This window comes from Erinaceus europaeus, chromosome 13 (assembly GCF_950295315.1).
Source record: "Erinaceus europaeus chromosome 13, mEriEur2.1, whole genome shotgun sequence".
NCBI lineage: Eukaryota > Metazoa > Chordata > Mammalia > Eulipotyphla > Erinaceidae > Erinaceus > Erinaceus europaeus.
In genome coordinates, this window is record NC_080174.1 from 93,513,882 (window position 1) to 93,658,060 (window position 144,179).

At 42.1% G+C, this 144,179-nt stretch overlaps 2 protein-coding genes and 1 long non-coding RNA gene across 4 annotated transcripts; all 3 read left to right on the forward strand.

Annotated features, from left to right (window-relative positions):
* Positions 1 to 28,327: 28,327 nt before the first annotated feature.
* Positions 28,328 to 36,993, forward strand: LOC132542392 (zinc finger protein 14-like). The gene is made up of 5 exons (XM_060204966.1): positions 28,328 to 28,346; positions 29,043 to 29,171; positions 29,271 to 29,333; positions 34,020 to 34,077; positions 35,977 to 36,993. The coding sequence occupies exons 1-5, from the start codon at positions 28,328 to 28,330 to the stop codon at positions 36,677 to 36,679; spliced, it is 972 nt and encodes a 323-aa protein (XP_060060949.1). The 3' UTR covers positions 36,680 to 36,993.
* A 20,448-nt stretch (positions 36,994 to 57,441) lies between these two features.
* LOC132542447 (uncharacterized) lies at positions 57,442 to 74,213 on the forward strand. Of its 2 annotated transcripts, XR_009553460.1 has the most exons (4): positions 57,442 to 57,505; positions 71,923 to 72,053; positions 73,555 to 73,681; positions 74,132 to 74,213. It is a non-coding gene; the product is annotated as an uncharacterized LOC132542447 (long non-coding RNA). The 2 variants fall into 2 exon arrangements; XR_009553459.1 differs by having other exon boundaries at positions 73,555 to 74,188.
* Positions 74,214 to 74,217: 4 nt separating this feature from the next.
* LOC132542393 (zinc finger protein 345-like) lies at positions 74,218 to 79,197 on the forward strand. Its single transcript, XM_060204967.1, has 2 exons — positions 74,218 to 74,280; positions 75,974 to 79,197. The coding sequence occupies exons 1-2, from the start codon at positions 74,218 to 74,220 to the stop codon at positions 77,780 to 77,782; spliced, it is 1,872 nt and encodes a 623-aa protein (XP_060060950.1). The 3' UTR covers positions 77,783 to 79,197.
* The last annotated feature ends 64,982 nt before the right edge of the window (positions 79,198 to 144,179 follow it).

Consider the following 144,179-nt stretch of genomic DNA (forward strand, 5'->3'; position numbering starts at 1 on the left):
CTTTCCTTTGACCCACAATGAGAACACGGTGGCCAAAGGTGATGAAGTAAAGTCTACAATTTCCAAATGAAGAACGTTCTGTGTCTGGCAGTGGCTATTGGCCGCGTGAAAATGACAGATGAGGAGCTTGTGTACAACATCCACCATCCACTTAGCTGTTAATTTCCTGGTATCATTGCTCAAGAAAAATTGGCAGAACGTGCAAGTTTATACATCAAGAGCACCATGCGCAGGCCCCAGCGTCTGTACTAAATGACAATTTAATAAAAGCCAGTACTACCAATATATATATATATATATATATATATATATATATATATATATGGTTTTTTTCTTTTTTTTATAAATAATTTATTTCTTTATTGGGGAATTAATGTTTTACATTCAACAGTAAATACAATAGTTTGTACATGCAGAACATTCCCCAGATTCCCATTTAACAATACAACCCCCACTATGTCATTCATCATCTTTCATGGACCTGTATTCTCCCCACCCACCCACCCACCCCAGAGTCTTTTACTTTGGTGGAATACTCCAATTCCATTTCAGGCACGACTTGTGTTTTCTTATCTTGTTTTTCATCTTCGGCCTGAGAGTGAGATCATCCCATATTCATCCTTCTGTTTCTGACTTATTTCACTCAACATGATTTTTTCAAGGCCCATCCAAGATCGGCTGAAAACGGTGAAGTCACCATTTTTTACAGCTGAGTAGTATTCCATTGTGGATATATACCACAACTTGCTCAGCCACTCATCTGTTGTTGGACACCTGGGTTGCTTCCAGGGTTTGGCTATTACAAATTGTGCTGCCAAGAACATATGTGTACACAAATCTTTTTGATATATCCCCAGGAGAGGAATTGCAGGGTCATAGGGTAGGTCCATTTCTAGCCTTCTGAGAGTTCTCCAGACTGTTGTCCACAGAGGTTGGACCAATTGACATTCCCACCAGCACTGCAGGAGGGTTCCTTTGACCCCACACCCTTTCCAGCATTTGCTGCTGTTACCTTTTCTGATGTGTGACATTCTCACAGGAGTGAAGTGATATCTCATTGTTGTCTTGATTTGCATTTCTCTGACAATCAGAGACTTGGAGCATTTTTTCATGTGTTTCTCAGTCTTTTGGATCTCTTCTGTGGTGAATATTCTGTCCATGTCCTCCCACCATTTTTGGATGGGGTTATTTGTTGTCTTGTTGTTGAGTCTGGCAAGCTCTTTATATATGTTGGTCATTAAACTCTTATCTGATGTATGGCATGTAAAGATCTCCCATTCTGTGAGGGGTCTCTTTGTTTGGATAGTGGTTTATTTTGCTGTGAAGAAGCTTTTTAATTTGATGTAGTCCCATAGGTTTATACTTGCCTTAGTCTTCCTTGTAATTGGATTCGTTTCGTTGAAAATGTCTTTAAAATTTATGCGGAAAAAAGTTCTGCCAATATTTTCCTCTAAGTATCTGATAGTTTCTGGTCTAACATCCAAGTCCTTGATCCACTTGGAATTTACTTTTGTATTTGGTGAACTACGGTGATTCAGTTTCATTCTTCTGCATGTTTCAACCCATTGTTTCCAACACCATTTGTTGAAGAGACTCTGCTTTCCCCATCTAATAGTCTGGGCCCCTTTGTCAAAGATTAGGTGTCCATAGGTGTGGGGCCTCATTTCTGGGTCTCAATTCTATTCCAATGGTCATTGTGTCTGTTCAAGTACCAAGCAGTTTTGATGACAATGGCCCTATAATACAGTTTGAGATCTGGCAGTGTGATGCCTCCAGTTCTGTTCTTTTTTTTCAAGATTGTTTTGGCAATTCTAGGTGTTTTCTGGTTCCAGATAAACATTTGTAGCATTTTTTCTATTCTCCTAAAAAATGTGCTTGGGATCTTGATGGTGATAGCATTAAATTTGTAGGTGGCTCTGGGTAATATATTCATGTTGATGATGTTAATTCTTCCAACCCATGAACGTGGAATATCTTTCCACTTCTTTGTGTCTTTTTCAATTTCTTTGAGTAGTGACTCATAATTTTCAGTATACAAGTCTTTCACTTCTTTGGTTAGGTTTACTCCTAGATATTTTATTGTTTTTGTTGCTATAGAAAAAGGAACTGATTTCTGGATTTCAATTTCTTCTAACTTAGTGTTTGCATAGAGGAATGCCACTGACTTTTGAATGTTAATTTTATAGCCTGACACATTACTGTATTGCCTGATGATTTCCAAAAGCTTCTTGCTGGATTCCTTAGGTTTTTCCATGTATACTATCATATCATCTGCAAATAAGGAGAGTTTGACTTCTTCTCTTCCAATCTGTATGCCTTTAATTTTTTGCTCCTGCCTGATTGCTATGGCAAGAACTTCCAACACTATGTTGAATAGTAATGGTGATAGTGGGCAGCCCTGTCTAGTACCTGATCTGAGTGGAAATGCTTCCAGTTTTTCACCATTGAGTATGATGTTGGCTGTAGGTTTGCTATATATAGACTCCACTATCTTCAGGAATTTCCCATCTATTCCCATTTTTTGTCGTGTTTTGATCATAAAGGGATGTTGTATTTTGTCAAATGCTTTCTCTGCATCTATTGATACGACCGTGTGGTATTTGGTCTTGCTTTTGTTGATGTGGTGGATCACATTGATTGATTTACGTATATTAAACCAACCTTGCATGCCTGGGATAAACCCCACTTGGTCATGATGAACCATCTTTTTGATACACTGCTGTATCCGGTTGGCTAGAATTTTGTTCAATATTTTCGCATCTATGTTCATCAGAGATATTGGTCTGTAGTTTTCTTTTTTGGTTGTGTCCCTGTCTGCTTTTGCTATCAGGGTGATGTTGGCTTCATAGAAGCTGACAGGGTGTATTCCAGTGTCTTCAATCTTCTGGAAGACTTTTAAAAGTAGAGGTATTAGTTCTTCTTTGAAAGTTTTGTAGAATTCATTTGTAAAACCATCTGGTCCAGGACTTTTATTTTGGGGAAGATTTTTGATAATTATTTCAATTTCATTAGCTGTGATGGGCCTGTTCATGTTATCCACTACCTCTTGATTTAGTTTTGGAAGTTGGTAGGTATCTAGGAAATCATTCATTTCTTACAGGTTCTCTAGCTTGATGGCCTATAGTTGTTCATAGAAGCCCCGCATGATATGTTGAATTTCTGCAGTGTCTGTTGTGATATCTCCTCTTTCATTGACTATCCGATTTATTTGGGTCTTCTCCCTTTTTTGTTTTGTGAGTCTGGCTAAAGGTTTGTTGATTTTGTTTACTCTTTCGAAGAACCAACATTTACTTTCATTCATCTTTTGCATGGTTTTCCTATTCTCAATGTTATTTATTTCTGCCCTAACTTTAGTGATTTCTGACCTTCTCTTGCTTTAGGATTCCTTTGTTGTTCTTCTTCTAGGTCTTTAAGATGTGCAATTAGGCTGTTTATTTGTGCTTTTTCTTGTTTCCTAATATGTGCTTGTATAGCTATGAACTTCCCCCTTAGGACTGCTTTAGCTGTGTCCCAAATATTTTGATAGCTTGTGTCTTCATTTTCATTGAAATCTTGAAACATTTTGATTATTTCCCTGATTTCCTCTTTGACCCAGAAGTTGTTAATAAGTGTACTGTTGAGCTACCGCATTTTGAGACTGTTATTAATCTTTTGTTCATTGTTAAATGTTAGTTTAATTCCACTGTGGTTTCAGAAGATGCTTGGTATGATTTCAATGCTCTTGAATTGGCTGATGCTGTCTTTGTGGCCTAACATATGGTCTATCCTTGAGAATGACCCATGTCGATTTGAGTAAAATGTGTATTCCAGTTTCTTGGGATGAATGACTCTGAAAATGTCCAATAGTTCTAGTTTATCTATCTTTTCATTTAGCTCCCTTATGTCTTTATTGATTTTCTGCCTGGATGATCTGTCAAGTTGAGATAGTGGGGTGTTGAAGTCCCCTACTATAATTGTGTTACTGTTAATATATTGCTGTAGCTCTTTCAGTAGAAGTTTGATTTATTTAGATGGCTTCTCACTGGGTGCATAGATGTTAATAATTGTTAAGTCCTCTTGGTTGACTGATCCTCTGAGCATTAAGTAGAGTCCATTTCTATCTTTTTTAATTTTATCTGTTTTAAAGTCTATCATGTCAGATATGAGAATAGCTGTTCCTGCCCTTTTTTGTGTGCCATTGGCTTGTATGATAGTTTTCCATCTTTTCACTTTAAGTCTGTGTTTGTCTTGTTGAGTTAGGTGGGTTTCCTGTAGACAACATATTGTTCGGTTGTGTTTTCTGATCCATCTTCCTACTCTGTCTTTTAATAGGTGAATTCAGGCCATTGACATTTATTGATATCAAAGATTGAAGATATTTTAACGCCATTCTTGTAGAGTTTTAGAGTGTTTTGATACATGTTCTATTTGTGGTGATCTGGTTGTTTATAGGAGACCTTTCAGAACTTCTTTCAGGGCAGGCTTGGTGATGGTTGCTTCCTTCAACTGTTGCTTGTCTGAGAAGGTTTTGATGCCTCCATCTAGTCTGAATAACAGTCTAGCAGGATATAGTATTCTTGGTTGAAAGCCTTTCTCATTGAGCACTCTATAAATATCTTGCCATTCTCTTCTGGCCTGTAGTATTTGTATGGAGAAGTCTGCTGCTAATCTTATGGGTTTTCCTTTGTAGGTGACTCTATGTTTTTCTCTTGCAGCCTTGAGGATCCTTTCTTTATCCTTATTCCTTTCCATTCTAAGTATGACATGTCTTGGTGTCTTTAGGTCTTGGTTAATTCTGTTTGGGACCCTCTGGGCTTCTTGAATCTTTATGTCATTGGTGTTGTCTAGACTAGAGAAATTTTCAGCTATTATGGCCTGGAGAATGCTTTCTTCCTCTCCTTCTCTTTCTTCCTCTGGTAAGCCAATAATGTGTATATTGTTTCTTTTGAAGTCATCCCATAGGACTCTGTTGTTGTTTTCAGCATCTCTTAATCTCTTTTTGAGATCTCTTACTTCTTTTTTAGTTGTCTCTAATTCATCCTCAATCTTGCTAATTCTGTCTTCAGCCTCATAGATTCTATTCTCTCTGCCCTCTACTGCTTTCTGGAGTTCTGTTGGGTAGTATGCCACCTCCCCCTGGCTTCTGCTTAACCATATGCCTATATAGGGATTTACTGATCCAAAGCTTTGGTCTATTTACATAAATCACTTTTACATTTACATAAAGCACTCCCTCCAGGGCATTGGTGGTTCAGTGATAGGATTCTCGCCTCTTCCGCCCCCTCCTTGTCATACTCTGATTTTCACCAGTCACTTTTCTCTCCACTCTCTCTATATCACATCCTGTTTCTACCCTACTTGGAGAGTATAAAAACAGCTGCTCTTCTGATTAAAGACACTTGGAAATTGCTTTCCGGCTCCGAGAGTTCCAGAGTGTATCTCCTGCAGAAGTTAGTGCGGCACGAGTTCCTGATCCCTCTCCCACGCAGCAGCCTAGATCGGCTCCTGTTGAGTTTTCTCCAAGCCAGAGAGCACTAGCTCGGGAAGAAGTACCCTCAGGCTATCCCGGCAGAGTTCATCTATTTTGTTGCCGTGCTCTGATACTGTTTTAGCTTGTTCAGCTAGTTGCCCTCTTAGCTCAGTGATTTCAGCTTGCAGCTCTCTAATATCCATGAGATTATTAGAATTTTCTTCCATATTCTCATTTGTTGTTCCTGCATTTCTGATTACAATTTTTTCAAATTCTTTACTCACTCCTGTTATTATTTCCTTAGCTAATGTTTGGATGTTGAACTCGTTGTTTTGTGCTTCACCCTCTGGAGGACTTTTAGTTGGACTCTTGTCCTGGTTCGAGTCCCCAATCTTTTTTCTTGTTGTTTTAACCATTTTATATATTATGTTATGAGTTCCCTTTATCAGTACTTTTCAAATTATTGATCACTATTGCCTGGATTGACTTGTGTCTAAGTAAGTTAATAAAAAGGTTTTACCGTGGTGGAAGTTAACAGTTTTTTCAATCCCTGAGTTGGAGCTCAGTGGTGTAAAAGCCTCTTTTTTTTTTTCTTCTCTGTAGGCTATGGGAGCCTGAGGGCTTTTAAACTATCAATAGGCTTTTTAGTTTAATCACTGACTCCTGACCAAGAGATAAAGCAGGGTGTGGCAGAGATAATCCAGTGGTTATGCAAAGAGACTTTCACAGCCCCTCAGCTAAGCCACCGAGGTATAGGTCTTCTCCTGAGTTTCCCGGTTAGATCTCTGTCCCCTGGTGTCCCTCCCTGTTGCTGCTCCAGATTCTGAGGGTAGTAGCAATGGAGACTCAGAGTTGCACTTGGTGAGTCTTTGGGGAGTCCTTTCCTCCCTTCAGCTGTCCCCTTGTTGGTGGAGCAGACTGGAGGTGGTGTCTCCACTGATAAACTGTTGAACTATTAGCAGTCACTTAATCTCTCCTTAGGCCCCTCTCTCCTCTCTGTCACCAGCCACGCGTGTTTGTACTCACGGGTGATTTACTGGGTTCCTGTGGTCATTCTAGTCCTGTCTTGTTTCGGTCCCGGGTGGTCTCCTTTGGTATTCCTAGTTGATCCGGGAGAGGAGAGAAGAGGAGAGGAGAGGAGAGGAGAGAAAGCGATCTGCTGCTTGTAGCTCCTCCTCCGGAAGTCGAATCTGAATATCAGGATGATTTACTGGGTTCCTGTGGTCATTCTAGTCCTGTCTTGTTTCGGTCCGGGTGGTCTCCTTTCGTATTCCTAGTTGATCCGGGAGAGGAGAAGAGAGGAGAGAAAGCGATCAGCTGCTCGTAGCTCCGCCTCCGGAACAGGAAGTCCTCTTTTAATTACTTAAATAGGTTAAAGAATTGTGCTGTAGTACTCATTTATTGACTCTAGATGGTGATCTAACACCATGTTACACTCTAAAATCACATTCTAACATTAAAATGTTATTGAAATGCAGTTTAGAAATCTTAATATCCTGACATCAAATTCTTATAATTATGTATGCAAATACCTCCTCAGTATAAAACAGGTAGGTGCACAGGTAAGGTCAGGACAAATTATGTCCTCAGGTTAAGAAAGCTGGTCCAGGCAGAGTTTTGGTCTGGATGGGTCCTGATTCTGGTCTGGATGTGTCCTGGGTCTGGGCCTGAACTGTTCCGGTTCTGTTCCTAGTACCTGGTTCCTTTCTTGGTCTGGTGGGGAATCTGCAGACACCTCCCTGACCTTTGGTGTGTTGATTGCCATGGGAGATCCCGGATGGGGGCTTCTGAACTTACAGGGTAGCAGGCAGTTCAAAAGTTGCCATCCATGTCCGAACATCTGTGGCTTTTATCCCTGAGCTAGGCTGGGGTGTGTTGTTAAAATTCGGCTGCTCCAGCTGGCCGGGCTAGCTTCACGGGCGGGTAACAGAGACGACCATAGACATATGGCTGGGCAGGGAAGCTGTATTTCTTTTTTTTTTTAAATATATATATATATATATATATATTTATTTCCTTTCTGTTGCCCTTGTTGTTTCCATTGTTTTTGTAGCTATTATTGTTGTTGATGTCGTCGTTGTTGGATAGGACAGAGAGAAATGGAGAGGAGGGAGGCTGGGGAACCTTGGGCATCTCCTGCCACCCTCCAAAGGTTGGTTAGTCATGATGGCAGTGGCCATGAGTCCATAGGATTAGTTCCCAACCTTTGGCTACATGTGTTCAGGTCTCTGGGTCCATACAACCAGAAGGATAAAGACTAGGGAAGATGAATCAAGGATTTGATTCCCAGCTAAGACTAGTGGGGAATGTTAGAGGCAGTAACTCTAAAATAGTTATAAGTATAGTTGCTTTTTTAAGTTTGAGTTTTAAGAATAGTTTAAATATAGTTGCTTTTTGCCCTCCTGCCCAGTGTGGTGGAAAATTCTTTGCCCTTTTCCCCTCGACAGAACCTAAGAGGCCATCGATTATTTTGAGAGACCCTGCAGTGAGCAGGACTCCTCATGACCTCTGCAACAGAATACTGTTACCAGACAGTTAAAAATGGTCTGACAAATGATAGCCTGATAGATTGCAAACAGATGGTCGGTGGTCCCAACAAAGAACAAAAGAATGTGGTGATCCCCACTTTGGCTGGGACCTATTGGTCTAGTGTGATGTTTAAAACTAGCCCATGCTTTGCTCTGAATGGATCAGGCTTTTGCTAAGTTTGAAATGATTGGATATAGGCTGATAAGGTGATGTGTTCCCCCTCCCTGAGTGTAGTCTGAATTCCTATCAATTGTATGGTTTGAGCTTTGTTCAGGGTCGAGCTTGGTAGACTAACACCAGTCACCATCTCGGCCCGGATTACAGTTCGTGAATAAACATCTTTTGCTTCCTTGCAGTGGATGGTGGTTTGATTTCGCTTTCTAACATTTGGAGGCCCCAGCGAGATCTCCTCAGACAGAGGTTCCTGAGGACACCCCATCCCAGGTCTATATCCTAGGAAAAACCTTGGAAGCTTTTGCCTGGCGCCGGTAAGTCAGGCCTGATTTTTGTGCACGGTACCATTTCGTTTTTGTGCTTGTGTGTCCCCGCGGGGCCTGGGTCTGTGGATTGTGGGACGCCGCATTGAAATCCCAGACTGCAGCGCTCGGAAGTGACGACTTCCAGGCTGCTTGGGTTGGGTGATAACTGGATCTGAAACAGGGTCCGCACCCTAAGGATCTGAAATAGGGTCCCCGACAGCCCAGGATATTAGTTCTGTCTTTTGTGGCCATTTGTTGTGTCTGTCTTCTCTCCTCTTTGGCGATTCGCGAAAAGGTTGACCTTGTTAGTGCAACTGACGGGTCTGGCCAGAGCTACTCTCTGGTGACTCCTGAAGGCCTAACTTGTGATGCCTTAGTAGCGGCGGCCGGAAAGGGAATCGCCCTCCCTTGACTGAATGAATGGTTTGATGTGAGTGCTAGTGTGCCTGTTGCATGCCTCACGGTCGAAAGACTACGGGACTTGATTGGGCTCCAGCCTGTGTGTCCGTGGAGTCGTTTCAGCTCAGTGGAGATTCTCAGCCTGCTGAGACCGAGGCCGGGGTTTATACGGCTACTCCTAAGCTAAGACTCCTTAAGGTCATGCGTGGGGCCCGGCCAGGTGAGCATAGTTGATTGTCTGGCATCCATCGGATGTCAGTTCTTTTTCCAACACTCACTGTTTGTCTCTTTCTGTGTCAGCCGTCTTTTTGTGTCCAGACACCAACAGGCTTCAAAAAAGGAACTCTTGGGTAGGAAAACGGAGTCCTCATTTATAGAAGCTCCACGCAGTCTAGATAAGGGAGAAAGTCCCAGGTGGACACCTTTTGGGTTAGTAGGAAAAACGGTTGAGAGTGAGAGAACGTGTGAGAGTGTATGGTGTGCTGGCCAGCAAGTACAAGGAAGAGTGAGAGGAATCTTTGGTCTAATCGCTGTGATTCTTGTTGCAGTGTTTGTCTCCCTTCTGTTCCACTTTGATGAGGAGATGGGACAGAGTCAGTCCAAAACCAGCTCGCTCACCGCCCTTGAATGTTTGACTAAAAATTTTTCAGATTTTTCCAGGAGAGCCGCTGGGTTTGGAGCCCAGGTGGATGTCTTCACACGGAGGAAGTTCTGTGAAAGGGAATGGCCAACCTTTGCGGTTGGCTGGCCTGAGACGGGAAGTCTCGACCTGGGAAAGTGCACAGCAGTGCATGATGTGATCTTTGGGAATCCTGGGCACCCTGACCAAATGCCATATATTGAGATCTGGATGATTATTGCTAATGATAAACCAAGGTATCTGCGGGAATTTCAGGGAGACTCCAAAGGAAAAAAGGTCAAAAGCAGGTCGAGAGTGTTGGTGATCGAGGGCACGAGGGGGGATAGGTTCCCTAGGAGGTCTACAGCTCCTCCTGTCCTCCCTGCTAAGCCCGAATCCCCCATATGACTGAGAAAGAGGAGGGATGAGAACCGTCCACCGTATGCTGGCACTTCATGGGCTACCGCTCCTGAACCCAATTCCACTTCTGGGTTGCCATCAGGGGTCCTGAGCCCACCTCATACCAGAATGGGAACTATGTTCGGGTCAGAGTCTACACCAGTCGGGACTTTTCCTTTACGGGAGGTGGGGGAGTTAGATGCGTCAGGACAGCCCCTCAGAACTTATGTCCCGTTTAGCACTTCTGACTTGTATAATTGGAAGAACCAAAAACCCTCCTTTCTCTGTAGACCCAGAAGGGGTGGCAACCCTACTTGAGTCAGTCTTTTACACCCATCAACCTACTTGGGATGATTGTCAGCAGCTGCTGAGTACCCTATTCACTCTAGAAGGGAGAGAATTAAAATCGAGGGAAAGAAGCAGGTCCGGAATAAAATGGGAGAGCCTCCCACTGACCAGGACGAGGTGGAGGAGGTGTTCCCCCAATCCCGACCTAAGTGGGACCCCAACACAAGCACCGGGTATGAGGCCCTCACCAGGTACCGCCAGACTCTATTAAGGGGTATCCGGGCTGCGGGTCGGAAACCCACCAATCTGTCTAAGGTGACCAAGTGTAAGCAGGGTGCAGACAAGAGTCCGACTGCCTTCTTGGAGAGGTTGTACCAGGTATATCGAACCTGGACGCCCATAGATCCCAAAGCCCCTGAGAATGTGCAGGCAGTCGCCCTCCAGTTTGTGGCCCAATCCGCCCCAGATATTAGGAAGAAGTTGCAGAAGTTAGAGGGTTTTGAGGGGAAGTCTCTCTCGGAGCTGTTGGCTGTAGCCCAGAAGGTTTTTGATAATAGAGAGTACCCTGCGAAAGCCACTCTGGAACTGAATAAGAAGATGGCGCAGGTCCTTTTGGCTAAGGAAACAGGAAATAGAGAGGAAAGAGGGAGGTATGCGAGAGAAAAAGGGCAGATGAGGGGAAAAGGTAAGCCTCTAAGAGGACTGAGAAAGAATCAGTGTGCCCTATGCAAGGAAGAAGGGCACTGGAGGAAGGAATGTCCAAAAGGAAAAGAAGAGGAGGTAAGGAGGATGGGGAAGGAAGCCCCCCTCTTAGTTTTAGACTGAGGAAGTCAAGGCTCCTCCAGCCCCCGGGAGCCTAGGGTAAAACTCTCGGTAGGGGGGAAGGTAATTAATTTTTTGGTGGATACCGGGGCCACCTACTCAGTAATTCAACAACCAATTGGACTCACTGGAAAGGATAAAGTTAAGATTATAGGAGCCACTGGGGAAGCAAGGAATTACCCAAAGTCCATAGGAAGAGTCGCCGGCCCTGGCCTGAGGACTATTACTCACTCTTTCCTGGTGATCCCCGAGTGCCCTGAGCCACTGTTAGGTAGGGATCTCCTTCATAAGCTACAGGCCACCATTTCCTTTGAGACAAACGAAGGACCAATAGTACAAGCAGGTGGCCAAATTTTGCTCACCATGCCAGCAAGGGAGGAATATCGTCTCTATGAAGCACCACGGAATGCAGGCAACTAGGACCTATTAACAAGGTGGAAGCAGGAGATCCCAAGAGTTTGGGCCAAGACAAACCCCCCAGGGTTGGCTAAGCATGTGACTCCCATAATAGTTCAATTGGTCAGTGCTGCCATCCCAGTCCGCGTCCGGCAGTATCCCATGAGTCGGGAAGCCCAGCATGGTATCAGGAACCATATTAGATGCCTAAAAGAGGCCAGTATCTTGGTGCCCTGCAAGTCAGCTTGGAATACACCCCTTCTCCCGGTCCGAAAGCCCGGAACAAACGACTTCAGACCAGTGCAAGACCTGGTAAATAAGAGGGTAGACACCATTCATCCTACAGTCCCCAACCCTTCTACTCTCCTCAGTCTCCTGTCACCTGATCGAACCTGGTATAGCGTCCTAGATTTGAAGGATGCCTTTTTCAGCCTCCCCTTGGCCCCGCAGAGCCAACCTATCTTTGCCTTTGAATGGACAGACCCCGAGGAAGGGGAGTCAGGACAGCTGACTTGGACCCGACTTCCCCAAGGTTTTAAAAACTCTCCTACCTTGTTTGATGAAGCACTGAGCAAGGACCTATTGACCTTCCGAGGTGAGCATCCCAAGTGTAGCCTCCTACAATATGTGGATGATCTGATTATCGCGGCCTCATCTTGTGAGGACTGCGAAACGGCAACTAGAGACCTGCTCGAGGCACTGGGGAGCTTGGGGTACCGGGTATCAGCCAAAAAGGCTCAGCTATGTACCCAAGAAGTAACCTATCTGGGCTACCAGATTAAAGAGGGACGATGGGCCCTGTCTGAGGGAAGAATCCAAGCTATCCTAAAGATCCCGACCCCCACTACCAAGAGACAGGTCCAGGAATTCCTGGGGGCAGTAAGCTATTGTAGGCTATGGATCCCAGGGTTCGCTGAACTAGCAAAGCCCCTCTACACCGCCACCGGCGGAGGCGACGCTCCTTTGAAACGGACTGAGACAGAGGAAAGGGCTTTCCGGGTACTGAAGGAGTCCCTGGTAAGTGCCCCCGCTCTAGGCCTCCCCGACCTGAACAAACCATTCCAGCTGTTTGTAGCAGAAAGTGCTGGTGTGGCTAAGGGAGTACTCACTCAAACCCTGGGCCCCTGGAAGAAGCCTGTCGCCTACCTGTCTAAATGACTGGACCCAGTAGCTGCCGGATAGCCTGGGTGTCTGAGGACAGTGGCGGCAGCCACCCTACTAGTAAAGACTACCAAACTGACTTTTGGGCAGACCCTAGAAATCGCCACAGCCCACAACCTGGCCAGCCTACTTCACTCCCCTCCGGACCGATGGATAACCAATTCTCGGGTCACCCATTACCAGGTACTGTTGCTGGACCCACCTCGCATTACTTTCAAGCAGACTGCAGCCTTAAATCCAGCTACCCTGCTCCCCAACCCAGAGGAAGACGTCACCCATGACTGTGGAGAAGTCTTGGAAGCCCTGACCTCGTTAAGAGCTGACCTGACGGACATCCCACTACCGGATGCACAGGAAACCCTCTACACGGATGGAAGCAGCTTTGTGGAAGACGGTGTACGGTATGCGGGTGCCACCGTGGTCACCAACCGGGAGGTCCTGTGGGCTGCATCCTTGCCACAAGGGACATCAGCCCAAAAGGCGGAGCTGATAGCACTCATTCAAGCACTCAAGTGGGGAGCAGGGAAGAAGATAAATGTGTACACTGACAGCAGGTATGCTTTTGCCACTGTTCATGTCCATGGGGCTCTGTATCAAGGGAGAGGACACCAGAAGGATGACTCAGAAGTCTCACGAGGCAATCGGTTGGCAGACCAGACAGCTAGGGAAGCGGCCCAAAGACTAGTGGGGACCCCGGCCCAACTGATGGTGGCTACCCCTATACCAGAAGTGACAAAAGGACAGAAACCAGTGTACTCAAAACAGGAAGAGGAGATGAGCCGGAGACTGGGGGGGAGATTAAATGAGGAAGGATGGATCGTCCTCCCGGATGATAGGATTCTATTACCCCAGCCACTGGGAAGACAGGTGGTCTCTCAAACGCACCAAGGTACCCATTTTGGGGGAAACAAATTAGCTGAACTGATCAGTAAATTTTATTTGATAATTGGTTTGCACAGGATCTCCCAGAGTGTGGCAGGTTGCTGTGCAACGTGTACCAGAGTCAACGCTAACCCAGTACAAGTGAAAGGACCAGGAACCAGGTGGCGGGGGGGCGGGACCTGGAGAACACTGGGAATTGGACTTCACTGAGATGCCTGTGGCTCAAGGAGGATATAAGTATCTCTTAGTTATGGTAGATACCTTTTCAGGGTGGGCCGAAGCCTTCCCCACTAAGAAAGAGACTTCCCAGGTAGTAGTGAAACAATTGGTTTTTGAAATTATCCCTAGGTTTGGGCTCCCTTATTCACTGGGGTCGGATAACAGCCTGGCATTCATTGCCAAGGTCACCCAACAATTGGCAGAAATTTTAAAAATTAAATGGAAGTTACATTGCATTTACCGCCCCCAGAGTTCGGGGCAAGTAGAAAGAATGAATAGGACTATTAAGGAAAGCTTAACCAAGTTAAAAATAGAGACTGGCGGGGACTGGATTTCCCTTTTACCCTTTGCTTTGCTTAGAAGTAGGAATACCCCATATGTGTCTGGATTTACTCCGTTTGAGATTGTGTATGGTAAACTGCCAACCCTGGTGTCCCGGGTTGAGACTGAAAAATTGGCCGAAGTGTCGCAGGCCAGACTCCTCAAGTCCCTACAGGCCTTGCAGGTGGTACGAGGGAAGGCCAGAGCCACTGTCCGGGACGAAAAGCCTGGGACCCGGAGGGAGGAAAGCCGACACCAAGCCCCCTTGTTCGAGCCTGGTGATTCTGTACTGGTGAAGAAGCTGCATCCTGTATTGAGGCCCGGTGGGAAGGACCATACACCGTAATCCTGAGCACGCTGACTGCCACTAAGGTCGCTGGGAAACAACACTGGATTCATCATACCTGCCTGAAGAAATCCGTGGCGAACCCTCCGGAAGTAGAGAATCTGAGGAAATGGTGTGCCGTACCCACCCTGGACCCGATGAAGATCCGCTTGGTCTCCTGCTGACCTGTGTGTGTTTTTTGCCCGGTACACTTCTGTTTTACCTCTGCCACTGCCCAAGCTCACATGCCTCTCACCCCCGAGTGTCCTCTCTGTACGTAGGGGAGCTGAAAAACAAAGAGGGAAAGGTGGTCGCTAACCAGCTAACCACCGGGCAGCCTACATTCACTCTTGATCTGTGTGATCTATTTGGTGCCAACTGGACCAGGGTGATCTATGCCAGCCAGACTGCAACCGGGGGGATTGCCATAAATGGGGGGTGCAGCTCCATTGACCTGGAGGCTCGCCTTTGGGACCGACCCTATTATGTCTGTCCCAAAGAAGACAGCCCCACCAAATGTAGAGGAGAACCATATTTTTTCTGTGGGTTATGGGGGGAATGTCTGACAACATCTCCAGTGAAGGACGCTGATAAGCACCTGAAAGTCACAAGAGTGATTCGACCAGGCGGCCTTACCGAACCAGGTAATTGCTACATTGGAGACTGTAACCCTGTGGAGGTGACGGTCAAGACTTGGAATGAGACTGATTCATGGACAAGAGGGAGAATGTGGGACATTAAGATCCCTTTTTCTGAAAAGGACTTTGGGACATTATTCACTATTCTACTGCGGGTGCAGTAGAATCCTATTGGGCCCCTGAGACCCATCATTCTGGGAGAAGACCCCCGACCTACTCTCTCCCCCTCTTTAGGGATGGGGGGAGAGAATGAGACTGATAGGGATCAGACTGACGTTGCACCAAGTGGCACTAAAACAACTGACGCAGAACCCTTGCATCCCAGGGTAAAGCCACTAGTGAGAACTGTGGAGTTAATGTATTACCTTTTGAATGAGTCTGACCCTAACATAACCAGAAACTGTTGGCCTGAGCCCCCTTATTACATAGGTGTGGCCGCCTCTGCAGGAATAGGTAGCAGAAAGGGAGACATAAGGAAGCTGGCTCTATCCTCTAGCAACTCAAAGGGCCCAGAATGTAAATGGGGAATACAGCCCCACATGACACTGGGAGATATCCAGGGAGCAGGAACTTGTATTATCACAGCCAACTATAAATTGGACTCCTCCCCGTACAGGGGAAATTGCAACTTAACCATTAAAGTTAGTAAGACTCAAGAGTGGGCAACCTTCCTCAAAGCCCCTGAGGGGACTTGGTGGGCCTGTACTTCGGGCATGACCCCCTGCATCATCCCCTACAGAATGACCAAAGAGGACATCTGTGTTTTGGCCCATATCCTGCCCCATGTATACTATTCCCATGGCGAAGAAGGGTGGGCGCACCTTGAACGGCAAGGAACAGACTACCTCGGACCAATAAGACGGAAACGCGTCCCGATAGTAGTTCCTATACTCGTGGGGACAGCGGCAATGGGAGCTGCGGCCCTAGCTAAGGAGACTACTCTAGTACAATTAGATCAGCAGATCAATCAGGATATGGCCACACTAGAGGGCACTATTGAATCTCTCGAAGGGTCCCTATCTTCGTTGGCCGAGGTGGTCCTGCAAAATCGTAGGGGACTTGATTTGTTATTCATGAAACAGGGTGGGTTATGTGTGGCCCTGAATGAGGCCTGTTGCTTTTATGCCAACCACTCCGGAATGGTGAAGAAAACTTTAAGCGAGGTCAAGAAAAGAAGATAGGGATAACTGTCTAAGGGACCTGAGTGAGGACAGCTGGTTCGCAAACCTATTTTCTTGGCCCTCTTGGTTAAAAACACTAATTCACTGGCAGGGCCTCTGATCACCCTACTTCTACTTCTTACCCTGGGGCCTTGTCTATGGAGGTCTTTGATCTTGATTAAAAGGAGAACTGAGAAGGTTATGCTCCTGGAGTCTCGGTATGTCGAGGAGCAATATAGCTCAGAAGAAGAAGAAGAAGATGAATCAAGGATTTGATTCCCAGCTAAGACTAGTGGGGAATGTTAGAGGCAGTAACTCTAAAATAGTTATAAGTATAGTTGCTTTTTTAAGTTTGAGTTTTTAAGAATAGTTTAAATATAGTTGCTTTTTGCCCTCCTGCCCAGTGAGGTGGAAAATTCCTTGCCCTTTTCCCCTCGACAGATCCTAAGAGGCCATCAATTATTTTGACAGACCCTGCAGCGAGCAGGACTCCTCATGACCTCTGCAACAGAATACTGTTACCAGACAGTTAAAAATGGTCTGACAAATGATAGCCTGATAGATTGCAAACAGATGGTCGGTGGTCCCAACAAAGAACAAAAGAATCTGGTGATCCCCACTTTGGCTGGGACCTATTGGTCTGGTGTGATGTTTAAAACTAGCCCATGCTTTGCTCTGAATGGATCAGGCTTTTGCTAAGTTTGAAATGATTGGATATAGGCTGATAAGGTGATGTGTTCCCCCTCCCTGAGTGTAGTCTGAATTCCTATCAATTGTATGGTTTGAGCTTTGTTCAGGGTCGAGCTTGGTAGACTAACACCAGTCACCATCTCGGCCCGGATTGCAATTCGTGAATAAACATCTTTTGTTTCCTTGCAGTGGATGGTGGTTTGATTTCACTCTCTAACACAAATCAAATCAATAAAAAAGCAAACAGCTTAGATGTTCTCATTTCACCATCTAGGCAGAACAGCTCGCTAATTTATTATTTAGAGCTTCCAGCTCCTTAAAAACCACAGGCAGCTGACCCTGAACCACCAGGCTAGAGAGGCAGCACTGGGCTCCAGGGTAGAGACATCTCTGTTTCCGGGAGCGTCAGCTTAGGCCAGCCGCACGGGCTGCTGGGACTTGTAGTTCGAACAACTCTTCTCCAACGGCTGAAGGCGAGGAGGGGGGCTACAGCTCCCGTCAAGCCAAGTGGCGCCAGCGGGGTCCTGCACACGCCACTGGGTGACAGGTTCGCATTGCTGTAGCTGCTAGTCAGGTCATGCAGCGTCGGTTGCACGGTGGTCTCAGGCCAGTCGCAGCTGGTGAGTCTCGGGTGGCGGCGTGACCCGGCCTTAAAGACCTCGGGCTCTGCGTGTTTCGAGAGGTGCGCTAGCCTCGCCTCTGGCCATTCTGCGCCACCTCCCTGCTGGTCTGGGTCCCGCTTCCCCTCGCCCCGCTTTGGGGCCCGCGGAGTGGGGGAAGTGAGGGGCCCGCGGGGGCGCTGCGTGAGCCACTGTAGTGGCCGCAGGGTGTCCCGGGCAGGCTCCGGCCAGGCTCTGGCGGCGACCAGGGGCGCGGACCTGCCGCAGGGAGCAGCGGCCTCTGACCTTGGCCGCGAGCGAACCGGCGCGTCTGCGCAGGCGCGGGGCTGGGGTTCCGAGTGCGCGCAGCGCCTCAGCGATTGTGCGGCTGCAGGTGGCCGCCAGCTGCGTGTCTGCGGCGGGGCGGGGCTGGAGCTGGTCCTGCTGCAGGGTCCTGCTGCAGGATCCTGTGCAGCGACTCTGCGGCGCCTCACGTACTGCCTTGCGCCGGTATGGGCCAGGCCTCGGCATCAGAGAGGTTTGGTCATCGTTTCTAAGGTTCCGGAATTGTTCTCGCAGAGATAAAATGATTAATAGCTGCTGCGACTTCCCCAAACGTTTTATTTGTGGATAGAGATAGAAACCAAAGGCAGTGTCCTAGAGGCGGCGCAGTGATGGCGCTTTGGACTCTCAAGCATGAGGTCCTGTGTTCGATCCCCAGCAGCACATGTGCCAGAGTGTTGTCTGGTTCTTTCTCCTCCTCCTGTCTTTCTCATTAATAAATAAGCTTTTTTTTTTTTTTGCCTCCAGGGTTATCAGTGTGGCTCAGTGCCTGCACTACGAATACACTGCTCCTGGAGGCCATTTTTTCCCAGTTTGTTGCCCTTATTTTCATTATTATTGTTGTCACTAACGTTGTTGTTGGATAGAACTGAGAGAAATGGAGAGAGGAGGACAAGGCTGAGGGGAGAAAAAGACAGACACCTGCTGACCTGCTTCACCGCCTGTGATGCGACTCCCCTGCAGGTGGGGAGCCGGGGGCTTGAACCGGGATCCTCACGCCGGTCATTGCGCCACCTGCTCTTAACCTGCTGTGCTACCGCCTGCCGCGCAATAAATAAAATATTAAAAATAAAAGGAAAGAAGATCTACGGGTGGGGGGAGGGACCAGGAGAGAGACACTGCAGCCTTGTCTCGGCCCGTGAAACTTCTGCAGACGGGGATGGGAGAAGGACGGACTGAGACCCAAGACACCATTTGATTAATTTTTCCATACACCCCTCCCCCCATCAGCTATGGTCATATTCCCTGACTTAGTGTTCATGTGAACATGGCCCTTTTATGTGCTAATTTCTTTATTTCTTTCTTGCTTGCTTGCTTTTTTATTACTAGAGCACTGCTCAGCTCTGGCTTATGATGGTGTAAGGATTGAACCTGGGACTTCAGAGCCTCAAGCATGAGAGTCTGCATAAGCATTGTGCTATCTACCCCCACCCTTCTGTGCAAGTTTCTATGAATTTTTACAAACTGCTTTGAAAACAGGCACAAAGAATTAGAAATATTTCTAAGACCATTTACTCTTGTGTAATACTAGTACTAAATGTGGGAGGTCTGCACAGCTTTAGAAATTGTGAGCATAGACTGAAAAATGCCCTACTATTAATTACTTAAATGGTGTAATGATTTCTGCTGCAGTACTCATTTATTGACTCTAGATGATGATCTAACACCACTTTACACTCTAACATACCATTCTAACATTAAAATGTTATTGAAATGCAGTTTAGAAATCTTAATATCCTGACATCAAATTCTTATAATTATGTATGCAAATACCTCCTCAGTATAAAACAGGTAGGTGCACAGGTAAGGTCAGGACAAATTATGTCCTCAGGTTAACAAGCTGGTCCAGGCAGAGTTCTGGTCAGGATGGGTCCTGATTCTGGTCTGGATGGGTCCTGGGTCTGGTCCTGATCTGTTCCGGTTCTCTTCCAAGTAGCTGGTTCCTTTCTGGGTCTGGTGGGAAATCTGCAGACACCTCCCTGACCTTTGGTGTGCTGATTGCCAAGGGATATGCCGGATGGGGGCTTCTGAACTTACAGACTAGCAGGCAGTTCAAAAGTTGCCATCCATGTCAGAATGTCTGCGGCTTTTATCCCTGAGCTAGGCTGGGGTGTGGATTAGTTAATTTCCAGTCAATGAGAATTGGGGTCTTCCTGTCATGTAGGTCTAACTATCAGGCGATACAGATGTAGGGCCTGCCCTGCACAGGACTTTATCTTATGGTGGTGTAAGGGGCATTTCAGAGAACTCAGGGGCTGCATTGAGCTTGCCCTGCACAAGACTTTATCTTATGCTAGCCTGCAGGGGCATTTCAAAGAACTACGGGGGCCGCATAGGCTTGCTCTGCACTGGACTTTAACTTACACCTGTGCAGGGCCATTTCAGGGTGTTTATCCTGCATAGGACTTATCTATGCAGGCCTGCAGGACTTGGGGGCCAAGGTTCTAAGTTTTATCTTTCACTTTCCTTTGTCACTTAAAACTCAAGAGTATTTTAGCACTTTACTTTTAACAATGTTTCATCACTCAAATAAGCATTTTAACATTTCAAACTCAAAATAATATTCTCATACTGGAATATTCACTTTACTCTAACAAACACTCTAAACTGAAACAACTTATCCTCATTTTTCCAGCCTGTTTAAACATTTCACACTCAGAGGAATACTTTCACACTTAATATTCTCACACTTCTTATATATGTCTTAAGTACATACTTATTGTTTCATGTACATATTGTTTCAAGTACATATTGTTTCATGTACACACTTTAGTATTATTCTAAGTTCACACGCTTTATAGATTAATATTATTCTAGTCTAAGTTTGGGCATAAGTTTGTCACAGAACTAGGTTCACACTCCTTATACTATTCTATTCTAAGTTTGGGCATAAGTTACAACATATTTGTTCAGGAATCTGAGGTCGCAGCCCTTGTGTTGAAGGGGTCATGTTGTCTTCATCTGGTATATGTAAGGGACACTTAACTGAATGCTTGAATATTCTGGTTTGTGACATTCCATCCCCTTGGTCCTGAGGGTCTAGAAGGCTCGAAAGGTCCAGTGGTCTAGAGGGTGCTTGAGAGAAAACTGGGCCGTACCATATACCAGCTCACTGTGCCAATGCTTACCTAAGGTGCAACGTTTTACATCCCCTCCAATAACTCTGAGCTATGTGTTGGTGAATACATTCCTCGATACAAGGTTTTAAGATCATATGAGCTGCGTGTGGTTCTAAAGTTTAGGGCTGATAGGCCTTGTCTGGTGGGGGGTGTCTAGAGTACCAGTCTCCTTCCAGGAATGTGAATGTGCCCTCTGGTTGCCTAATTAACATGTATAAAATAAGAAATACTGTGTATATGATCCTTTATCTGTGTAACAGGCTCACAATCCTGTTGCCCAGGTTGCTGTCTGTAGTAGAGGGTCCCTGTGTACACGTTTCTTAGGATTTAATGGGTCATGCCCTATGAGATGGTGTGCTAGAGTGACCAACTGGTGTTCATCTTCTGGCCCTGGCTTTGAGTAAGTTTTCCAAAACATAATACTGTATTTATATGTACAAAATTGGCAGCAAATTTCCTTAGGAAAAATGTTTCTACAAAGTCTAGATTGGACATTGTATATATGAAACAAAACAGTAAGCCTTCAAAATGCATTTTGTAACAATTATAGAAAAACCAAAATTGATTACTCCATGTTCCCAGATCACTCTTCCACCCGGAGTCCCACGGATGTTTCTTCTTGCCGTGTCTTCCAGACCTGATAGACATAGTCATAGCAACAGTGGCACACTGGAATGCAAACTCTGACTGTCACTGCTAGAATAACAATTACACAGGTGATCCAAAACATCTGTTTCATGTATACACAGAAAATCAAGTAGCACAGCTCAGGTCAGAATATCCCCAAATGAGCATCTCTTAATAGCTGTACTAGTGGATCTGTGTACAAAGGTGTTGGGTTGTAATACTCCCACAGTTTCATGTGCATCATGGATCTTTGCCTTGTGCAACTGTTCCTGTTTCTCTATTTTCCACTTATGTATACTTTTTAACTGTTTTTCTTTCCTTGTGGCAATGCCCCATATTTCATTAGCAGTTTTAATAAAATGGTTGTAATTTTCCCAGTCTTAATTCAAAGTCAAATAGTTTGGTCGTATCAAAATAATGCTTCTCTTCATAATGTAGAGTGGTATTATGCACTGTGGCTTCTGAAGAACTGGTCAGTATATAACACCCCTTTGTCAAAGTATAAATAATGCTTACTTCTTCCAAGGAGGTTTTATTCAAATAAGTGCACACTAGTTGAGTGGGCACAGCTGTACATATTAAAAAGGTGCAATCACCCAATTTTTTAAGCATTTTTGGCATGAGTGCCTTTGCTAAATTTGTGGTTGCCAATTTTACCTCGAGGTGGCCTTTATGTGTAAATAAGTTTGGTCTTCATTGCAGGCACTCCTCCACAGGTATATACATTGATGTGTTATTAGTATTCATATCTGTGCACAAGAAATGATCCACAGGTATAACCCATTCAATACTCCAGGGTTGAGGAACAACCTGGGTGTGCTCGGCTACATAAGTGTTATCCAAGAATATTTGCAGCAAACTTGGTTTACATATTCCATCTTCACACCAAGATTCACCCTCGGGGTTCAGTCTAGTTTGAAATTCTCTAGTCCTCCCAATTCCAGTGGTAAAGAAAGTATTTAGTTGTCTTGCTAGCTCCGGGAGTGTAGAAGTGTACATCTGACACATCACTAGATTGTGATTCTCCACTATCAATGACAGTGTCCTATTGTATTCTTGTTGGTAAGTCTTCTACACTGCCTTCATCTCCGTCTCATGGTATTGATAATTATATGCATAGGATCCTTTAGATAATGCATGGATGCCTCTGACTGAGTCCTTATTCAGTCTCTCCAAATTGGCTATGTCTGCTCTTAGGGGCTCCATTAGGGTGGCTGCAATACCACCTCCCAATATGCCTCCAACTATAATTCCAGACATGAATGCTCCTGCTGCTAGGAACAGTAAAGGTTTCCTTCACATCCATTGCGGGGAAGAGTATTGTATGTTACGCCTAGGAGTATTTTTGTAAAGGCTGTAAGAGGAATGGAAATCTGTATTGGCCTGACACGTGGTGTTAGTATCATAGTTACAGGTAATTTCAGGTTGGGTACCGCCATGGGGGCTCTGGTTATCTTTGGGTTTCCCTTTGGTGAAATTAACCATCCCTAGGGTAATTAGCAGTCTTGAAATAGATCAATTCTGTGTCATTTCCTTTGTTATGGTTAAGAGCTCCTCTATCCATTATACATGCTCTGTGGGTTAAGTTACATGTCAGGACATTCATTGGTGTATAGTATAGTACATCCCATTGTTGAGAGAATAAATTGGTCATATCCTATTTGGGTTTCAGTGCTGTCTAGTCAGAGATATGCCATATTTGATGTTGCGCTTTTGGCCACCTCCCACTGCTCCATTGCTTGAAGCTGTGGTCTATTTACATAATCATTGTTTTGTCTGAGACCTGCCCTGCCTGCAGGGTATGATTTCATCCCCACTGGTTAGATGGAAGCTTGCTACATTCATGCTCTTTTTTTCCTCTCCACCCCCTATCCTACACATTTCCTTTTCCAGCCTGGCAATTCCACTCTGGAAGGTATAAAGGCAGTTATTTCTGATCAATAATGGCAGAATTACATTGCGTTCCCTCTCAAGCAAAAGTTCCTGGTTCCTCTCCCTCATTGCTGAGTAAGCAGCAGCCTAGGTTGGTTCTGGCCCAGTTCTCTCCAACCCAGAGAGCATGTGCCTGGGAAGAAACACCCTCAGGCTAGCCTGGCAATTTGTCCAACCAAACTCTGCCACATTAAGAGGTATTACATGTGATATATAGTGTCCAAAGTCCATCTTAATGAGAGGTAGTATATAATAGAAATAATATGGTAGTCCTGTATATTGTATCTCATGGACTCCTTTCATGGTAAGTTTCCATGATTTATACCCTGTGGCCAGTAATTTAAAAGTTGTACAGGTTTCTCTTGCCTTTATGGTACCCTGGTACAGCACAATAAGTGTGGGTAGCTCCCTGTGGTGAACAATACAACTTAGTTTTCTTAGGGGCATTACATTGCCATGGTTGTGGCTCAATATCTGTTAAAACTAATGGCATCCGATAAGGATGTACACCTAGAGTCATGATTTTCATCCACTGTTCCCATAAGGGCCAGTTCTCCAGGAAAGTATTCACAGAAGCCTATACCTCATCATTATAATACCCTAAGTCTCCAAAAAATGGTAGGTTGGGAAATGCCGCTACACACAGCCATAGAGTACTACCACTTGAATTCCTTAAGAACTCATCCTCATTCTGTATGTTGTCCTTTAAGTTCTTGGGGCATAAATTTTCCCATGGAATGGTCTGTAACTCATCTTTTAACCAGTTTAGGCTTTACTTATTCCTCTTTATTACGTACAGTCCAACTCATTGGATTGCATGGTTCTGCAGATTCAGAGGCAATGACTGATTCAATAAATTCATAATCTGTTGTTAAAATTCGGCGGCTCCAGCTGGCCGGGCTAGCTTCACGGGCGGGTAACAGAGACGACCAGAGACGTATGGCTGGGCAGGGAAGCTGTATTTCTCTAATCAGGAACAACGATTTATAAACTAAGACAAACTAATCACCAAACAGAACTCTGCTGTCTCTTTGCGGCGGCGCAAGCACTCTCACTCTGCAACTCTCGAACTCCAGAACTCTGGAACTCTGGAACTCTGGCGGGGTTCCTTGGGGTGGAGCCAAGCGGGCCGCGAAACTAACTGGACTGATCCAATTCTCTTGGCGGGGGAGAACTAGAACAACCCAATGTAAACAATACAGCAATAATCCTTCCCTTGCGTTGCTTCTGCAGACCCATTGTAATTTATCCTGTTGTCATCATCCATGGAGAAGAATGCTCTTCAAAGCGTCATGTTCATAGACATGCCACCATCAAAAGGATGTAAAGTAAAAACTGCTTGAAACATATCCTCTGTTAGTAGCTTAAATGCCATCTGAAGTATGTAGCTAGGTGGCCTTCAGTGTGTGGAGTATATCACCATGGTATCTGTCTTATTGGTCCAAACTTCTGAGGAAAGAAATTTCAGTGGCTTTTTCTCAAACCTGTTAGTATTACCTGAGTCATTAGTTACCAGCATATATATCTCACTAGGATGATAAAGGGCTACCCTAGCTCTATACTAATCACATCCAGGATTCCAGACGTATGTGAGACTGTGAATATTTCTGCCAAAATGATTGTATGATAGGAACAGCATTAGTATATAGGGTCTCATCAGTTCAATAGAGAGGGAGATTCCTCTCAGGGTCCACTTCCTTTGGTGTCCATGCCTTCAGTGGCTCTGCTGTTGGCAGTTCTGGTATAGTGGGTTTGGGTTTTGCAGGAGTGCTGGTTGTACCGGAGACAGTACTGTCGTCACTGATAGTAGTGTCATCTACCTGAGTGCTGGTGATGATGCTAAGAATGTGGTCACTAACAATGCACAGAGTGTCATATTTGGGGTGTTTAACACTAGGTGTAGTAAGCTCTGGCATTGTAGGGGTAGGCTGTGCATGGGGGGTTTAAGGTATCTCACTGGTCCACTAGAGATGACTTTAGTTTTCTGAGGGCAATTAGGAGGAGAGTCAATAATCCCCACATCAGTCCCTTCAGGCACTGTCTTTGCTCCTCAGAAAAGTGTGCCTCAGTCCAGCAGATGGTGTAACTAGCTAGCAGGACTCCTAGTCTCCTCTTCCCTGTGATATCGCTCTGGTTGCAACTACAAATTGGTGGAGGCGCCGCCGTGCGAGCTGCTTGGCACTGTGCCAGCTTCGCAGGAAGTTCAGCATGGCTGGACTCTCCAGGCCAAACTGAAACCATCTCGCCTTTTCCCATGAGTAAGCTCTGTGTGGTCTTAATAATATTTACCTATGGCCAGGCTCAGAGCCTGACCAAATGACAAAAATAATGACAAAACCTGCACTGCACTCTGTAAGATTGAACATATTGGAACAAGCAATAGCAGTAATGCAGTATTTTTCAAGAGGCCCCAATGGGAAAAAATGTTTTCCCCTTTATCTACACCACTTCCTTTAATGTTCCCCGTAAAATACAGAAAAAGATTGGTGGTTCCCACAGTGGAGGGACCACCTTACATAACATAATTAATGCAAAGTTATGGGACCTGCTTAGATACAATGGGCCTTTTAATCTACCATCCACCACTATGCTCCCACCTCCTTATACAAGAATAGTACAGAAGAACCTAGGTTAGACAGTGAACATATACAGAAGATGGATTCTAGCTAGAGAGTTTAACTTGGAACAAAACAAAACAAAACTCCTTGATCGAACAATGGAACAGATTTTGTGAAAAATGGGTTGCTCAATTTGTTTAAGGCCCCTAGAAACATAACAAGCTTGAACTTTTTATAAACCATTGTCTTCTGATACATAGGGCCAAGAGAATGGCATAAAAGGTAGAATATTAATCAATAGGACATTTGCCTAGCACACAGGTACAGGAAGAACTAAAGACACAGAAACGGTGATGTGGTCTCTAGGGCAGAAAGTGCCCCTGGAATGTAAATGTTCCACAAAGCAGGAGGTGTTCCCTACCTGTGCTGTTCTTACTTGGTGATTTCTGTTTCAATAATCAAAGCCTTGGTGATTTTTTAAATATTTATTTTATTTATTGCCTTTTGTTGCCCTTGTTGTTTTATTGTTGTAGTTATTATTGTTGTTTTCGTCGTTGGATAGGACAGAGAGAAATGGAGAGAGGGAGGAGAAGAGAGAGAAGAGGAGAGAAAAATAGACACCTGCAGACCTCCTTCACCGCCTGTGAAGCAACTCCACTACAGGAGCCGGGGTTCGAACTGGGATCCTTATGCCGGTCCTTGTGCTTTGCGCTACCTGCGCTTAGCCCACTGCACTACAGCCCAACTCCCAACTTTTGTTTTAATAATCAATACCTTGGTAATTTTTGTTTGAATGATCTAAGCATTATGAGACTATAAAATAAAGTTCTGGGTGGGGGTAGATAGCATAATGGTTTTTCAAAGAGACTCTCATGCCTAAAGCTCCAAAGTTCCATGTTCAATCACCTGCACCACCATAAACCAGAGCTGAGCAGTGCTCTGGTAAAAAAAAAATAAAGTTCTGCTTAAGTAAGACAGAGATGTCTGCTTGAGCTTCATTCAGCATCAACTCACTCGTGTCTCATTCTTCATTCTTCGCCGATGCCCCTCCTCCTTCAGGCTAACCCTAATAACCTGTTGGGGCTGGCTCCCAGCAATAAATACTCTGACAGATAGCTGCAATCTCATGCACAATAGGGCCTCCTAGGTAAATAACAAACACAATAACTGTAACTAACACTAGGATGTACCTTGTGCACATGCTCTTGTGCTATTTGGTCCAGTTTGGCCAACCTTAAATCACCCTTGTTCTTAGTAATCCAAGCAGTGTTCCCTTGACCCTCTGTCACAATCTCAGCCTTTCCCAGTGATTGCATTTTCTTGTCCCTGTAGAGACAAGTGTCTGGTCTAATTAGTTGTTGGTCTGGGAGGTTCACATATTCTAAAATAGGTACTTGTCTGATTGCCTCTCGAATAGGGGAGTCCCTATAGAGTCTAGGCCTGTTGTTTAACTCAGAAGATACCTTTACTATTGCTTCCTCAAGATTTTTATATTCACTGTTAGTTAATTTAGCTTTAATGAGCCCATTCCATCTCTACATAATCTGCTGCTATTGGGTTGTAAGCCATATGGAATTCTCATATGATACCTATGCCCATTGTTGGATTATGTTTCCAGTAAAGTGTGTTCCTTGAGATCAAGGAGCTAACTGTATGACAATTAGAATACTATAACTGATATCCAATTGCATAAAGTAAAAAAAGTCAGATTTTGGGAGGGGCTATTGCCACTTCTTGCTAATCCTAGACCTGTTCATACATCTACTATTGTACAAGCATATCTCCATGTACTGTTTTAGGGGTCCTATAAATCTATTTGTAGGGTATGGTTAAATGTAATTTTATGTGGTCTGTCCTGGGTATCTATGAGAAAAATCTATTTGTTCATTTGGACAATTCTTACAGGACCTGCCAGCTTCCTTTACCGTGTGCCAAGTGACTTTAGCATTCCTTTCTTTAAGCCACTTGTGTGTTCCATGATTCCCGGGATGCCCTAAAAACTCATGAACTTCTAAGATTTCCTCTAGTGTGATGGGTCTAATCTGGGAGTCTCTTTTTAACTCTAATTTTGTTCCTGTGTTTTCTGTCACTCTCCATCCCCTGTCTATTTTTCCTATAAGAGCTGCTAATATATCAACCTCATTATTATATTTAGTCTGTAAAGATTCCTCTTATGAGTATCTACATGGTATACCTGAATTTTGATGTCTCTCCCAATCTGGTGTAGCTCCTTCCATGCTTCCTTACTCCAAATCGCCTTTCCATTGATTTTCCAATCTGTATGTTCCCATTTTCCTGACCATAAGGCTATCTCTTTCACTACACACCATGAGTCAGAGAACAAATGTAAATCCTTTCTCTCCTTTAAAGACTGTCTGGCAGCTAAAAGAGCAGCTATAACTTCTCCATGCTGTGTGGAGTGGGACGTGCCTTGATCAATCATGATCATGTTATCGGATGGTCCAGTGCTGCGGCTTTCCATCTTACCACGTTATTTTGTGTTGTAGTGGAACCATCAGTGAACCATAGAGGAGGTGCCCTGGTCACCATTGTTCAATAGGTATCTGTTTCTGGGGAGGGGAGGTGTGTGTGGGAGGTATATACACACCACCACCACCCCCCCAGAGCTTTTTGTAACACCTACTCGGACACCATGGGTACCATTTGTGGAGGTTAGAAACCAACTGTTACTTGTTAGAGACTTTTACCCAGAAACCAACTGTTACCTCTTAGAGACTGTTACACTGAAACCAACTGTTACTTGTTACAGACTGTTACACTGAAACCAATGGTTTCTTGTAACAGCCTTTAAAATGAAACCAATTGCTCTTGTATACTATAAAATACTGAGAGCGAGAATGTTGCTATCATCAGTGCAGACTCTCCCCTTGTGTGGACAGGTGTCAGTCACCCAAGTTTAAGCTTGCAAATAAAGGCTCTTGCTCTTGCATGTAATTCTGGTCTTCCTTGTGTGAGATCGGGATTCTGTGCACAACACCATCATCTTCGCTACCAGGGATACCCCAGGAAGAAACTGGAGAGATATCATTTCCATTGTAGCACTTTTCCTTCCAAGGGTAGGCCAGTCCATGCCTCTGCCAGTGCCTCAACCCAATCTAATATGGGCAGGGTAGTTTGGAGTACTACCGGATTATTCCTCAAAATAGAGTGGCACGTTCTCAAAGCTTCATAGACTGTCTATACATACTTTTCAAACAAGGAAAATTTGTTCTCTGACCATGGGAATCTTTTACAATAAAATCCTACGGGAGTTAGCCTGCTCTGTTCCCTAACAAATTTATTCCAGTTTCCCCAGCTGAGTTTATAGAATACATCAGTGACTACTGTTTGACCTTTTTTAATATCAGTGAGCTCCTTATATTCTATAACTCTCTTCTTCACTATGCCAAAGGCCTCTTCTTGTGGTTCTCCGTATTCAAAATCTTCAGTTTTCATAGTTATGTCATATAAAGATTTAAGCACCATTTGTAAGTGTGGTATGTGGTTCCTCCAATACATGAATGTACCTACTATTGCTTGCTGGGTTTGAGACTTATTCTGTGATGTTCATAGGGCTTTAATTTTGTCTATTGCAGCCTTGGGAATTTTAGGTCCCATGTTTGACCAATATACTCCTAAGAACTTTACATTTTTTGGGAGTTGGATGGTAGCATAATGGGTTAAGTGCACATGGCACAAAGCACAAGGACTGGTGTAAGTGTCCCAGTTCAAGCCCCTGGCTCTCCACCTGAGGGGTGTTGCTTCACAAGCAGTGAAGCAGGTCTGTAGGTGTCTGTCTTTCTCTCCTCCCCTCTGTGTTCCCCTCCTCTCTACATTTCTCTCCTATCCAACAACAATGACAACAGCAATAATAACTACAATGATAAAGAACAACAAGGGCAACAAAAGACAAAATAAAAGAGAAAGGATGAAAGAAAGAAAAAAGAACTCTAGACTTTGAGCAGAGTTTGGACCTTAGCCTGATTGTCTATCCCTGTTGTCTCAGTTGTTTAACAGAGCCTGTGTCACAGTGTCCTTATTCTGCCCTATAATTAAAAGATCAGCTACATAAGAAAAAAATTCACATCCCTTTGGTAGCTGTAATGTCTCTAAGCTCCATCTGAGTCTGGTATCTTGTGCTTTGGTCCATATGCACTTAACATGCTGCACTACCGCCCGACTCCTGTTCTACTAGATTTTGGTGGATGCTTTTGTTGAAGAAAAATTTAAAGGGTTGGAGAGAGATGTCAGTCGAATTTGTGGGCTTGGTAATGGTCCTAACAGGCAGGATAATTCACTACATGTCTCCATAACCTCTTCTGTTTACATTGCACAGCTAGAGTATTGTACCTTTTATTCACCACATATCTTCCATCTAGGGGCCATACTGTCCAGTGAAGAGGCTGTGCTGCTAGATTTAAACAGAGTCTCAAGCTATTGCTATGATTGACCTTCCATTTTCTGGCTTGAAAGACATTCAGGGAACGAGGAAGAGATGGCAGTTTCTTGGGTAAGTGACTTGCCCCACATCAGAGTCTGTTTCTTTTCCTCTTGAATAAGTTGAATTTTAATTGATACAGTTTAGTTTACTGTTTCTGTTTTGCACATCATATTTCTGTATCTCTATCTCTTTCTCTCTCTTTCTGCCAGGGCACTGCTCATCCTTGGCTTTCATGCCTGGCTTATATCCCTGGCTTATGGTCAGCGAATAGAACCTAGTAGCTGAGAACCTCAGGCAGACACTTTGTTATCTTCCCCTCTCTTTATTATTTATTTCTTTAGGTTTTTTAAATTATATTCATTTATTTTCCTGTTTGTTACCCGTTTTTATTCTAGCTGTTGTTATTGAATTTGTCATTGTTGGATAGCACAGAGAGAAATGCATAGAGGGGGAGAGAAAGACAGACTCCTGCAGACCTGCTTCACTCCCCTGCAAGTGGGCTTGAATCAGTATCCTTATTCCGATCAAGCCCTTTGCGCCACCTGCACTTAAACACTGACTCCCGTGAATGATTTTTAATTGCCCTGTGATTAAACATCTTACTGCGGTTATTTATGTTACTCTACTGAGTTGTGTGAGAACACATATTGCTGATTATTTTTTTGATGTATATTATGTAAATATGTTTTCTTATTTTTATTAGTGCATCTCTTTGTCTTGGTGATAGGTCTTGTCATTATACCAATATTTACAGTTTGTTGTAGTCTCAGTGGTTCACTTGTCCATTTATTTATTTATCTTTGATGTTGAGCGCAGGTCTCTGAAGACATTTCCCATTCAAATATTATGTACTGTACTGAGGATGACTTCTGTAGATATTTTGGAGACTAGTCTAACATCCAAGTGCTTATGTATTTTGAGTTGACTCATGGTGTCATGTGATGGTGTTGTTTGGTTTATATATGCATGCGGTGACTGACTCATTTTCCGCAACATCATTTTTTAAAAAAATTATTTATTCCCTTTTGTTCCCCTTGTTGTTTTATTGTTGTAGTTTTCATTGCTGTCGTTGTTGTTGGATAGGACAGAGAGAAATGGAGAGAGGAGGGGAAGACAGAGGAGAGAGAAAGAAGGACACCTGCAGACCTGCTTCACCGCTTGTGTAACGACTCCCCTGCAGGTCAGGAGCTGGGGCTTGAACCGGGAGCCTTATGCCAGTCTTTGTGCTTTGCTCCACCTGTGCTTAACCCGCTGTGCTACAGCCCGATTCCCTCCGACATCATTTTTTACAGAGACTTCACCTATTTACTTTCAGCATCATTTTCTTGCTTTAAACATGTTCTTAGGGATTTTGATGGAGACTGCATAGCATGTATATGCCACTTTTAAAATGGTCATTTAGTTTAGAAAATCATTAATAATTCACCAGTAAGCAACATTTTTGTTTGCCTTATATCTTTATTTCACAGTAATTTACAGTTTTGAAGATTATTTCTTGAAAGATTTTTGTTGCAAATGTAGTCAGGCAGTAGCACTTTGGGTTAAGTGCATGTGGTGCAAAACAGTTTTCTTTTGCCCTCTTATTTTTTTCTGCCACCATGTTATTTCTTGAGCTCAGAGTCAGAGCATGAATCCAATACTCAAGGAAGCCATCTTTTTTTTCCATTTTATTTGATAGGATAGCAAGAAATGGAGAGTGGAACAGAGGTCAAGAAAGAGCCATGTGCAGGCCTGTTGACTGCTTATGAAGTGTCCCTGACACAGGAGGGAAGCAAGCCTCAAACCTCCATTTCTGTCTGTACTATCCAATAATGACAAGATCGATAACAACAGCAACAATAAAAACAACAAGGACAATAAAAGGGAAAATAAATAAATACAATAACAATGCTTTTTAAATTTATTTATTCCCTTTGTTGCCCTTGTTTTTTATTGTTGTAGTTATTATTGTTGTTGTCGTTGTTGGATAGGACAGAGAGAAATAGAGAGAGGAGGGGAAGACAGAGAGGAGGAGAGAAAGATGGACACCTGCAGACCTGCTTCACCACCTGTGAAGCGACTCCCCTGCAGGAGGGGAGCCGGGGCTCGAACCGGGATCCTTATGCCGGTCCTTGTACTTTGGGCCACCTGCGCTTAACCCGCTGCGCGACAGCCCGACTCCCAAGAATGCTTTTTTAGACAATTATGTTTTACTTCTTATTATAGAGGGAAATTGAGAGGGATGTAGATTACTGGTTAACAGTTCTTTTCTCTGCCACCAGGGTTATTTCTTGAGCTCAGTATCAGAACTTTTGCTCAAGAAATGTATTTTTTCTTTCCATATTATTTGACAGGACATACAGAAATGGAGAGTGGAACAGGGGTAGAGAGAGACATTTCCAGGCTTGTATCACTACTCATGAAGTGTCCCCCTCTCAGGTGGGAAGCACTTCTCAATCCTAGGTCCTGTGTCATGGTGATATGTACACTTAAGTAGGTGCAACAGTGCCCTGCACCTGATAATTCTTATTTATTTGTTTAACATTTTTGCGTTTTTTTAACTTTTTTTTTTTTGGACAGTGACACTACAGAAAGCCTTAATGTGGTATGATCACTCTAAAAGTATAATTTCCATAATAATGTTAATTTTATAAAGAGCCATGTGTGGCTAGAGATGTTTCATTTCTAACAAACTTATAGTCATGTGTTTTTGAATCCCATCTTTTTTTTTTTTATCACTGTGGCTTCATTATAAATTTGTTACACCTGTGGTCCTGGAGGTGGCACAGTAATAAAGCTTTGGAGTCTTAAGCATGAGGTCCCGAGTTCAATCCATGGCAGCACATGTGCCAGAGTGATGTCTCGTTCTTTCTCTCTCCTTTCTCATAAATAAGTAAAATATTTTTAAAAATTTATTACACCCAGTGGCCATTTTTTTCTTATTTATATTTTTGTGTTTTATATCAGTGAAGAGAATTTAATAAGGCTATTGAAGTAGAGATATCTGTATCTCTGTGTGTATCAGGTGAAATTATTATTCATGTATGATAAATGAAATAAATGTTTATTTTCTTTTAATGAGAAGAACTGCAGGTACTACGAAAACACACCAGACTTTGAGCTCTAAGTCCCCAGGGGCTATAGGTTCAATTCTAGTTACCCTCTATTTCATCTCCCTATCAAATTCTCTTTACCTATATAAACTTTACATTATAAATAAGGAAGACAATATCCACAACTGCTCAGCACTTGTGAACAGTACCTTACCTCCGTGCATGTGAGAACTAGGATATTGAATCTTGGTCCTTTTATATAGGCAGCGTGAGCACCCTATGAGTTGTACTCCCACACAGCCACTAAGGTTTTATCATTTACTAATTACAAATCTATAGAGGGGGAATAGTGAGAATAGGGTTATCTCTCTGTTCTCAGGGCCTCGTGAAGGAGAGTCCAGTGTTCTAATGAATGTACCACCTTCTAGAGCATGATTAAGAGGTATTTGGTTTTCAAGTCACCAAAGACATGTTTGCAGATGAGACAATCATTCACAGGCTTCCTAAAGTAGAGACTGAATGGCTAATCTGCTGTTGCTCGCATTTTCTCACATGATCACATTGCACATATTTTAGGGCTCAGTGACCTATGAAGATGTAACTGTGATATTCACTCAAGAGGAGTGGGCACTATTAAATTCTTGAGAGAAGAAACTCTACAGAGATGTGATGTGTGAAAATTTGAGGAACTTTATTTCAATAGGTAACTCTAATCATCTTAATTTTTCAACTAGAAGAGAAATCATTTTTTGTTCACCAGTGTAGAAATGGCTATACTGTTCAGTGAGCAAGGTTTTATTGTGACTCATGAGGGATCAGGAATTCAATCTATTTCTATAATTTTTAATACTTTTTATATTTTGTGATTTTAGAAAAGATACAAGAACATTCCACCAAAGGGCAGCATAACTTGCATGGTAATAAACAAAGGTGAGAGTTACATTTACAATAAAGCATGATGTACCACCTAAGAAGCTACTGTGTTTTCAAAAGTTTTGTCTCTGTAATTTATTGAGATCAGGTGCCTGCACGGTTTCCCTGTATAAGGAGACTCATAGGTTCTTAATGGTGTGCTCTCTACTGATGTAGCAATTGCATATGGCCCCTTTTAATACAGTTCATTCAGAAAATGAAAGTTATAGTCACTGCCACAAATAGATCAATTTTTTAAATAAGCAAATTAAAAATACTTCATGACTAGGTTATAGAACAGTTGGACAAGTGACTCCAATGTGATGTATGTGATGTACATGACTGAAGTTCCCATCTGAGTCACTGAGGACCATAATGGTGTTCTACATTATCTGTCTTTTCTCCACTTTATAGGAAAATCTTTCTGACATGTAAAAAGAAAATGGAAAGTTTTAAAAGGGAGCAAAGTTTTAAGTATTTATAAAATAGTACACTTGGAAGCAATAAGAATATCTTCAATGTATGACTATCAATATCTATATATTTTTTTAAATATTTTTTATTTACATTCTCTTTTGATGTCCTTGTTTTTCATTGTTGTAGTTATTATTGTTATTGATGTAGTCATTGTTAGGTAGGACAGAGAGAAAAGGAGAGAGGAGGGAAAGACAGGGGGAGCGAAAGATAGATACCTGCAGTTCTGCTTCACCACCTGTGAAGCAACCCCCCTTCAGGTTGGCCGGAGGCTCAAACCGGGATCCTTTCAAATATCTATATTTTTATGATACTTAGAGGTAGCCCTTCCAGAAAAGATCAATATTTTCAGTGAAAAATATTTCAACACAAAGCCAAAAGTTGTTACTAACAAATAGAAGTTCAATTAATGCATGAAAAATACCTGTAATGATAATTATATTTGGCATAATATCTTTATGTGAAAGTATGTAGGTATTATTATGGGTTTTATTTTTATTTATTTAGTTATGTATTGGATAGAGACACCCAGAAATCAATAGGCATGGTGAGGTAGAAAGGGGAGAGACGACTCCTGCATTTTTACTTCACCACTTGCACAGCTATTAACTTGAGTTCTTTTTATTATTTTTCAATATCTGATTTTTTTAGTATATGTTTTTTTAAATACTTAATTATTATCCCTTTTGTTTTCCCTGTTTTTTATTGTTGTAGTTATTGTTGTTGTTATTGATGTTGTCATTGTTGGATAGGACAGAGAGAAATGGAAAAAGAAGGGGGAAGACAGAGAGGGGGAGAGATAGATAGACACCTACAGACCTGCCTGTGAAGCGTCTCCCCTGCCGGTGGGTTGCCAGAGGCTCAAACCAGGATCCTTATAGTTTGTGCCACCTGTGCTTAACCCACTTTGCTACCACCCGACTCCCTCAGTATATGTTTTAGTCAAATTTATTTCTAATGTCTGATTTTGTGGCTTATTAAGTAAAATAATGTCCTGAATTTTTAATAATCAATTATAGTGTTATTCATTAAAATGTCATTAATTAATTGTTAATTATTTTACAGTAATACAACAGTAAAAATCTCTGAGGGCAAAGATAGTGAGAATGCTGGAATATCTCAAGAATGTGAAGTATACAGCAAATTATTCACTTATCCTATTCATCTTCAAAAACACGTGAGAATTCACAGTGGAGAGAAACTCTATGAATATAAGCAATGTAATGGAACATTCAAGAGACCCAGTCATCTTTGGAAACATGAAAAAACTGACAGTGGAGAGAAACTCTATGAGTGTAAACAATGTAGTAAAACATTCAGTCAAGCTAGTCATTTTCATATACATGAACGAACTCACTGTGGAGAGAAACCCTATGAATGTAAACAATGTAGTAAAACATTCAGATATTCCAGTCATCTTCAGAGACATGAAAGAATTCATAGTGGAGAGAAACCGTATGAATGTAAACAATGTAATAAAACATTTAGTGATTCCAGTAGTCTTCGGGCACATGAAAGAACTCACAGTGGACAGAAACCCTATGAATGCAAACAGTGTAGTAAAACATTCAGTGATTGCCATAATCTTCGGAGACATGAAAGAATTCACAGTGGAGAGAAACCCTATGAATGTAAACTGTGTGGTAAAACATTCAGTTATGCCAGTAGTCTTTGGGCACATAAAAGAATTCACAGTGGAGAGAAACCCTATGAATGTAAACAATGTAGTAAAACATTCAGTTATTCCCGTAGTCTTCGGTTACATGAAAGAATTCACAGTGTAGAGAAACCCTATGAATGTAAACAATATAGTAAAACATACAGTACTTCCAGCAGTCTTTGGGCACATGAACGAATTCACAGTGAAGAGAAACCCTATGAATGTAAACAATGTAGTAAAACATTCAGTTCTTCCAGTAGTCTTCGGGCACATGAAAGAATTCACAGTGGAGAGAAACCCTATGAATGTAAACAATGTAGTAAAACATTCAGTTCTTCCAGTAATCTTCGGGCACATGAAAGAATTCAAAGTGGAGAGAAACCCTATGAATGCAAACTATGTAGTAAAACATTCAGTTATGCCAGTAGTCTTTGGGCACATGAAAGAACTCACAGTGGAGAGAAACCCTATGAATGCAAACTGTAGTAAAACATTCAGTTATTGTAGTAGTCTTCAGAGACATGAAAGAATTCACAGTGGAGAGAAACCCTATGAATGTAAACAATATAGTAAAATACAGTTATGCCAGTAATCTTTGGGCACATGAAAGAATTCACAGTGGACAGAAACCCTATGAATGTAAACAATGTAGTAAAACATTTGGGCATTCCAGTCATCTTCAGAGACATGAAAGAATTCACAGGGGAGAGAAACCCTATGAATATAAACAATGTAGTAAAACATTCCAGCATTCTGGTGGTCTTCAGATACATGAAAAAATTCACAGTGAAGAGAAACCCTATGAATGCAAACAGTAGTAAAACATTCTGTGATTCCAGTCATCGGAGACATGAAAGAATTCATTATGGAAAGAAACCCTGTGAATGTAAACAATGTAGTAAAACATTCAGTGATTCCGGTACTCTTCGGGCACATGAAAGAATTCACAGTGGAGAGAAACCCTATGAGTATAAACAGTGTAGTAAAACATTCCAGCAGTCTGGTGGTCTTCAGACATGAAAGAATTCACTGTGGAGAGAAACCCTATGAATGCAGTGTAGTAAAACATTCAGTTGTTGCAGTAGTCTTCAGTAACAATAACATAAAACGTATAATAAAAATGGAAAACAAAGGCAACAAAAGGGAAAATAAAAACAAAAATATAATGAGGAAAAAGACAAACCTTTATTTTGATTCAACACTCATGAAATTTTCCCTTTTGTAGTTGGGGAGCAGGGGCTTGAATTTGGTCACTTTTGCATGGTACCATGTGTACTGCAGTAAACCCTACCACCAAGTACCCATTGAAAAAAAATTTTAACACAGGGTAAGGTTTTGCATCATCTAAACTAGACCGAAAAAAAAAATAACAATGTTGGGAGTCAGGGTGTAGTGCAGGTGGCACAAAGGACCTGTGGCTGAGAAAGCTGTGGTATACACACACAATGGAATACTGTGGAGCTGTTACGAACAATGAACCCACCTTCTCTGACCCGTCTTGGACAGAACTAGAAGGAATTATGTTATTTGAGCTAAGTCAGAAAAATAAAGGTGAGTATGGGACGATCCCACTCATCAACACAAGTTGAGAAAAAAGATCAGAAATGGAAAGTAAAAGCAGGATATGACTAAATATAGAGTAGGACAGTGACATAAAAACTCGGCTTCCCGGGGTGGCAAGGGAGGGTTTGCAAGGGTGGGTGGGTGGAATGCAACACAGTCTTGGTGTTGGGAATGGTGTTTATGTACACTCCTATTAAAGTATAGTCATATAAATCACTAATATGGGGGGAAATTGATTGTATGTCTCAAACTTTTTAAAACACAGAGTTTTGAATACATAGTCTGAGTCTTTGATATGCGGACTTTCTCAAAAGCCTACACCAGGTAGAACAGAAGCAACCGGTAGCAGAGCTATATATGAGATACTGGGTATTAAACAGCAAACCCTAACAAAGGGACTTTTCATCGTTAACCCAATTACCAAATAATGTGATAACAATAACTATCCATTGTCTTCTTGAACCCTAAGAGACTCTAAGCCCCTGGCTTCCCACCTGCAGGGGGATTTCTTCAAAGCAGTTAAGCAGGTTTGTGGGTGTCTATCTTTCCTCCTGTTCATTTTCCCCTTGTCTCCATTTCTCTCTGTCCCATCCAACATTGATGATATCAATAACAACAACTACAGCAATAAAAAGGCCAACAAAAAGTGAATAAATATTTTTTAAAAATTAAAAGAGGAATGTTGCCAGGTCTGGAGTTGGGTCACTGAGTGAAATGTCTGCCTTGCTCTGTGTGCAGCCAGCTTCCGGCTAGCCCTGACCCTGTCATGAGGTTGAACAATTGAAGAGCCCCCCGTTTCTTTGGTTCTTGGGACAATCAGCAAAGAACTGAAGAGTGAAACACAGGAGTTTGAAGCAAAGAAGTTTTCATACAGTACTAGCAAACAGACATACACTCTGGGGGGTTTCTGTAGAGTGACTCTTGAGTTAAAGTATTTTATGGTTTTTACTCAATAGGGAAACTGCATCTCTGCTTGAGGTGGAAATGACGTGCCTGGTTAACAAGCTGGATGACAGACACCCTGTATGTGCTCAGTGCCTGTAATTACAATTCTTACAGAAGCTCTAGGGGCGGTGTGGAACATAAACCATAGTGGTTATTTCTACATTCCTTCGAAAAAATGTTATTATCTTTTTCTTTATTGGATAGAGACAGTCAGAGATCAAGAGGGAAGGGGGAGGCAGAGAGGGAGAGAGACTTGCAGCCCTGAAGCTTTCCCCCTGCAAGTGGAACCCACTGCTTGAGCCCAGGTCTCTGTGCACTGTAATGTGCAACACAGTTCCCACCACCAGAGTTCTCCATTGGGAGCATCCCTATTCTTTACCCCCCTGAGAGCATGGACCAAAGATCTTTCTGGAGTGCAGAAGGTGGAAGATTTGTCTCCTGTAATTGCTTCTCCACTGGACATGGATGTTGTTAGATGGATCCACACCCCCAGCCTGTTTCTGTCTTTCCCTAGTGGGACACCTTCCCTCTGGGGAGGTGAGACTTTGGGACACATTGGTGAGGACCTCTGCCCAGGGAAGTCAGGATGCTGTCATAGTAGCATCTGCATAGCAACTTGGTGACTGAAAGTTGCAACGATAGAAAGCAGATCAAGTTTAATAAACAGGATCCAAGAGTAGAAATAGAGCAGATGAAATTAGGGGTCTTCTTGTGGGAAGAAGCTAGGAAGTCTATTTTAGGTATGTTCTGAGTGGCCCATGACTTTAATAATTTTTACCTAAGCCAGACAGCTAACATGCAGGTGGACAAAAATCATAGTTTGCTATGATGGTGTCATAGTTGAGAATAGGACTAGAAAGCTGCGTTAGAGCAGAGAGTATTTATAAGTATTTGAAAAGTATATCAATACCATTAGATTTAATCTTCAGCCTGACTAGGACCCATATTAGCATTCTCGTTTTTTAATATACTTACTAATTTATTTTTGATAGAGAAATTTGGAGAGAAGATAGAGTGAGAGAGACACCTGAAGCCCTGATTCACCATTCATGAGGTCTTCCCTCTGCAGGTGTGGGGCAGGGTCTTGAGCCCAAGTCCTTAGCTCTGTAATTTGCTTAACCGGGTGTGCCACCACCTAGCCCCACATTCTGTTTTTAATGAGATTCCTGGACTTTAAAAAGAGAGAGGGAAGTTAATTGACCCCAGCTTCTGTGTCTCAAAAAGAATTTTGGTCCATTTGCTCAAAGGTCCATGAGAGAGGGAAGATGACCAGAGGGCTCTGGAGTCCAACTCAATCGGGACCCAGAGAGAGAAAAGCAAGAAAGAAAGAGCATTTGGATATAGTCAAAGGTGTAGTTGTGGCTTGGAGAGAAAGAGAAGGGCTGGGGAGACAGCATAATGGTTATGGAAAAAGACCTTCATGCCTGAGGCACCAGAGGTCCCAGGTTCAATCCCCAGCCCAACTATAAGGCTAAGCTGAGCAGTGCTCTGGTGATAATAAATAAAAAAAAGTGATTTGGGAGGTAGCATAGTGGATAGGCACTGACTCTCAAGTATGAGGTCCTGAGTTCAATCCCTGACAGCACATGTACCAAAGTGATGTGTGTTTCTCTCCTGTCTTCTTCATGAATTAATTTTGAAAAAACAATAAGAAAAAAATAGGATATCTTGTGGAATGGAAATAAGATGGGGCCATGAGGGAAAAAAATGGACTAATATAGACAGTTAGTTGTAGAAATAATTAACTCATCTGTAACCTTATATAATAATTAACTCATCTGTAACCTGAGAAGTGCTGTCAATTCCAGTGTAGGGAATGGGGACACAACTCAGGGAGCAACGTGAAATACCCTATTATAATTTTATAAATCAATATTAAAATTGAAAAAATACTAAATAAGTAATAAAATTGAAAAATATTTCAGGAGAAAAACGAAAAGAGAGGGAAGTTATAGATACATATCTTGGGAGTGGGAGGAGGGGTGATATGTAAATAAACATTTGTGGGAGTCGGGTGGTAGCACACCGTGTTAAGTGCACATGGCACAAAGCATATCAATGGAGTAAGGATCCTAGTTTGAGCCCCCAGTTCCACACCTGCAAGGGGGAGTCACAAGCATTGAAGCAGTTCTGTAGGTGTCTATCTTTCTCTCCCCCTCTCTGTCTTCCACTCCTCGCCATTTCTCTCTGTCCTATCCAACAACAATGACATTCTTGTCACAAATTTCTATCTAAGTGTCTGCCACATTATTGAGTGCACACTCAAAAGTTGAAATCATATTTAAAATACTAAAATGATAGGGCAGAAGGTAGATAGCATAAAGGTTATGCAGACACTCTCATGCCTGAGGCTCCAAAGCCCCCCACCACTAGAAGCCAGAGATAAACAGTCCTCTTGTTGAAAACTAAAAAGATCAGTACTTCTAGCCATTATGGTGAATCCTTAAAGAATAACAGATGGAATGTCATGTTATCCAGCAATTTCACTAGGAGGCATAGACCCAAAAGATAGAATAGCACTGATTCAGAAGGATATGCATAACCCCATGGTTACAGTGGTCATATTTCATACTGTCAAAAACCTAGAAACTAACAAAATGCCCTTTGACATACGACTGGGAAAAAATGTAATGGGGCACATACTCAATAGAGTATTATTCAGCAATAAAACATGATATTGTGTCCACTGGGATGAAGAGGATAGAACTGGAGATTTTATTTAGCAAAGCAAGTAAGGTGAACAACTTCAGAATGGTTTCACTCATATGTGGAATAGAGAGACTTGAGAATACAAATGTGAATAAAAGTCAACCTATATTTAAGAATGGGAGAGCTGTAGTTGTTATCTATGGACGTGGCAATGGGGACACCATCCTTTGGTGATGAGAGTGGTGAAAAAGAAGTAAATAGAGGCCAGAAGTCTGCTTATTGAACACACATGTTGCAATGTGCAAGCACCTGGGTTTGGATCCCCAGCCTCCACCTGTTGGGGGACTTGTGAAGCAGGGTTGCAGGTGTCTCCCTCTTTATCTCCCCCTTTCCTCTTGATTTCTGGCTGTCTCTAATAAATAAATAAATACAATACAATTAAAATAACTAGAAACATGTAAAGTATATCAAAAGTAATGTTTCATAATATAATATATTTTTTAATTTCTTTAATGGGGAATTAATGTTTTACATTCAACAGTAAGTACAATAGTTCATAAATGCATAACCTTTCCCACTTTCCACATAATGATACACCCCCCACTAGGTCCTCTTTCATCCCTTTTGGACTGGTATTCTCCTTTTCACCAAACCCAGAGTCTTACTTTGGTGCAATACACCAAAGATAATCTTTTGGTTTTGGCTGAACATAAAAACACTCTAGTCAGGATCTGGCGGTAGCACAGTGGGTTAAGCACATGTGGTGCAAAGAGCAAGGACCAGCATAAGGATGATGTCTCTGGCTTACAGTTGTTTCTTTAACAAGTGTGTTACTTCCAAGCACCAGGCTCTGCATTTAACAAGATGGCTATTAGTTGGGTGGGGGGGGGGGAGAAAGACAGATAACATAATGGTTATGGAAAGAGACTCTCATACCTGAGGCTCCAAAGTGTCAGGTTCAATCCCCTGTACCACCAGAAGCCAAAGTTGAGCAGTGTTCTAGTAAAACAAAGAAATGTATAAATAAATACAATGAAGGGAAGAGACCATGATTGTTATTTATGCAAAGAAACTCTAGTGACTTAATCTCCAAATCTCAGGTTTAATCCTTTGCACCAGCATCATTAGAGCTGAGCAGTGCTCTTGTTAAATTGTTTCTGAACATACGCATTACAAAGTAAGACAAACTGAGACCAACTAACTGGAACCCACACAAACTGACATGACTCCAGTATATAAGTGAAGTATAAGGAATTTATTCTTACGTTTGAAAGAGTGAAAATATGGCCAGTCCACATACTTACAAGAGACAACACCAAAGGACAAAAGACAAAGACAAACCTCAGCTGAGTGATCCCAGGCCGGTACCAAATCTGGTCCAGTTGCTCTGAGACACCAGGCTTGAAATTCACCCTCCTTTAAAGGGAAAAGTGAAGGGGGATCTGCATGATTGAGGGGGTCTGCATGTCCTTGCTAATTTATCTTTGGGGTCAAAGTTTCAAGAGGAACATTCCATTCTTATCTTCCAGGGAGGAAGCCAGCAGTGTTTGCAGAAGCCAAAGGGACAAGTTCACATAGAGCTGAGAGACCAGGGTGCAGGATGTGCAGATTCAAGGCAAACATTTACATCCACCGGGTGCAGAGCAGAAGCAATTAGTGTATTACTATGGTTTCATCTTATCTGGTTTCTAAGACATCTTCTCTACTTCAATGAACTTGTCCAAATTTGGGGAATTCCATTTTCTCACACTCTGGTAAGAAAAAGAAAAATGGGGCTGCGTGGTGGTGCACCTAGCTGAGCACACATGTCACAGCCAAGGACCCAGGTTTGAGCTCCGGGGCCCCACCGCAGGGAGAAAGCTTTGCAAGTGGAGAAGCAGGACTGCAGGTGCCTCTCTCCCTCCTGGCATCCCTTCCCTCTTGATTTCTGGCTGTATCTGTTCAATAAATAAATGAAAAGAAATTAAGTCTCATGCCTGTAACATGTGCTCTCAACCAGATGCACCATCATTCCGCCCCCCGACTCTCAATTTCTCTTTCTTGTCCGAAAATAAATACAAATCAAATCAATAAAATAGCAAACAGCTTAGTTTGTTTTCATTATGTCACCATCGGGGCCAGAGCAGCTCACTAATTTGTTATCTAGACCTTCCAGCTCCTTAAAAACCACAAGAAGCTGACCCTGAACCACCAGGCTAGAGAGGCAGCACTGGGCTCCAGGGCAGACACATCTCTGTTTCCAGGATCGTCAGCTTCGGCCAGCCGCACGGGCTGCTGGGTCTTGTAGTTTCCATGGCTCTTCTCCTGGCTGACTGCGAGGAGACAGACTACAACTCATGTCAGGCCAAGCAGCGCCAGTGGGGTCCTGCACAAGCTGCTGGGCGGCAGGTTCGCCTTGTATCCAAATACCTCCTCAGTATAAAACAGGTAGGTGCACAGGTAAGGTCAGGAGAAGTTATGTCCTCAGGTTAACAAAGCTAGTCCAGGCAGAGTTCTGGTGTGGATGGGTCCTGGGTCTGGTCCTGATCTGTTCTGCTTCTGTTCCAAGTAGGTGGTTCCTTTCTGAGTCTGGTCCCGGAAACTGCAGACACCTCCCTGACCTTTGGTGTGCTGATTGCCACGGGATATGCCAGATGGGGGTTTCTGAACTTAAAGACTAGCAGGCAGTTTAAAAGTTGCCATCCATGTCCGAATGTCCATGGCTTTTACCTCTTTAAGAGGTATTGCATGTGGTGTCCAAAGTCCATCTTAATGAGAGATAGTAGATAATAAAAATAATATGATCATCTGTTGTTAAAATTCGGAGGTTCAAGCTGGCCGGGTTGGCTTCACGGGCGGGTAACAGAGACGCGGAGACAACGGCTGGGCAGGGAAGCTGTATTTCTTTATTCAGGAACAATGATTCATAAACTAAGACAAACTAATCACCAAACAGAACTCTGCTGTCTCTTTGCGGTGGCGCAAGCACTCTCTCTTTTCTCTGGAACTCAGGAACCCTCCAACTCTGTCACTCTGGAACTCTGGAGGGGTTCCTTGGGGCGGGGCCAAGCGGGCCGCGAAATTAGCAGGACTGATCTAATTCTCTTGGCGGGGGAGAACTACCCAATTAGAATTAGATCTACCCAAGAGAACTACCCAAGAGAATTTCGCAGCCCGCTTGGCCCCGCCCCAAGGAACCCCGCCAGAGTACCAGAGTTCCAGAGTAAGAGAGAGTTCCTGAGTTCCAGAGTAAGAGAGGGTTCCTGAGTTCGAGAGTTAGAGAGAGTGCTTGCGCCGCCAAAGAGACAGCAGAGTTCTGTTTGGTGATTAGTTTGTCTTAGTTTATGAATCGTTGTTCCTGAATAAAGAAATACAGCTTCCCTGCCCAGCCGTTGTCTCCGTGTCTCTGTTACCCGCCCGTGAAGCCAACCCGGCCAGCTGGTACCTCCGAATTTTAACAACAATCATCTTGTATGTTGTATCTCATGGACTCCTTTCCTGGTTACATGATTTCCACCACTGTAGTGGTTTATTATCTGCTTCCTTAATGTGATATCTAGGTCTGCCTGAGCTATGATCTAGATCACATCCTACTAGTGTGAATTTAGAAATGGGTAACACTGGTTGCTGATACTGTCTACTTTTCCATCCTGAGAAATTAAATGCTTGCCTTATATGGATAGAGTTATCCGGGAGAGCAAGATGTATTTCCCGAATTCTATGGTCCCTTCTGTGGCATTAATATTCCACGTTATTGGGAATACTCACCTGTCAGGATTAATTCCAAAATCACAACCCTCAACCATAGTATAGGAGGGTATACACCTTCTGTTAGATGTATGGGTGTTATTAAACTGAAGACGATCTATAAAGGAAAATATCAAATTGTATGCTGTACTTTTGCTATCTTGTACAGGTCCTACCAGAAATTCCTTATATTTATGAATTGATTGTGTTGGCACCCCAGGTGATGTTACATTAATACAATATATTGGGTGTTCAAAAACTAATGGGATATATTTACCTATCATAGGCCAGAGGTTGTCAGATATATAGTATAGGTGTAGTGTGCTGGAGGTGTTATGTCGGTGTACTAACTTGTTAGTTTTCTTAAAGTTACTTAATAGAGATCCCTGTGGTGATATTCATATCTCCAGTATGATTATAATAATTAATTGCCTTTCCCTTATGGTTATGTGGCCAGTAATTTAAGAGCCATAAGGGTTTCTCTCTCTTGCCTTTATGGTGCCCTAGTACAACACAACAAGTGTGGGTAGCTCCCTGTGGTGAACAATACAACTTAGTTTTATTAGGGGCATTGGATTGCCATGGTTGTGGCCCAATATCTGTTAATATTAATGGCATCCGATAAGGATGTACACCTAGAGTCATGATTTTCACCCACTGTTCCCATGTGGGCCACTTATCCAGGGAAGTATCCACATAAGGTGATGCCACATCATAATACCCTAAGTGTCCAAAAAATGCTAGGTTGCGAAATTCTGCTACATACAGCCATATAGTACTATCACTTGAATTCCTTAAGAACTCATCCTCATTCTGTATGTTGTCCTTTAAAGTCTTGGGGCATAAATTTCCCCATGGAATTGGTAGGTCTGTAACTCCTCTTTTAATCAGCTTAGGCTTTACATATTCCCCTTTACTACATGCAGTCCAACTCATTGGATTGCTTGGATCTACAGATTCAATGGTGGTGACTGATACACTAAATTCATAATCCTTCCCTTGCATTGCTTCTGCAGACTCATTCTAAGTTATCCTGTTGTCATCATCCCAAGTATTTTTAACAACCATGGAGAAGAATGCTCTTCATAGCGTCATGTTCATAGACATATCACCATCAAAAGGATGTAAAGTGAAAACTGCTTGAAACACATATCCTGTTACCTTAAATGCCATCTGATGTATGTAGCTAGGTGTCCTCCAGTGTGTGTACTATATTGCCATGGTATCTGTCTTATGGGTCCACACTTCTGAGAAATGACATTTCAGTGGATTTTTCTCAAACCTCTTAGTATTAACTGAGTCATTAGTTACCACCATGTATATCTTATTAGGATGGTAATGTGCTACCCTAAATCTGTACTGATCACACCCTGGATTACAGGCATATGTGAGACTATGAATATTTCTGCCAAAATGATTGTATGTTAGAAACAACATTAGTATATAGGGTCTCATCATTCCAATAGAGAGGGAGATTCCTCTCAGGGTCCACTTCCTTTGGTGTCCATGCCTTCAGTGGCTCTGTAGTTGGCAATTCTGGTATAGTGGGTTTGGGTTTTGCAGTGCTGTTGATGATGCCAAGAATGAGGTCACCAACAGTGCACCGAGTGTCATATTTGGGGTGTGTGTAACATTGGGTGTAGTAAGCTCTGGCATTGTGAGGGGTAGGGTCTGCGTGGGGAGGTTAAGGTATCTCACTGGCCCACTACAGATGCCTTTTTTTTTCCCAGCATAATGTGGAGAATTAATAATCCCCATATCACTTATAATCCCCACATCCCTTCATCCACTGTCTTTTCTCCATGGAAAAGTGTGCCTCAGTCCAGTAGATGGTGTAATTAGCTAGCAGGACTCCTAGTCTCTTGTTCCCTGTGATATCGCTCTGGTTACAACTATAAATACTCTGGCAAATAGCTGCAATCTCATGCACAATAGGGCCTCCTAGGTAAATAACACACAGAATAACAACTAACACTAGGATGCACCTTTTGCACATCCCCATATGATATTTGGTCTAGTTTGGCCAACCTTAAGTCAACTTTGTCCTTAGTAATTCTAGTGATGTTCCCTTGATCTTCTTCTTCTTTTTTTTTTTTTGTTGGAATCAGCTGAGATTTTATTATCTTTGGAAAAACATTAAGTCACATAAACTGAAATTGGACTTCATATAGGGGATTTTTTATTTTAAGAAATATTTTCACCATATAAAAGACTGGTTCTTTATGTGAAGGCTTGTCACGGTTATAGTCTTTTATTTAGCAGGACATACACAAGGCCAGGAAAAATATTAAAATTGATAATCTAATGACTTAGAATTTGTTTAAATATCTTTATATAATTTTAAAAGGCCTTTTTAACAACAAAATGATTATCATCTTTGTAGTATGATTTTAAAATCACTTAGCATATTATTAAGCATATTATTAGAACTTAGTTTAATGTTAGGATCATAGTACTTTCCATTGACCTTCTGTCACAATCTCAGCCATTCCCAGTGATTGTGTTTTCTTGTCCCTGTAGAGACAAGTGTCTGGTCTAATTAGTTGTTGGTCTGAGAGGTTCACATATTCTAAAATAAGTTCTTGTCTGATTACCTCTCAAATAGGGGAGTCCCCATAGAGTCTAGGCCTGTTGTTTAATTCAGAAGATGCCTTTACTATTGCTTCCTCAAGATTTTCATAATCACTGTTCATTAATTTAACTTTTTTTAAAATTTTTTTTATTTAAGAAAGGATTAATTAACAAAACCATAGGGTAGGAGGGGTACAACTCCACACAATTCCCACCGCCCAATCTCCATATCCAACCCCCTCCCCAGTAGCTTTCCCATTCTCTATCCCCCTGGGAGCATGGACCCAGGGGCATTGAGGGTTGCAGAAGGTAGGAGGTCTGGCTTCTGTAATTGCTTCCCCGCTGAACATAGGCGTTGACTGGTCAGTCCATACTCCCAGTCTGCCTCTCTCTTTCCCTAGTAGGGTGGGTCTCTGGGGAAGCTGAGCTCCAGGACATATTGGTGGGGTCTTCAATCCAGGGAAGCCTGGCTAGCATCCTGATGGCATCTGGAACCTGGTGACTGAAAAGAGAGTTAACATACAAAGCCAAACAAATTGTTGAGCAGTCATGGACCCAAAGCTTGGAATAGTGGAGAGGAAGTGTTAGGGAGGGTACTCACTGCAAACTCTAGTATACTTCTGCTTTCTTACTTTGGTGCCATAATCCAAACTCAGTCAATTTCTGCTTTGCGTTTCTACTTCTTTTTTTTTACATGCATAACATTCCCCAGATTCCCATTTAACAATACAACTCCCACTATTTCATTCATCATTTTTCATGGACCTGTATTCTCCCCACCCACCCACCCACACCAGAGTCTTTTACTTTGGTGTAGTACTTCAATTCCATTTCAGGTTCGACTTGTGTTTTCTTTTCTAATCTTGTTTTTCAACTTCGGCCTGAGAGTGAGATCATCCCATATTCATCCTTCTGTTTCTGACTTATTTCACTCAACATGATTTTTTCAAGGTCCATCCAAGATTGGCTGAAAACGGTGAAGTCACCATTTTTTACAGCTGAGTAGTATTCCATTGTGGATATATACCACAACTTGCTCAGCCACTCATCTGTTGTTGGACACCTGGGTTGTTTCCAGGTTTTGGCTATTACAAATTATGCTGCCAAGAACATATGTGTACACAGATCTTTTTGGATCGATGTGTTGTGTTCCTTAGGATATATCCCCAAGAGAGGAATTGAAGGGTCATAGGGTAGGTCCATTTCTAGCCTTCTGAGAGTTCTCCAGACTGTTCTCCACAGAGGTTGGACCAATTGACATTCCCACCAGCAGTGCAGGAGGGTTCTTTTGACCCCACAACCCTCTCCAGCATTTGCTGCTGTTACCTTTTCTGATGTGTGACATTCTCACAGGAGTGAAGTGATATCTCATTGTTGTCTTGATTTGCATTTCCCTGACAATCAGAGACTTGGAGCATTTTTTCATGTGTTTCTCGGCCTTTTGGATCTCTTCTGTGGTGAATATTCTGTCCAAGTCCTCCCCCCATTTTTGGATGGGGTTATTTGTTGTCTTGTTGTTGAGTCTGGCAAGCTCTTTATATATGTTGGTTATTAAACTCTTATCTGATGTATGGCATGTAAAGATCTTCTCCCATTCTGTGAGGGGTCTCTTGATTTGGGTAGTGGTTTCTTTTGCTGTGAAGAAGCTTTTTAATTTGATGTAGTCCCATAGGTTTATACTTGCCTTAGTCTTCTTTGTAATTGGATTCGTTTCATTGAAAATGTCTTTAAAATTTATGCGGAAAAAAGTTCTTCCAATATTTTCCTCTAAGTATCTGATAGTTTCTGGTCTAACATCCAAGTCCTTGATCCACTTGGAATTTACTTTTGTATTTGGTGAAATAGTGATTCAGTTTCATTCTTCTGCATGTTTCAACCCATTGTTTCCAGGACCATTTGTTGAAGAGACTCTGCTTCCCCCATATAATAGTCTGGGCCCCTTTGTCAAAGATTAGATGTCCATAGGTGTGGGGCCTCATTTCTGGGCTCTCAATTCTATTCCACTGGTCAGTGTGTCTGTTCATGTTCCAGTACCAAGCAGTTTTGATGACAATGGCTCTATAATACAGTTTGAGATCTGGCAGTGTGATGCCTCCAGTTCTGTTCTTTTTTCTCAAGATTGTTTTGGCAATTCTAGGTCTTTTCTGGTTCCAGATAAACATTTGTAGCTTTTGTTCTATTCTCCTAAAAAATGTGCTTGGGATCTTGATGGGGATAGCATTAAATTTGTAGATGGCTCTGGGTAATATATTCATTTTGATGATGTTAATTCTTCCAACCCATGAACATGGAATATCTTTCCACTTCTTTGTGTCTTTTTCAATTTCTTTGAGTAGTGACTCATAATTTTCAGTATACAAGTCTTTCACTTCTTTGGTTAGGTTTACTCCTAGATATTTTATTGTTTTTGTTGCTATAGAAAAAGGAACAGATTTCTGGATTTCAATTTCTTCTAACTTAGTGTTTGCATAGAGGAATGCCACTGACTTTTGAATGTTAATTTTATAGCCTGACACATTACTGTATTGCCTGATGATTTCCAAAAGTTTCTTGCTGGATTCCTTAGGTTTTTCCATGTATACTATCATATCATCTGCAAATAGGGAGAGTTTGACTTCTTCTCTTCCAATCTGTATGCCTTTAATTTTTTGCTCCTGCCTGATTGCTATGGCAAGAACTTCCAACACTATGTTGAATAGTAATGGTGATAGTGGGCAGCCCTGTCTAGTACCTGATCTGAGGGGAAATGCTTCCAGTTTTTCACCATTGAGTATGATGTTGGCTGTAGGTTTGCTATATATAGACTCCACTATCTTCAGGAATTTCCCATCTATTCCCATTTTTTGTCGTGTTGGTGAACAATCTTTTTGATACACTGCTGTATCCGGTTGGCTAGAATTTTGTTCAATATTTTCGCATCTATGTTCATCAGAGATATTGGTCTGTAGGTTTCTTTTTTGGTTGTGTCCCTGTCTGCTTTTGGTATCAGGGTAATGTTGGCTTCATAGAAGCTGGCAGGGAGTATTCCAGTGTCTTCAATCTTCTGGAAGACTTTTTAAAGTAGAGGTATTAGTTCTTCTTTGAAAGTTTTGTAGAATTCATTTGTAAAACCATCTGGTCCAGGACTTTTATTTTTGGGAAGATTTTTGATAACTGTTTCATTAGCTGTGATGGGCCTGTTCATGTTATCCACTTCCTCTTTACTTAGTTTTGGAAGTTGGTAGGTATCTAGAAAATCATTCATTTCTTCCAGGTTCTCTAGCTTGATGGCATATAGTTGTTCATAGAAGCCTCGCATGATATGTGTAATTTCTGCAGTATCTGTTGTGATTTCTCCTCTTTCATTTACTATTCGATTTATTTGGGTCTTCTCCCTTTTTTGTTTTGTGAGTCTGACTAAAGGTTTGTTGATTTTGTTTACTCTTTCGAAGAACCAACATTTACTTTCGTTGATCTTTTGTATGGTTTTCCTATTCTCACTGTTATTTATTTCTGCCCTCACTTTAGTAATTTCTGTCCTTCTGGTTGCTTTAGGATTCCTTTGTTGTTCTTCTTCTAGGTCTTTAAGATGTGCAATCAGGCTGTTTATTTGTGCCTTTTCTTGTTTCCTAATGTGCTTGTATAGCTATGAACTTCCCTCTTAGGACTGCTTTAGCTGTGTCCCAAATATTTTGATAGCTTGTGTCTTCATTTTCATTGAACTCTCGAAACATTTTGATTTCTTCCTTGATTTCCTCTTTGACCCAGAAGTTGTTAAGAAGTGTACTGTTGAGCTTCCACATTTTGGCACTGTTACTAATCTTTTGTTGATTGTTAGTGTTAGTTTAATTCCAGTGTGGTCTGAGAAGATGCTTGGGATGATTTCAGTGCTCTTGAATAGGCTGATGCTGTCTTTGTGGCCTAACATATGGTCTATCCTTGAGAATTATCCATGTGGATTTGAGTAAAATGTGTATTCCAGTTTCTTGGGATAAATGACTCTGAAAATGTCCAATAGTTCTAGTTTATCTATCTGTTCATTTAGCTCCCTTATGTCTTTACTGATTTTCTGCCTGGATGATCTGTCAAGTTGAGATAGTGGGGTGTTGAAGTCCCCTACTATGATTGTGTTACTGTTAATATATTGCTGTAGCTCTTTCAGTAGAAGTTTGATGTATTTAGATGGCTTCTCATTGGGTGCATAGATATTAATAATTGTTAAGTCCTCTTGATTGACTGATCCTCTGAGCATTAAGTAGTGTCCATTCCTATCTTTTTTAATCTTATCTATTTTAAAGTCTATCATGTCAGATATGAGAATAGCTGTTCCTGCCCTTTTTGTGGGCCATTGGCTTGAATGATAGTTTTCCATCCTTTCACTTTAAGTCTGTGTTTGTCTTGTTGCGTTAGGTGGGTTTCCTGTAGACAACATATTGTTGGGTTGTGTTTTCTGATCCATCTTCCTATTCTGTGTCTTTTAATAGGTGAATTCAAGCCATTGACATTTATTGATATCAAAGATTGAAGATATTTTAATGCCATTCTTGTAGAGTTTTAGAGTGTATTGATAGATGTCCTATTTGTGGTGGTCTGGTTGTTTATAGGAGACCTTTCAGAACTTCTTTCAGGGCAGGCTTGGTGATGGTTGCTTCCTTCAACTGTTGCTTGTCTGAGAAGGTTTTGATGCTTCCATCTAGTCTGAATGACAATCTAGCAGGATATAGTATTCTTGGCTGAAAGCCTTTCTCATTGAGCACTCGATAGATATCTTGCCATTCTCTTCTGGCCTGTAGTGTTTGTATGGAGAAGTCTGCTGCTAATCTTATGGGTTTTCCTTTGTAGGTGACTCTATGTTTTTCTCTTGCAGCCTTGAGGATCCTTTCTTTATCCTTCTTCCTTTCCAGTCTAAGTATGACATGTCTTGGTGTCTTTAGGTCTGGGTTAATTCTGTTTGGGACCCTCTGGGCTTCTTGAATCTTTGTCTTTGGTGTTGTCTAGACTAGAGAAATTTTCAGCTATTATGGCCTGGAGAATGCTTTCTTCCTCTCCTTCTCTTTCTTCCTCTGGTAAGCCAATAATGTGTATATTGTTTCTTTTGAAGTCATCCCATAGGACTCTGTTGTTGTTTTCAGCATCTCTTAATCTCTTTTTGTGATCGCTTACTTCTTTTTTAGTTGTCTCTAATTCATCCTCAATCTTGCTAGTTCTGTCTTCAGCCTCATAGATTCTATTCTCTCTGCCCTCTACTGCTTTCTGGAGTTCATCTATTTTGTTGCCGTGCTCTGATACTGTTTTAGCTTGTTCAGCTAGTTGCCTTCTTAGCTCAGAGATTTCAGCTTTCAGCTCTCTAATACCCATGAGATTATTAGAATTTTCTTCCATATTCTCATTTGTTGTTCCTGCATTTCTGATTACAATTTTTTCAAATTCTTTACTCACTCCTGTTATTATTTCTTTAGCTAATGTTTGGATGTTGAACTCGTTGTTTTGTGCTTCACCCTCTGGAGGACTTTTAGCTGGACTCTTGTCCTGGTTCGAGTCCCCAATATTTTTTCTTGTTGTTTTAACCATTTTATATATTATGTTATGAGTTCCCTTTATCAGTACTTTTCAAATTATTGATCACTATTGCCTGGATTGACTTGTGTCTAAGTAATTTAATTAAAGGGTTTACCTCGGTGGAAGTTAACAGTTTTTTTTTCAATCCCTGAGTTGGAGCTCAGTGGTGTAAAAGCCTCTTTTTTTTCTTCCCTGTAGGCTATGGGAGCCTGAGGGCTTTTAAACTATCAATAGGCTTCTTCGCTTAATCACTGACTCCGACCAAGAGATAAAGCAGGGTGTGGCAGAGATAATCCCGTAGTTATGCAAAGAGACTTTCACAGCCCCTCAGCTAAGCCACCGAGGTATAGGTCTTCTCCTGAGTTTCCCGGTTAGATCTCTGTCCCCTGGTGTCCCTCCCTGTTGCTGCTCCAGATTCTGAGGGTAGTAGCAATGGAGACTCAGAGTTGCACTTGGTGAGTCTCTGGGGAGTCCTTTCCTCCCTTCAGCTGTCCCCTTGTTGTGGAGCAGACTGGAGGTGGTGTCTCCACTGATAAACTGCTGAATGTTAGCAGTCACTTAATCTCTCCTTAGGCTCCTCTCTCCTCTCTGTCACCAGCCACGCGTGTTTGTACTCACGAGTGATTTACTGGGTTCCTGTGGTCATTCTAGTCCTGTGTTGTTTTGGTCCCGGGTGTTCTCCTTTGGTATTCCTAGTTGATCCGGGAGAGGAGAGGAGAGGAGAGAAAGCGATCTGCTGCTCGTAGCTCCGCCTCCCTAATTTAACTTTAATGAGCCCATTCCATCTCTCTACATAGCCTGCTGCTGTTGGGTTGTAAGCCATATGGAATCCCATATGATACCTAAGTTCTGTGCCCATTGTTGGATCATGTTTCCAGTAAAGTGGGTTCCTTGACATCAAGGAGCTAACTGTATGACAATGGGAATAATATATGCTGATATCCAATTGCATAAAGTAAAAATAGCCAGATTTTGGGAGGGGCTATTGCCACTTCTTGCTAATCCTAGACCTGTTCGTACATCCACTGTTGTACAAGCATATCTGTCCCTGTACTGTTTTAGGGGTCCTATAACATCTATTTGTAGGGTATGGTTAAAATGTAATTTTATTGCAGTCTGTCCTGGGTATCTATGAGAAAATCTACTTTGTTCATTTGGATAATTCTTACATGACCTACCAGCTTTCTTTACCATGTGCCAAGTGACTTTAGCATTCCTTTCTTTAAACCACTTGTGTTTTCCATGATTCCCGGGATGCTCTAAAAACTCATGAACTTCTAAGATTTCCTCTAGTGTGATGGGTCTAATCTGGAAGTCCTTTTTTAACTTTAATTTTGTTCCTGTGTTTTCTGTCACTCTCCATCCCCTGTCTATTTTTCCTATAATGCTGCTAAGTTATCAACCTCATTGTTATGTTTAGTCAGGGGGAGCTGCTCTCCAGAAAATTGGAGCTTGCCTGTTCCCAGGACTCATGTGTTGACTTTCTCATGGTTTTACGTTTCTGTGAGGTTGAGAGAGGAGGGATTCCACTACACTGCTCCACCCCAAGTGGAACTTTGCCTCCCTGTGGTTCTCCCGTGGGGTGCTCAGACCTGAAATCTCATATACAGTACAACAAATGCTCTCTTGTGTGAGCCAGCTCTGTGTTCAGTGTTCATATTTATTTATATTTAGTAGCACAGTGTTTTGTTTCTTTTTTTTTTTTTTTTTTCCTCCAGGGTTATTGTTGGGCTCAGTGCCTGCACCATGAATCCATCGCTCCTGGAGGCCTTTTTTCCCCCTTTTTGTTGCCCTAGTTGCTGCAGCCTCATTGCGGTTATTATTGCCATTGTTGGATAGGACAGAGAGAAATGGAGAGAGGAGGGGAAGACAGAGAGAGAGGGGAAAGATAGACACCTGCAGACCTGCTTCACCGCCCGTGAAGCGAATCCCCTGCAGGTGGGGAGCCGGGGGCTCGAACCGCGTTTTGTTTCTTTAAAGACATATTTATTCAGCGTCATGATCAGACTTTTATATTTGGCAATCAACAGCATGGGCGGAAAAAAAAATCTACATTAAAACCCTTTGTTGGGTTTAGACAACCTCTTCTGTCCCCAAGCCCAGGTTATTGTCAGAGGGCCCTGCTTACCTGGGGCTGCCAGTGCAGAGCAGCTCACAGCCTCTCTTCAGAGCCTCTTAGAGATGGTAGTCCTGGAGAAGTGCTTCTGCTGATTCTGGGGACAGACCAGTGGCTCTCCACAGTGAGCAGCCATTGACACACCTCTAGATATTGTGGGCCAGTGGACTCCACCCAGAAGGTGTGGAGCTGCCCCAGGGGTGGGTGGGCAGGGTCAGCATAGATGACTGGCATCAACACATTTCTGGCGCAAGGACTCAGGTTCAAGCCCCGGGTCCCCACCTGCATGGGTAAAACTTTCCAGTGGTGAAGCTGTGCTGCAGGTGTCTCTCTGTCTCTCTCCTTCTCTCTCACCCTTTTCCTCTCTATTTACAGCTGGCTCTAGCCAAGAAGTAAAGTTAATAATAATAATTTTTTAAAAAGAAAAAAAAAACATTTCTGCTCCTCTGCTGGTCCCTTCATGACACTTTATTATATTTCTTTCTTCTTCTTCTCATAGGAGCACTTACTGGCTTTCACTGCCAATGGTGCCAGTGATTGACCTTCAAACCATGATGTCTCTGGCTTAAAGTTTTTTCTTTAACAAGTGTGTTACTTCCATGCACCAGGCTCTGCATTTAACAAGATAGCTACTAGTGGGGGTGGAGGGGGGATAGATAGCATAATGGTTACGCAAAGAGACTCTCATGCCTGAGTACAAAGTGCCATGTTCAATCCCCTGTACCACCAGAAGCCATAATTGAGCAGTGCTCTAGTAAAACAAAGAAATATATAAATGAATACAATGGGCAGGGAAGAGACCATAATGTTTATTTATGCAAAGAAACTCTAGTGACTTAATCTCCAAATCTCAGGTTTAATCTTTACTCCAGCACCATCAGAGCTGAGCAGCGCTCTTGTTTTGTTTCTGACCGTACCCATTACAAAGTAAGACAAACTGAGGCCAACTAACTTGTACCCACACAGACTGACAGGACTCCTGTATACAAGTGAAGTATAAGGAATTCTTAAGTTTGAAAGAGTGAAAATATGGCCAGTCCACATACTTACAAAGAGACATCACCAAAAGACAAAGACAAACCTCAGCTGAGTGATCCCAGGCCGGTACCAAATCTGGTCCAGTTGCTCTGAGACAACCAGACTTCAAATTGATCCTCTTTTAAGAGGAAAAGTGAAGGGGGGGGTCTGCGTGACTGAGGGGTGTCTTCATGTCCTTGCTAATTTATCTTTGGGGTAAAAGTTTCAAGGAGAACATTCCTTTCTTATCTTCCAGGGAGGAAGCCAGCAGTGTTTGCAGAAGTCAAATGGACAAGTTAACATAGAGCTGAGAGAGCAGGGTCACAGGGTGTGCAGTTTACAGGCAAACATTCCTATCCACCAGGTGCGGAGCTGAAGCAATTAATGCATTAGTGTAATTTCATCTTATCTGGTTTCTAAGACATCTTCTCTACTTCATTGAACTAGTCCAAATGTGGGGGATTCCATATTCTCACACTCTGGTAAGAAAAAAAAAAAAAAAAGCGTGTCTGGGTGGTGGTGCACCTAGCTGAGCGCACACGTCACAGCACAAGGACCCAGGTTCGAGCACCCAGGCCCCACCTGCAGGGAGAAAGCTTTGCAAGTGGAGAAGTAGGGCTGCAGGTGTCTCTCTGTCTCTGTCCCTCCCTATCTCCCCATCCCTCTTGATTTCTGGCTGTCTGTGTTCAATAAATAAATGAAGATAATTCAAGTCTCGTGCCTATAACATGTGCTCTCAACCAGGTGCACCATCACTGGGGCCCCCACTCTCAATTTCTTTCTCTATTCAAAATAAATACAAATCAAATCAATAAAAAAGCAAACAGCTTAGATGTTCTCATTTCATCTAGGCAGAACAGCTCACTAATTTATTATTTAGAGCTTCCGGCTCCTTGAAAACCACAGGAAGCCTACCCTGAACCACCAGGCTAGAGAGGCAGCACTGGGCTCCAGGGTAGAGACATCTCTCTTTCCGGGAGCGTCAGCTTAGGCCAGCCGCACGGGCTGCTGGGACTTGTAGTTCGAACGGCTCTTCTCCAGCGACTGACAGTGAGGAGGGGGACTACAGCTCCCGTCAGGCCAAGCGGCACCAGCGGGGTCCTCCACCCGCGGCTGGGCGGTAGTTTCGTGTTGCTGTAGCTGCCAGTCCGGCCATACAGCGTTGGTGCATGGACGCCTCGCAGCTGGTAAGTCACGAGTGGCGGTAGGAGCCGGCCGAGGCCTCGGCGTGACCCGTCCTTAAAGACCTGGGGCTCTGCGTGTGTCGGGGAGGTGCGCCAGCCTCGCCTCTGGCCATTCCGCGCCGCCTCCCTGCTGGTCTGGGCCCCGCTTCCCCTCGCACTGCTTTGGGGCCAGCGGAGCTGCGGGAAGTTGCGGGGCCCGCGGGGGCGAGGCGTGAGCCGCTGGGACGGGCTCAGGGTGTCCCGGGTAGGCTCCGGCCGGGCTCCGAGAGGCGACTGGGGGCGCGGACACGCGGCGGGGAGCGGCGGTCCGCGCCGGCGGTGTCGCCTTGGCCGCGGGATGATCCGCCGCGACTGCGCAGGCGCGGGGTTGCGGTTCCCGAGTGCGCGGCGCCTGCGCGGTTGTGCGGCTGCAGGTGGCCGCCAGCTGCGTGTCTGCGACCGGGCGGGACTGGCCTTCTGGAGCTAGTCCTGCTGCAGGATCCTGTGCAGCGACTCTGCGGCCGCCTCGCGTGCTGCCGTGCGCCGGTCTGGGCCAGGCCTGGGCATCAGAGAGGTTTGGTCATAGTTTTCTAAGGCTCCGGAATTGTGCTCGTAGAGATAAAATGATTAATAGCTGCTGCGATTTCCCCAAACGTTATATTTGTGGATAGAGATAGAAACACAGCTGAGTGTCTGGGCGGCGGCGCAGTGATGAGGCTTTGGACTCTCAAGCATGAGGTCCTGAGTTGTTTCCCCCGGCAGCACATGTGCCAGAGTGGGTTAGATCTTTCTCCTCCTCCTGTCTTTCTCATTAATAAATACGCTTTTTTTTTTTTTTTTTTTTTTGCCTCCAGGGTTATCAGTGTGGCTCAGTGCCTGCACTACGAATCCACTGCTCCTGGAGGCCATTTTTCCCAGTTTGTTGCCCTTGTTTTCATTATTATTGTTGTTGTCATTAACGTTGTTGTTGGATAGGACTGAGAGAGATGGAGAGAGGAGGGCAAGGCCGAGGGGAGAAAAAGACAGACACCTGCAGACCTGCTTCTCCGCCTGTGATGCGACTCCCTGCAGGTTGGGAGCCGGGGACTTGAACCGGGATCATCACGCCGGACCTTGCGCCACCTTCTCTTAACCTGCTCTGCTACCGCCTGCCGCGCAATAAATAAAACATTAAAAATAAAAGGAAGGAAGATCTCTGGGGGTTGGGGGAAGAGCAGGAGAGAGAGACTACAGCCTTGTCTCGGCCTGTGAAACTTCCGCTGCAGACTGGGATGGGAGAAGGACTGAGACCCAAGACACCATCTGATTAACTTTTCCATACACCTCCCCCATCAGCTATGGTCATATTCCCTGACTTAGTGTTCATGTGAACATGGCCCTTTTCTGTGCTAATTTCTTTCTTTCTTGCTTGCTTGCTTTTTTATTACTAGAGCACTGCTCAGCTCTGGTTTATGGTGGTGTAAGGATTGAACCTGGGACTTCAGAACCTCAAGCATGAGAGTCTGCATAACCATTGTGCTATCTACCCCCACCCTTCTATGTAAGTTTCTATGAATTTTTACAACCTGCTTTGAAAACAGGCACAAAGAATTAGAAATATTTGTAAGACAGTTTATTCTTGTGTAATACTAGTACTAAATGTGGGAGGTCTGCACAGCTTTAGAAATTGTGAGCATAGACGGAAATATGCCCTACTATTAATTAATTAAATGGGGTAGAGAATTGTGCTGCAGTACTCATTTATTGACTCTAGATGGTGATCTAACACCATGTTACACTCTAACATCACATTCTAACATTAAAATGTTATTGAAATGCAGTTTAGAAAATCTTAATATCCTGACGTCAAATTCTTACAATTATAATTATGTATCAAAATACCCCCTCAGTATAAAACAGGTAGGTGCACAGGTAAGGTCAGGACAAATTATGTCCTCAGGTTAACAAAGCTGGTCCAGGCAGAGTTCTGGTCAGGATGGGTCCTGATTCTGGTCTGGATGGGTCCTGGGTCTGGTCCTGAACTGTTCCGGTTCTGTTCCTAGTAGCTGGTTCCTTTCTTGGTCTAGTGGGGAATCTGCAGACACCTCCCTGACCTTTGGTGTGTTGATTGCCACGGGATATACCGGATGGGGGCTTCTGAATGTACAGACTAGCAGGCAGTTCAAAAGTTGCCATCCATGTCGGAATGTCTGGCTTTTATCCCTGAGCTAGGCTGGGGTGTGGATTAGTTAATTTCCAGTCTATGAGAATTGGGGTCTTCCTGTCATGTAGATCTAACTATCAGGTGATACAGATGTAGGGCCTGCCCTGCACAGGACTTTATCTTATGATGGCCTACAGGGGCGTTTCAAAGAACTACGGGGGCCACGTAAAGCTTGCTCTGCGCTGGACTTTATCTTACACCTGTGCAGGGCCATTTCAGGGCATTTATCTTGCATAGGACTTATCTATGCAGGCCTGCAGGACTTGGGGGCCAAGGTTCTAAGTTTTATCTTTTATTTTCCTTTGTTGCTTAAAATACAAGAGTATTTTAGCACTTTACTTGTAACAATGTTTCATAACTCAAATAAGCGTTTTAACATTTCAAATTCAAAATAATATTCTCATACTGGAATATTCACTTTAACTCTAACAAACACTCTAAACTGAAACAACTTATCCTTATTTTTCCAACCTATTTAAACATTTCACTCTCAGAGGAATACTTTCACACTTAATATTCTCACAGTTCTTATATATGTCTTAAGTACACACTTATTGTTTCATGTACATATTGTTTCATGTACATATTGTTTCAAGTACATATTGTTTCATGTACATACTTTAGTATTATTCTAAGTTCACACGCTTTATAGATTAATATTATTCTAGTCTAAGTTTGGGCATAAGTCACAGCACTAGGTTCACACTCCTTATACATTAACATTATTCTATTCTAAGTTTGGGTATAAGTTTCAACATATTTGTTCAGGAATCTGAGGTCTCAGCCCTTGTGTTGAAGGGGTCGTGTTTTCTTCATCTGGTATATGTAAGGGACATTTAACTGAATGCTTGAATATTCTTGTTTGTGACATTCCATCCCCTTGGTCCCGAGGGCCTAGAAGGCTCGAAAGGTCCAGTAGTCTAAAGGGAGATTGAGAGAAAACTGGGCCGTACCGTATACCAGCTCACTGAGCCTGCATTTACCTAAGGTGCAACATTTTACGTCCCCTCCAATAACTCTGAGCTATGTGTTGGTGAATACACTGTTGTAACGGTTAGGTGTCTACCACTGCGAAGCTAGCCCGGCCTGCTGGAGCCCCGAATTTTAACAACACTCCTCGATAAAAGGTTTTAAGATCATATGAGCTTGGTTCTAAAGTTTTGGGCTGATAGGCCTTGTCTGGTGGGGGGTGTCTAGAGTACCAGTCTCCTTCCAGGAATGTGAATGTGCCCTCTGGTTGCCTAATTAACATGTATAAAATAAATACTGTGTATATGATCCTTTATCTGTGTAACAGGCTCACAATCCTGCTGCCCAGGTTGCTGTCTGTAGTAGAGGGTCCCTGTGTACACGTTTCTTAGGACTTAATGTGTCATGCCCTATCAGGTGGTGTGCTAGAGAGACCAACTGGTGTTCATCTTCTGGCCCTGGCTTTGAGTACGTTTTCCAAAACATAATACTGCATTTATATGTACAAAATTGGCAACAAATTTCCATAGGAAAAAATTTTCTACGAAGTCTAGATTGGACATTGTATATATGAAACAAAACAGTAAGCCTTCAAAATACATTTTATAACAATTATAGAAAAACCAAAATTGATTACTCCGTGTTCGCAGATCACACTTTCGCCCGGAGTCCCACGGTGTTATTGCCGTATCTACCAGACCTGATAGACATAGTCATAGCAACAGTGGCACACTGGAATGCAAACTCTGACTGTCATTGCTAGAATAACAATTACACAGGTGATCCAAAACATCTCTTTCACCCAATACCACCAATCACAAATATGTATACACAGAAAATCAAGTTGCACAGCTCAGGCCAGAATATCCCTAAATGAGCATCTCTTAATAGCTGTACTAGTGGATCTGTGTATAAAGTTGTTGTTTTGTAATACTCCCACAGTTTCATGTGCATCATGGATCTTTGCCTTGAGCAACTGTTCCTGTTTCTCTATTTTTCATTTATGTATACTTTTTAACTGTTTCTCTTTCCTTGTGGCAATACCCCATATTTCATTAGCAGTTTTAATAAAATGGTTGTAATTTTCCCAGTCTAATTCAAAGTCAAATATTTTGGTTGAGGAACAACCTGGGTGTGATTGGCTACATAAGTATTATCCAAGAATATTTGCAGCAAACTAGGTTTACCTATTCCATCTTCACACCAAGTTTCACCCTCGGGGTTCAGTCTAGTTTGAAATTCTCTAGTCCTCCTCCCAATTGCAGTGGTGAATAAAGTATTTAGCTGTCTTTCTAGCTCCTGGAGTGTAGAAGTGTACATCTGACACATCACTAGATTGTGATTCTCCACTATCAATGACAGTGTCCTATTGTATTCTTTTGGTAAGTCTCCTCCACTGCCTTCATCTCAGTCTGCATGGTATTGATAATTATATGTATAGGATCCAATGCTTTAGATAATGCATGGATGCCTCTGACTGAGCCCTTATTCAGTTTCTCCAAATTGGCTTTGTCTGCTCCAAGGGGCTGCATTAGGGTGGCTGCAATACCACCTCCCAATATGCCTCCAACTATTATTCCAGCGATAAGTGCTCCTGTTGCTAGGAACAGTAAAGGTTTCCTTCTCATCCATTGCTGGGAGGAGTATTGTAAGTTATGCCTAGGAATAATTTTGCAATATTTACAAACATATAATATATTTGTAACATTTATAATATTTTTGTAAAGGCTGTAAGAGGAAAGGAAATCTGTATTGGCCTGACACGTGGTGTTAGTATCATAGTTAAGTGTAATTTCAGGTTGGGTACCACCATGGGGGCTCTGGTTATCTTTGGGTTTCCCTTTGGTGGAATTAACCATCCCCTAGGGTAATGAGCAGTCTTGAAATACATAAATTCTGTGTCATTTCCTTTCTTATGGTTAAGAGCTCCTCTATCCACTATACATGCTCTGTGAGTTAAGTTACAAGTCAGGAAATACATTGGTGTATAGTATAGTACATCCCATTGTTGTGGGAATAAATTGGCCATATCCTGTTTGGGTTTCAGTGCTGTCCAGTTAGACATATGCCATATTTGATGTTGCGCATTCTGCTGCCACCTCCCCCTTGCTCCATTGCTTGAAGCTGTGGTCTATTTACATAATCATTGTTTTGTCTGAGACCTGCCCTGCCTGCAGGGTATTGATTTCATCCCCACTAGTTAGATGTAAGCTTGCTACATTCATGCTCTTTTTTTCCTCTCCATCCCCTATCCTACACATTTCCTTTTCCAGCCTGGCAATTCCACTCTGGAAGGTATAAAGGCAGTTATTTTCTGATCAATAATGGCAGAATTACATTGTGTTCCCTCTCAAGCAAAAGTTCCTGGTTCCTCTCTCTCGTTGCTGAGTAAGCAGCAGCGTAGGTTGGTTCTGACCCAGTTCTCTCCAACCCAGAGAGCATGTGCCTGGGAAGAAACATCCTCAGGCTAGCCTGGCAATTTGTCCAACCAAACTCTGCCACATTAAGAGGTATTACATGTGATATATGGTGTCCAAAGTCCATCTTAATGAGAGGGAGTATATAATAGAAATAATATAGTAGTCCTGTATGTTGTATCTCAAGGACTCCTTTCATGGTAAGTTCCATGATTTACACCCTGTGGCCAGCAATTTAAAAGCTGTACAGGTTTCTCTTGCCTTTATGATACCCTGGCACAACATAACAAGTGGGGGTAGCTCCCTGTGGTGAACAATACAACTTAGCTTTCTTAGGGGCATTGGATTGCCATGGTTGTGGCCCAGTATATGTTAAAACTAATGGCATTCAATAAGGATGTACACCTAGAGTCATGATTTCCATCCACTGTTCCCATAAGGGCCAGTTCTCCAGGGAAGTATTCACAGAAGGCGATACCTCATCATTATAATACCCTAAGTGTCCAAAAAATGGTAGGATGGGAAATTCCGCTACACACAGCCTTAGAGTACTACCACTTGAATTCCTTAAGAACTCATCCTCACTCTGTATGTTCTCCTTTAAAGACCTGGGCAAAATTTCCCCATGGAATTGGTAGGGCTGTAACTCATCTTTTAACCAGTTAAGGCTTTACTTATTCCCCTTTATTACATGCAGTCCAACTTATTGGATTGCATGGTTCTGCAGATTCAGAGGCAATGACTGATTCACTAAATTCATAATCCTTCCCTTGCATTGCTTCTGCAGACCCATTGTAATTAATCCTGTTGTTATCATCCCAAGCATTTTTGACAACCATGGAGAAGAATGCTCTTCAAAGCATCATGTTCATAGACATACCACCATCAAAAGGATGTAAAGTAAAAACTGCTTGAAACACATCCCCTGTTAGTAGCTTAATTGCCATCTGATGTATGTAGCTAGGTGGCCTCCACCGTGTGGAGTATATTACCATGGTATCTGTCTTATTGGTCCAAACTTCTGAGAAATGAAATTTCAGTATCTTTTTCTCAAACCTGTTAGTATTACCTGAGTCATTAGTTACCAGCATATATATCTTATTAGGATGATAAGGGACTACCCTAGCTCTGTACTGATCACATCCAGGATTCCAGACGTATCTGAGACTGTGAATATTTCTGCCAAAATGATTGTGTGATAGGAACAACATTAGTATATAGGGTCTCATCAGTCCAATAGAGAGGGAGATTCCTCTCAGGGTCCACTTCCTTTGGTGTCCATGCCTTCAGTGGCTCTGTAGTTGGCAGTTCTGGTATAGTGGGTTTGGGTTTTGCAGGAGTGCTGGTTGTACCGGAGACAGTACTGTTTTCACTGATAGTAGTGCCATCTGCCTGAGTGCTAGTGATGATGCCATGAATGTGGTCTCTAACAATACCCAGAGTGTCATATTTGGGGTGTTTAACACTAGGTGTAGTAAGCTCTGGCATTGTAGGGGTAGGGTGTGCATGGGGGGGGTTAAGGTATCTCACTGACCCACTAGAGATGACTTTCATTTTCCGAGGGCAATGAGGAGGAGAGTAAATAATCCCCACATCAGTCCCTTCAGGCACTTTCTTTGCTCCTCAGAAAAGTGCCTCAGTCCAGCAGATGGTGTAACTAGCTAGCAGGACTCCTAGTCTCCTGTTGCCTGTGATATCGCTCTGGTTGCAACTACAAACTGGCGCAGGCGCCACAGTGCGAGCTGCTTGATGCGGTAGCAGCTTCACAGGAAGTTCAGCACAGCTGGACTCTCCAGGCCAAACTGAAACCATCTTGCCTTTTGCCATGATTAAGCTCTGTGTGGTCTTAATAATATTTACATATGGCCAGGCTCAGAGCCTGACCAAATGACAAAAATAATGACAAAACCTACACTGCACTCTGTAAGATTGATCATAATGGAACAAGCAATAGCAGTAATGTAGTATTTTTCAGGAGGCCCCAATAGGAAAAAATGTTTTCCCCTTTATCTACACCACTTCCTTTAATGTTCCCCCTAAAATACAGAAAAAGATTGGTAGTTCCCACAGTGGAGGGGCCACCTTACATAACATAATTAATGGAAAGTTATGGTACCTGCCTAGATACAATGGGCCTTTTAATCTACCATCCACCACTATGCTCCCACCTCCTTATACAAGAATAGTACACAAGAACCTAGGTTACACAGTGAACATATACAGAAGATGGATTCTAGCTAGAGAGTTTAACTTGGAACAAAACCAAACAAAACTCCTCGATCAAACATTGGAACAGATTTTGTGAAAAATGGGTTGCTCAATTTGTTTAAGGCCCCTAGAAACATAACAAGCTTGAACTTTTTATAAACCATTGTCTTCTGATACATAGGGCCAAGAGAATAGCATAAAAGGAAGAATATTAATCTTAATCAATAGGACATTTGCCTAGCACACAGGTACAGGAAGAACAAAAGACACAGAAACGGTGATGTGGTCTCTAGGGCAGAAAGTGCCCCTGGAATGTAAATGTTCCACAAAGCAGGAGGTGTTCCCTACCTGTGCTGTTCTTACTTGATGATTTTGTTTCAATAATCAAAGTCTTGGTGATTTTTGTTTTAATAATTAATACCTTGGTGATTTTTGTTTGAATGATCTAAGCCTTATGGGACTATAAAATAAAGTTCTGCGATGAGGGTAGATAGCATAATGGTTTTTTAAAGAGACTCTCATGCCTAAAGCTCCAAAGTCCCATTTTCAATCCCCTGCACCACCATAAACCAGAGCTGAGCAGTGCTCTGGTAAAAAAAAAAATAACGTTCTGCTTAAGTAAGACAGAGATGTCTGCTTGAGCTTCATTCAGCATCAACTCGTCTCTCTTTCTTCATTCTTCGTTGGTACCCCTCCTCCTTCAGGCTAACCCTAATAACCTGTTGGGGCTGGCTCCCATCAATAAATACTCTGACAGATAGCTGCAATCTCATGCACAATAGGGCCTCCTAGGTAAATAACAAACACAGTAACTATAACTAACACTAGGATGTACCTTGTGCACATGCTCTTGTGCTATTTGGTCCAGTTTGGACAACCTTAAGGCACCCTTGTCCTTAGTAATCCAAGCAGTGTTCCCTTGACCTTCTGTCACAGTCTCAGCCTTTCCCAGTGATTGCATTTTCTTGTCCCTGTAGAGACAAGTGTCTGGTCTAATTAGTTGTTGGTCTGGGAGGTTCACATATTCTAAAATAGGTACTTGTCTTATTGTCTCTAGAATAGGGTAGTCCTTATAGAGTCTAGGCCTGTTTAACTCAGAAGATGCCTTTACTATTGCTTCCTCAAGATTTTTATATTCACTGTTTGTTAATTTAGCTTTAATGAGCCCATTCCATCTCTACATAATCTGCTGCTATTGGGTTGTAAGCCATATGGAATTCCCATATGATACGTAAATTTTTTTTACTATTTATTTATTTATTTATTATAATTGATTTATTGGGTAATTAATGTTTTACATTCAACAGTAAATATAATAGTTTGTACATGCATAACATTCCCCAGATTCCCATTTAACATTACAACCCCCACTATGTCATTCATCATCCTTCATGGACCTGTATTCTCCCCACCCACCCACCCCGGAGTCTTTTATTTTGGTGCAATACGCCAATTCCATTTCAGGTTCTACTTGTGTTTTCTTTTCTAATCTTGTTTTTCAACTTCTGCCTGAGAGTGAGATCATCCCATATTCATCCTTCTGTTTCTGACTTATTTCACTCAATATGATTTTTTCAAGGTCCATCCAAGATTGGCTGAAAACAATGAAGTCACCATTTTCTACAGCTGAGTAGTATTCCATTGTATATATATATACCATAACTTGCACAGCCACTCATCTGTTGTTGGACACCTGGGTTTCATCCAGGTTTTGGCTATTACAAATTGTGCTGCCAAGAACATATGTGTACACAGATCTTTTTGGATGGATGTGTTGGGTTCTTTAGGATATATCCCCAGGAGGGGAATTGCAGGGTCATAGGGTAGGTCCATTTCTAGCCTTCTGAGAGTTCTCCAGACTGTTCTCCACAGAGGTTGGACCAATTGACATTCCCACCAGCAGTGCAGGAGGGTTCCTTTGACCCCACATCCTCTCCAGCATTTGCTGCTGTTACTTTTTCTGATGTCTGACATTCTCACAGGAGTGAAGTGATATCTCATTGTTGTCTTGATTTGCATTTCTCTGACAATCAGAGACTTGGAGCATTTTTTCATGTGTTTCTCAGCCTTTTGAATCTCTTCTGTGGTGAATAGTCTGTCCAAGTCCTCCCCCCATTTTTGGATGGGGTTATTTGTTTTCTTGTTGTTGAGTCTGGCAAGCTCTTTGTATATGTTGGTTGTTAAACTCTTATCTGATGTATGGCATGTAAAGATCTTCTCCCATTCTGTGGGGGGTCTCTTGGTTTGGGTAGTCGTTTCTTTTGCTGTGAAGAAGCTTTTTAATTTGATGTAGTCCCATAGGTTTATACTTGCCTTAGTCTTCCTTGTAATTGGATTCGTTTCATTGAAAATGTCTTTAAAATTTATGCGGAAAAAAGTTCTTCCAATATTTTCCTCTAAGTATCTGATAGTTTCTGGTCTAACATCCAAGTCCTTGATCCACTTGGAATTTACTTTTGTATTTGGTGAAATACAGTGATTCAGTTTCATTCTTCTGCATGTTTCAACCCATTGTTTCCAACACCATTTGTTAAAGAGACTCTGCTTTCCCCATGTAATAGTCTGGGCCCCTTTTCAAAGATTAGATGTCCATAGGTGTGTGGGCTCATTTCTGAGCTCTCAATTCTATTCCACTGGTCAGTGTGTCTGTTCATGTTCCAGTACCAAGCAGTTTTGATGACAATGGCCCTATAATACAGTTTGAGATCTGGGAGTGTGATGCCTCCGGTTCTGTTCTTTTTTCTCAAGATTGTTTTGGCAATTCTAGGTCTTTTCTGGTTCCAGATAAACATTTGTAGCATTTGTTCTATTCTCCTAAAAAATGTGCTTGGGATCTTGATGGGGATAGCATTAAATTTGTAGATGGCTCTGGGTAATATATTCATTTTGATGATGTTAATTCTTCCAACCCATGAACATGGAATATCTTTCCACTTCTTTTGTGTCTTTTTCAATTTCTTTGAGTAGTGACTCATAATTTTCAGTATACAAGTCTTTCACTTCTTTGGTTAGGTTTACTCCTAGATATTTTATTGTTTTTGTTGCTATAGAAAAAGGAACTGATTTTTAGATTTCAGTTTCTTCTTAGTGTTTGCATAGAGGAATGCCACTGACTTTTGAATGTTAATTCTATAGCCTGACACATTACTGTATTGCCTGATGATTTCCAAAAGCTTCTTGCTGGATTCCTTAGGTTTTTCCATGTATACTATCATGTCATCTGCAAATAAGGAGAGTTTGACTTCTTCTCTTCCAATCTGTATCCCTTTAATTCCTTGCTCCTGCCTGATTGCTATGGCAAGAACTTCCAACACTATGTTGAATAGTAATGGTGATAGTGGGCAGCCCTGTCTAGTACCTGATCTGAGGGGAAATGCTTCCAGTTTTTCACCATTGAGTATGATGTTGGCTGTAGGTTTGCTATATATAGACTCCACTATCTTCAGGAATTTTCCATCTATTCCCATTTTTTGTAGTGTTTTGATCAGAAAGGGATGTTGTATTTTGTCAAAGGCTTTCTCTGCATCTATTGATATGACCATGTGGTTTTTGGTCTTTCTTTTTTTGATGTGGATCACATTGATTGATTTACGTATATTAAACCAACCTTGCATGCCTGGGATAAACTCCACTTGGTCATGATGAACAATCTTTTTGATACACTGATGTATCTGGTTGGCTAGAATTTTGTTCAGTATTTTCGCATCTATGTTCATCAGAGATAATTGGTCTGTAGTTTTCTTTTTTGGTTGTGTCCCTGTCTGTTTTTGGTATCAGGGTGATGTTGACTTCATAGAAGCTGGCAGGGAGTATTCCAGTGTCTTCAATCTTCTGGAAGACTTCTAAAAGTAGAGGTATTAGTTCTTCTTTGAAGGTTTTGTAGAATTCATTTGTAAAACCATCTGGTCCAGGACTTGTATTTTTGGGGAGATTTTTATAACTGTTTAAATTTCATTAGCTGTGATGGGCCTGTTCATGTTATCCACTTCCTCTTTACTTAGTTTTGGAAGTTGGTAGGTATCTAGGAAATCGTCCATTTCTTCCAGGTTCTCTAGCTTGGTGGCATATAGTTGTTCATAGAAGCCTCGCATGATATGTTGAATTTCTGCAGTTTCTGTTGTGATAGCTCCTCTTTCATTTAGTATCTGATTTATTGGGTCTTCTCCCTTTTTTGTTTTGTGAGTCTAGCCTAAGCTTTGTCGATTTTGTTTACTCTTTCAAAGAACCAACATTTACTTTCGTTGATCTTTTGTATGGTTTTCCTATTCTCAATGTTATTTATTTCTGCCCTCACTTTAGTGATTTCTGTCCTTCTGGTTGCTTTAGGGTTCCTTTGTTGTTTTTCTTCTAGGTCTCTAAGATGTGCAATCAGGCTGTTTATTTGTGTTTTTTCTTGTTTCCTAATGTGTGCTTGTATAGCTATGAACTTCCCTCTTAGGACTGCTTTAGCTATATCCCAAATATTTTGATAGCTTGTGTCTTCATTTTCATTGAACTCTCGAAACATTTTGATTTCTTCCTTGATTTCCTCTTTGACCCAGAAGTTGTTAAGAAGTGTACTGTTGCGCTTTCTCATTTTGGGACTGTTACTAATCTTTTGTTGATTGATAAGTGTTAGTTTCATTCCACTGTGATCTGAGAAGTTTCTTGGGATGATTTCAGTGCTCTTGAATTGGCTGATGCTGTCTTTGTGGCCTAACATATGGTCTATCCTTGAGAATGACCCGTGTGGATTTGAGTTAAATGTGTATTCCAGTTTCTTGGGATAAATGACTCTGAAAATGTCCAATAGTTCTAGTTTATCTCTTCATTTAGCTCCCTTATGTCTTTACTGATTTTCTTCCTGAATGATCTGTCAAGTTGAGAGAGTGGGGTGTTGAAGTCCCCTACTATGATTGTGTTACTGTTAATATATTGCTGTAGCTCTTTCAGTAGAAGTTTGATGTATTTAGATGGCTTCTCATTGGGTGCATAGATGTTAATAATTGTTAAGTCCTCTTGATTGACTGATCCTCTAAGCATTAAGTAGTGTCTATTCCTATCTTTTTTAATCTAATCTATTTTAAAGTCTATCATGTCAGATATGAGAATGGCTGTTCCTTCGCTTTTTTGTGTGCCATTGGCTCTTATGATAGTTTTCCATTTTTTTACTTTAAGTCTTTGTCTTGTTGAGTTAGGTGGGTTTCCTGTAGACAGCATATTGTTGGGTTGTGTTTTCTGATCCATCTTCCTACTCTGTCTTTTAATAGGTGAATTCAGGCCATTGACATTTATTGATATCAAAGATGAAGATATTTTAACACCATTCTTGTAGAGTTTTAGAGTGTTTTGATATATGTTCTATTTGTGGTGGTCTGGTTGTTTTTAGGAGATCTTTCAGAACTTCTTTCAGGGCAGGCTTGGTGATGGTTGCTTCCTTCAGCTGTTGCTTGTGTGAGAAGGTTTTGATGCCTCCATCTAGTCTGAATGACAGTCTAGCAGGATATACTATTCTTGGCTGAAAGCCTTTCTCATTGAGCACTCGATAGATATCTTGCCATTCTCTTCTGGCCTGTAGTGTTCGTATGGAGAAGTCTGCTGCTGATCTTATGGGTTTTCCTTTGTAGGTGACTCTTTGTTTTTCTCTTGCAGCCTTGAGGATCCTTTCTTTATCCTTCTTCCTTTCCATTCTAAGTATGACATGTCTTGGTGTCTTTAGGTCTGGGTTAATTCTGTTTGGGACCCTCTGGGCTTCTTGAATCTTTATGTCTTTGATGTTGTCTAGACTAGAGAAGTTTTCAGCTATTATGGCCTGGAGAATGCTTTCTTCCTCTCCTTCTCTTTCTTCCTCTGGTATGCCAATAATGCGTATATTGTTTCTTTTGAAGTCATCCCATAGGACTCTGTTGTTGTTTTCAGCATCTCTTAATCTCTTTTTGAGAACTCTTACTTCTTTTTTAGTTTTGTCTAATTCATCCTCAATCTTGCTAATTCTGTCTTCAGCCTCATAGATTCTATTCTCTCTGCCCTCTACTGCTTTCTGGAGTTCATCTATTTTGTTGCCCTGCTCTGATACTTTTTAGCTTGTTCAGCTAGTTGCATTCTTAGCTCAGCGATGTCAGCTTTCAGCTCTCTAATATCCATGAGATTATTATAATTTTCTTCCATATTCTCATTTGTTGTTCCTGCATTTCTGATTACAATTTTTCCAAATTCTCTACTCACTCCTGTTATTATTTCTTTAGCTAATGTTTGGATGTTGAACTCGTTTTGTACTTCACCCTCTGGAGGATTTTTAGCTGGACTCTTGTCCTGTTTCGGGTCTCCAATATTTTTTCTTGTTGTTTTAACCATTTTATATATTATGTTATGAGTTCCCTTTATCAGTACTTTTCAAATTATTGATCATTATTGCCTGGATTGACTTGTGTCTAAGTAAGTTAATTAAAGGGTTTACAGTGGTGGAAGTTAACAGTTTTTTCAATCCCTGAGTTGGAGCTCAGTGGTTTAAAAGCCTCTATTTTTTTCTTCCCTGTAGGCTATGGGAGTCAGAGGGCTTTTAAACTATCAGTAGGCTTCTCACTACATGTTTCCATAACCTCTTCTGTTTCCATTGCACAGCTAGCGTGTTGTACCTTTTATTCACCACAGTTTCTTCCATATAGGAGCCATACTGTCCAGTGAAGAGGCTGTGCTGCTAGATTTAAACAGAGTTTGAAGCTATTGCTGTGATATATCTTCTATTTTCTGGCCTGAAAGACATTCAGGGAAAGAGGAAGAGATGGCAGTTTCTTGGGTAAGTGACTTGCCCCAGATCAGCTTCTGTTTCTTTTTCCTCTTGAATAATTTGTCCTTTAATTTATACATGTTTAATTTACTGTTTCTGTTTTGCACATCATATTTCTGTATCTCTGTCTCTTTCTCTCTCTTTCTGCCAGGGCATTGCTCATCCTTGGCTTTCATGTCTGGCTTATCCCTGGCTTATGGTCAGCGAATAGAACCTAGTAGCTGAGAACCTCAGGCAGAAACTTTGTTATATTCCCCTCTCTTTATTATTTATTTATTTAGGTTTTTTAAATTATATTTATTTTCCTGTTTGTTGCCCTCGTTTTTATTCTTGCGGTTGTTATTGAATTTGTCATTGTTGGTTAGGACAGAGAGAAATGCAGAGAGGGGGAGAGAAAGACAGACACCTGCAGACATGCTTCACCGCGTTTTTACCTTTTTTTTTTTTTTTGGACAGTGACACTACAGAGAGCCTTAATGTGGTATGATCACTCTAAAAGTATAATTTCCATAATAATGTTAATTTTATAAAGAGCCATGTGTGGGTAGAGATGTTTCATTTGTAACAAACTTATAGTCATCATGTGTTTTTTATCCCATCTTTTTTTTTTTTTTTTTAATCACTGTGGCTTCATTATAAATTTGTTATATCTGTGGTTCTGGAGGTGGCACAATGATAAAGGTTTGGAGTCTTAAGCATGAGGTCCCGAGTTCAATCCGTGGCAGCACATGTGCCAGAATGATGTCTGGTTCTTTCTCTCTCCTATATTTCTCATAAATAAGTAAAATATTAACAAAAATGTATTACACCCAGTGGCCATTTTTTTATCATTTATATTTTTTTGTTTTATATCAGTGAATTTAATAAGGCTATTCAAGTAGAGATATCTGTATCTCTGTGTGTATCAGGTGAAATTATTATTCATGTATGATAAATGAAATTAATGTTTATTTTCTTTTAATGAGAAGAACTGCAGGTACTACGAAAACACACCAGACTTTGAGCTCTAAGTCCCAAGGGGCTATAGGTTCCATTCTAGTTATCCTCTACTTTACTCTCCCTATCAAATGCTCTTTACCTATATAAACTTTACATTATAAATAAGGAAGTCAATATCCACAACTGCTCAGCACTTGTGAAGAGTGCCTCACCTCTGTGCATGTGAGAACTAGGATATTGGATCTTGGTCCTTTTATATAGGCAGCGTGAGCACCCTATGAGTTGTACTCCCACACAGCCACTAAGGTTTTATCATTTACTAATTACAAATCTATAGAGGGGGAATAGTAAGAATAGGGTTATCTCTCTGTTCTCAGGGCCTCGTGAAGCAGAGTCCAGTGTTCCAATGAATGTACCACCTTCTAGAGCATGATTAAGAGGTATTTGGTTTTAAGGTCACCTTAGACATGTTTGCAGATGACACAATCATTCACAGGCTTCCTAAAGTAGAGACTGAATGGCTAATCTGTTGCTCGAATTTTCTCACATGATCGCATTGCACATATTTTAGGGCTCAGTGACCTATGAAGATGTAACTGTGATATTCACTCAAGAGGAGTGGGGACTATTAAATTCTTCAGAGAAGAAACTCTACAGAGATGTGATGTGTGAAAATTTGAGGAACTTTCTTTCAATAGGTAACTCTAATCACCTTAATTTTTCAACTAGAAGAGAAATCATTTTTTGTTCACCATTGTAGAAATGGCTATACTGTTCAGTGAGCAAGGTTTTATTTATTTATTTTTTAATATATTTATTTTATTTATTCCCTTTTGTTGCCCTTGTTGTTTTATTGTTGTAGTTATTATTTTTGTTGTCGTTGTTGCATAGGACAGCGAGAAATGGAGAGAGGAGGAGAGAAAGATAGACACCTACAGACCTGCTTCACCGCCTGTGAAGCGACTCCCCTGCAGGTCGGGAGCCAGGGTTCGAACTGGGATCCTTATGCCGGTCCTTGTTCTTTGCACCACCTGCGCTTAGCCCCGCTGCACTACAGCCTGACTCCCGAGCAAGGTTTTATTGTGACTCATGAGGGAATTCAATCTATTTGTATAATTTCTAATACTTTTTATATTTTGTAATTTTAGAAAAGATACAAGAACATTCCACCAAAGGGCAGCATATCTTGCATGGCAATAAACAAAGGTGAGAGTTACTTTTACAATAAAGTGTGATGTACCACCTAAGAAGCTACTGTGTTTTCAAAAGTTTTGTCTCTGTAATTTATCGAGATCAGGTGCCTACACGGTTTCCCTGTATAAGGAGACTCATAGGTTCTTAATGGCGTGCTCTCTACTGATGTAGCAATTGCATATGGCCCCTTTTAATACAGTTCATTCAGAAAATGAAAGTTATAGTCACTGCCACAAATAGATCAGTTTTTTAAATAAGCAAACCAAAAATACTTCATGACTAGGTTATAGAACAGTTGGACAAGTGACTCCAATGTGATGTATGTGATGTACATGACTGAAGTTCCCATCTGAGTCACTGAGGACCATAATGGTGTTCTATATTATCTGTCTTTTTTCCGCTTTTTAGGAAAATCTTTCTGACATGTAAAAAGTAAATGGAAATTTTTAAAAGGGAGCAAAGTTGCTAAGTATTTATAAAATTGTCCAGTTAGAAGCAATTAGAATATCTTAAATGTATGACTATCAAAATCTATTTATTTTTTAAAATATTTTTTATTTACTTTCTCTTTTGATGTCTTTGTTTTTGATTGTTGTAGTTATTATTATTGATGTAGTCATTGTTAGGTTGGACAGAGAGAAATGGAGAGAGGAGGGAAAGAGGGGGAGAGAAAGATAGATACCTGCAGATCTGCTTCACCACCTGTGAAGCAACCCCCCTGCAGGTTGGGTGCCGGAGGCTCAAACCGGCATCCTTTCAAATATCTACATTTTTATGATACTTAGAGGTAGCCCTTCCAGAAAAGATCAATATTTTCATTGAAAAATATTTCAACACAAAGCCAAAAGTTGTTACTAACAAATAGAAGTTCAATTAATGCATGCAAAATACCTGTAATGATATAATTACATTTGGCATAATATCTTCATATGAAAGTATGTAGTTATTATTATGGGTTTTTATTTTTATTTAGTTATGTATTGGATAGACACCCGGAAATCAATAGGAATGGGGAGGTAGAAAGGGGAGAGACAACGACTCCTGCATTCCCACTTCACCACTTGCAAAGCTTTCCTCCTGCAGGTGGGGATGGGTGCTTGAACCCTCTTCTTTGCTTGTAGTATGTGCGCGCAGGCAGATACACCACTGCCTAGCCCTTTTTACCATTTTTTTTTATCTTATTTTTAACTTGAGATCTTTTTATTATTTTTCAATATCTGTGATTTTTTTCAATATGTTTTTTAAAATACTTAATTATTATCCCTTTTTTTTTCTGTTTTTTATTGTTGTAGTTATTATTGTTGTTGTTATTGATGTTGTCATTGTTGGATAGGACAGAGAGAAATGGAAAAAGAAGGGGGAAGACAGAGAGAGGGAGAGAAAGACCTGCCTGTGAGGCGTCTCCCCTTTAGGTGGGGAGCCAGGGGCTCAAACCAGGATCCTTACAGTTTGTGCCACCTGTGCTTAACCCACTTCGCTACCACCCGAGTCCCTCAGTATATGTTTTAGTTAAATCTATTTCTAATGTCTGATTTTGTGGCTTATTAAGTAAAATAATGTCCTTCATTTTCATAATTGTGTTATTCATTAAAATGTCATTAATTAATTGTTAATTATTTTACAGTAATACAACAGTAAAAATCTCTGAGGGCAAAGATAGAGAGAATGCTGGAATATCTCAAGAATGTGAAGTATACAGCAAATTATTCACTTATCCTATTCATCTTCAAAAACACGTAAGAATTCACAGTGGAGAGAAACCCTTTGAATATAAACAATGTAATGGAACATTCAAGAGACCCACTCATCTTTGGAAACATGAAAAAACTGACAGTGGAGAGAAACCCTATGAGTGTAAACAATGTAGTAAAACATTCAGTCAAGCTGGTCATTTTCATATACATGAACGAACTCACAGTGGAGAGAAACCCTATGAATGTAAACAATGTAGTAAAACATTCAGTTGTTCCAGTCATCTTCAGAGACATGAAAGAATTCATAGTGGAGAGAAACCCTATGAGTGTAAACAATGTAGTAAAACATTCAGTCAAGCTGGTCATTTTCATATACATGAACGAACTCACAGTGGAGAGAAACCCTATGAATGTAAACAATGTAGTAAAACATTCAGTTGTTCCAGTCATCTTCAGAGACATGAAAGAATTCATAGTGGAGAGAAACCCTATGAATGTAAACAATGTAATAAAATATTCAGTGATTCCTGTAGTCTTCAGAGACATGAAAGAATTCACAGTGGAGAGAAACCCTATGAATGTAAACAGTGTAGTAAAACATTCAGTGATTCCAGTCGTCGTCCGAGATATGAAAGAATTCACAGTGGAGAGAAACCCTATGAATGTAAACAGTGTAGTAAAGCATTCAGTTATTCCAGTAGTCTTTGGCCACATGAACGAATTCACAATGGAGAGAAACCCTATGAATGTAAACAATGTAGTAAAACATTCAGTTCTTCCAGTAGCCTTCGTGCACATGAAAGAATTCACAGTGGAGAGAAACCCTATGAATGTAAACTATGTAGTAAAACATTCAGTTATGCCAGTAATTTTTGGGCACATGGAAGAACTCACAGTGGAGAGAAACCCTATGAATGCAAACAGTGTAGTAAAACATTCAGTAATTATAGTAATCTTCGGAGACATGAAAGAATTCACAGTGGAGAGAAACCCTATGAATGTAAACTATGTAGTAAAACATTCAGTTACTCCAGTAGTCTTTGGGCACATGAAAGAATTCACAGTGGAGAGAAACCCTATGAATGTAAACAATGTAGTAAAACATTCGGGCATTCCAGTTATCTTCGGAGACATGAAAGAATTCACAGTGGAGAGAAACCCTATGAATGTAAACTGTGTAGTAAAACATACAGTTCTTCCCGTAGTCTTTGGGCACATGAAAGAATTCACAGTGGAGAGAAACCCTATGAATGTAAACAATGTCGTAAAACATTTGGGCATTCCAGTCATCTTCGCAGACATGAACGAATTCACAGGGGAGAGAAACCCTATGAATGTAAACAATGTAATAAAACATTCCGTTATTCCAGTAATCTTCGGGCACATGAAAGTATTCACAGTGGAGAGAAACCCTATGAATGTAACCAATGTAGTAAAACATTCAGTTCTTCCAGTGGTCTTCGGGCACATGAAAGAATTCACAGTGGAGAGAAACCCTATGAATGCAAACTGTGTAGTAAAACATTCAGTTTTTCCAGTAGTCTTTGGGCACATGAAAGAACTCACAGTGGAGAGAAACCCTATGAATGCAAACTGTGTAGTAAAACATTCAGTAATTGCAGTAGTCTTCGGAGACATGAAACAATTCACAGTGGAGAGAAACCCTATGAATGTAAACTGTATAGTAAAACAGGCAATCCAGTAGTCTTCGGGCACATGAAAGAATTCACAGTGGAGAGAAGCCCTATGAATGTAAACAATGTAGTAAAACACAGTTATGCCAGTAATCTTTGGGCACATGAAAGAATTCACAGTGGAGAGAAACCCTATGAATGTAAACAATGTAGTAAAACATTCGGGCATTCCAGTCATCTTCGGAGACAAAGAATTCACAGGAGAGAAACCCTATGAATATAAACAATATAGTAAAACATTCCAGCAGTCTGCTGGTCTTCAGAGGCATGAAAGAATTCACAGTGAAGAGAAACCCTATGAATGCAAACAGTAGTAAAACATTCAGTGATTCCAGTTGTTGTCGGAGACATGAAAGAATTCATAGTGGAACGAAACCCTATGAATGTAAACAATGTAGTAAAATATTCAGTGATTCTAGTACTCTTCGGGCACATGAAAGAATTCACAGTGGAGAGAAACCCTATGAATATAAACAGTGTAGTAAAACATTCCAGCAGTCTGGTGGTTTTCAGAGACGTGAAAGAATTAAGTGGAGAGAAACCCTATGAATGCAGTGTAGTAAAACATTCAGTTGCAGTAGTCTTCAGTAACAATAACATAAAACGTATAATAAAAATGGAAAACAAAGGCAACAAAAGGGAAAATAAAAAATAAAAACAAAAATATAATGAGGAAAAAGATACTAACACCTTTATTTTGGTTCAACACTCATGTTGTTTTCCCTTTTGCAGTTAGGGAGCAGCGGCTTGAATTTGGTTACTTTTGCATGGTAACATGTGCACTGCACTAAACCCTATCACCAAGTACCCCTTGAAAAAAAATTTTAATATATGGTAAGGTTTTGCATCATCTAAGCTAGACCAAAAAAAAAAAAGAAAAGGAATGTTGGGAGTCAGGCTGTAGTGCAGGTGGCACAAAGCACAAGGACCTGTGGCTGAGAAAGCTGTGGTATATACACACAATGGAATACTATGCAGCTGTTACGAACAATGAACCCACCTTTCAGACCCATCTTGGACAAAACTAGAAGGAATTATGTTATTTGAGCTAAGTCGGAACGATAAAGATGAGTATGGGACGATCCCACTCATCAAAAGAAGTTGAGAAAGAAGATCAGAAAGGGAAAGTAAAAGCAGGATATGACTAAATATAGAATAGGACAGTGACATAAAAACTCTGGTGAGTTGGAGGGTGGACATTTGGCTTCCCAGGGCGGCAGGGGAGGGCTTGCAAGGGTGTGGGGGTGTAATGGGACACAGTGTTGGTGGTGGGAATGGTGTTTATGTACACTCCTATTAAAGTATAGTCATATAAATCACTAATATGAGGGGGGAAATTGATTGTATGTCTCAAAGTTTTTAAAACACAGACTGAGATGTTTGAATACATAGTCTGAGTCTTTGATATGCGGACTTTCTCAAAAGCCTACACCAGGTAGAACAGAAGCAACCGGTAGCAGAGCTATATATGAGATACTGGGTATTAAAGAGCAAACCCTAACAAAGGGACTTTTCAATGTTAACCCAATTATCAAATAATGTGACGATAACAATAACTATCCATTGTCTTCTTGAACCCTAAGAGACTCTAAGCCCCTGGCTCCCCACCTGCAGGGGGATTTCTTCAAAGCAGTTAAGCAGGTTTGTGGGTGTCTATCCTCCTGTTCGTCTTCCCTTTGTCTCCATTTCTCTGTCCCGTCCAATATTGACGACATCAATAATAATAACTACAATAAAAAAAAGTGAAAAAATATTTTTTAAAAATTAAAAGGAATGTTGCCAGGTCTGGAGTTGGGTCACTGAGTGAAATGTTTGCCTTGCTCCGTGTGCAGCCAGCTTCCAACCAGCCCTGCCTCTGTCATGAGGTCAAACAATTGAAGAGTCCCCGTTTCTTTGGTTCTTGGGAAATCAGCAAAAAACGGAAGAGCGAAACAGGAGTTTGAAGTAAAGAAGTTTTCATACAGTATTAGCAAGCAGATATACACTCTGGGGGGTTTCTGTAGAGTGTCTCGAGTTACAAAGTATTTTATGGTTTTTACTCAATAGGGAAACTGCATCTCTGCTTGAGGTGGAAATGACGTGCCTGGTTGACAAGCTGGATGACAGACACCCTGTATGTGCTCAGTGCCTGTAATTACAATTCTTACAGAAACTCTAGGGGCGGTGTGGAGCGTAAACCATAGTGTTTATTTCTACGTTCCTTCGAAAAAATGTTATTATCTTTTTCTTTATTGGATAGAGACAGCCAGAGATCAAGAGGGAAGGGGGAGGCAGAAAGGGAGAGATACTTGCAGCCCTGAAGCTTTTCCCCTGCAAATGGAACCCACTGCTTGAGCCCAGGTCTCTGTGCACTGTAATGTGCAAACACAGTTCCCACCACCAGAGTTCTCCATTGGGAGCATCCCTATTCTTTACCCCCCTGAGAGCATGGACCAAAGATCTTTCTGGAGTGCAGAAGGTGGAAGATTTGTCTCCTGTAATTGCTTCTCCACTGGACATGGATGTTGTTAGATGGATCCACACCCCCAGCCTGTTTCTGTCTTTCCCTAGTGGGACACCTTCCCTCTGGGGAGGTGAGACTTTGGGACACATTGGTGAGGTCCTCTGCCCAGGGAAGTCAGGATGCTGTCATAGTAGCATCTGCATAGCAACTTGGTGACTGAAAGTTGCAACGATAGAAAGCAGATCAAGTTTAATAAACAAGATCCAAGAGTAGAAATAGAGCAGATGAAATTAGGGGTCTTCTTGTGGGAAGAAGTTAGGAAGTCTATTTTAGGTATGTTCTGAGTGGCCCGTGACTAATTTATTTTTGATAGAGAAATTTGGAGAGAAGATAGAGTGAGAGAGAGACACATGAAGCCCTGATTCACCATAAGTTTCCCCCTGTGGAAAAGCCTCATGTGTGTGTGGAGCAGGGTCTTGAGCCCAAGTCCTTAGCTCTGTAATTTGCCTAACCGGGTGTGTCACCACCTAGCCCCACATTCTGTTTTTAATGAGATTCCTGGACTTTAAAAAGAGAGAGAGAGAAGTTAATTGATCCCAGCTTCTGTGTCTCAAAAAGAATTTTGGTCCATTTGCTCAAAGGTCCATGATAGAAGATGACCAGAGGGCTCTGGAGTCCAACTCCATCAGGACCCAGAGAGAGAAAAGCAAGAAAGGAAGAGCATTTGGATATAGTCAAAGGTGTAGTTGTGGCTTGGAGAGAAAGAGAAGGGCTGGGGAGACAGCATAATGGTTATGGAAAAAGACCTTCATGCCTGAGGCACCAGAGGTCCCAGGTTCAATCCCCAGCCCAACTATAAGGCTAAGCTGAGCAGTGCTCTGGTGATAATAAAAAAAGAAAAAGTGATTCGGGAGGTAGCATAGTGGATAGGCATTGACTCTCAAGTGTGAGGTCCTGAGTTCAATCCCTGACGGCACATGTACCAAAGTGATGTGTATTACTCTCCTGTCTTCTTCATGAATTAATTTTTAAAAAAGAAATAAGAAAAAAATAGGATTTCTTGTGGAATGGAAAATAAGATGGGACCATGAGGAAAAAAATGGACTAATATAGACAGTTGTAGAAATAATAATTAACTCATCTGTAACCTTGTGAGAAATGCTGTCAATTCCAGTGGAGGGAATGGGTACACAACTCAGGGAGCAACGTGAAATACCCTATTATAATTTTATAAATCAATATTAAAATTGAAAAAATAAATAAGTAATAAAATTGAAATATTTCAGGAGAAAAACGAAAAGAGAGGGAAATTATAGATACATATCTTGGGAGTGGGAGGAGGGGTGACATGTAAATAAACATTTGTGGGAGTCGGATGGTAGCACACCGTGTTAAGTGCACATGGCACAAAGCATATCAATGGAGTAAGGATCCTAGTTTGAGCCCCCAGTTCCACACCTGCAAGGGGGAGTCACAAGCATTGAAGCAGTTCTGTAGGTGTCTATCTTTCTCTCCCCCTCTCTGTCTTCCACTCCTCGCCATTTCTCTCTGTCCTATCCAACAACAATGACATTCTTGTCACAAATTTCTATCTAAGTGTCTGCCACATTATTGAGTGCACACTCAAAAGTTAAAATCATATATAAAATACTAAAATGATAGGGCAGAAGGTAGATAGCATAAAGGTTATGCAGACACTCTCATACCTGAGGCTCCAAAGCCCCCCACCACTAGAAGCCAGAGATAAACAGTCCTCTTGTTGAAAACTAAAAAGATCAGTACTTCTAGCCATTATGGTGAATCCTTAAAGAAATACAGATGGAATGTCATGTTATCCGGCAATTTCACTAGGAGGCATAGACCCAAAGATAGAAAAGCACAGATTCAGAAGGATATGCATAAGCCCATGGTTACAGTGGTCATATTTCATATTATCAAAAACCTAGAAACAAACAAAATGCCCTTTGACATACGACTGGGAAAAAATGTAATGGGGCACATACTCAATAGAGTATTATTCAGCAATAAAACATGATATTGTGTCCACTGGGATGAAGTGGATAGAACTGGAGATTTTCTTTAGCGAAGCAAGTAGGGTGAACAACTTCAGAATGGTTTCACTCATAAGTGGAACAGAGAGAATACAAATGTGAATAAAAGTCAACCTATATTTAAGAATGGAGAGCTGTAGTTATCTATGGGCGTGGCAATGGGGACACCAACCTTTGGTGATGAGAGTGGTGAAAAAGAAGTAAATAGAGGCCAAAAGGATGCCTATTGAACACACATGTTGCAATGTGCAAGCACCTGGGTTTGGATCCCCAGCCTCCACCTGTTGGGGGACTTGTGAAGCAGGGTTGCAGGTGTCTCCCTCTCTATCTCCCCCTTTCCTCTTGATTTCTGGCTGTCTCTAATAAATAATTAAATAAATACAATTAAAATAACTAGATACATGTAAAGTATATCAAAAGTAATGTTCCATAATATAATATTTTTTTAAATTTCTTTAATGGGGAATTAATGTTTTACATTCAACACTAAGTACAATAGTTCATAAATGCATAACCTTTCCCACTTTCCTCATAATGATACACCCCCCACTAGGTCCTCTTTCATCCCTTTTGGACTAGTATTCTCCTTTTCACCAAACCCAGAGTCTTACTTTGGTGCAATGCACCAAAGATAATCTTTTGGTTTTGGTTAAACATAAAAACACTCTAGTCAGGAATCTGGCAGTAGCACAGTGGGTTAAGCACATGTGGTACAAAGAGCAAGGACCAGCATAAGGATGATGTCTCTGGCTTACAGTTGTTTCTTTAACAAGTGTGTTACTTCCAAGCACCAGGCTCTGCATTTAACAAGATGGCTATTAGTTGGGTGGGGGGGGGGGGAGAAAGACAGATAACATAATGGTTATGGAAAGAGACTCTCATACCTGAGGCTCCAAAGTGTCAGGTTCAATCCCCTGTACCACCAGAAGCCAAAGTTGAGCAGTGTTCTAGTAAAACAAAGAAATGTATAAATAAATACAATGAAGGGAAGAGACCATGATTGTTATTTATGCAAAGAAACTCTAGTGACTTAATCTCCAAATCTCAGGTTTAATCCTTTGCACCAGCATCATTAGAGCTGAGCAGTGCTCTTGTTAAATTGTTTCTGAACATACGCATTACAAAGTAAGACAAACTGAGACCAACTAACTGGAACCCACACAAACTGACATGACTCCAGTATATAAGTGAAGTATAAGGAATTTATTCTTACGTTTGAAAGAGTGAAAATATGGCCAGTCCACATACTTACAAGAGACAACACCAAAGGACAAAAGACAAAGACAAACCTCAGCTGAGTGATCCCAGGCCGGTACCAAATCTGGTCCAGTTGCTCTGAGACACCAGGCTTGAAATTCACCCTCCTTTAAAGGGAAAGGTGAAGGGGGATCTGCATGATTGAGGGGTTTACCTTTGGTGTCAAAGTTTCAAGGAGAACGTTCCATTCTTATCTTCCAGGGAGGAAGCCAGCAGTGTTTGCAGAAGCCAAATGGACAAGTTAACATAGAGCTGAGAGACCAGGGTGCAGGGTGTGCAGATTCAAGGCAAACATTTATATCCACCGGGTGCAGAGCAGAAGCAATTAGTGTATTAGTGTGGTTTTATCTGGTTTCTAAGACATCTTCTCTACTTCAATGAACTTGTCCAAATTTGGGGAATTCCATTTTCTCACACTCTGGTAAGAAAAAGAAAAATGGGGCTGCGTGGTGGTGCACCTAGCTGAGCACACATGTCACAGCGCAAGGACCCAGGTTTGAGCTCCGGGGCCCCACCGCAGGGAGAAAGCTTTGCAAGTGGAGAAGCAGGACTGCAGGTGCCTCTCTCCCTCCTGGCATCCCTTCCCTCTTGATTTCTGGCTGTATCTGTTCAATAAATAAATGAAGAGAAATTAAGTCTCATGCCTGTAACATGTGCTCTCAACCAGGTGCGCCATCACCCTGCTCCCCGACTCTCAATTTCTCTTTCTTGTCGAAAATAAATACAAATCAAATCAATAAAATAGCAAACAGCTTAGTTTGTTTTCATTATGTCACCATCGGGGCCAGAGCAGCTCACTAATTCATTATCTAGACCTTCCAGCTCCTTAAAAACCACAAGAAGCTGACCCTGAACCACCAGGCTAGAGAGGCAGCACTGGGCTCCAGGGCAGAGACATCTCTGTTTCCAGGATCGTCAGCTTCAGCCAGCCATACGGGCTGCTGGGTCTTGTAGTTCGCATGGCTCTTCTCCTGGCTGACTGGGAGGAGACAGACTACAACTCAATGTCAGTCCAAGCGGGCCAGTGGGGTCCTGCACAGGCTGCTGGGCGGCAGGTTCGCCTTGTATCCAAATACCTCCTCAGTATAAAACAGGTAGGTGCACAGGTAAGGTCAGGTCAAATTATGTCCTCAGGTTAACAAAGCTAGTTCAGGCAGAGTTCTGGTGTGGATGGGTCCTGGGTCTGGTCCTGATCTGTTCTGCTTCTGTTCCAAGTAGCTGGTTCCTTTCTGAGTCTGGTCCCGGAAACTGCAGAAACCCCTGACCTTTGGTGTGCTGATTGCCACGGGATATGCCAGATGGGGGTTTCTGAACTTAAAGACTAGCAGGCAGTTTAAAAGTTGCCATCCATGTCCGAATGTCTATGGCTTTTATCCCTGAACTAGGCTGGGGTGGGGCTTAGGTCATTTCCAGCCAATGAGAATTGGGGTTTTCCTGACATGTAGGTCTAACTTAATCAGGTGATACAAATGTAGGGCCTGCCCTGCACAGGACTTTATCTTATGCTGGTGTAAGGGGCATTTCAGAGAACTTGGGCCGCATTGAGCTTGCCCTGCACAAGACTTTATCTTATGCTGGCCTGAAGGGGCATTTCAAAGAACTACGGGGGCCACATAAAGCTTGCTCTGCACTGGACTTTATCTTATGCCTGTGCAGGGCCGTTTAAGGGCGTTTATGCTGCATAGGACTTATCTAGGCCGGCCTGCAGGACTTGGGGGACAAGGTTCTAAGTTTTATCTTTCACTTTCCTTTGTCACTTAAAACTCAAAAGTATTTTAGCACTTCACTTTTAACAATGTTTAATCACTCAAATAAGCATTTTAACATTTCAAACTCAAAATAATATTCTCACACTGGAATATTCACTTTAACTCTAACAAACACTCTAAACTGAAACAACTTTTCCTCATTTTTCCAGCCTATTTAAACATTTCACACTCAGACGAATACTTTCACACTTAATATTCTCATACTTCTTATATATGTCTTATTGTCTTATATATGTCTATTATTTCAAGTACATGTTGTTTCAAGTACATATTGTTTCATGTACACACTTTAGTATTACTCTAAGTGCATATACCTTATAGATTAATATTATTCTAGTCTAAGTCTGGACATAAGTCACAGCACTAGATTCACACTCCTTATACATTAACATTATTCTAGTCTATGGGCATAAATTACAAAATATTTGTTTAGGAATCTGAGGTCTCAGCCCTTGTGTTGAAGGGGTCGTGTTTTCTTCATCTGGTATATGTAAGGGACACTTAACTGAATGCTTGAATATTCTTGTTTCTGACATTCCATCCCCTTGGTTTGAGGGCTTAGAAGGCTCGAAAGGTCCAGTGGTCTAGAGGGAGCTTGAGAGAAAACTGGGCCATCCCATATACCAGCTCACTGTGCCTGCACTTACCTGAGGTGTAACGTTTTTCATCCCCTCCAATAACTGATCTATGTATTGGTGAATACATTCCTCGATAAGAGGTTTTAAGATCATAGGAACTGCCTGTGGTTCCAATGTTTAGGGCTGATAGGCCGTGTCTGGTGGGGGGTGTCAAGAGTACCAGTCTTCTTCTAGGAATGTGAATATGCCCTCTGGTTGCCTAATTAACATGTATAAAATAAATACTGTGTATATGATCCTTTATCTGTGTAACAGGCTCACAATCCTGCTGCCCAGGTTGCTGTCTGTAGTAGAGGATCCCTGTGTACACGTTTCTTAGAATTTAATGGGTCATGCCCTATCAGATGGTTTGCTAGAGTGACCAACTGGTGTTCATCTTCTGGCCCTGGCTTTGAGTAAGTTTTCCAAAACATAATACTGTATTTATATGTACAAAATTGGCAACGAATTTCCTTAGGAAAAAATGTTTCTACAAAGTCTAGATTGGACATTGTATATATGAAACAAAACAGTAAGCCTTCAAAATGCATTTTGTAACAATTATAGAAAAACCAAAATTGATTACTCCGTGTTCCCAGATCACACTTCCACCCGGAGTACACACACAAAATCAAGTTGCACAGCTTGGGCTAGAATATCCCCCAATGAGCATCTCTTAATAGCTTACTAGTGGATCTGTGTATAAAAGTGTTGGTTTGTAATACTCCCATAGTGTTGTTAAAATTCCAGAAGGCTCTTGCCGGGCTGGCTTGCTTCATGGGCGGGTAACAGAGACGTGGAGACAACGGCTGGGCAGGGAAGCTGTATTTCTTTATTCAGGAACAACGATTCATAAACTAAGACAAACTAATCACCAAACAGAACTTTGCTGTCTCTTTGCGGCGGCACAAGCACTCTCTCTTACTCTCGAACTCAAGAACCCAGGAACTCTGTCACTCTCGGACTCAGGAACCCTCTCCCGGGGTTCCTTGGGGCGGGGCCAAGCAGGCCCGCGAAATTAATTGGACTGATCCAATTCTCTTGGCGGGGGAGGGCTAGAACAAACCAATGTAAAGCATACGACACCACAGTTTCATGTGCATCATGGATCTTTGCCTTGAGCAGCTGTCCCTGTTTCTCTATTTTTCATTCATGTATACTTTTTAACTGTTTCTCTTTCCTTGTGGCCATACCCCATATTTCATTAGCAGTTTTAATAAAATGTTTGTAATTTTCCCAGTCTAATTCAAAGTCAAATAGTTTGGTCGTATCAAAATAATGCTTCTCTTCATAGTGTAGAGTGGTGATCAGAGTGGTATTATGCACTGTGGCTTCTGAAGAATTAGTATATAACACCCCTTTGTCAAAGTATAAATAATGCTTACTTCTTCAAAGGAGGTTTTATTCTAATAAGTGCACACTAGTTGAGTGGGCACAGCTATACATATTAAAAAGGTGCAATCACCCAATTTCTAAGCATTTTTGGCACCAGTGCCTTTGCTAAATTTGTGGTTGCCAATTTTACCTCGGGGAGGCCTTTATGTGTAAATAAGTTTGGTCTTAATTGCAGGCACTCCTCCACAGGTATATACATTGATGTGTTAGTAGTATTCAGATCTGTGCACAAGAAATAGTCCACAGGTATAACCCATTCAGTACTCCAGGGTTGAGGAACAACCTGGGTGTGCTCGGCTACATAAGTATTATCCAAGAATATTTGCAGCAAACTTGGTTTACAAATTCCATCTTCACACCAAGATTCACCCTTGGGGTTCAATCTAGTTTGAAATTCTCTAGTCCTTCTCCCAATTCCAGTGGTGAATAAAGTGTTTAGTTGTCTTTCTAGCTCCTGGAATGTAGAAGTGTACATCTGACACATCACTACATTGTAATTCTCCACTATCAGTGACAATGTCCTATTGTATTCTTGCTGGTAAGTCCCCTCCAATGCCTTCATCTCAGTCTGCATGGTATTGATAATTATATGCATAGAATCCAGTGCTGTACGTAATGCATGGATGCCTCTAACTGAGTCCTTTCTCAGTCTCTCCAAATTAGCTATGTTCGGCTCTAAGGGGCTGTATTAGGGTGGCAGCAATACCACCTCCCAATATGCCTCCAACTATCATTCCAGCCAAAAATGCTCATGCTGCTAGGAACAGTAAAGATTTCCTTCCTGTCCGTTGTGGGGAGTATTGTAAGTTACTCCTAGGAATACTTTTGCCATACTTCCCAGGAGGAGTAAAGGCTGTAAGAGGAAAGGAAATCTGTATTGGCCTGACGTGGTGTTGGTATCATAGTTACAGGTAATTTCAGGTTGGGTACCGCCATGGGGGCTCTGGTTATCTTTGGGTTTCCCTTTGGTGGAATTACCATCCTTAGGGTAATGAGCAGTCTTGAAATACATATATTCTGTGTCATTTCCTTTCTTATGGGTAAGAGCTCCTCCATCCATTATACATGCTCTGTGGATTAAGTTACAAGTCAGGAAATTCACTGGTGTATAGTACAGTACATCCCATGGTTGAGTGAATAAATTGGTCATATCCTGTTTGGGTTTCAGTGCTGTCCAGTGAGACATATGCCATATTTGATGTTGCGTATTCCACCACCTCCCCCTCCTCCATTGCTTGAAGCTGTGGTCTATTTACATAATCATTGTTTTGTCTGAGACCTGCCCTGCCTGCAGGGTATTGATTTAATCCCCACTGGTTAGATGGAAGCTTGCTACATTCATGCTCTTTTTTTCCTCTCCACCCCCTATCCTACACACTTCTTTTTCCAGCCTGACAATTCCATTGTGGAAGGTATAAAGGCAGTTCTTTTCTGACCAATAATGGCAGAATTACATTGTGTTCCCTCTCAACCAAAAGTTCCTGGTTCCTCTCCCTCATTGCTGAGTAAGCAGCAGCCTAGGTTGGTTCTGGCCCAGTTCTCTCCAACCCAGAGAGCATGTGTCTGGGAAGAAACACCTTCAGGCTGTCCTGGCAATTTGAGGTCCTGACTCTGCCTCTTAAAGAGGTATTATGTTTGATATATGGTATCCAAAGTCTGTCTTATTGAGAGGTAGTATATAGTAGAAATAATATGGTAGTCCTCTATGTTGTATCTCATGGATTCCTTTCCTGGTAATTTTCCATGATTTACACCCTGTAGTGGTTTATTATCTGCTTCCTTAATGTGATATCTAGGTCTGCCTGAGCTATGATCTAGATCACATTCTGCTACTGTGAATTTAGTAATGCCTAACACCGGTGTCTGATACTGTCTACTTTTCCATCCTGTGAAATTAATTGCTTGCCTTATATGGATGGAGTTATCCGGGAGAGCGAGATGTCTTTCCCGAATTCTATGGTCCCTTCTGTGGTATTAATATCCCATGGTATTGGGAATTCTAACCTGTCAGCATGAATTCCAAAATCACAACCCTCAATCATAGTATAGGAGGGTATACACCTTCTGGTAGAGGCATGGGTGTTATGAATCTGAAGATGATCTAGAAAGGAAAATATCAAATTGTATGCTGTACTTTTGTTATTGTATGAATTGATTGTGTTGGCAACCCAGGCGACATTAATTTAACATAATATATTGGGTGTTCAAAAAACTAATTGGATAGGTTTACCTATCGTAGGCCAGAGGTTGTCAGATAGATAGTATAGGTGTAGCATGCTGGAGGTGTTATGTAGGTGTGCTAACTTGTTAGTTTTCTTAAAGTTACTTAATACAGATCCTGTGGTGATATATCTCCAGTATGATTATAATAATTAATTGCCTTTCCCTTATGGTTATGTTGCTGGTAATTTAGGAGCCATAAGGGTTTCTCTCTCTTGCCTTTATGGTACCCTGGTACAACACAACAAGTGTGGGTAGCTCCCTGTGGTGAACAATACAACTTAGCTTTCTTAGGGGCATTGGATGGCCATGGTTGTGGCCCAATATCTGTTAAGACTAGTGGCATCCGATAAGGATGTACACCTAGAGTCATGATTTTCATCCACTGTTCCCATGAGGGCCAGTTCTCCAGGGAAGTATTCACAGAAGGCGATACCTCATCATTATAATACCCTAAGTGTCCAAAAAATGGTAGGTTGGGAAATTCCTCTACACACAGCTATATAGTACTATCACTTGAATTCCCTAAGAACTCATCCTCACTCTGTATTTTGTCCTTTTAATTCTTTGGACATAAATTTCCACGTGGAATTGGTAGGGCTGTAACTCATCTTTTAACCAGTTTAGGCTTTACTTATTTCCCTTTATTACATGCAGTCCAACTCATTGGATTGCTGGATCTACAGATTCAGTGGCAGTGACTGATTCACTAAATTCACAATCCTTTCCTTGCATTGCTTCTGCAGACCCATTGTAAGTTATCCTGTTGTCATCATCCCAAGCATTTTTGACAACCATGGAGAAGAATGCTCTTCATAGCGTCATGTTCATAAACCTCACCATCAAAAGGATGTAAAGTGAAAACTGCTTGAAACACATCACCTGTTAGTAGCTTAAATGCCATCTGATGTATGTAGCTAGGTGGCCTCCAGTGTGTGGAGTATATTAGCATGGAATCTGTCTTATTGGTCCAAACTTCTGAGAAATGAGATTTCAGTGGATTTTTCTCAGACCTGTTAGTATTACCTGAGTCATTAGTTACCAGCATATATATCTTATTAGGATATAAGGGGCTACCCTAGCTCTACTGATCACATCCTGGATTCCAGACGTATGTGATACTGTGAATATTTCTGCCAAAATGATTGTATGATAGGAACAACATTACTATATAGGGTCTTATCAGTCCAATACAGAGGGAGATTCATCTCAGAGTCCACTTCCTTTGGTGTCCATGCCTTTCAGTGGCTCTGTAGTTGGCAGTTCTGGCATAGTGGGTTTGGGTTTTGCAGTAGTGCTGATTGTACTGGAGACAGTACTGTCGGCATTGATAGTAGTGTCATCTGCCTGAGTGCTAGTGATGATGTCAAGAATGTGGTCACTAACAATGCACAGAGTGTCATATTTGGGGTGTGTAACATTAGGTGTAGTAAGCTCAGGCATTGTAGGGGTAGGGTGTGCATGGGGAGGTTAAGGTATCTCACTGGCCCACTAGAGATGACTTTCATTTTCTCAGTGCAATGAGGAAGAGAATCAATAATCCCCACATCAATCCCTTCAGGCACTGTCTTTGCTCCTCAGAAAAGTGTGCCTCAGTCCAGCAGATGGTGTAATTAGCTAGCAGGACTCCTAGTCTCCTGTTCCCTGTGATATTGCTCTGGTTGCAACTATAAATTGGCGCAGGCGCTGCGTTGCGAGCTGCTTGACACTGTGCCAGCTTCACAGGAAGTTCAGCATGACTAGACTCTCTAGGCCAAACTGAAACCATCTTACCATTTGCCATGATTAAGCTCTGTGTGGTCTTAATAATATTTACCTATGGCCAGGCTCAGAGCCTGACCAAATGACAAAAATAATGACAAAACCTTTACTGTACTTTGTAAGATTGATCATAATGGAACAAGCAATAGCAATATGCAGAGTTTTTCAGGAGGCCCCAATAGGAATAAATGCTTTCCCCTTTATCTACACCACTTCCTTTAGTGTTCCCCCTAAAATATAGAAAAAGATTGGTGGTTCCCACAATGGAGGGGCCACCTTACTTAACATAATTAATGCAAAGTTATGGTACCTGCCTAGATACAATGGGCCTTTTAATCTACCATCCACCACTATGCTCCTACCCCCTTATAGAAGAATAGTACACAAGATCCTAGGTTACACAGTGAGCATATACAGAAGATGGATTCTAGCTAGAGAGTTTAACTTGGAACAAAACAAAACAAAACTCCTTGATCAAACAATAGAACAGATTTTGTGAAAAATGGGTTGCTCAATTTGTCTAAGGCCCCTAGAAACATAACAAGCTTAAACTTTCTATAAACCATTGTCTTCTGATGCATAGGGCCAAGAAAATGGCATAAATGGTAGAATAGTAATCTTAATAGAACATTTGCCTAACACACAGGTACAGGAAAAACAAAAGACACAGAAACGGTGATGTGGTCTCTAGGGCAGAAAGTGCCCCTGGAATGTAAATGTTCCACAAAGCAGGAGGTGTTCCCTACCTGTGCTGTTCTTACTTGGTGATTTTTGTTTCAATAATCAAAGCCTTGGTGGTTTTTTTTTTTAATAATTAATACCTTGGTGATTTTTGTTTGAATTATGTAAGCCTTATGAGGCTATAAAAATAAACTTCTGCGTAAGTAACACAGAGATGTCTGCTTGAGCTTGATTCAGCATCAACTCACTCATCTCTCATTCTTCATTCTTTGCCGATGCCCCTCCTCCTTCAGGCTAACCCTAATAACCTGCTGGGGCTGGCTCCTGGCAATAAATACTCTGACAGGTAACTGCAATCTCATGCACAATAGGGCCTCCTAGGTAAATAACAAACACAATAACAACTATCACTAGGATGTACCTTGTGCACATGCTCTTGAGCTATTTGGTCCAGTTTGGCCAACCTTAAGGCACCCTTGTTCTTAGTAATCTAAGCAGTGTTCCCTTGACCTTCTGTCACAATCTAGCCTTTCCCAGTGATTGCATTTTCTTGTCCCTGTAGAGACAAGTGTCTGGTCTAATTAGTTGTTGGTCTGGGAGGTTCACATATTCTAAAATTGGTACTTGTCTGATTGCCTCTCGAATAGGGGAGTCCCTGTAGAGTCTAGGCCTGTTGTTTAACTCAGAAGATGCCTTTAATATTGCTTCCTCAAGATTTTTATATTCACTGTTCGTTAATTTAGCTTTAATGAGCCCATTCCATCTCTACATAATCTGCTGCTATTGGGTTGTAAACCATATGGAATTCCCATATGATACCTAAGTTCTGGTCCCATTGTTGGATCATGTTTCCAGTAAAATGTGTTCCATGAGATCAAGGAGCTAACTGTATGACAGTTGCAATACCATATACTGATATCCAATTGCATAAAGTAAAAATAACCAGATTTTGGGAGGGGCTATTGCCACTTCTTGCTAGTCCTAGACCTGTTCATACATCCATTATTGTACAAGCATATCTGTCCCTGTACTGTTTTAGGGGTACTATAAAATCTATTTGTAGGGTATGGTTAAAATGTAATTTTATTGCAGTCTGTCCTGGGTATCTAAGAGAAAATCTATTTGTTCATTTGGACAATTTTTACAGGACCTGATAGCTTCCTTTACCATGTGCCAAATGACTTTAGCATTCCTTTCTTTAAACCACTTCTGTGTTCCATGATTCCCGGGATGCCCTAAAAACTCATGAACTTCTAAGATTTCCTCCAGTGTGATGGGTCTAATCTGGGAGCCCCTTTTTAACTCTAATTTTGTTTCTGTGTTTTCTGTCACTCTCCATCTGCTGTCTATTTTTCCTATAAGAGCTGCTAATTAATCAACCTCATTATTATATTTAGTCTGTAAAGATTCATCTTTCTTATGAGCATCTACATGGTATACCTGAATTTTGATGTCTCTCCCAATCTGATGTAGCTCTCCTTCCATGCTTTCTTACTCCAAATCGCCTTTCCATTGATTTTCCAATCTGTATGTTCCCATTTTCCTGACCATAAGGCTATCTCTTTCACTACACACCATGAGTCAGAGAACAAATGTAAATCCTGTCTCTCCTTCAAAGAGTTTCTGGCAGCTAAAAGAGCTGCTATAACTTCTGCATGCTGTTTGCGTGGGACATGCCTTGATCAATAATGATCATGTTATCGGATGGTCGCAGTGCTGCGGCTTTCCATCTTACCACGTTATTTTGTGTGGTAGTGGAACCATCAGTGAACCAGAGAGGAGGAGTATTGCCCTGGTCACCATCGTTCAATAGGTACCTGTTTCCGGGGAGGGGAGGTGTGTGTGTGTGAGGAATATACTTGCTGCCCCAGAGCTTTTTGTAACACCTACTCGGACACCATGGGTACCATCTGTGGAGGTTAGAAACCAACTGTTACTTGTTAGAGACTTTACCCAGAAACCAACTGTTACTTCTTAGACACTGTTACACTGAAACCAACTGTTACTTGTTAGAGATTGTTACACTGAAACCAATGGTTCCTTGTTACAACTGTTAAACTGAAACCAAAGGCTCCTTTTACAGCCTTTAAACTGAAACCAACTGCTCCTGTTCCTTGTATTATAAAAAATAGAGAACAGGGAGTCGGGCTATAGTACAGTGAGTTAAGCACAGGTGGCGCAAAGCACAAGGACCGGCTTAAGGATCCCGGTTCGAGCCCCAACTCCCCACCTGCAGGGGAGTCGCTTCACAGGCGGTTAAGCAGGTCTGCAGTTGTCTATCTTTCTCTCCTATCTGTCTTCCCCTCCTCTCTCCATTTCTCTCTGTCCTATCCAACAACAACAACAACAATAATAACTACAACAATAAAACAACAAGGGCAACAGAAGGGAATAAATAAATAAAATAAATTTAAAAAAGATAAAAAAAGAAAGAAAGGATTAAAAAAAAAAAACAGAGAGCAAGAATGTTGCGATCATCAGTGCAGACCTTCCCCTTGTGTGGACAGGTGTCAGCCGCCCAAGCTTAATCTTGTGAATAAAGACTCTTGCTCTTGCATGTAATTCTGGTCTTCCTTGTGTGAGATCTGGACTCTGTGCACAACACCATCCTCTTCGCTACCAGGGATACCAGGAAGAAACTTGAGAGATACCATTTCCATTGAAGTACTTTTCCTTCCATTGGTAGGCCACTCCATGCCTCTGCCAGTGACTTGAACCAATCTAATATGGACAGGGTAGTTTGGAGTACTACCGGATTATTCCTCAAAATAGAGTGGCATGTTCTGAAAACTTCATAGACTGTCCATACATACTTTTCAAACAAGGAAAATTTGTTCTCTGACTATGTAAATCTTTTACAATAAAATCCTACGGGACTTAGCCTGCTCTGTTCCCTAACAAATGTATTCCAGTTTCCCCAGCTGAGTTTATAGTATACATCAATGACTACTGTTTGACCTTTTTAAATATCAGTGTGCTCCTTATATTCTATAACTTCTTCACTATGCCAAAGGCCTCTTCTTGTGGTTCTCCCCATTCAAAATACTCAGGTTTTTTTTTTGTTATGTCATATAAAGATTTAAGTACCATTTTAAATTTCTTTATTGAGGAATTAATGTTTTACATTCAACAGTAAATACAATAGTTTGTACATGCATAACATTCTCCAGTTTCCCATTGAAAAATACAACCCACACTATGTCATTTATCATCCTTCGTGGATCTGTATTATCCCCACCCACCCACCCCAGAGTCTTTTACTTTGGTGCAATACACCAATTCCATTTCAGGTTCTACTTGTGTTTTCTTTTCTGATCTTGATTTTCAACTTCTGCCTGAGAGTGAGATCATCCCATATTCATCCTTCTGTTTCTGACTTATTTCACTCAACATGATTTTTTCAAGGTCTATCCAAGATCGGCTGAAAATTGTGAAGTCACCATTTTTTACAGCTGAGTAGTATTCCATTGTGTATATAGACCACAACTTGCTCAGCCACTCATCTGTTGTTGGACACCTGGGTTGCTTTCAGGTTTTGGCTATTACAAATTGTGCTGCCAAGAACATATGTGTACACAGATCTTTTTGGATGGATATGTTGGGTTCCGTAGGATATATCCCCAGGAGAGGAATTGCAGTGTCATAGGGTAGGTCCATTTCTAGCCTTGTGAGAGTTCTCCAGATTGTTCTCCACAGAGGTTGGACCAATTGACATTCCCACCAGCAGTGCAGGAGGGTTCCTTTGACCCCACACCCTCTCCAGCATTGGCTGCTGTTACCTTTTCTGATGTTTGACATTCTCACAGGAGTGAAGTGATATCTCATTGTTGTCTTGATTTGCATTTCTCTGACAATCAGAGACCTAGAGAATTTTTTCATGTGTTTCTCTGCCTTTTGGATCTCTTCTGTGGTGAATATTCTGTCCATGTCCTCCCCCCATTTTTGGATGGGGTTATTTGTTGTCTTGTTGTTGAGTCTGGCAAGTTCTTTATATATGTTGGTTATTAAACTCTTGTCTGATGTGTGGCATGCAAAGATCTTCTCCCATTCTGTAAGGGGTCTCTTGGTTTGGGTAGTGATTTCTTTTGCTGTGAAGAAACTTTTTAATTTGATGTAGTCCCATAGGTTTATACTTGCCTTAGTCTTCTTTGTAATTGGATTCGTTTCATTGAAAATGTCTTTAAAATTTATGCGGAAAAGAGTTCTGTCAATATTTTCCTCTAAGTGTTTGATATTTTGTGGTCTAACATCCAAGTCCTTGATCCACTTGGAATTTGCATTTGTATTCGGTGAAATACATTGATTCAGTTTCATTCGTCCGCATGTTTCAACCCATTGTTTCCAACACCATTTGTTAAAGAGACTCTGCTTTCCCCATGTAATAGTCTCGGCCCCTTTTCAAAGATTAGATGTCCATAGGTGTGTGGGCTCATTTCTGAGCTCTCAATTCTATTCCACTGGTCAGTGTGTCTATTCATGTTCCAGTACCAAGCAGTTTTGATGACAATGGCCCTATAATACAGTTTGAGATCTGGGAGTGTGATGCCTCCGGTTCTGTTCTTTTTTCTCAAGATTGTTTTGGCAATTCTAGGTCTTTTCTGGTTCCAGATAAACATTTGTAGCATTTGTTCTATTCTCCTAAAAAATGTGCTTGGGATCTTGATGGGGATAGCATTAAATTTGTAGATGGCTCTGGGTAATATATTCATTTTGATGATGTTAATTCTTCCAACCCATGAACATGGAATATCTTTCCACTTCTTTTGTGTCTTTTTCAATTTCTTTGAATAGTGACTCATAATTTTCAGTATACAAGTCTTTCACTTCTTTGGCTAGGTTTACTCCTAGATATTTTATTATTTTTGTTGCTATAGTAAAAGGAATTGATTTCTGCATTTCAATTTCTTCTTAGTGTTTTCATAGAGGAATGCCACTGACTTTTGAATGTTAATTTTGTAGCCTGACACATTACTGTATTGCCTGATGATTTCCAAAAGCTTCTTGCTGGATTCCTTAGGTTTTTCCATGTATACTATCATGTCTTCTACAAATAAAGAGAGTTTGACTTCTTCTCTTCCAATCTGTAGCCCTTTAAATCCTTGCTCCTGCCTGACCGCTATGGCAAGAACTTCCAACACTATGTTGGATAGTAATGGTGATAGTGGGCAGCCCTGTCTAGAACCTGATCTGAGTGGAAATGCTTCCAGTTTTTCACCATTGAGTATGATATTGGCTGTAGGTTTGCTATATCTTTCTCTGCATCTATTGATATGACCATGTGGTGTTTGGTCTTGCTTTTGTTGATGTGGTGGATCACATTGATTGATTTACATATATTAAACCAACCTTGCATGCCTGGGATAAACCCCACTTGGTCTTGATGAACAATCTTTTTGATATACTGCTGTATCTGGTTGGCTAGAATTTTGTTCAATATTTTTGCATCTATGTTCATCAGAGATATTGGTCTGTAGTTTTCTTTTTTGGTTGTGTCCCTGTCTGCTTTTGGTATCAGGGTGATGTTGGCTTCATAGAAGCTGGCAGGGAGTATTCTAGTGTCTTCAGTCTTCTGGAAGACTTTTAAAAGTAGAGGTATTAGTTCTTCTTTGAAGGTTTTGTAGAATTCCTTTGTAAAACCATCTGGTCCAGGACTTTTATTTTTCGGGAGATTTTTGATAACTGTTTCAATTTCATTAGCTTTGATGGGCCTGTTAATGTTATACACATCCTCTTTACTTGGTTTTGGAAGTTGGTAGGTATCTAGGAACTTGTCCATTTCTTCCAGGTTCTCTAGCTTGGTGGCCCCAGCTGCAGGGAGAAAGCTTTGCAAGTGGAAAAGCAGGGCTGCGGTGTCTATCTGTCTCTCTCCCTCCCTATCTCTCCACTCCTCGATTTCTGGCTGTCTCTGTTCAATAAATAAATGAAGATAATTTAAGTCTTGTGCCTATAACATGTGCGCTCAACCAGGTGCACCATACCAGCCCTGACTCTCAATTTCTCTTTTTCCATTCAAAATAAATACAAATCAAGTCAATAAAAAGGCAAACAGCTTATATTGTTCTCACTAAGTCACCATCGAGGCCAGAGCAGCTCACTAATTCATTATCTAGAGCTTCCAGCTCCTTAAAAACCACAAGAAGCTGACCCTGAACCACCAGGCTAGAGAGGCAGCACTGGGCTCCAGGGCAGAGGCATCTCTGTTTCCAAAGCGTCAGCTTAGGCCAGCCGCACGGGCTGCTGGGACTTGTGGTTCGCATGGCTCTTCTCCTGCGGCTGACGGCGAGGCGTCGGACTACAACTCCCGTCAGGCCAAGCGGCGCCAGCGGTGTCCTGCACACGCGCGGCTGGGCGGCAGTTTCGCGTTGCTGTAGCTGCGAGTATGCTGTGCATAGTTGGTTGCATGGCGGCCTCAGGTCAGTCACAGCTGGTGGGTGTCCTGTGGCGGCGGGAGCAGGGCGAGACCTCAGCGTGACCGGTCTTAAAGATCTGGGGTTCTGCGTGTGTCGAGAGATGCGCCAGCCTCGCCTCTGTCCATTCTGCACCGCCTCCCTGCTGGTCTGGGCCCCGCTTCCCCTCGCCCCGCTTTGGGGAGCGGGGAGGTGCGGTGCCCGCGGGGGCGCGGCGTGAGCCGCTGGGGCGGGCGCAGGGTGTCCCGGGCAGGCTCCGGCGGGCGACCGGGTGCGCGGACCCACAGCGGAGAGCGGCGCTGTGCGCTGCGGCCTCTGACCTTGGCCGCTGGCAGACCAGCGCGTCTGCGCAGGCGCGGGGCCGCGGTCCCGCAGTGCGCGCGGCGCCTGCGCGTTTGTGTGGCTGCAGGTGGCAGCCAGCTGCGTGTCTGCCGCCGGGCGGGACTGGCCTGCTGGAGCTGGTCCCGCTGCAGGATCCTGTGCAGTGACTCTGGGGCCGCCTCACGTGCTGCCGTGCCGCTAGTCTGGGCCAGACGCTTGGTCGTTATGATTATTTTAATACTTTTTATTTATTTATTCCCTTTTGCCTCCTTTGTTTTATTGTTGTTGATGATGTCATTATTGGATAGGACAGTTTGAAATGGAGAGAGGAGGGGAAAACGGGGAGAGAAAGGCAGACACCTGCCTACCTGCTTCACCGCCTGTGATCGACCCCCCTTCAGGTGGGAATCCTGGGGCTCGAACGGGGATCCTTACTCCTGTCCTTGCGCTTTGCTCCAACTGTGCTTAACCCACTGCGCTACCGCCCAGCCCCAAATAAAGAAAATATTAACAATAAAATCAAAAGGAAGGAAGAGCTACCGAGTAGGGAGAGGAGGAGAGAGACACTGCAGCCTTGTCTCTGCGCGTGAAGCTTCCGCTGCAGACGGGGATGGGAGATGGAAGGACTGATACCCAAGACCCCAGCACTGTGCCATGTCGCTCAGCTTGGCGCGCCACTGCCCTGCCTCACCAATAAAGGATAATATAGCTGTCAGTCCCCGCATGAGTCTAAGTTTGCTAGTGCCCACAGGTAGGAAGTAAAAAAAAATTTGCTTGAAGGAATTTGAACTAATTTTTAAATTTCTTTATTGGGGTATTAATGGTTACGGTTGACAATAAAATACAATAGTTTGTACATATGCAACATGCTCCTCATAGCATGCTGTCCATATAGCAGTTCGACTCCCACTAAGTCCTCTGTTTCATGTTCCAGGACCGGAGCCCTGCCCTCCACCCCAGAGTGTTTTCCTTAGCTGCAAGTCAACAATGAATTTTAACTATTGATTCAGCCCACTGCGTCCAGATGTTACCATCTCAGCATGTCAATTTGAAACTACGGGGCCGATTTTATAGCTTTAGACATTGAAAAAAATACCTGCCATAATTGTCAAAGTCTGGCATTTGGTTGACACTTCAGGCAGAGGCATTTGAGCTGATGAGTTTCTGAGAACTGCAGTTAGTGACTGTCAGACACACAGAGGCGCGAACACGCTGCTGGCGGCCTCGCGGTTGTTCCCATGACCCATCTCGAAGACTGTCGCTTTCTTAGAGAAGTCAGCTGTGTGCTCTGTCCTCTCAACTTGCTTTCTAGTCCTTTCATAGTTTTGGACACTTTGAACTGTCTCTGGACGGTTTCTTCTGATTAATTTTTTTCCAGAATTACACCCCCCCCATCAGCTATGGTGAGATTCCCTGACTTACTGTTCATGTGAACATGGCCCTTTTCTGTGCTAATTTCTTTCTTGCTTGCTTTCTTGCTTTCCTTATTTATTACTAGAGTACTGCCCAGCTCTGGCTTATGGTCGTGTAAGGATTGCACCTGGAACATCAGAGCCTGTGACATGAGTCTCTTTGCATAACCATTATGCTATCTGCCCCCATCCTTTTGTGAAGCTTTCTATGAATTTTTCCAAGCTGCTTTGAGAACAGGCACAAAGAATTAGAGATATTTCTAAGTAATTTTACTCTTATTTAATACGAGTATTAAATGTGGGAGGTCTGCGCAGCTTAAAAATAATCTTATAGGAAATGTTAGGTGGGAGTCAAGTGGAAGCACAGTGGGTTAAGTGCACGTGGCGAGAGGCACAAGGACCAGCTGAAGGATCCGGGTTCAGTCCCTGGCTTTCCACTTTCACAAGTGGTGAGGCAGATCTGCAGGTGTCTGTCTTTCTCTCCCCCATCTTCCCTTCCTCTCCGTTTCTCTCTGTCCTATCCAACAATTATGACATCAGTAATACAATAATAATATTGTTGTTACCTACAACAATAAAACAAGTGCAACAAAAGGGAATAAATAAGTATAAATTTTTTTTAAAAAAAAGATGGCAGCAACGCCATTCTTAAAAAAAAAAGGAAAAAGAAGTATTAGCTGGCACCCAGGTTAAAATATTCCTATTAGATGTGCTAGCTGGGCAGGGGTAGATAGCATAATGGTTATGCAAAGAGACTCTCATGCCTGAGGCTCCAAAGTCCCAGGTTCAATCCCCTGCACCACCATAAACTAGAGCTGAGTAGTGCTCTGGTAAAAAAAAATAAATAAATAAAAGTGGTAGATGGTTGGTCAGGCACCATAAGTTAAAATATTCCTATTAGAAGTGTTATGGTAGCACAGTGGGTTAAGCTCAGGTGGTGCAAAGTGCAAGGACAGGTGTAAGGATCCCAGTTTGAGCCCTTGGCTCCCCACCCGCAGGGGTGTGCTTGATAGGCGGTGAAGCAAGCAGGTCTTCAGGTGTGTCTGTCTTTCTCTCCCCCTTCTGTCTTTCCCTCCTCTCTCCATTTCACTCTGTTGTGAATAATAATAACAATAACTGCAACAATAAAACAACAAGGGCAACAAAAGAGAATATATATGTAAATATTGAAAAAGTGTTAGCTGTGGGGCAGGCACCCCAGGTTAAAAATTCCTATTAAAAATGTTACTTACCTCAGGGACAGACACCCGGATTAAATATTCCTATTAGAAGTGTTAGCTAGGGGCCAGGCACTCTGGACTAAAATATTCCTATTAGAAGTGTTAGCGGGGGGGGGGGGGTAGGCACCCTGGGTTAAAATATTCCTATTAAAAGTGTAAGCTGAGGGTTGGGGGGCCAGAGTTATAGGGCTCTTCCTTGATTACTTAGAGCTCTCCTCCATTCTTCCTCTGCCACTGGCCTAGAAATCCTACGCTCACCTAAAATTCCCAATTTAAAGCAGCCTCCTTGCAGAGCTCATGCCAGGTGAGTCTTCAAGCTGTCATCTTGGCTCCATCAACCACCCACCCCCATATTACTTTTTTTTTAAATATTAATTTATCCCCTTTTTGTTGCCCTTGTTGTTTTATTGTTGTAGTTACTACTGCTGTTGTTATCGATGTTGTTGTTGGATAGGACAGAGAAATGGAGAGGGGAGAAGATAGAGACAGGGAGAGGAAGATAGACACCTGTAGACCTGCTTCACCACCTGTGAAGTGACTCCCCATATCACTGTTTTAATACAAATCTCTGAGCAGTATTTAAGACTTCAATTAATTATGAAGTCTAATGGATGTTTTCCTAGATCTTTTAAAACTTTTTTTATGTATTTTATTTATTTTCCCTTTTGTTGCCATTTTTTTATTGCTGTTGAAGATACTCTTATTATTGATGTATAGATAGATAGGACAGAGTGAATTGGAGAGAGGTGGTGAAGACAGAGGGGAGAGACAGATAGACACCTGCAGACCTTCTTCACCACCTGTAAGTGATTCCCCTGCAGATGGGGAGACAGGGGCTTTAACTGGAATCCTTAGGCTGTTCTCTAAGCTTTACGCCGTGTGCGCTTAACATGCTGCACATGCCCGACTCCCGTTGTACTAGTTTTTTTTTTATTAATTTCTTTATTGGGGAATTAATGTTTTACATTCAACAGTAAATACAATAGTTTTTACATGCTAACATTCCCCAGTTTCCCATATAACAATACAACCCCCACTAGGTCCTCTGAATCCTTGGACCTGTATTCTCCCCACCCACCCACCCCAGAGTCTTTTACTTTGATGTGATACACCAATTCCATTTCAGGTTCTACTTGTGTGTGTTTTTTTGTCTGATCTTGTTTTTCAACTTCTGCCTGAGAGTGAGATCATTCCATATTCATCCTTCTGTTTCTGACTTATTTCACTTAACATGAATTTTTTCTTAATATATTTCATATTGGGGAATTAATGTTTTACATTCAGCAGTAAATACAATAGTTTGTACATGCATAATATTCCCCAGTTTCCCATTTAACAATACAGCCCCCACTATGTCATTTATCATCCTTCATGGACCTGTATTCTCCCCACCCACCTACCCCAGAGTCTTTTACTTGGGTGCAATACGCCAATTCCATTTCAGAACTTATTTCAGGGCAGGCTTGGTGATGGTTGCTTCCTTCAACTGTTGCTTGTCTGAGAAGGTTTTGATGCTTCCATCTAGTCTGAATGACAGTCTAGCAGGATATAGTATTCTTGGCTGAAAGCCTTTCTCATTGAGCACTCGATAGATATCTTGCCATTCTCTTCTGGCCTGTAGTGTTTGTATGGAGAAGTCTGCTGCTAATCTTATGGGTTTTCCTTTGTAGGTGACTCTTTGTTTTTCTCTTGCAGCCTTGAGGATCCTTTCTTTATCCTTCTTCCTTTCCATTCTAAGTATGACATGTCTTGGTGTCTTTAGGTCTGGGTTAATTCTGTTAGGGACCCTCTGGGCTTGTTGAATCTTTATGTCTTTGGTGTTGTCTAGACTAGAGAAATTTTCAGCTATTATGGCCTGGAGAATGCTTTCTTCCTCTCCTTCTCTTTCTTCCTCTGGTATGCCAATAATGCATATATTGTTTCTTTTGAAGTCATCCCATAGGACTCTGTTGTTGTTTTCAGCATCTCTTAATCTCTTTTTGAGATCTCTTACTTCTTTTTTAGTTGTCTCTAATTCATCCTCAATCTTGCTAGTTCTGTCTTCAACCTCATAGATTCTATTCTCTCTGCCCTCTACTGCTTTCTGGAGTTCATCTATTTTGTTGCCCTGTTCTGATACTGTTTTAGCTTGTTCAGCTAGTTGCCTTCTTAGCTCAGCAATTTCAGCTTTCAGCTCTCTAATATCCATGAGATTATTAGAATTTTCTTCCATATTCTCATTTGTTGTTCCTGCATTTCTGATTACAATTTTTTCAAATTCTTTACTCACTCCTGTTATTATTTCTTTAGCTAATGTTTGGATGTTGAACTCGTTGTTTTGTGCTTCACCCTCTGGAGGACTTTTAGCTGGACTCTTGTCCTGGTTCGAGTCCCCAATATTTTTTCTTGTTGTTTTAACCATTTTATATATTATGTTATGAGTTCCTTTTATCAGTATTTTTCAAATTATTGATCACTATTGCCTGGATTGACTTGTGTCTAAGTAAGTTAATTAACGGGTTCACAGTGGTGGAAGTTAACAGTTGTTTCAATCCCTGAGTTGGAGCTCAGTGGTTTAAAAGCCTCTTTCTTTTTTTTTTCCTTCCCTATAGGCTATGGGAGCCTGAGGGCTTTTAAACTGTCAATAGGCTTCTTAGCTTAATCACTGACTCCTGAGCAAGAGATAAAGCAGGGTGTGGCAGAGATAATCCAGTGGTTATGCAAAGAGACTTTCACAGCCCCTCAGCTATGCCACCGAGGTATAGGTCTTCTCCTGAGTTTCCTGGTTAGATCTCTGTCCCCTGGTGTCCCTCCCTGTTGCTGCTCCAGATTCTGAGGGTAGTAGCAATGGAGACTCAAGAGTTGCACTTGGTGAGTCTCTGGGGAGTCCTCCCTCAAGATGTCCCCTTGTTGGTGAAACAGACTGGAGGTGGTGTCTGAACAGATAAACTGCTGAACTGTTAGCAGTCACTTAATCTCTCCTTAGGCTCCTCTCTCCTCTCTGTCACCAGCTACATGTGTTTTTACTCACCGATGATTTACTGGATTCCTGTGGTCATTCTAGTCCTGTCTTGTTTCAGTCCCAGGTGGTCTCCTTTGGTATTCCGGGCCATACTATTTTTCTCTGTATTGTTCCAATTTTAGTACATGTGCTGCCAAAGCAAGCACATCTACCCAGCATTCTATATGGGATGAAGAATTCTTATGTTGATTAGTGTCATAGAAATGTTGAACATGTTTTTTTTTTTTTTTGTATAATTTCTTTCTTTATTGGGGAATTAATGTTTTACATTCAACAGTAAATACAATAGTTTGTACATGCATAACATTCCCCAGATTCCCATTGAACAGTACAACCCCCACTATGTCATTTATCATCTTTCATGGACCTGTAGGAAATGTTTTAATTTTTGCAGATACAAGTAATGGCATTAATCTACTATTCCTATTGAGAAAGATGTCTGTCCTGAGATATCAGAGACCTATCAAAATTTTTCTTAGTTTCCATGTGTGCTTTTCCTAACCTTTGTCAAAAATATTATAAAATTAGTAAATCTACAAAAGATTATTAAACCAGAATTACTCCTTTTTAAAAAATATAACTTTATAGTTGTAGTATATAGGTATCTGACAGTCAGGGATTGTGATCAATTTTTAATTGCCCTGTAACTAAACATCTCTTGGTTAAAAAGATTATAAATGTCTTTCTGCACATTTACTGTGGTTGTTGATGTTACTCTACTGAGTTGTATGAGTATATATATTGCTCATTGGCCTTTTGATGTATAGCATATAAATATGTTTTCTTATTTTTTTTACTGCATCTCTTTGTCTTGGTGATAGGTTTTGCCATTATACCAAATATTTTCAGTTTGATGTAGTCTCAGTGGTTCATTTTTCCTTTTATTTATCACTGATATTGAGCTCAGGTCTCTGAAGACATTTCCAAATCAGAAATTAAATACTGTACTGAGGATGACTTCTGTGGGTTTTTTGGTTACTGTTGTAAGATCCAAGTGCATCTTAAGGAATGTAAGACCCTTTCACTGCCATAGACTTTCCATAATGGCTCCCTCCTCCTCATAGCATCTTTTTGTATTTATAAATTATATTTTACTTTCTATGATAGAGCGAAATTGAGGAGAATGTAGATTACTGGGGAACAGTTCTCTTTCTTAGCCTCCACTTTTTTTTTTTCTGCCACCAGGGTTTGGTCTTTGGCAATACATGTACTAGATTGGTGTCTGGGTCTTTCACTCTCTATTTTTCTCATGAGTAAATAAGTATTTTTTATTCCCATTTGTTGCCCTTGTTTTATTGTTGTTATTGATGTTGTTGGATAGGACAGACAGAAATGGAGAGAGGAGAGGAAGACAACAGAGGGGGAGAGAAAGACAGAAATCTGCAGACCTGCTTCACTGCTTGTGAAGTGACTCCCCTGCAGATGGAGAGCCAGGGGCTTGAACTGGGATTCTCAGGCCTATCCTTGAGCTTTGTGCCAGGTGTGCTTAACCTGCTGCACTACTGCCTGACTCCCCAAGAAATAAATTCTTAAGAAAACTTTCAGATGGGGGTAGACAGCACAATGGTTATACAAACAGACTCTCATGCCTGAGGCTCTGTCAAGTCCCAGGTTCAATCCCCTGCAACATCATAAACCACAGCTGAGTAGTATTCTGTTAAAGAAAATAAAAATAATTCAATCTATTTGTATTATTTCTTTCCTTTTTAAATTAACTAATTTATTCATGTGAAAGATAGGAGAAAAACAACCAGCCATCACTCTGCTACATGTGCTGCCAGGGATCAGACTGGGGACCTCATCCTTGAGAGTCTAGTGCCTTATCCTCTGTGCCACCTCCCAACAATAAAAAAAAAACAAGGGCAACAAAAGGGAATAAATAAATAAAATACTTTAAAAAATTAAAAATATATATTTATTTTATTTATTTATTCCCTTTTGTTGCCCTTGTTGTTTTATTGTTGTAGTTACTATTGTTGTTGTCGTTGTTGTTGGATAGGACAGAGAGAAATGGAGAGAGGAGGGGAAGACAGAGAGGAGGAGAGAAAGATAGACACCTACAGACCTGCTTCACCGCCTGTGAAGCGACTCCCCTGCAGGTGGGGAGCCGGGGTTCGAACCGGGATCCTTATGCCGGTCCTTGTGCTTTGTGCCACCTGCGCTTAACCCGCTGCGCTACAGCCCAACTCCCTTAATACTATTTTTTAAGAAAATAATATTAAAAACAGAAAAACAAAATTTATAATCACTGCCACCTTTTTTTAAAGTCTTATTCAATATGTAATTATTTATTCCCTTTTATTGCCCTTGTTCTGTTGTCGGTATTGCCGTCATTGATTTTGGACATGACTGAAATGGAGAGAAGGGGAGAGAAGGAAGACCTGCTTTAACACCTGTGGAGTGACTCCCCTGCAGGTTGGGAGTCAGGGACTCAAATGGGGATCCTTAAACCTGTCTTTACGCTTTGTGCCATGTGTGCTTAACCCATTGTGCTACCTCCTGACTCCCAAGCACAGCCACTTTTTACCAGTTTTTAACTTTACTTTTAATTTGAGATTTAAAAAAAATTTTTTTTCATTTCTTAATTGATAGAGACAGAGAAATTGAGGGAGAAGGGGGAGATAGAGAGGAAGAGAAACAGAGAGGCACCTGCAGAACTACTTTAACACCTGTAGAGGGACTACCCTGCAGGTGGAGAGCCAGGGGCTTGAACCGGGATACTAACCGGTCCTTGCTCTTTGCACCACTTGTGCTTAACCCGCTGTGCTACTACCTGACTCCCTTAAGATCTTTTTATAATTTTGAATATTTGTGATTTTTTCAGTATATGTTCTTAGTGAAATCTATTGTTACTGTCTGATTTTGTGGCTCATTATGTAAAATAATGTCCTGCATTTTGATAATAGAATCAATTACAGTTTTATGTATTAAAATGTAATTAATTAACTGTTCATTATTTTTACAGTAATACAGCAGTGAAAATCTCTGAGGGCAAAAAAAGTCAGAATGGTAAAAAATCTCAAGAATGTGAAGTATACAACAAATTATTCACTTATTCTATTCATCTTCAACAACATAAAAGAATTCACAGAAGAGAGAAACCCTATGAATGTAAACAGTGTAGTAAAACATTCAGTTGTTCCAGTCATCTTCGGGCACATGAAAGAACTCACAGTGGAGAGAAACACTATGAATGTAAACAGTGTAGTAAAACATTCAGTTATTCCACTTATCTTCGGACACATAAAATAATTCACAGTGGAGAGAGACCCTATGAATGTAAACTATGTAGTAAAACATTCAGGCAATACACTCATCTTCAGGTACATGAAAGAACTCACAGTGGAGAGAAACCCTATGAATGTAAACTATGTAGTAAAACATTCAGGTGATCCAGTCATCGTCAGAGTCATGAACAAACTCACAGTGCAGAGAAACCCTATGAATGTAAACAGTGTAGTAAAACATTCCGTTGTTCCGCTAGTCTTCAGGCACATCAAAGAATTCACAGTGGAGAGAAACCCTATGAATGTAAACAGTGTAGAACAACATTTGGTTGTTCCGGTAGTCTTCAGAGACATGAAAGTATTCACAGTGGAGAGAAGCCCTATGAATGTAAACTATGTAGTAAAACATTCAGGCTGTCCAGTAATCTTCGGGAACATGAAATAATTCACAGTGGAGAGAAACCCTATGAATGTAAAGAATGTAGTAAAACATTCAGTCGTTCTAGTAGTCTTCAAATACATGAAAGAATTCACAGTGGAGAGAAACCCTATGAATGTAAACTATGTAGTAAAACATTCAGGCCATACAGTCATCTTCAGGGTCATGAACAAACTCATAGTGGAGAGAAACCCTATGAATGTGAACAATGTAGTAAAACATTTAGTTGTTCCAGTAGTCTTCAAAAACATGAAAGAATTCATAGTAGAGAGAAACCCTATGAATGTAAACAGTGTGGTAAAACTTTCAGTTGTTCAAGTCATCTTCAGAAACATGAAAGAACTCACAGTGCAGAGAAGCCATATGAATGTAAACAATGAAGTAAAGCATTCATGGAGTCTAGTTCTCTTCACTTACATCATAGAACTCACAGTGGAGAGAAAGAAACCTCATGGATGTAAACAGTGTAGTCAAACATTCACTTAAGTCAATGTTCTTTGGAGATCAGAAACATCTCACAGTGGAGAGAAACCCAGTGAAAGTAAACAGCAAAACATTGATTCAGGCCAGTCATCATTGTCAACATGAAATAACGCAGAACAGAGAGAAATTTGATAAGTGTAAGCAGTGTTGAAAACATTCTGTTATTCTGGTCCTCTATGTAGACATGAAAGAATTCACAGTGAAACAGAAACCCAAGAAAGTCATCAAGCTTTCCAATGTTCCACTAACTTTGAAACACATGAACATATTCGCAATGGAAATCAGTGTTTTTTTTAAACTTCCCTTTTGTTGCCCTTGTTGTTTTAGTGTTGTAGTTATTATTGTTGTAGTTATTATTGTTGTTACTGATGTCATCATTATTTGATAGGACAGAGAGAAATGGAGAGAGGAGGGGAAGATGGGGAGAGAAATATAAACACCTGCAGACCTGGTACTTGTGCATTGCACCACATGTGCTTAACCTGCTGCACCACAATCCAACTCCCAGAAATCAGTCTTTTGAGCATAATCTGTACTATAGATTAGAGAGAGATGTAACTTGAGACATGATGCAGAGGCTTGTGTTTCAATATAATAGCTCTCAGGTGTGAGCCTCTGCACTACATGGGCTAGAGATATGTTCTGTTTTATGGTCTCTGTATCTGTCCATCTTGTGTAAATATATAAGTAAATATATCTAAATAATTATAGGGATTATAGTGCCATGTGAACCTGTACCTCTGAATATTCTATAAATGTAAGGAATATGAGTAAGTACTTTGATGTGCAATCAGGCTGTTTATATGTGCTTTTTCTTGTTTCCTAATGTGTGCTTGTATAGCTATGAACTTCCCTCTTAGGACTGCTTTAGCTGTGTCCCAAATATTTTGATATCTTGTGTCTTCATTTTCATTGAACTCTTGAAACATTTTGATTTCTTCCTTGATTTCCTCTTTGACCCAGAAGTTGTTAAGAAGTGTACTGTTGAGCTTCCACATTTTGATACTGTTACTAAACTTTTGTTGATTGTTAAGTGTTAGTTTAATTCCACTGTGGTTTGAGAAGATGCTTGGGATGATTTCAATGCTCTTGAATTGGCTGATGCTGTCTTTGTGGCCTAACATATGGTCTATTCTTGAGAATGACCCATATGGATTTGAGTAAAATGTGTATTCCAGCTTCTTGGGATAAATGACTCTGAAAATGTCCAATAGTTCTAGTTTATCTATCTCTTCATTTAGCTCCCTTATGTCTTTATTGATTTTCTTCCTGGATGATCTGTCAAGTTGAGAGAATGGCGTGTTGAAGTCCCCTACTATGATTGTGTTACTGTTAATATATTGCTGTAGCTCTTTCAGTAGAAGTTTGATGTATTTAGATGGCTTCTCATTGGGTGCATAGATGTTAATAATTGTTAAGTCCTTTTGATTGACTGATCCTCTGAGCATTAAGTAGTGTCCATTCCTATCTTTTTTAATCTAATCTATTTTAAAGTCTATCATGTCAGATAAGAGAATGGCTGTTCCTGCCCCTTTTTGTGGGCCATTGGCTTATATGATAGTTTTCCATCCTTTCAGTTTAAGTCTGTGTTTGTCTTGTTGAGTTAGGTGGGTTTCCTGTAGACAGCATATTGTTGGGTTGTGTTTTCTGATCCATCTTCCTACTCTGTCTTTTAATAGGTGAATTCAGGCCATTGACATTTATTGATATCAAAGATTGAAGATATTTTAACGCCATTCTTGTAGAGTTTTAGAGTGTTTTGATATATGTCCTATTTGTGGTGGTCTGGTTGTTTATAGGAGACCTTTCAGAACTCTTTCAGGGCAGGCTTGGTGATAGTTGATTCCTTCAACTCTTGCTTGTCTGAGAAGGTTTTGATGCCTCCATCTAGTCTGAATGAAAGCCTAGCACCTGTGCTTAATCTGCTGTGCCACAACTCGACTCCCTGGATTCTTTATCTTAAAGTCTAATATATGAAAAAATCCACTTGGTACTGAAAACTTACTGATGTCAACAATGCTTAGATGTATTCAAATCAATAACAGTTTTTGCACATATAACATCATTGGCATTAGAAAAACAATTCTTACCAGTGTAGACATTCTAGAATGACTTTACAGACCTAGAAAGCAACTTGAACTAGTGAGAACAGTGAATGTAAAACAGTGGAATAATAATGGATGCTACAATATGTGAATCTTTATTTTCTTTTTGCATAAATTATATCTGTCTAGTTGAAAAGTACATATTCTCTCTAAATTTCTCATTTTATATTTTTTATTTAAAATATTTTTATTTTATTTGGTAAGACAAAGAAATTGACTGGGAGGTGGTAGTAAGGGAAAGAGAGCCACCTTCAGCACTGCCTCCCAGTCTGAAAGCTTGTGCCCTGCATGTGAACACTGGGGGCTTTTACCCATGTCCTAGTTCATGGTATCTAATTTTGATTATCAGGTTGCAAGTTGTGAAACAGTGCTGCAGATGGCTTGCACCCTCTCACCCCTTCTCTGTTGACTTTTGTCTCTTCTATTAAAGAAAATAAAGACTTAAAAATTACCTCCCGACGGATAAATGATTTCATAGCTAAAAATCATCAAATATTTAGATAAAAACATGCAGAACTCTCCTCCATATAGGTTTGTCAACTTGTTCATCACTACAAACTTAGTTGCAAGGAAACCAAAAGCAAAAATAAATGAATACAGTTACATCAAATTGAGAAGGTTATATGCAGCAAAGGGAGTCTACCATAACAGATACTTCCCACAGGCTCTGAGAAAAAGCTTTGTCTTACATCAGAGTATTGATAAGCAAAATACGTAAAGAATTCATCAATTAAAAAATTTATCCATTGGACAAGTGTAGATAGTACAGCTGACTCCACGTGGCCTGAGCCACCCCCCCCCCATCCTATAATAAAGATTTGTGTTGCCCTTTTGCTACGGACGTCCACTCTCTTCTCCGTGGTGCAGCCCGACACCTGACCGCTACAAGAGACACTATTCGTTGTTGGATAGGACAGAGAGAAATGGAGAGAGGAGGGGAAGACGGGGAGAGAAACTGGGGAACCTTGAGAGTCTCTTGTCACCTTCCAATGATCGACTTAGAGTCCAGCAGACACTAAGTCCCTTCCCACACACCACACCCTTGTGGGTTTGTGTGAGTCTTACTATAGTCCGAGTCTGACGTCAGCCATATGGGAATTATCTCCCAAAGTCAAGTATCCACACATTGAGCTGTTCCCACCTCTTTGACACTTGGAGTGTTGTGTGTGCAGAGGACGGCCCAGGAATATGCCATCAGAATCTGGAAGAAATTCAGGTCCAGTACCTACTTCAACACAACGACAGTTGAAGCCCAGAGAGGTCATGTGACTTCTTCAAATTCTCCTAAATTGGCCCACACATGCCAGCATTATTATTTATTTATTTTAATTTTTAAAATATTTAACATTTTTCTTTTTGTTGCCCTTGTAGTTTTTTATTGATGTTGTAGTTACTGTTATTATGTCATCATTGTTAGATCGGACAGAAAGACCTGGAGAGAGAAGGGGAGCACAATAAGGGGGAGAGAAAGATAGACACCTGCAGACCTGATTCACCGCCTGTGAAGCAACTCTCCTGCAGGTGGGTATCCAGGGGCTTGAGCCGTGATTTTTACGCTGGTCCTTGTGCTTTGCGCCACGTATGTTTTACCTGCTGCACTTCTGCCTGACTGACTGCCCCAGGATCATTTGTTTACACATAATTATCTGTATTTATGTATTGCATAAAGGTGTCCAGACAGTGACAGGGTGGGAAAAAGAGAGGAAGAGAGAGAGAGAGACACCTGCAGCTCTGCTTCACCACTCGTGAAGGTTTCTTCCTGCATGTGGGGACTGGGGACTCAAACTCTGGTTTGTTCACTACAGTGTTTGCTCTCTACCTGGTGCGCAACCACCCAGCCCCCACATGCTTCAGGATTATCTTGTCCAATGAGGTGGATGGGTCCCTCCATAAGACCAACCTTGAAGCTCTAGGATACAGTCAGTCTGTGTGTTTGTTTGTGTAGGGGGTGCACAGCACTTCAGGCACTATGGGGTTGTCAGTGTCACTATTACTTTGGAGTCTCTTGAGCTAAAGGAGGAAGGAGACACAGACCTCTTCACCTCTGAGTAACAAATCTTTGGAGGAATTTGAGGATGGGAGCTCTTCTGGTGAGTGACCGTGGAATAAGAGGGGATCCCAGGCAGACGACCAGGACACGATCTGGGGCAGGAACTTGGCTCTGTCCTTGCACAGTACTGAAGCCCCTCTACCCTGGAGGGACCTCAACCATCTGGTGAAGATCCCACCTCTGGGCAATAAGGCTGTTCCTCTTTTCCATCTCTCTGCTGGCAGTTGACATCTACTAACTTTCTTTTTTCTTTCTTAATTTATTAGGAGGATTAATTATTTATAGTCTGGTTGTCTTGCACTAAAGTAAAAGACTATTCCATGAATTGAACATCATGTTGTTTTTTTATTTTTAAAATTATTTATTTATTGGATAGAGACAGCCAGAAATTGAGAGGGAAGGGGGTCAGAGAGGAAGAGAGAAACCTGAAGCACTGCTTCACTGCTCGTGAAGTTTTCCCCTGCAGGTGGGGACCGGGGACTTGAACCTGGGTCCTTACTCACTGTACCATATGCGTTCAACCAGGCACGCCACCACCCGGCCCCAGAACCTCATGTTTTAATGGCCCAATTCTTATCCACTGCACTAACTCCCACACCATAATTTTTTCTAATCTTAATTAGAAGGCGACGCTTAATGTCACTGACTTGATGGCATCTAAGCCTACTCTTACTCTTCAGTCTCATCTTTCATTTTCCTTTCATATCAAAGCCCTGAGTTGAGTGAAGCACTCATTTTACTTCCCTGAATGAAGCTTTTTCTCTCTTAACTCCTTTGGCTTCATGGTCCCCACTCCTCACTCCCTAAAAATCTCTCAGTCAAGATGAGTTCATTCATTGACCAAGCAAATTCAGGCAAGAGGGGCCTAATTATGAAAACAAAGGCTCACTGTCTACAACCATTGTTGCTCCCCTACACGCTATCAAAGACTTCCCTCCTCAGAACACAGCTCTGTTGTAAATTAAATAATGGGTTGGGGGTTGGGGCTGCTTGTGGCTGCTGCTGAGGTGCATAAAAGGATACATGGCAGGAACTGGGAACTGGTTTAAACAATACAAGGTTTATTAGGGTGAAATAGGTGAAAGGCAAAATACACTCATCAAGGGTTAAGCATACGCTAGGTCTGTAATGTCTGAATATAGTTATCAAAAGGTTAGTCCCATAAGATAAACAATTATAATCTCTGGGAAAGATTGCTCATGGCTGTAGAGGGGTCTAGAATTTTACCAGCTAGCAGTCACACATGTTCAGTTCTCAGGAGAAGTAGACATTGCGGATGGATGCTTGGAGCACCTCCACCGAGATGCATCTGACATGGAGAAGAAGCCTCAGCCAAAGAGACACATGCTCAAAGTCCCTTGCTTTTATACATTCCCTTCTCTGAAGCACCTCCTCAGGCTGAGGTCATTTGTGTGCTAATAACCCCAACCTCCTGCTAGGGTCACCACAGAGCTCCATTCTCTCTCTTTTTCCTTTTCCCTCCAGGCTTGTTGCTGGGACTCAGCGACTGCACTAGGAATCCACTGCTCCTGGAAGCCATTTTTCCCCTCTTGTTACCCTTGTTGTTTATATTGCTGTAGTTGTTGGATAAAACAGAGAGAAATGGAGTAGGGGAAGACGGGAAGAGAAAGACATCTGCAGACCTGCTTTACCGCTTCTGAGGCGAACACTGTACAGGTGGGGAGACAGGACTGGAACCAGGATCCTTAGTCCAGTACTTATTCTTGGCTCCACTGCACTACCACCCCACCCCCCTCCTCTCCTTTAGAGTGAAACTGTCTTCAACTTGGATGCCATCAACACTCCTCTCAACAGCCTCCCAGCACCCCCATTAACTAGTCAAATTGCCTCACATTTGACTGAGCTGAGGCCACTTACTGGGCTTCCCCACTGCCTGTCTGGCATGGCTGACACCCCACCTACCATGCTGCCCAGCCTGTCTAGACAATGCTGGGTGTGGTAGACATCAAAGAGAACAGCCCCCACAGCTCTATTCTCTTACTTCCTTCATCTCCCCCCATGCATAAGCAGCTGTCCCTGAGACTCCACAGAAAAGGCTCCAACAGGTTACTTCACACCAATAACTCTAGAAGCCTGATCACATGGCAGATCTTAGTCACCACCTTCTCTGCCTCTATTTCTAACTCAGGAACACTGGAGAAATGGATATATCAACTAAGGCAAAGTAAGCGGACTGTGAATAATCATAAGGAGAGCTATTTAACTGCACTGTGTTTTTGATTGTTTTCTTTTTTAAAAAATTTAAGAAAGACATTAAAATCTTAGGATGGGGAGGTACAACTACACACAATTCCCGCCACCCAATCTCCATATCCCCTCCCCTCCCCCAATAGCTTTCCCATTCTCTATCCCTTTGGGAGCATGAAGCCAGGGTCATTGTGGGTTGTAGAAGGTGGGAGGTATAGCTTCTGTAATTTCTTCCCGGCTGAACATGGGTATTGACTGGTCGATCCATATTCCCAGTCTGCCTCTCTCTTTCCCTAGAAAGTGTGAGTCTCTGGGGAAAGCTGAGCTCCAGGACGCATTGGTGGGGTCTTCAGTCCAGGGAAGCCTGGCCGGCATCCTGTTGGCATCTAGAACCTGGTGTCTGAAAAGAGAGTTAACATACAAATCCAAACAAAGTGTTGAAGAATCATGGACCCAAAGGTTGGAATAGTGGAGATGAAGTGTTGTGGGGGTTGATTGTTTTCTTACCAAAACTATGCTGAGTTCTGAGTTACAGTGACTTTGAGGACTGAAACATAGATACACTCTCAAGCATGAACTTTAGTTGTATAACTGTTGTGCTAACTCACTGACCACAAACATGCCCCAGACACATGGTTTCACATCAAAATTGTTTTGAATATGGGCCCCAGATCAAATTGATGGGGTTTACAGTTGACAATATTTATACACCTTTCCCATATTTGGGAGCTACTCTTCCCTGATTCAGCTTTCTAGCTCTTTTTCCAGCCATGACATCATCTCCCCAGACAATAACTTTGGACCACCTGCATGTCAGATATCAGGTTCAGAAAAAAACAAAACCTAGCATAATCGTGGGCCCTTTGGAATATAACAAAAATAGGCCTACTAACTAGCTACACAATGGAGACCTCCAAATCTTCATCCGCATGATTCCAGCCTTTAGGTTCATAACTAGTCAACAATTTGTTTGGCTTTATATGTCAACTCTTCTCAGCCACCAGGTTCCAGATGATGCCATAATGCCAACAGGTTTCCCTGGGCAGAGTAACCCACCAGTGTGTCCTGCAGCCCCACCTCCCCAGATCCCTGCCCCACTAGGGAAAGAGAGAGACAGGCTGGGAGTATGGATCCATCTGTCAACATCCATGTTCAGCAGGGAACAATTCCAGAAGCCAGGCCTCCACTTTCTGCATCCCACAATTCTGGGTCCATACTCCCAGAGGGATAAAGACTAGGAAAGCTGTCAAGGGAGGGGGTGAGATAGAGAGTTCTGGGGGTGGGAATTGTGTGGAGTTTTTCCTATGTTTTTTTTCAGTGTTTATTTCTTAGAAATAAACTTTTTAAAAAAGTTTCAGGGGGAGGGGTCTCCAGAAAATTGTGGCTTGCCTGATCCGGGGACTCATGTGTTGTTGACTTTTTCATTGTTTTATGTTTCTGAGAGGATGGCAGAGGAGGAATTTTGCTGGGTTAACCTGAGGGTGTTTCTTCCCGGGCATGTGCTCTCTGGGTTGGAGAGAACTCGACCAGAGCCAACCTGGGCTGCTGCTTACTCAGCGATGCTGGAGAGGAACCAGGAGCTCATGCCAGGCTAGCATCACAGGAGAGACTCTGGGACTTGGAGTGGGAACACAATACAATGTTTATTGATTAGAAAAAAACTGCCTTTTATATCTTCTGAGATGGGAGTGGCAGGTCGGAAAAGGAAATTGGTAGGAGAGTGGGTGGAGAGAAGAAAAAGCTTAAGATAGCAAGCTTCCATCTAACCAGTGGGGATAAAACCAATACCCTGCAGGCAGGGTGGGACTCAGGCAAAACAGTGATTATGAAACTAGGCCACAGCAATGCAATGGATGTGGTGTAATGACCAACAGAATTCCACCACAGTGCTCCACCCAAAGTGGAACTTTCCCTCCTTGTGATGTTTCCGTGGGGTGCTCAGACCTGAAATCTCATATACAGTAAGGCAAATGCTCTCCTGTGTGAGCCAGCTCTGTGTCCAGTGTTCATATTTATTCATGTTCAGTAGCACAGTGTTTTGTTTTTTTAAAGACACATTTATTCAGTGTCATGATCAGACTATTACATTTAGCAATCAACAGCATGGGTGAAAAAAATCTACATTAAAACCCATTGTTGGTTAAGCAAGTGTACCTCTGCTTGGCGCTTACTGATTTGATTTATTTATTTTTAAAGATTTTATTTATTTTTTATTCTGTTATTATCTTTATTTATTTATTGGATAGAGACAGTGAGAAATCGAGAAGGAAGGGGGGAAATAGCAAGGAAGAGCGACAGAGAGGCACCTGCAGCACTGCTTCACCACTTGCAAAGCTTTCCCCCTGCAGGTGGGGACCGGGTACTGGAACCTGGGTCCTTGTGAATTGTAACCTGTGCACTCAACCAGGTGTGCCACCACCCAGCAACCCCTTATTTATTTATTTATTTATGAGAAATATAGGAAGAGGTAACAGAAGGAACCAGACATCACTCTGGTACACGTGCTGCTAGGAATTGCACTCATGCTTGAGAGTCCATTGCTATATCTACTATGCCACCTACTGGACTACCCTATTTATTTCTTTATTTTCCCTTTTGTTTCCCTTGTTGTTTTATTTTTGTAGTTATTATTGTAGTTATTGATGTTGTCCTTGTTAGATAGGACAGAGAGAAATGGAGAGAGATGGAGAAGACAGAGAGGGGATAGAAAGAGAGACACCTGCAGACCTGCTTCACCGCCTGTGAAGCCTACTCCCCTGAAGATGGGGAGCCGGTGCTCGAACCAGAATCCTTCTGCCGGTCCTTTTGCACTTTGCGCCATGTGTGCTTAACCCGCTGCATGACTGCCTGATTCCTTCTGTTCATTTTTTTTTTAATTTTTTTCCCTTTTGTTGCCCTTGTTTTATTTTTATTGTTGTTGTAGTTATTATTGTTGTTATTGATGTCGTCGTTGTTAGATAGGACAGAGAGAAATGGAGAGAGTATGGGAAGACAGAGCAGGGGAAAGAAAGACACCTGCAGACCTGCTTCACCGCCTGTGAAGCTACTCCCCTACAGGTGGGGAGCCGGGGACTCGAACCGGGATCCTTGAGATGGCCCTTGTGCTTCGTGCCACCTGCATCTCATCTGGAAAGCAGACATTCCAGTTTGGCCGCAGCTTCAGCCATGGGGTCCACAAGGTTCCTCAAGGCACTGCCAGCAATGACGATGGGGTGGACCTTGATTTGGGGGGTGGAGCCGAGGGGACAGGAGACCTGTGTGTGTATCTTAGACCCTGCCGACACATGAACTGCCCCCTTGTCCCCCGGCTGCTATCCACCTTCCCACACAGTGTCCAGAGCGGTGACCTCAAAGCAGGTCCAGAGACCCACCCTGGAGCACTTGCCTTCAAAGCCACCAGCTGGATGCCCACGCTTGGCAGGAGGCAACCACGCCAGTGAGACCCACGTGGGAGTGCTGGGACCCACCCAGGGGAGCGTGGGAGGCCGCAGGGACCCCGCCTGGTGTCTGTGTGCTCAGACTGGGTCCTACCTGCTTAGACCTGCTGCTCCTCGGGCTGTGCAGGCCTCCTGTCATTGGGATGCCAGGCAGCACCTGTGGACAATTCTATCACACTCTGTTAATGTGTAAATACCATTAAGTTAGACAGATCTTCTCATTAATTCTCGGTCCCAGTGACAGACCAGGAATTAACACAATTGATTTCCCAGTCCCTACTCATTATCCATCACCCACCAGAACTTGGTCACATTTCATCTGTTCTACCTGGGCCCCGGCATCATTTGGTGACTTCAGCATATATTCAAGTAATAAAGAGCAGTGGGCACAGCTGTGTCAGTCCTGGAAATAGGCTGGGAGGAAAGAAGAAACAAATACTAAGCAACGAGTCATCCCAGGGGCTTCTGGACGGGAGGGAGCAAAGGATGGGCCACCTGCAGGTCCAACCCTGCCCCAGGGGGCTGGGCAGTACATCAGTCATGGATCATGGTGTGACAAACACTCCAGAACCCAGTGGCTTGGGGGAAAGGTTTATTTTCCTGTGGTTCTGCAGGTAGATAGGGCGGGGGTATCTCGGGCCTCAGCTGGGGCAGCTTTTGTCTGCTTTGTGTGACTTTTCCTTCAGGAAAGTGGAAGGAAGGGATGGGCTGGGAAACAGCCTAATGGTTGTGCAAAAAGGCTTTCATGCTCAAGGCACCAAAGGTCCAGCATCAATAGCCAGCAACACCATAAACCAGAGCTGAGCAGTGCTCTGGTTTTGGTGTCTCTCTCTGTGTATCTTTCTGTATCTAATTCATTTAAAAAATGAACAGGGAGTTGGGCGGTAGCACAGTGGCTTGTCCCAGCTTGAGCCACCCATGGAGATCACCACCTCCCCCCGGCTCTCAGTCCCTGGCATTCACACTTTTCTTGTGTGTGGTTTTCTTTCATGCAGAAAATGTTGACTTGCATATCCAGTGATATAGCAGACATGAGAATATGCAACTCTGAGGGCAGTTTCTGCCTCTCTCAGAAATATTTTTTATTTATTATTGGATAGAGACAGAGAAATTGAGAGGGAGGGGGAGATAGAGAGACAGAGAGACACCTGAGTCCTGTTTCACTACTCATGAAGTTTTCCCCCGCAGGTGGGGTCCAGGGCCTTGAACCCAGGTCTTTATGTACTATAATGTATGTGCTAAACCAGGTGTGCCTCCATCTGGCCCCCAGAACTGAGACTTTTTGCCAGCAGCCAGATCCAGGGGAGAAAACTCTCAGGAATGTGGCCTCTAGCTCTGGTCGAATCTCCAGATGACACAAGCCCACCATCTTTTTAAATTTCTTTATTGGGGAATTAATGTTTTACATTCAACAGTAACTACAATAATTTGTACATGCATAACCCACCCCAGAGTCTTTTACGTTGGTGCAATACGCCAATTCAGTTAAAGTTCTACTTGTGTTTTTTCTTCTGATCTTGTTTTTTAACTTCTGCCTGAGAGTGAGATCATCCCATATTCATCCTTCTGTTTCTGACCTATATCACTCAACATGAATTTTTCAAGGTCCATCCAAGATCGGCTCTAGACAGTGAAGTCGACATTTTTTATAGCTGAGTAGTATTCCATTGTGTATCTATACCACAACTTGCTCAGCCACTCATCTGTTGTTGGACACCTGGGTTGCTTCCAGGTTTTGGCTATTACAAATTGTGATGCTAAGAACATAGATGCACACAGATCTTTTTGGATGGGTGTGTTGGGTTCCTTAGAATATATCCCCAGGGGTGTCGGGCTGTAGCTCAGCGGGTTAAGCACAGGTGGCGCAAAGCACAAGGTCGGCATAAGGATCCCGGTTCGAGCCCCCGGCTCCCCACCTACAGGGGAGTTGCTTCACAAGCGGTGAAGCAGGTCTGCAGGTGTCTATCTTTCTCTCCCCCTCTCTGTCTTCCCCTTGTTTCTCCATTTCTCTCTGTCCTATCTAATAACGACAACATCAATACAATAATAACTACAACAACAACGAAAAACAAGGACAACAAAAGAGAAAATAAATAAATAAAATATTAAAAAAAAAAAAAGAATATATCCCCAGGAGAGGAATTGCAGGCTCATAGGGTAGGCCCATTTCTAGCCTTGTGAGGGTTCTCCAGACTGTTTTCCACAAGGGCTGGACCAATTGACATTCCCACCAGCAGTGTAGGAGGGTTTCTTTGACCCCACACCCTCGCCAGCATTTGCTGCTGTTACCTTTTCTGATTTATTACATACTCACTGGAGTGAAGTGGTATCTCGTTCTGTCTTTATTTGCATTTCTCTGACAATCAGAGACTTGGAGCATTTTTTCATGTGTTTTTTGACCTTTTGGATCTTGTCTGGTGAATATTCTGTCCATGTCCTCCCCCCCATTTTTGGATGGGGTTATGTATTGTCTTTTTATTGAGATTTGCAAGTTCTTTATGTATTCTGGTTACTAGTCTCTTGTCTGCTGCATAGCATGTAAAGATTTTCTCATTCTGTGAGAGGTCCCTTGGTTTGGGTAGTTGTTTCTTTAGCTGTGCAGAAGCTTTCTAATTTGATGTGTTGGGGTCTGCTTGGCCCCGATCTAGGCCCAGCAGACATTCTGTAAGCCTGGCTCGAGTTTCGCTGATGGTCACTAACTTTCTCAGAGTGACACAACATTTCCTGTAGGATTTCCTACCTGAATTCACCTCTGCCCTCCAGTTGATGATGCGTAAAGAGCATAGTCCCCACTGATGGTGACGCCACCTCACACCACCTCTAACGTCACCCTACCTTTCCATCCCTGGCTCTACCCCCTGCCTATAAAAAATGGCCTTTTCCTCAATAAAGCGAGTCACTGCCTTGACAGACTTGGTGTGGTGTCATCGAGACTCTCCCTCCCGCTGAGCCTCAGAAGGGGGGTCTGGCTGGTCCAGATCTCCCCTCCTCATGACTACCTGTCGGAGAGAACCCCGACATGAAGTAGTCCAATAGGTTTATGCTTGCCTTAGTCTTCTTTGTAATTGGATTTGTTTCATTGAAGATGTCTTTAAAATTGATGTGGAAAAGAGTTCTGCCTGTATTTTCCTCTAAGTATCTGATAGTTTGTGGTCTAACATCCAAGTCATTGATCCACTTGGAATTTACTTTTGTATTTGATGAAATATAGTAGTTAAATTTCATTATTCTGCATGTTTCAAGCTATTTTTTCCAACACCATTTGTTGAAGAGACTCTGCTTTCCTCATTTAATAGTCTTGGCCCCTTTGTCAAAGATTAGATGTTCATAGGTATGGTTAATTAACTTTTTAAGATCACTGCTTAGCTCTGATTTATAGTGATATGGGGGGTGGGTGTTTAATCTGGGACTTTGGAGCTGTATGTATGGGAGTCTACTCGCACAGCTGTCACATTATCTGGGCCATCCCCTGTCTGTTCCAGCGTGGTCTCAACCTCAAGGGAAATCCAGTGAGCTTGTTCCCTGACTCCTGACTCAGTCGCCTGAAGAAACAATGAGAGACAACACTCACTTATCTTTACTGTTGTTGTAAATAAAGCCATTCTGGGGGGATTTTACAAAGGTTTTCTTACTTGTCATTAGTAGTTTGGTACAAGATTGTAAGATGACATTGTACAGTCCACACCACACCCAGCACCAAAGTTCCGTATCCCACCCTCCCAACTATCACCACCAGAGTTCTCACAAGTCTTACAGTTGGCTCGATTCTCTTTTTGTTTGGATTTTTTCCCCACAAATTCACGTGAGTCAGCTCTCTACATTCCACATATGAGAGAAACCACCAGACAGTTATCTTTCATCTCTTATTTCACTAAGCATCACCTCCAGTTCCATCCATTTTGCTTCAAAGGAGACAATCTCATCTTTTTTGCTTGCACAATAGTATTCCATGGAGTCTATATCCCATAACCTTGTCAGCCAGTCATCAGATGATGGGCATCTAGGCTGCTTCAATCTTTGGCTGCTTTGAATAATGCATCTGTGAATACAGGACTGCATGTGTCCCTTCTAAAGGGCTTGAGTGCCCTTTGGGTAAATGTCCAAGAGGGATTTTGCTGGATCATAAGTTGATTTCTGGGGGATTTATTATGCAGTAATGGATGACCAGCACTGGTAGGAGATGGAGCCTCTCATGCTGACGGGTGAAGCTGATGGTGTCTTCCCTACACTTCCACACTGACTTTCCGTTGAGTGAAGTCTACTTCAGTGTTTTGTAACTTCCCAAAATATCACACCTCTCTCATCTCTGTGCCTTGACTATGCTATTTTCTTCCCTTGTTCCCTCCTTTCTTTTTTCTTCTTCCCTCTCTCTTTCCCTCTTTTCCCAGAGATTTGCTCTGGATTATGGTGGGTCTGGGGATTAAACCTGGGCCCTCCAGTGTCCCGGTCTTGCACTACAATGGTGCCACCTCCTGTCCTGCTGGGAATAGCCCTCCCCAGTCCTCCTCTTCCTTCTTCTCTTTTATCTCAACATGAACTCAGTTCAAATGTGCCCTCCCCAGTGAAGGCTTTCTCAGATTTTCTTCTTTTTCTTCTCCTTTTTATTTATTTAAAGAAAATTGTATTTATTTATTTATTTCATTTTGTTGCCCTTGTTTTATTGTTGTTGTTATTGATGTTGTTGTTGTTGGATAGGACAGAGAGAAATGGAGAGAGGAGGGGAAGACAGAGAGGGAGAGAGAAAGACAGACACCTGCAGACCTGCTTCACTGCTTGTGAAGTGACTCCCCTGCAGGTGGGGAGCCGGAGGCTTGAACCAGGATCCTTATCCAGGTCTTTGTGCTTTGTGCCATGTGCGCTTAACCCTCTGTGCTACCACCCAATTCCCTTCCTTCTTCTTCCCCTGCCTCCTCCTCTTCTCCTTCTTGTTTTAAATAAATATATTATGTTGGGTAGTATGCCAGCTCCCCCCTGCTTAACACTGTGATCTATTTACATAATCACTGTTTTAAAACACCTAAGAACCACCCTGCCTGCAGGGCACTGGTTTAATCCCCACTGTTTCACACTCTCTTCACTGGCTGTTCCCTCTCCTAGTCACACCCTGTTTTCCACCACTAGTTTGCATTCTCTTTTCATCCCACCCTCTCTATGTCACATCCTGTTTTCCACCCTACTATTTCCTTCTTGGGCGAGTATAAATACTGTTGCTCTTCTGATTAAACATTGGGTTGCCTTAGGGCTCCAAGAGTCCCAGAGCCTCTCTTCTGCGACTCTAGACTGACATGGATTCCTGATCCCTCTCCAACGCAGCAGCCTAAGTTGGCTCCAGTCAAGTTCTCTCCAACCCAGAGAGCACTTGCTCGAGAAGAAGCACCCTCAGGCTATCCCAGCAATATTATTTAATTTTTTTGTATTATCTTTATTTTTATATTGGTTAGAGACAGCCAGAAACAAAGAGGTAAGGGAAAGATAGGGAAGAAGAGAGGCAGAGGGACACCTGCAGTCCTGCTTCACCACTTGCAAAGCTTGCCTAAGGCTTTCAATTGCAATCTCATCAGGACCTGCAGAGAGAAGAGGGGAAAAAGGTGGGTGGGGGGACACATTTAGAAGTAGTAGCTTTGTGGTCCAGGAGGTGGCACAGTGGACAAAGCATTAGACTCTAGTGCTTGAGGTCCTGAGTTCAATCCGTGGCAGCACATGTACCACAGTGATATCTGGTTCTTTCTCTCTCTATTCCTGTCTTTATCATTAATAAATAAATAAAACCTTTTAAAAAAGAAGTGGTAATTGTGACTTAAAAAGGAGGAGAAGGCAGGACCACAGGGAAAAAAGGGGGCAATTATATGTAAATGTAGTTGTGGAAATAATACTGAACCCAAATCTGTGATCTTAGGAGAACTAATGAAATTTCCAGAATAGGGAATATGGACACAGAGCTTTATTGGTGGGAAAGATGTGGAATTGTACCCCTGTTATTTTATAATTTTGTAAATTAATATTAAATTAGTAATAAAAATGTGAAAAGAATGATGAATTTCTCTTCTTTTCCCCTACTTGGATGGGGCTTGAAGGAATCATAATTTAGTAAGTTGAATAGTAAAATAATTGAGATCAGTCAGAAAGAGAAGGAAGAATACAGGATGATGTCACTCATGGACAGAGATAGAAGCTGAGAAATGAGAGCAGAAGGGGAAACACAAAGCAGATCTTGGGCTGGTTTGGTGTTGCCCCAAGTAAAGGCCTCCAGGGGGTGAGGACCTTCAGGTCCTGCTGCACGAGGTGGAGGAGGCCTGGATAGGGGCTCAGAGTATTCTGCAGAAACCTGAGACATTTACACATGTACCAGCAACTGCATTTACTGAACAGGTCAAAAGGCTGGGCTGCACAAGGAATGGCAGCTCCTCTCCCCCCACCACCCTACCCCTGCCCCATGGGATCAGCACAGAGGTAGGGAGGGTTTTTATATATATATATATATATAATTATATGATTTTATTATATTATATATTTACATTTGTTTAAATTTCTTTATTGGGGAATTAATGTTTTACATTTGACAGTAAATATAACAGTTTGTACATGCATAATATTTCACAGTTTTCCATATAACAATACAACCCCCACTAGGTCCTCTGTTATCCTTTTTGGACTTGTATTCTCCCCCCACCCCAGAGTCTTTTATTTTGGGACAATACACCAATTCCAGTTCAGGTTCTACTTGTGTTGGTGGGAGGGTCTTTATCACACACCCATTCAACTCAATACTCAAACACTCCCACCAGGGGAGCAGTGTGTTGTGTTCATGTGCACAGTAAGTATTAGACAGCTGTAAGAAACAATGAAACGGGGTGAGGGAAAAAGCCTGGGAGGTAGTGCAGTGGATGAAGTCCTGGGCTCAGACAGACAGTGGTGCACCTGGGTACTGGCACACATTACAGTGCACAGGGACCCAGGTTCAAGCCCTTGGTCCCCACCTGCAGGGGAAAAACCTTGTGAGTGGTGAAGCAGGGCTGTAGGTGTCTCTCTCTGTCTCTCTCCCTCCTTATCTCTGCCTCCACTCTCAGTTTCTCTCTGTCTCTATCCAATAATAAACAAATAATTTTTTATTTCTTTAAACTGTGGTCTGTGCATCAAAACGTTGAGACATCTGATCCATTTTTCCCTCTCATATTAGTTAAATAGTGATTTGTGAGACTATAAGTTAGTAGGAGTGTATATTAACACCATTCCCACTGCCAAACGTCTGTGTAACTCCCCCTCCCCCGCCCCTGAACAGTGGAACTGAACACCCACCCTCACCCTCCACCCAGAGATTTGTACTTTGGTGCCATTCTCCAAACTCAGTCAGAGTCTTCTTGGAGCTTCTCTTTCTGTTCTTTCTCAACTTCTGTTTATGAGTGGGATCATCCCATACTCGTTTTTGTCTTTCTGACTTATCTCACTTGACATGATTCTCACATTTAACATAACAGAATTATGTTCAGTGAGATAAAAATATTTTAAAAAGTGCTGGACTCTCAGCATGAAGTCCAGAGTTCTCCATTGGAAGCTTCCCTATTCTTTATCCCTCTGAAAGTATGGACCAAAGATCTTTATGGGGTGCAGAAGGTGGAAGGTCTGGCTCCTGTACTTGTGTCTCCACTGGACATGGGTGTTGGTAGGTGGATCCACACCCCCAGCCTGTTTCTGTCTTTCTTTAGTGGTGCAGGGCTCTGGGGAGGTGAGACTTTGGGACACATTGGTGAGGTCGTCTGCCCAGGGAATTTAGGATGGCATCATGGTAGCATCTGCATAGCAACTTGTTGACAGAAAGGTGGTAAGATATAAAGCAGCACAAATTATTTAATAAATAGGATTCAAAAGTAGAAATAGAGCAGATGAAATTAGGGGTCTTCATGTGGGAAGAAGCTAGCAAGTCTATTTTAGGTATGTTCTGAGGGGCCCATGACTTTAGTAATTTTTGTCTGAGCCTGACAGCTAACATGCTGGTGGACTAAAAACAGTCTTGTTACATGGTGTCAGAGTTGAGAATAGGACTAGAAAGCTGGATTAGAGCAGAGAGTAGCTCTCAAATATGGGAAAGTATATAAATACCATTAAATGTAAACTCCATCCACCTGACTAGGGCCCATATTAGCATTCTGGTGTTTTTTTTTAATATTCTTACTTATTTTTTTTGATAAATTAGGATAGAAGGAGAAGATGGAGTGAAAGAAAGACAGGGAGACAACTGAAGCCCTGATTCACCATTCATGAGCTTTCCCTCTTCCCTCCCTTGTGTGGAGCAGCATCTTGAACCCAAGTCCATGAGCACTGTAATTTGAGTGCTTAACCAGGTTTGCCACCACTTGGCCCCAAATTCTGTTTTTGATGAGAAATTAACAGTGTTTTGCACTGCTCAGGACATGTTTGACCACACTGTTTTGTATCCTAGAGCCTGGCCTTTAAAAAGAGAGAGAGAGAGAGGTTATTGATTCCAGCTTCTGCACCCCAAAAAGAATTTTGGTCCATTCTCCCAGAGGTCCATGACAGAGGGAAGATGACCAGAGGGATCTGGACTTCAACTCCATCAGGACCCAGAGAAAGAAAAGGAAGAAAGGAAGAACATTTGGATATAGTTACAGGTGTAGGTGTGACTTGGAGAGAAAGAGAAGGGCTGGGGAGACAGCATAACGGTTATGGAAAAGACCTTCCGGAGTTGGGCGGTTAAGCGCATGTGGTGCAAAGCGCACGTGGTGCAAAGTGCAAGGACCGGCATAAGGATCCTGGTTCAAACTCCTGGCTCCCGACCTGTAAGGTAGTTCCTTCACAGGCGGTGAAGCAGGTCTGCAGGTGTCTATCTTTCCCTCCCCTTCTCTGTCTTCCCCTCCCTCCGTTTCTGTCTTGTACAATAACAACAACAATAATAACTACAACAATAATGAAAAACAAGGGCAAAAAAAAGGGAAAATAAATATTAAAAAATTTAAAAAAAAAAGGAAAAAACCTTCACGCTTGAGGCACCAGAGGTCTCAGGTTCAATCCCCAGCCCAACGATAAGCCAGAGCTGAGCAGTGCTCTGGAGATTAAAAAAAAAAAAAAAGAAGAAGAAAAAAAGGGGAGTCGTGTAGCACAGTGGGTTAAGCACAGGTGGCGCAGAGCACAAAGACCGGCATAAGGATCCCTGTTGGAGCCCCTGGCTCCCCACCTGCAGGGGAGTGTCTTCACAGATGGTGAAGCAGGTTGGCAGGTTCTCTCCCCTTCTCTGTCTTCCCCTCCTCCTCTCTCCATTTCTCTCTGTCCTGTCCAACAACATCAATCATAACTACAACAATAAAACAACAAGGGCAACAAAAGGAAATAAATACTTAAAAAGAAAAAGAAAAAGAGTGGTCCAGGAGGTGGCATAGTGGATAAACCATTGGACTCTCAGGCATGAGGTCCTGAGTTCAATCCCTGGCAGCACATGTACCAGAGTGATGTCTGGTTCTTTTTCTCTCCTATCTTCTTCATGAATAAAGAAAAAAAAAGAAAGAGAAGAAATAAGAAAAAGAAACAAAAATATAGGACTTCCTGTGGAATGGAAGTGAAGATCGGACCATGAGAAAAAAAAAAAGGACAAATATAGACAGTTAGTTGTAGAAATAATAATTAACCCATATCTGCAACCTTGTGAGAACTGCTGTCAATTCCACTGGAGGGAGTGGGGACACAGAACTCAGGGAACAACGTGAAATCATACCCTGTTAACTTATAATTTTGTAAATCAATATCAAAATTGAAAAGTAATAAAAGAATAATAAATAATAAATAAATTGAAAAATATTTCAAAAGAATAAAGAAAAGAGACAGGGAAGTTACTGATACATATCTTGGGAGTGGGAGGAGGGGAGATGTAGAAATAAACATTTGTGGGAGTCAGGCAGTAGCACAGTGGGTTAAGTGCACATGGCACAAAGCACACTGACCAGAGTAAGGATCCTGGTTCAATCCCCCAGTTCCCCCCTGCTGGGGAGTTGCTTCACAAGTGGTGAAGCAGGCTGTTTAAAGTTCAAACAATAGAATGTGGAAAGGCAAACATAAGAACCATGGAAAGAAAAAAGCCTCAGGCATTAGAATCATTATCATAATCATAGCGCAATCTAACGTTTCTAATTGAGAAGGAATTTGAGACTTTTACATATCAACAAGTCTGTTTAACCTTTTGTTACACCCATTCAAGATGGAGACATACCCTAGGTGTGCGCAGGTTTTTTTAGACCAACTTAGTTAAAATATATTGATTTTTAACTAATTTTTTTCTTTTTTTTTTATTTAAGAAAGGATTAATTAACAAAACCATAGGGTAGGAGGGGTACAACTCCACACAATTCCCACCGCCTAATCTCCATATCCCACCCCCTCCCCCGATAGCTTTCCCATTCTCTATCCCTCTGGCAGCATGGACCCAGGGTCATTGTGGGTTGCAGAAGGTAGAAGGTCTGGCTTCTGTAATTGCTTCCCCGCTGAACATGGGCGTTGACTGGTTGGTCCATACTTCCAGTCTGCCTCTCTCTTTCCCTAGTAGGGTGGGTCTCTGGGGAAGCTGAGCTCCAGGACACATTGGTGGGGTCTTCAACCCAGGGAAGTCTGGCCGGCATCCTGATGACACCTGGAACCTGGTGACTGAAAAGAGAGTTAACATACAAAGCCAAACAAATTGTTGAGCAATCATGGACCCAAAGCTTGGAAAAGTGGAGAGGAAGTATTAGGGAGGTACTCACTGCAAACTCTAGTGTACTTCTGCTTTCTTACTTTGGTGCCATACTTCAAACTCAGTCAATTTCTGCTTTGCGTTTTTACTTCTTTTTTTTTTTTTTTACATGCATAACATTCCCCAGATTCCCATTTAACAATACAACCCCCACTATTTCATTCATCATTTTTCATGGACCTGTATTCTCCCCACCCACCCACCCACCCACCCCCGAGTCTTTTACTTTGGTGTGATACTCCAATTCCATTTCAGGTTCGACTTGTGTTTTTTTTTCTAATCTTGTTTTTCAACTTCGGCCTGAGAGTGAGATCATCCCGTATTCATCCTTCTGTTTCTGACTTATTTCACTCAACATGATTTTTTCAAGATTTTTAACTAATTTTTACCTCAGACTTTAAATGTAAGTTAATTTTATCTTTATGAGAATTATGTTGAAAACCTTTTTCATTTAACTTTGTCTGGTAAAAATATAGCCTTAAAGTTATATTTTTAACCTTAAAGTTAATGTTTACCAAACTTAAAACACACACGTAAACATGGTCTTTAATATACAAGGAGAGAAACCTTTGTTACGAAGACATGTCATTTTAAACGCAAATTTAGATATGTACTGTCTTAGCCGTTCGGGGAGTGTGTTGTCTAGCGGTGGCCTCTTGCACAACTCCAGCTCTAGGAATTGCAGGTTGCCATAACTGCATGAATCTCTGCGTATTCTAGTTCTTCTACCTTCAGATCCGAGCTGGAGATCTCAGCCAGGGGGCCCAGTTTTGGTAGGGAGCCCGCGGTCTCTGGATGGTCCAGGATCTGCCCAGACTTCATAGCAGGAGGGCGGGCCAAGGTGCTCCAGGGTGGCGGCCAAGATAGGCTGCAGGCCTGCCCGCCATGTCTGCTGACCTGCTCCCAGCAGCCGAGCAGCGTGGAGGGAGCCTGCGCCCAATGGCATGCACCACGCGGTGGGGAGCCGGTTTTTGTGGGCGGGCGGCAGGCAGAAACCAGTGTGTGGCACAGAGAGAAATGTTCCAGAAACACAGAAACAGTCTCATGAAGAAAGGGCAGAGGCCTTTGGAAACCTCTTCACAAGCAGAAAAGAAGGCCATTGCACTTATCTGAGAGATGCGCAGGTCATGTCCACATGGGCGCCATATGTCGTTAAAGTTTGGGGCTCCAGTAGGCTGGGCTAGCTTCACGGGTGGGGTAACAGATGACCAGAGACACACGGCGGAGCAGAGAACCTGTATTTCTTTATTTACGAGCGAGCAAACAGTCCAACACCTAATCACCACACAGATCTGTCCTCCATCTCTCTCCTCCGGCAGCCGACGGGACTCAGGAAGTACGTAGGAATGGGGGCGGGGAGAAGGGGAGGTGCGAATCTAGCAGGGGCTAAACCACAATCTCTCAGATGCAAGGGAGTGGGACCAAACCAATCTGAAACATAGCAACACCCATACACTACATAAGACCCTGTCACCTTGGGCTTCTCTGCTCCCCCTTCCTAGGTTGGGTCTTCTTCAGTCCTGGATGGGCCTCCTAAGCTCTCCTGGCTACTTTATCTGGGCTTCCTCCTAAACTTTCCTTTGTCTACATTCCTGACTCTACTTGCACCACTTAGTGTCTCATATTTGTAACACTTGGTGCTAAAACCTATGGAGCTAGCCCCTCTATTGTCATTATTGTCACACATTTCTCTCCAAGAGTCTGCCACAGTATAGAGAAACATACTCAGAAATTGAAATCACTGGTCCGAGAGGTGGCACAGTGCTAAAGCTTTGGACTCTCAAGCCTGAGGTCCCGAGTTTGATCCCCAGCAGCACATGTGCCAGAGGGATGTCTGGTACTTTCTCTCTCCTATCTTTATCATAAATAAACTCTAAAAAAAAAGTTGAAATCATATTTTAAATGCTAAAAAGATAGGGCAGAGGGTAGAGATCATAATGGTATGCAAAGACTCTCATACCTGAGGCTCTGAAGCCCCAAGTTTATTCCCCAGCCACCAGAAGCCAGAGCTGAACAGTGCTCTGGTTGAAAAATCAACTAAAAAGTTCAGTACTGCCAGCCATAATGGTGAATCCTTAAACAAATACAGATGGAAATATCATATTATCCAGCCACTCCACTACTAGGAATAGACCCAAAAGATAGAACAGCACTGATTCAAAGGGACATGCATAACCCCATGGTCATAGTGGTCGTACTCACAATATCAAAAACCTAGAAACAATCAAAATGCCCTTTGACAGATCACTGGATAAAAATGTTATGGGACACATACTCATTAGAGTATTATTCAGCAATAAAACATGATACTGTGTCCACTAGGATAAAGTGGATAGAATTAGAGATTGTGCTTAGTGAAGCAAGTAAGGTGAACAACAACTCCAGAATGGTATCACTCATATGTGGAATAGAGAGACTTGAGAATACAAATGTGAATAAACATCAAACTATACTTAAGAATGGGAGAGCTGTGGTTGTTATCTATGGGCGTGGTGATGGGAACACCAAACTTTGGTGATGATAGTGGTGAAAAAGAAGTAAATAGAGGCCAGAGGGCTGCTTATTGAACAAACATGCTGCAATGTGCAAGGACCTGGGTTTGAGTCCCCAGCCCCCACCTGCAGCGGTACTGTTGTGAAGCAGAGTTGCAGGTGTCTCTTTGTCTCTCTCCCTCTATATTTACTCCCTTCCCTTTCTTCTCGATTTCTGGCTGTCTCTTTCCAATAAATAAATACATAAATACAATAAAATTAAAATAAGAAGATACATTTTAAAAATATATCAAAAGTAAAGTTCCATAATAGAATCTTTTTTAAAATTTCTTTATTGGGGAATTAATGGTTTACATTTGAGAGTAAGTATAATAGTTTGTACATGCATATCATTTCCCAGTTTTCCATATGACAATACAACCCCCACTAGGTCCTCTGTCATCCCTTTTGGACCTATATTCTCTCCCCCCCCACCCAGAGTCTTTAACTTTATTGCAATACGTCAAATGCAATCTTTTTGATTGAACATAAAAACAGTGCAGTCACCACTAACTTAAGACAACTGTGCTAGATTAAGTTTTTTTTTTTAATTTAAATTATTTCTTTATTGGGGAATTAATGTTTTACATTCAACAGTAAGTACAATAGTTTGTACATGCATAACATTCCCCAGTTTCCCATTTAAAAATACAACCCCCACTATGTTATTTATCATCCTTCATGGACCTGTATTCTCCCCACCCAACCACCCCAGAGTCTTTTACTTGTGTGCAATATGCCAATTCCAATATGCCAAGTGTCTTTAGATTTTGTAAAAATTATTTTCCTTTTTCTTGCACTGGTTGTTTTTAATTATTGTTATTGTTGTCATCATTGTTAGATAGGACAGAGAGACATGGAGAGGGGAGGGGAAGACACAATTCTCTCTCCTATTCTTTATCCCTCTGGGATTATCGACCCAGTGTCATTATGGAGTCCAGAAGGTGTAAGGTCTGGCGTCTGTAATTCCTTCCCCACTGAACATGAGCGTTGACAGGTCAGTCCATACTCCCAACCTGTCTCTATCTTTCCCTAGTGGGGCAGAGCTTTGGGGAAGCAGGATTTGTTTATTTTACATTTTTAAATGTATTTTATTTATTTTTTTAAATATTTTATTTATTCCATTTTGTTGCCCTTGTTGTTTTATTGTTGTAGTTATTGCTGTTATTGATGTCATTGTTGTTGGATAGAACAGAGAGAAATGGAGAGAGGAGGGGAAGACAGAGAGGGGGAGAGAAAGATAGACACCTGCAGACCTGCTTGTGAAGGGACTCCTACTTGTGAAGGGACTCCTCTGCAGGTGGGGAGCTGGGGGCTCGAACTGGCCTCTTTAAGCCAGTCCTTGCGCTTTGCACCATGTGCGCTTAACCCGCTGCACTACCGCCAGACTCCCCTGTATTTTATTTTTAACTTGATTTCTTTCAAATTTTTTAATTGTCTTTATGTATTTATTTGGATAGACACAGCTGGAAATCAAGAAGGAAGGATGGGATAGAGAGAAAGAGACACAGACAGACACCTGCAGCACAGCCTCACCACTCGTGAAGCTTTTCCCCTGCAGATGGGGACGGGGACTCGAACCTGGGTCCTTGAGCACTGTAACATGTGCGCTCACCCAGGTGCACCATGACCCGGCACCTTTACTCTTCAAACTCTTACTTTCCATTTTGTATTATCACTGGGACTCTGTGTCAACATTCTCGAATGTCATGTTATAGATAGATATAGGTATAGATATATATGATGTAGATATAAATATATACAAGAAATGGGGGCGGGGTGAAGCCCATACAATTGTGAGACTTCCCTCTACAGCTGTTGGTGAGATGGGTGTTGAACCCATCTGGGATCTCTCAGGTGATCATTTGTGGTCTCTACTTGGTAGGACCCCAGAAAGACCCTGCGAAATAATTTTTGAATACCGAGACATAACTCGTGTTGTAAGTGCAAATTTGTCATACGCAGATATTGAGTTTCAAGCCCTGACAACACAGATAGACATGAAAGTGAGGGGAAACTTCATGAGTGTTCCACTGGTGTCTTTCCTTTTTCCTCTCTAATCTTCTATCTAGAGAAAATAAATAAAATTGTTTCACCAGGAATAGTGGAGTCATGCACAAATGAGGTTCATTAGAATACATACTTCCTTATATTCAGAGTCTTCAATTTCTCTCTTTTTTAAAGTAGATTTTTAAAATACTTATTTATTTAATATAGGATTGAGGCAGAGAGAAATAGATGGGGCAGGGGAGATAGAAAGGAAGAGAGATAGAAACCTGCAGCCCTGCTTCACATTTCAAGAAGCTTTCCTTCTGTCTTTGGGACCAGGGGGCTTGAAATAGGTCTTGGCACACTAAAAAGTGAACACATAACCAACTCTGCCACCACTTGGCCACCTAGCCTCCTTTTTTCTCTCTATGCAGCATTCTATGTGGGATGAATAATTCTTATGTTTATTAGTGGTGTAGGACTGTTGAAAATGTTTTAATTTTTGCAGATAAAATCAATAACATTAATTCAGTATTCCTACTGAGAAATATGTCTGTCCTGGGATATCAGAGACCTAGCAAAATTCTGCTTAGTTTCCATGTGTGCTTTCCATAACCTTTGTCTAAGGTATTATAAAAATCAGTAAACTTCCAAAGGGTAATGAACCAGAATTACTCATTTTTTAAAAAAAAATAAAATTTATTGTTATCGTACACTTGTATCTGACAGTCAGTGATTGTGATCTTTTTTAAAAATATTTATTTATTTCCTTTTGTTGCCCTTGTTCTTTTTTGTTGTAGTTATGTTATTTTTAAAATTTTTTTATTATATTTATTTAAATTTGGCATAATGTATTTATATGAAAGTATTTAGGTATTATGAGTTTTATATTTGGCATAATATACTTATATGAAAGTATTTAGGTATTAAGAGTTTTTTAATTTATTTACTTATGTATTGGATAGGGACACACAGAAATCAATAGGAATGGGGAGGAAAAGAGGGGAGAGACAAAGACTCCTGCATTCCTACTTCACCACTTGCAAAGCTTTCCGCCTGCAGGTGGGGATGGGCACTTGAACCCTCTTCTTTGCTTGTAGCATGTGCGCTCAGGCAGGTACACCACTGCCCAGCCCTTTTTACCATTTTTTAACTTGATTTTTTAAAATTATTTTTCAATATCTGTGATTTTTTTTTCAGTATATGTTTTGTTTTTTTTTCCCTCCAGGGTTATTGCTGGGCTCAGTGCCTGCACCATGAATCCACCGCTCCTGGAGGCCATTTTCCCCCCTTTTTGTTGCCCTAGTTGTTGCAGCCTCGTTACGGTTATTATTGACATTGTTGACGTTGCTTTGTTGTTGGATAGGACAGAGAGAAATGGAGAGAGGAGGGGAAGACAGAGAGAGAGGGGGAGAGAAAGATAGACACCTGCAGACTGCTTCACCGCCCGTGAAGCGACTCCCCTGCAGGTGGGGAGCCGGGGGCTCGAACCAGGATCCTTACGCTGGTCCTTGTGCTTTGCGCCACGTGCGCTTAACCCACTGCGCCACCGCCCGACCCCCTCAGTATATGTCGTGCGCTTAACCCACTGCGCCACCGCCCGACCCCCTCAGTATATGTTTTTTTAAAACACTTAATTAGGCCTTTTGTTGTCCTTGTTTTTTATTGTTGTTGTAGTTATTATTGTTGTTGTTATTCATGCTGTTATTGATGTTGTTATTGATTGTTGGATAGGACAGAGAGAAATGGAAAAAGAGGGGGGAAGACATAGAGAGGGAGAGAAAGATAGACACCTGCTGACCTATTTTACTGCCTGTGAAGCAACTCCCCAGCAGGTGGGGAGACAGGGGCTCAAACCAGGATCCTTACAGTTTGTGCCACCTGTGCTTAACCCACTTCGCTACCACGTGACTCCCTCAGTTTATGTTTTAGTCAAATCTATTTCTAATGTCTGACTTTGTGGCTTATTAAGTAAAATAATGTCCTGCATTTTGATAATCAATTACAGTGTTATTCATTGAAATGTCATTAATTACTTGTTAATTATTTTACAGTAATACAACAGTAAAAATCTCTGAGGGCAAAGACAGTCAGAATGCTGGAATATCTCAAGAATGTGAAGTATACAGCAAATTATTCACTTATCCTGTTCATCTTCAAAAACATGTAAAAATTCACAGTGGAGAGAAACCGTATGAATATAAACAATGTAATGGAACATTCAAGAGATCCAGTCATCTTTGGAAACATGAAAAAACTGACAGTGGAGAGAAACCTATGAGTGTAAACAATGTAGTAAAACATTCAGTTGTTCCAGTCATCTTCAGAGACATGAAAGAATTCACAGTGGAGAGAAACGCTATGAATGTAAACAATGTAATAAAACATTCAGTTGTTCCCGTCATCTTTGGGCACCTGAAAGAATTCACAGTGGAGAGAAAGCCTATAAATGTAAACAATGTAGTAAAACATTTAGTTCTTCCAGTAGTCTTCAGGCACATGAAAGAATTCACAGTGGAGAGAAACCCTATGAATGTGAACAGTGTACTAAAACATTCCGTGATTCCAGTACTCTTCGGACACGAAAGAATTCATAGTAGAGAGAAACCTTATGAATGTAAACAATGTAGTAAAACATTCAGTTTTTCCAGTAGTCTTTGGTTACATGAAAGAATTCACAGTGGAGAGAAACCCTATGAATGTAAATTGTGTAGTAAAACATTCTGTTGGCCCAGTACTCTTCAGGCACATGAAAGAATTCACAGTGGAGAGAAACCCTATGAATGCAAACAGTGTAGCAAAACATTCAGTGATTCCAGTAGTCTTTGGGCACATGAAAGAATTCACAGTGGAGAGAAACCCTATGAATGTAAACAATGTAGTAAAACATTCAATTCTTCCAGTTCTTCTTCTAGTGTTTGCCCTTCTTCCGTAGCCAGTCAACAGCGTCAGGTTGAGCCTGATGTAAAGTTTCGAGACCTCCTTTGAATCTGGAGAGGTGGCAGTCGTTGACTATGTGGGTCATAGTCTGTCTGTAGCCGCAGGGACAGTTCCGGTCGTCTCTGGCTCCCCAGCGATGGAACATAGCGGCGCACTGGCCATGGCCTGTTCGATAGCGATTGAGGAGGGCCCAATCATAACGTGCTAGGTCAAAGCCGGGTTGACGCTTGCAGGGGTCTGTGATGAGGTGTTTGTTCTTTGCCTCAGCTGACTGCCAACTCTGTTTCCAAGAGACTGGAACAGAGAAGTTCAGTGTAGGCATAGGGGACCAGATTGGGTGACGAGACGTCAAGCGTTGGACAGGGTGGGCGAAGATATCCGCGTATATTGGCAGGTCCGGTCGAGCGCAGACGTGGGAAATGAACTTAGATGATGCCGCATCCCAAAGAATATCTGGCTGGGCGATGTTGCTAAGAACTGGCAGCCATGGAACCGGGGTGGAACGGATGGTTCCAGAAATTATCCTCATGGAGGAATATAATTTGGAATTGACCAAGTGGACATGGGGGCTAGGGAACCATACTGGGGCACAGTATTCTGCAGTGGAATAGCATAATGCCAGAGATGATGATCGTAGTGTGGAAGCGCTCGCGCCCCATGAGGAGCTGGCCAGTATTGCAATGATGTTATTCCTCGCGCCCACCTTTGCTGCAGTTTTTATGAGATGTTCGTGAAATGACAGAGTGCGATTGAGAGTAACGCCAAGATAGACTGGCTGGGCTTCATGCCGGATTCTCGTATCGCCTAGTTGCACATTAAGCTCACGCGAGGCCGAGGCATGTTGTAGATGGAAAACAGATGATACCGTTTTTGCAGTGCTAGGGATTAGTCGCCATTTTTTACAGTAATCAGATATCAGAGACATGTCTTTCATGAGTGTTTCCTCGAGGATGTCGAACTTGGATGCCTGAGTTGCACAGCAGATGTCATCGGTGTAGATGAACTTCCTTGAAGAAGTTTCTGGGAGGTCATTGATGTAAATATTGAATAGCGTAGGAGCCAAAACAGAGCCCTGGGGGAGGCCACTTGAGACAAGTCTCCATCTGCTAGACTTGTCACCCAGATGCACCCGGAATCTTCTGTTTTGGAGAAGAAACGATATAGTGTTGGCCACCCATGGAGGCAGGCATCTTGAGATCTTGACTAGGAGACCACGGTACCAAACCGTGTCATAGGCTGCTGTGAGATCAACAAAGACAGCACCTGTCTTTAAATTCTTCTGGAATCCATTCTCAGTGTAAGTTGAGAGGGCCAGGGCTTGTTCGCAGGTAGATCTTCCTGGGCGGAAACCAGCTTGGGCAGGTGATAGGAATTTCTCTGTAAGATGAGAAATACGTGACAGAAGCAGCCTCCCGAGGAGTTTGTAACACATGGAGAGGAGAGAAATTGGTCTATAGCTGGTGGCCAGTGTTGGGTCTTTTTTTGGTTTCAAAACCGCTATAATCTTCGTGCGACGCCAAACTTTGGGCATAGACTCAGATTCCAAGATGTGGGACAGGAATGAAGCGAGCCACTTCTTTGCCACGGGACCCAGGTTAATAATGAGTTCTGGGGTGATGTTATCATTATTCTTCCAGTAGTCTTTGGGCACATGAAAGAATTCACATTGGAGAGAAACCCTATGAATGTAAACAATGTAGTAAAACATTCAGGTATTCCAGTCATCTTCAGAGACATGAAAGAATTCACAGTGGAGAGAAACCCTATGAATGTAAACAATGTAGTAAAACATTCCGGCAATCCAGTAATCTTTGGACACATGAAAGAATTCACAGGGGAGAGAAACCCTATGAATATAAACAATGTAGTAAAACATTCCGCCAGTCTGGTGGTGTTCAGAGACATGAAAGAATTCACAGTGGAGAGAAACCTTATGAATGCAGTGTAGTAAAACATTCAGTTGTTGCAGTAGTCTTCAGTAACAATAACAACAAAACCTATAATAAAAATGGAAAACAAAGGCAACAAAAGGGAAAATAATAAAAACAACAAATAAAAATATAATTTGGAAAAAGAGACAAAAACCTTTACCTTGGTTCATCACTCGTGATGGAGAGAGGTGGGGAAGACAGGGGGAGAGAAAGATAGATACCTGCAGACCTGGTTCACCACCTGTGAAGTAACCCCCCTGCAGGTGGATTGCCGGGGGCTCGAATAGGGATCCTTGCAAATATCTATATTTTTATGATACTTAGAGGTAGCCCTTCTAGAAAAGATCAATATTTTCAGTGAAAAACATTTCAACACAAAGCCAAAAGTTGTTACTAACAAATAGAAGTTCAATTAATGCATGCAAAATACCTGTAATGATATTATATTTGGCATAATATCTTTATATGAAAGTATATAGATATTATGAGTTTTTACTTTTATTTATTTATTTATTTTTTATATTTTATTTTATTTATTTATTCCCTTTTGTTGCCCTTTTTTTTGTTGTTGTTGTTGTTGTAGTTATTATTGTTGTTGTCGTCACTGTTGGATAGGACAGAGAGAAACGGAGAGAGGAGGGGAAGACAGAGGGGGAGAGAAAGAGAGACACCTGCAGACCTGCTTCACCGCCTGTGAAGCGACTCCCCTGCAGGTGGGGAGCCGGGGTTCAAACCGGGATCCTTATGCCGATCCTTGTGCTTTGCGCCACCTGCGCTTAACCCACTGCGCTACAGCCCGACTCCCTTTATTTTTATTTATTTAGTTATGTATTGGATAGAGACACCAGAAATCAGTAGGAATGGGGAGGTAGAAAGGGGAGAGACAAAGACTCCTGCGTTCCTACTTCACCACTTGCAAAGCTTTCTGCCTGCAGGTAGGGATGGGCGCTTGAACCCTCTTCTTTGCTTGTTGTAGCATGTGCGCTCAGGCAGGTACACCATTGCCCAGCCCTTTTTACCATTTTTTTTACCTTACTTTTAACTTGAGATCTTTTTATTATTTTTCAATATCTGATTTTTTTCAGTATATGTTTTTTAAAATAATTATTATCCCTTTTGTTGTCCTTGTTTTTTATTGTTGTTTTAGTTATTGTTGTTGTTATTGGTGTTGTCATTGTTGGATAGGACAGAGAAATGAAAAAAGAGGGAGGGACAGAGTAGGGGAGAAACATAGACACCTGCAGACCTGTTTTACTGCCTGTGAAGCAACTCCCCTTCAGGTGGGGAGCCAGGGGCTCAAACCAGGATCCTTACAGTTTGCGCCACCTGTGCTTAACCCACTTCACTACCACTCGACTCCCTCAGTATATGTTTTAGTCCTCCTGGTCCATCGCAAGGGTCCCGGATTCAGTGTGCTCCTTGGTCAAGGAGTGGGAAGCACCATTCATGTTTCAAAACTTTTCTCTGCCTGGCTGAAGCTGCAGAGTCCTGCGTTCAGGTTGTAGCAGGGAAATAAGAGGAAGACGACAGAGGTCCCACCATAAAGTTCCGCTGGTGTGGTTGGTTATAAGCTGATTTCTACATGAGGAGTCACCAGAGAATCAGTCATGTTTCAGGGAGGCAAGCACTTACTGAGACAAATCAGAGAGAGAAAAGAGGCAAATAAATACACGATTCAGACATATATCCTCCCAAGACAGAGAGGGGGGGTATTGAATTGTCTGGTATTCTAACTTTCACTGTAGATTCAGTGGAATTCCAAGGGGATTAACTTCAGCCTTTGTCTCCTGGTGTGCACATCTGCATGCCTTTTATTTATTTAATTTCTTTTTCTTTTTTTTTAATATTTATTCCCTTTTGTTGCCCTAGTTTTTTTTTTATTGTTGTAGTTATTATTGTTGTTGTCGTCGTTGTTGGATAGGACAGAGAGAAATGGAGAGAGCAGGGGAAGACAGAGAGGGGGAGAGAAAGATAGACACCTACAGACCTGCTTCACCGCCTGTGAAGCAACTCCCCCGTAGGTGGGGAGCCTGGGGCTTGAACCGGGATCCTTAGCCAGTCCTTGCGCTTTGTGCCACGTGCACTTAACCCGCTGCGCTACCGCCTGACTCCCTTAATTTCTTTTTCATCAGAACACTGATCACCTCTGACTGATGGTGGTAGGGGAGATTGAACCTAGGACTTTGGAGCCTCAGGCATTAAGAATCTCTTTGCATAACCATTATGCTATCTACCCTCTGCACTTACCTGCACTATGGGTCCACTGCTCCTGAAGGCCATTTTTTTCATTTTTGTTTCCCTTGTTGTAGTTACCATTGTTATTGTTGTCATAGCTGTTGTTGTTGTTGGATAGGACAGAGAGAAGTCAAGAGAGGGAGGGAAGACAGGGAGAGAATGATAGACAAGACACCTGCAGACCTGCTTCATCCCCTGAGGAATTGAACTGGGATCCTTCTGTGGGTTTTTGAGCTTTGTGTCATGTGCTCTTAATCTGCTGCACTGCCTGCCAGCACCCTCCCCTCCCCCAACTGCTTTTTTTTTTTTTTTTTTTAACCACAGCATTGTTTAGCTCTGGCTTATGCTGGTGGGGAGGATTGAACCTGGGACTTTGGAGCCTCAGGCATGAGAGTCTTTGTATAACCACTATGCTATCTACCCTCTGCTTCCCCTCAACTGCTTCTTTTTTTATTTATTTCCTTTTTATTGCTCTTGTTGTTTTTATTGTTGTTGTAGCTGATGTCATCGTTGCTGGATAGGACAGAGAAATGGAGAGAGGAGGGGAAGACAGAGAAGGGGAGAGAAAGACACCTGCTGACCTGCTTCACCGCCTGTGAAGTGATTGACTCCCCTGCAGGTGGGGAGCGGGGGCTCGAACTGGAATCCTCATGCCGGTCCTTGCACTTTGCGCCACGTGCACTTAACCCGCTGAGCTACCGCCAGACTTCCCCTCAACTGCTTCTTATGGCTGTAGCAGTCAGATGTAAAAAGAGATATGGGTTTGGTTATGCACAAAGACTCTTCTGCCTGATGGTCAAAAATCCCAGGTTCCATCTCCAGCATCACCATAAGCCAGAGGTGAGAAGTGCTCTGGTCTCTTTCTCTGAGTATCTCTCTCTCTTGTTAATGTGAAAAAGATAGCATGACACAATGCAGGAGTTTGTACATAGCTGGCCTTCCTGCAGGCTTCCTACTGGGTGAGGAAGTAGTTGCTAGTGTCCTTGCAGGGTTTTTCCCTAAACAGCTCCATAACAGAGCCTCATCTATATTAGTTTGCCAGTAATTTGACAGTGATTTGCAGTATTATATTATTTCAGGGCTACTCTCACCTTCACAGGGTTTGTATGAGACAAGACACCCACCAGTATCCATCCTGCAACACACAAACAGCATTGTTCTCACAAACTTCAAGAGGCAGCTTGGTTACATTTTATTATTAAGTGCATTTGATTTGGTCACCTCTATTCTACATCCAACAGGAACCATCTGGTGCTGTCTTCACTGTACTTACTTCACCGAGTGCTCCAGGTAGTGCAAATAAGTACAAATTCTACAGATGAGGAAGTATTAGGAGAGTTAGTATTTAAGTGTAAGAACAATGACTGCAGGCACTGTAATTTTTTTAGATATTTTTATTAAATTGCATTGGTTTAAACCATATGCTTGTTTTTTTTCCAGAGAAGTGCTTAGCTCTGGCTGTGGTCTTGTGAGGGACTGAACCTGGTCTTTGAAGCCTCAGGTATGGAAGTTTATTTGCATAACCATTATGCTATCTACCCCACCCTCTTTTCTTTATTTTTCTTTAATTGCCACCAGAGTAAATGCCACCGATATTACCTATCCACTGCACCAGGCAGCTGTTTTTGTTTCTTTGTCCTCCTCCTATGAGGACTATGGGGATTTTCAGGTGGAGGACAACAAAACTGGTGCAGAGTGTGGTGATTTATAAACATGTGTGTGCATGTGAAATTACACCCCTGAAATCTTTTTCTTTTTCTCTTTTCTTTAGATTTTATTTATTTATGAGTAAGATAGGAGGAGAAAGAAAGTAAAAAGAAACTACAAAGAGACAAGCTATTTGTGAACTTCATAAAATTATCTAAAAGGTATAATATGAAAGAGTAATGTGATTATATCAAGTATCAGAGATTGCCTTTTGCTAATGACTGCAAGTCAAAGGTTCTCCTTTCATTGGGTGTCTGCATTATATTCACTTTCTTTCAGAAAGATTTGGACAACAGAAGTTGCTCAGCTTCATAGTCTGTCTTAGGTCCATTATCTATCATTGGATTGAATAGGCTGCACCCAGAACTAGCAGGGAGCTGTCATGATGACTATGTTGATATAAATATACACATAGTGAAGACAGCAAGCAGTTAGTATGTAGGGGACTCTCAGGAAATGAAATAGCTTCCTTGGCCATAGTCCCCAGTAGAACTTGCAACACCTGTAACCTGGCAACCACTACACAGATATAGTATGTGGCATAAAATATGGTCTCCTGGGGCAAGGTGGTGGCACACCTGGTTAAGTGCTCCCATTGCAGTGCACAAGGACCCAGGTTCAAGCCCCTGGTCCCCACCTGCAGGGTAAAAGCTTCATGAGTGGTGAAGTAGGGCTGCAAGTGTCAGTCTGTCTCTCTCCCTCTCTATCTCTTTTTCCCCTCTCAATTTTTCTGTCTCTATCCAATAATAAATAAAAGAGTTTAAGACATAGTTAGAAAAATATGTTCTCCTGACATATCCCAATTTATAGGGTCTCTGTCCTGTCCTGTGGGAACCACAGTGACAGAGGCTTTCAGATGCTACACATGTCTGAATCTGGTCATTTGTCACCACATTCCTGGAAGTCTGCTATGATAAAGTGTCTGCAAGGTGAACCATTGTCTCAAGGAAGTTAGACCCTTCTAGGTTAGACTGCCTTGTGCTCCACCCCCCAGCCTCTTCAATGTGGAGGTCCAAGAGAAATCATGGAAGGGATGTCCTGGGCAAGCTCAAGTTGCTGGGCTGTTAATAACCTGATGATTCTGTCATCATTCCCCAAGACATCCCGAGGCCTGGGAATGGAGTCACTGAAGTGCCCCTTATTTGTCCAGGTGGCTCATAGCCACCACAGGCCTCTTCTCCATCTGTCATGGAGATCTGTGTAGACATGGTGTGCATGGATCTGCTAGGCCCTGTCTTTACAGATGTTTTACCAAAGATCAGACAGGAGCTCATCAACTAGGTCCCCTGCTCCATCTGCCAACAGAGGGGTCATGTGTCCTCCATCATCAGCACAGTCAGATACTATTGCAAGTGGAGATTGAAAGTCCAACAGTAGTCAGACTCTGCAGGCCCTAACTTCATACCTACCATGTTTCCTGTCTCTCTAACTTGTTTAAGTTCCATGCTTAGTGTGTGAATAACATAAAGTTTCTTTGTTTTTGCTTTTTTACCAGCGCACTGCTCCATTCTCAGTTATGGTGCTGAAGATTGAACTTGAGACCAGCATGCCTCTGGTGTGAACATCTCTTATATAAATCACTGTGCCAGGGCCAGGTTGAGCACATATGGTTCATTTTTGAAAACGCTAATAATCTATTTTAAGTATATTTCAAGGGCCCATGACATTGCTAATTTTTGCCTGAGCCTGTCAGCTAACACAGGCAGGTAGGCTAAAGGTATTGATTGTCTGGGGAGATGCTGTCAGAGTTGGAAAAAGAACTAGAACCATTTATTGAAGATACCCTCCTTCCTCCATGTAATACTTTGAGTCCCCTTATCAAAAATTAGGATTTGGGGGTTTGTTTCTGTGATTTCAATTCTTTTTTACTGGCCTTTGTACCTATTTTTATTCCTTTACCTGTGTGTTTTCATAATGATGGCCTTATAATTTATTTTGAGATCTGGGAATGTTTCCTTTCCTCAAGAGTGCTTTGGTGATTCTAGGTGTTTTCCGGTTCCAGATAAATGATTGTAATTTTTGCTCTATTCTTTTCAAGAAGC

Excerpts from the sequence above, each read along its gene's own strand:
- LOC132542393 (XM_060204967.1), top strand. The coding sequence starts at position 74,218 with ATGTACCACCTAAGAAGCTACTGTGTTTTCAAAAGTTTTGTCTCTGTA. Across the intron at positions 74,281-75,973 it reads CTGTAATTTATCGAGATCAG|AGACCCACTCATCTTTGGAA; the intron begins GTGCCTACACGG and ends GGAACATTCAAG.
- LOC132542392 (XM_060204966.1), top strand. Across the intron at positions 29,172-29,270 it reads AAGCACCATTTGTAAGTGTG|CCTTGGGAATTTTAGGTCCC; the intron begins GTATGTGGTTCC and ends TGTCTATTGCAG. Across the intron at positions 29,334-34,019 it reads GAACTTTACATTTTTTGGGA|AAAAGATACAAGAACATTCC; the intron begins GTTGGATGGTAG and ends TTGTGATTTTAG.